At 51.3% G+C, this 123224-nt stretch overlaps 4 protein-coding genes and 1 long non-coding RNA gene across 20 annotated transcripts; 2 read left to right on the top strand and 3 right to left on the bottom strand.

The window, feature by feature from the left end:
• Positions 1 to 6664: 6664 nt before the first annotated feature.
• Positions 6665 to 7277, bottom strand: LOC118643820 (39S ribosomal protein L13, mitochondrial-like). The gene is given in 2 exon segments (XM_036282190.1): positions 6665 to 7204; positions 7251 to 7277. Coding segments are annotated over 2 exon segments (543 nt in total). The 3' UTR covers positions 6665 to 6688.
• Positions 7278 to 9376: 2099 nt separating this feature from the next.
• LOC118615489 lies at positions 9377 to 19021 on the top strand. Its single transcript, XR_004956435.1, has 3 exons — positions 9377 to 9628; positions 15314 to 15736; positions 18786 to 19021. It is a non-coding gene; the product is annotated as an uncharacterized LOC118615489 (long non-coding RNA).
• Positions 19022 to 25375: 6354 nt separating this feature from the next.
• On the top strand, positions 25376 to 43147 carry SSBP4 (single stranded DNA binding protein 4). 10 transcript variants are annotated; one of them, XM_036241518.1, is made up of 18 exons: positions 25379 to 25660; positions 35716 to 35788; positions 36115 to 36176; positions 36268 to 36352; positions 39212 to 39301; positions 39763 to 39828; positions 40346 to 40414; positions 40496 to 40565; positions 40732 to 40799; positions 40874 to 40941; positions 41198 to 41243; positions 41328 to 41363; positions 41466 to 41520; positions 41603 to 41673; positions 41751 to 41835; positions 42174 to 42202; positions 42305 to 42412; positions 42772 to 43147. In XM_036241518.1, exons 1-18 carry the CDS (start codon positions 25602 to 25604, stop codon positions 42799 to 42801), a joined length of 1170 nt encoding a protein of 389 aa, XP_036097411.1. In that variant the 5' UTR covers positions 25379 to 25601; the 3' UTR covers positions 42802 to 43147. The 10 variants fall into 10 exon arrangements, with proteins under 10 accessions (XP_036097408.1, XP_036097409.1, XP_036097413.1 ...); XM_036241521.1 differs by having other exon boundaries at positions 25602 to 25660; positions 40346 to 40405; positions 42772 to 42801; XM_036241515.1 differs by having other exon boundaries at positions 25376 to 25660; positions 42305 to 43147.
• Positions 43148 to 44154: 1007 nt separating this feature from the next.
• ISYNA1 (inositol-3-phosphate synthase 1) lies at positions 44155 to 47315 on the bottom strand. Of its 2 annotated transcripts, XM_036240034.1 has the most exons (10): positions 46861 to 47315; positions 46588 to 46749; positions 46194 to 46326; positions 45908 to 46101; positions 45608 to 45757; positions 45314 to 45529; positions 45048 to 45212; positions 44861 to 44974; positions 44560 to 44777; positions 44155 to 44442 (listed from the first exon to the last, which is right to left on the bottom strand). In XM_036240034.1, exons 1-10 carry the CDS (start codon positions 46978 to 46980, stop codon positions 44289 to 44291), a joined length of 1626 nt encoding a protein of 541 aa, XP_036095927.1. In that variant the 5' UTR covers positions 46981 to 47315; the 3' UTR covers positions 44155 to 44288. The 2 variants fall into 2 exon arrangements, with proteins under 2 accessions (XP_036095927.1, XP_036095926.1); XM_036240033.1 differs by having other exon boundaries at positions 46588 to 47315.
• Positions 47316 to 47716: 401 nt separating this feature from the next.
• On the bottom strand, positions 47717 to 120988 carry ELL (elongation factor for RNA polymerase II). Of its 6 annotated transcripts, XM_036240027.1 has the most exons (14): positions 120811 to 120962; positions 82394 to 82441; positions 75384 to 75505; positions 74852 to 75015; positions 71191 to 71456; positions 64714 to 64838; positions 59848 to 59944; positions 58101 to 58575; positions 54649 to 54715; positions 54220 to 54391; positions 53023 to 53067; positions 52527 to 52560; positions 50014 to 50127; positions 47717 to 47888 (listed from the first exon to the last, which is right to left on the bottom strand). In XM_036240027.1, the coding sequence occupies exons 1-14, from the start codon at positions 120943 to 120945 to the stop codon at positions 47815 to 47817; spliced, it is 1938 nt and encodes a 645-aa protein (XP_036095920.1). In that variant the 5' UTR covers positions 120946 to 120962; the 3' UTR covers positions 47717 to 47814. The 6 variants fall into 6 exon arrangements, with proteins under 6 accessions (XP_036095920.1, XP_036095918.1, XP_036095922.1 ...); XM_036240025.1 differs by lacking the exon at positions 47717 to 47888 and having other exon boundaries at positions 49472 to 50127; XM_036240029.1 differs by lacking the exons at positions 47717 to 47888; positions 50014 to 50127 and adding an exon at positions 50164 to 50627.
• Between the last annotated feature and the right edge of the window lie 2236 nt (positions 120989 to 123224).

The following is a 123224-nucleotide window of genomic DNA, read 5'->3' as shown; positions in this document are numbered from 1 at the left end:
TCTCAGTCAGGGCACATGACCAGGTTGTGGGCTCGATCCCTAGTAGGAGGAGTGCAGGAGGCAGCCAATCGATGTTTCTCTTTCACATTGATGTCTCTATCTCTCTCTCCCTTCCTCTCTCTCTAAAAAATTAATTAAAAAAATGTTTTGTGTTTTTTTAAAAGGTGAGATTGAGGAGAGAGTGGACAAGAGTGAGCTGGGAGAAGGTCTAGTTTCACTGGAGTTCTGGAACCAGGCAGAACAGGTTCATTTCCGTTCTAACCCCTGACTCACTGTGCAACCTTAACTGCTCTGTGCCTCAGTTTCCACATCTGTAAAATGGGATAAGTGCTAAGAGCCTTCTAGATTCTGGGAGGCTGCAGTCCACTCCCTCCATTTTCCCCTTTCCTCAGACTCTGCTCCTTTTCATTTCCAAACTCAGAGGAAGTCAAAGGTTCTGAACTGAGACTTTTCAGAAAGGGTTGCACATTTTTCTTCAACACACCCAAAGATACTCCTAATAAGAATATGTAAATCACAATAACTCTGAGATACCCTTTGTTTTCACCTATCAGATTGGCAAGAATTCAAAAGTGTGATACACCTGTGCTGGCTGGGCTGTGAGGAAACAGGCAATCCCACACATTGCTGGGAGAACATTCATAGTGCCACCCCCATGGAAGACAACCTGGCACAGGCCACCAGAATCACAAACACAAATGCTCACTCACCCAGCAATCCCACCCTAGGATTTCCACAAATATCAACATGTTTGCAAAATGACAGTGGCATGAACTGATGAAGGATGAACACAACATGGTCCAGCCACACAGTGGAATATTACTCAGCCATAAAAAGGAGTGAAGCACTGACACAAGCTACAATGTGGATGGACCTGAAAAACATGCCAAGTAGTATCCTGGCTGGTTTGGCTCAGTGGTTAGAATGCTAGCCCGAGGACTGAAGGGTCTTGGGTTTGATTCCCAGTCAAGGGCACATACCTGGGTTGCAGATTGGATCCCTGACCTGGTGCAGGAGGCAGCCAATCAATGTGTCTCTCTCATACCAGTGTTTTTCTCTCTCTCCCCCTCTCACTCTTCCACTCTATCTAAAAATTAATGGACCCCTGGCCGCTTTGGGTCAGCGGTTAGAGCGTTGGCCTGTGGCCTGGAGAGTCCCAGGTTCGGTTCCCACTAAGGGCACATACCTCAGTTGCAGTTTGTCCCTGGCCTCAGTTGGGGTCATGTGAGTGGCAACCATTGATGTGTCTCTCTCACGTCGATGTTTCTCTCTCTCTTCCCCCCTCTGTCCCTCTTGCTCTATCTGAAGGTAAATGCAAAAATGTCCTTTGGTGAGGATAAAAAATAATAATAATAATGATGATGGAAAAATATTCTCGGGTGAGGATTTACAACAACAACAACAAAAATGCCAAGCAAAAGAAACCAGGCACAAAAGGCCACATGTTGTATGATCCCATTTATGCGAAATGTCCAGAACAGGCAAATCCATAGAGACAGAAAGCAAATTAGTAGTTGCCAAGGGCCAGGGGAGGGGTAATGGGAAGTGACTACTAATGGAGATAAGGTCTACTTTTGGGGTGATGGCAATGTTCTAGAACTAGTTAGAGGTGATGGTTGTACAACATCGTGAATGAACTAAAATGCCACTAAATTGTTCACTTTATTTTATTTTATTTTATCCTCACCCAAGGACACTTTCCCATTTTTTGTTCAGATAGAGTAGGAGGGAGAGAGAGGGAGAGAGAGAGAGAGAGAAACATCGACATGAAAGGGACACATCGAGTGGCTGCCACCCTCACGACCCATCCAGGGCTAGGAACAAACTGCAACCGAGGTACGTGCCCTTAGCAGGAACTGAACCCAGTCTCTCTGGCTCGCAGGCCAATGCTCTAACGGCTGAGCCAAACCAGCCAGGGCCATTTTAACCATTTTAAAGTGAACAATTTAGCCCCGGCTGGTGGGCCAGAGAGACCAGGGTTCGGTTCCCGCTAAGGGCACGTACCTCGGTTGCAGTTTGTCTCTGGCCCTGGTTGGTTGAGCAGATGGCAGCCACTCGATGTGTCCCTTTCACATCGATGTTTCTCTCTCTCTCTCTCTCCCTCCCACTCTATCTGAACAAAAAATGGGAAAGTGTCCTCGGGTGAGGATAAAAAAATAAAAAATAAAATAAAATGGGCCCTAGCCAGTGTGGTTTAATGGAAAGAGTCAGCCCAAGCACCGAAGGGTCTTGAGTTTGATTCCCAGTCAAGGGTAAGCACATGGGTTGCCGGTTTGATCCCCAGCCCTGGTCAGGGTGTGTATGGGAGGCAATCAATCAATGAGTCTCTCTCACATTGATGTTTCTGTCAGTCTCTGTCCCTCCCACCCCACTTCCACTTTCTCTAAAATTCAATGAGAAAATATATATTCAGATGAGGATTAATAACAACAACAAAAAGGTTAAAATGGTACATTTTATGTTAAGTGCATTTTGCATGATAAAAAAAAGAGAAGACAAACAGATGACTTGACAATGAGAAGATTCATTGCAGCACTGTCTGTTATATTTAAAAAATTGTGCCCTGGCCGGTTTGGCTCAGCGGTTGGAGCGTCGGCCTGCGGTCCTGAGAGACCCGGGTTCGGTTCCCGCTAAGGGCGCGTACCTCGGTTGCAGTTTGTCCCCGCTAAGGGCGCGTACCTCGGTTGCAGTTTGTCCCCGGCCCTGGTCGGTTGTGTGGGTGGCAGCCACTCGATGTGTTCCTTTCACATCGATGTTTCTCTTTCTCTCTCTGTTCCTCTCTCTCCCTCCCACTCTCCCTGAACAAAAAATGGGAAAATGTCCTCGGGTGAGGATAAAAAAATAAAAAAATAAAAAATAAAAATAAAAAATTGTAAACAACCTAAGAGATTGGTTAGATCAAAAACACTTTATCCTGGTTGGGGGTGCACAGAGTCATGAAAATAAAATTATAGATCTTTATAAATCATTAAATACTTATTTTCTCTACAAAACTGTATTAAGCTCCTACTGTTTGGCAGGCACTGGTCTAGGAGCTGTGGATATAGCCATGAACAAAACAGGTAAACTGCCTGTCCCCATGGGGTTTATGTAGCAGTCAGAGACAGGCAGAATTCATCAGGAAAATATGTAGTGTGTGGTGGGGATTAGTGCAGAGAAAAATAAGGGTGAGAATCAATCAGGGAGGGTGGCAACATTTAAAAAATATTTTTAATTGATTGATTGATTTTAGAGAGAGAGAGAAACATTGATTTGTTATTCCACTTATTTATGTATTCATTGGTTGATTCTTGTATGTGCCCTGACTGGGGATCAAACCCACAACCTTGGCATATGGGGAAGATGCTCTAATTAATTGAGCTACCCAGCCAGGGCTAGGGCAGCACCTTTTTTATTTTTTAATGTTTTTTTTTATTGATATTTTTAGAGAGAAAGGAAGGGCAAGAAGGAAGGGCAAGGGAGCAAGAGAAACATCAATATGAGAAGGAAACATTGATCAACTGTCTCCTGCATGTTCCCTACTGGGGACTGAGCCTGCAACCGCAGCATGTGCCCTGACCAGGAATTGAACCTGCGACCTTTTGGTGCATGGGACCACATTCACCAACTGACTACACCTTTTTAATGGAATGATCAAGGGAGACTTTATTGAAAAAGATAAAGCAGCTCATTGAGTAAGGATATGGGGGAAGGAAACCCAATGTATGGAAAAGCCTGTGCAAAAGCCCTGGAGTGGAAGCTGGCCTGGGTGAAAGCAGATGTCTCCAAGGAAAAATATTAACTGAGTAAAGCAAATAATAATAATAATAACAACAGTATTCTAGATTTCTTTTTTTTAAAATATGTTTTTATTGATTTTGGGGAGAGAGAGATAGAAACATCAATGTGAGAGAGAAACATTGATCAGCTGCCTCCTGCATGCCCCCTACTGGGGACCGAGCCAACAACCCAGGCAAGTGCCCTGACTGGAAATCAAACCAGGACCTATCAGTCCATGGGGTGACACTCAATCCACTGAACCACAGTAGCCGGGCTAATTTTCTAGATTTCATTTGCCTAAAGAAACTGGATGAAACACGAATAACAAATACCTGTTGTCATCTCTTAGTAGCAGGTGGATGGAAGGGAGAACCTCACATGTATTTTTTTTTTTTTTATCCTCACCCGAGGACATTTTTCCATTTATCTTCAGATAGATTGGGGGGGGGGGGCGGGACACATCGACTGGTTGCCACCCACACGACCCCAACTGGGGCCCAGGACAAACTGCAACCGAGGTACATGCCCTTAGTGGGAACCAAACCTGGGACTCTCTGGTCCACAGGCTGACGTTCTAACCTCTGAGCCAAACTGGCCAGGGCTCACCATGTACATTTTAATATTTTTTACTTTAGGATTCTATCACTTCATATGAATGTAAATCATAGTTAACACATTTAATTAAAATATTAAAATTAGCCAGCAAACACACAAAAGACACTTGGGCTTTCAGGAGGAGAGGGGCAGAGGGGTGCCAGCTGTCCCGGGTGCAGATGGGCCTTCTCCCACACCCCACATCTTGGAAGGAGTTGGCAGTGTCCAGCACTGAGGCCTCTTAGAATAAGAGGAAATGAGCAAATGAGGAAGCACCAGGCACTCAGGCTGTGGAGGAGGGGGAGAAGAATAGGCAGGCCTGCGGCTGGGGTAGTGGACCTGGGGAAACTGGGGGCTTGGGGTCTGGTTTATCAAAGAGATATGTCCTGGAGATCAGGAGGCTTAGGTCCTGGGGCTTGAGATCTCAAAATTCCTGGTATTTTGGGGGAGGGGGACAGCTCCTGGGATCTGGAGCATGTCAGGGGTTTGATAGGCCTGGGGTCTGGGTCTGCTACTGCAGTCCCAGCAGACCATGTCCAGGCCTATGGAAGGGAGGGAAGCTCTGGACTCCACTGGTCTCTACCCTGGCTGAAGGAAGCTGGAAGTTTCTGGAAGGCACATCTTCATACTCCCTTTCCTGCCCACCTGACACACACTGAGCAAGTCCTGGACCTGAGTTCTGGGCAGGGCCAGCCCATCAGCATAAAGAGCTCCAGAGACTCATAGAGAACTTCAGAGACACTCAAAACCAGGTACACAAGGAGTACCCTCAATTCAGCTGCCTTAGCACAACACCCTCTGATGCCCTGTATCCACCCCGAACTGCGTTAGGCCTCAGCCTGGGCCCTGTCCCCAGGAACCCCTAGACTTTCTGGCCCAGTCTCCTTCCTGGCTTCCTGCCATCTCATTCTCTCTTGAGGGTATTTGAAGCCCCACCCTTCCTTTGGAGTCTAGTCTCTCCTAAGGAAGGGGAGGGGGCAGCCTGACACAACAGTAGCAGAGGCCATTTAGGGGGCCTGGGGATCTTCAGGATCTTCAGGCATCTTCGGGGCTCTGGAGCCAGCAAGCTGGACAGAAGACAGGTGTGAAGACCAAGGGCTGGACTGGAACCGTGAAGCTGACTAGGGGTAAAGCTGAAACATGGGTGACCACAGACCTCTATGCATTCATTCAGCAAATATGGCTGAGGTCCGCTTGGCCACTTGACTGCTGTGTGACCTTTGGCCAGTACCTTAATATCCCTGTGTCTCAGCTGGCTTTCTCTTCTTAAAATGAAGATAGTAACAACCCCCATGTAGGGTGGCTGTGAAAGGTTGGGAGGCAGACATGAATGTGAGCATGAGCCTGGCGCTGGGAACACGAGTGACTAATAATACATCAGCTGAGTGTCCCATGGAGTAAATGATGGTCCACAAAAGCACAGAAAATCGAATTCAGAAGGTAAACCTTGATTTTGTTGTTGTTGTTATTAATCCTCACCCAAGGATATTTTTTTCCATTGATTTTTAGAGAGAGTGGAAGGGGGAGGGGAGAGAGAAAGAGATACATTGATATGAGACACATCGAAGGGTTTCCTCCTGAACATGCCCTGAGCAGGGCTGAGGATTAAACCTGCAGATTGAACCTGCAACCCTTCTGTGCTTGGGGTTACTCTCTAACCACCTGCAGATTTTAATCCTCACCCGAGGATATTTTTACATTTATCTTCAGACACAGTGGGAGGAAGAGAGAGAGAGAGAGAGAAACATCCATGTGAGACACATCATTGGTCGCCACCCTCATGGCCCCAGAGGGGTCTAGCACAAACCACAACCGAGGTATGTGCCCTTGGCTGGAATTGAACCTGTGACTCTTTGGTATGCAGGCCGACATTCCAACCACTGAGCCAAACCAGCCAGGGCTAAATCTTGATTTTTTTTTCTTTATTGATTTTAGGGAGAAAGAAAGAGGGAGAGAGAGGGAGAAACATTGATGAGAGAGAACATCGATTGGCCACCTCCTGCATGCCCCCCACTGGGGATTGGGCCCACAACCTGTGTATGTGCCCTGACCAGGAATCAAACCGGCGACCTCCTGGTGCATGGGTTGACACTCAACCACTGAGCCATACCAGCCGGGCTAAACATTGATATTTTTTTTCCCATAAAATAGTGTATTTTATTGCAATTTCCTGTTGAAGGAAGATCCCTTCCTGACCTTTCTCCACAAACTCTCAGCACCCATAATGAGCTTCCAGCCCAGTGCAGCGGGGTTGCCCTCGGCCCGCAGGCTGGGGGAAACTGATCAGGAAGATGTTTTAATCACCTCATTGGGGCTGTCTCCAATTTCCATTCTTCTACAGCCGGTAATCTTCAGGTGGAGACCACACTCTGGGGAAAGCCTCTGTTTCTTCTTGTGTGTATTCATCTAGACGTTTGGGTACTTTTCGTGGTTGGGGAAGCTCTTCCACTAAATTCTTAAGAATATCTTCTGGTATATCCTCATCTGGGAAAAGATGTAACCGCTGCATCATAGTCCTCCTGTGAAGGTTTTTTGGTAGCATGCCATAAATAGCTAGTTTCACAATTGCCACTGGATCCTTCCGGTGAAGCTGAGCAGCTGTTACTTGTCTGAATCCACCCGGGTAACCAGTATGTGAAGAGTACACTTTTTGTTCCCATTTATTTCCAGAAAATTCAATGTGCCTTGTGTTCATGATGACAACATGATCACCACAGTCACTCAGCTCATGCTACACAAGTTTATGCAATCCTTGAAGTTTAATCGATGCCATAGCAGCAATTTTGCCAGGGGGCTGCATTTTCCCATCTAAGAGATACCAAACTCGAGCAAAAGTGGCCCATTGCTCCTTCTGCCAGTCTAATGGAATCCCATCAGGCAACAGAGTCCGAGCTCACCTGGGGTGCCCTGGAGAAATTCGACATGTTTCCCTACTGGCAGGGCTGTCCTCTAAACCTTGATTTTTAATGATGCAGAAAAACCTTATTTGAGGTCACGTGGTTTTGTTGGTTATAGTAAAATCTGAGAAGCCACTGAATACCTTTGGGAGTAGGGTGGGCAAACAAAATGTGGCATTGAGGTGACTGTGGTTAGCAAGCACGTTCCACCTGCCAGATGGCATTTCGTTGCACTGGGCATGAGAGGCCATGCTGCTGGCCCACGGGGCTCTCCTAGGAGTAGCCCTGAAACACAGATGGAAGAAAAGTTTATTATAAACACCCCAGCTCTTTGTCCTTTTGGTAGAGCATCTCTGAGGCACATGCGCTACACTGTCTTTCTGGGGGGCTCCCCAGTCTCCGGGGAGCCCAGTCACCGAAATCCTCTGTTGGGTGCCTTTTCTCCTCACTGAGACCAGGGCTTCTTGGAGAGACCTCTCAAATAATTTTGCTCTTGAATTCCAGTCATAGGGGCTGCTTCTTGGGGACCCCAAGTTAAGATAGGTGAAGTGCTATAGAGGAATACCATCTGGTCCCACTTATATGTGGAATCTAAGCAATGAATATGTACATTAACTTGAATGTAATTATTATCTCACAGTGTATATCAAACATCAAGTTGGACACCTTAATATGTTAATTCTCACCCTAGGATATTTTTCCATTGAATTTTAGAGAGAGTGGGAGGGAGGGAGAGGTAGGGGGAGAGAGAGAGACATCTATTGGTTGTCTCCCACTCATGCCCCAAGTGGGGCTGGGGATTGAACCTGCAACTCAGGTACAGTGCCCTTGAACGGAAAGCGAATCCAAGACCTTTGGTGCTCAGGCTGGTGCTCTAACTACTGAGCCACACTGGCCAGGGCCATTTTTTTTTTTTTTTTTTTGGTGCCCTGACCTGGGATTGAACCTGCACTCTTGGTGTGTCAGGATGATGTTCTAACTGAGTTACCTGGCCAGGGCTTATATGTAGAATCTATAAAAACATAATAAATGAATAAACAAAACAGAAACAGAACTATAGCTATAGAGAACAAGTTGATGGTTGTCAAAAGGGAGGGAGTGGAGCAGGAAACAAATGAACAATCATTTATCTTGTGATTTAAAATAAGGAATGCTATACAGAAGTTAGATTTTTAAAACACTTTGTTTATTATATATAAATATATAACTATTAACATAAGTATATAATCAAATATTTATAGATAAATGTTTATTATAATATATAATTATTATATTTAGTTATAAATAGCAGCATCCAAGCACTGGCTACTTAATTAGTATTAAGTGGTGTAATCTTCACAACAGCCCCTTGAAATTGGAACTGTCACTGCCCTCCATTTTACAGCGGGGAAATGGAGGCTTTACGATTGCTGAGGGGCAGCCCTGAATCCGTGTGTTGACCCTTAGGCTATACACTGCTCATTAATAAGCCACATTTGTCTGCGTCAACCTCGAAGGGTGCACTTGATGACTCTCTGGGGTGCTGTTGATGCCTCTGCCTGGGGATGGGGGCTAATAAGGGTATTTAGCTTTGTTTTCTAGGTTTTATTCATTTTATTTTTGGTAAGACTTTTTTTCGTTCCACAAATATATACTGAGCACCTCCTGGATGCATGCGGCAAAATTCCTGCCCTTGAGGAGCTGACATTCCAGTGAGGGAGATGTTGTACTGTAAACTAGCAAATTCAAAGGTTAGAAAAATAACGCTATTTAGAAAAAACAAACAAACAAAAAACACTGAGTGATGCATTCTGACAACTAGATGGGGCAGTTGAAAGTTTTGAGGGTTATTCAAGGAAGGCTTCTTTGGGGGGGGGGAAGGACAAAAAAGGAAAAACAAAACAAAAAGATTTGCAGGTGTAAGAAAAAATAGATTTTTTTTCTACCAAGAAATTAGGTGTGAGTGAAGCCACTCCAGTTCAAAGTAAGTCACCATTTTGTGAGATTTATGGTCCCACTACCCCGAAATGCTTCAATACCACCAACCAGGCTCCATTTGAATTAGCCAATCCGGCGGATTGTGAAACCACCGTCAGCCAATCCGAATAAGGCACAGCAAGCGTCTGGGTTTCTGTTTCGTTCTCGCGACACCACCGGAGAGTATTTGCAACAATTTAGGGCTCATTCAGGGTCTTACGGTCTTACGGTCACACGGTCACACGGTCACCTGGAGGGACCGTGGGACCGTAAGAACCCGGCTCGGAAGAAAAGCGCCCCGCTGCCGCCTTACGGTGGCCTCGGAGAGGGGCTTCTGAGACCCCTAGGCTGACTGTGGACTCAGAACCGGAAGTTGATCAGCAACGCAGGGGAAGGGCTCAGGCAAGCACGGCGGCGAACAGGTAACTGGCGCACCCACCAAAGTTAAAAACGCCACAAAAAGTGACACAGTATTTCCTTGGTGGTCGGGTTATCCCGGAGGTTGTGTGTATGTGGATGAGGGTGTCCTGGACAGAAGTGAGTGTGGAGTCCTGATCCGCGGCTCCGTTAGTATCCCCTGGTGACTTCATATGGCATAAGGCAGTCCTTTCGGACCTAGTCGGGGGTTTATACCCGCAGTAGCTAAGAAGCACCTCTTACTGGTTACTTCTCCCCCGAGGGAAATCGTCGGAGACGGATGAAGCGACCTGGGAGAGTTCAAGAAACCTCCAAGAAAAGAGGGGGGTTGAGTCTCTAGTCAAGAACACAACCGGACAATAGGGATGGGTAGTAAGAATTATTCCTTAGACAAGAGTGTTCTAAGGGAGAACAGACCAGTAAGAAGATTTCCTCAGACAGTCCTCTAGGGTGCATGGGGAGATAATCCTAGGACAAAATGAAAAAAGAAACAGATTATAAAATATTGTTTCCTCTGGACATGAGAACCTGTACTAAAACATCAGTATTTTGGTCTAAGTTTGGGTCCAATGAAGAATGGATTTGTCAGTTACTAATAGCATATGTTAATGACAACAGTCCAGCCCTGGCCGATTTGGCTCAGCAGTTACAGAGCCTTGGCCCCCTGGACCAATGAGTCTCAGGTTTGATTCTGGCCAAGGGCAGGTACCTCAGTTGCTTCATCCCCTGCCCTGGTCAGGTGGTGCAGGAGGCAACCAGTCCATGGGTCACATCGATGTTTCTCTCTCTGTCTCTCCCTCCCTCCCTCCCACTCTATCTGATAATAAACAGAAAAATATCCTCTGGTGAGGATTAAAAAAAAAAAAAAAATCACACGAGTCCAGCTGCCCTAGAAGAAATAGATTATATGTTCTTTGTTGGAGAAAGGGACCAGTACTCTTGTTCCCTTTAAAGGTGGAAATGGGCAAAAATAAGGAAAAAGAAAATAATAAGTGGGATCTTCTCAACTGTTCACCTCCTCCTTATAACACAGGGAATCCACAACCTGGTCCACCTCAGGAAGTTGGGGAAGGGGAAGGGGAAGGGGAAGTAAGAATAGAAGAGAGGGAGTCCCAAATTGGCTGCAGTGGCCTCAGCAACCCCCCCCCCATCACTATATCCCTCCCTTCCCCCACTGAAGAAAAATATAGAACAATGCAAAAAGGACGTTCAGAATTTACCCTTCCCCTCAGAAAGAGAGAGACCTCAGGCCCTCTACCCCCTCAGGAACTTCCCCTGTGAGGGGGAGGAATTGGATTTGTGAATGCCCCACCTTACTAGTTCTGAGTTTCGAAATTTGAAGAAGGAACTGAAACCCCTATTAGAAGATTCCCCATGGAGTTGCAGACCAACTAGATCAATTTTTAGGCCCAATTAAATCAATTTTCACATGGGTCAAACTTATATCTATTTTGGGCATCCTGTTTTCTGGGGAGGAAAGAGCAATGATCGGGAGTGAGAACACTGGGCGGGCCCTATTGTCCAGTCTGCAGATGTGGAATTCCCTAATCAAGAACCCTAGTGGGGCCCTGGCCGGTTTGGCTCAGCGGTTAGAGCGTTGGCCGGCGGTCCAGAGAGACCCGGGTTTGGTTCCCGCTAAGGGCACGTACCTTGGTTGTAGTTTGTCCCCGGCCCTGGTTAGTCATGCGGGTGGCAGCCACTCGATGTGTCCCTTTCACACAGATGTTTCTCTCTCTCTCTCTCTCTCTCCCCACCTCCCTCTCTCCCTCTCCCTCTCCCTCTCCCTCCCTCTCTCTCTCCCTCCCTCCCACTGTATCTGAACAAGAAATGGTAAAATGTCCTCAGGTGAGGACAAAAAAAGAACCCTAGTGGGATAATAACAACGAAGCCCATGGGGGCCATATGAGAGATTTCAGGGACCTGATTATAAACGGGATAAGAGAGTCAGTTCCCCAATCTCAAAATATTGCTGAGGCCTTCGACATACAACGGGAAAGATGAAGGGCCAGCTGAATTTCTGAATAGGCTAAAAGAGGAAGTACTCTGAACTGAATTTAGATGACCCTCTCAGCCAGAGTATGCTAAAACTGCATTTTGTCACTAATAGTTGGCTGGATATTTCTAAGAAATTACAGAAATTAGATAATTGGAAAGATAGAAATTTAGAAGAGTTATTGGGAGAAGCCCAGAATGTGTATGTACAGAGGGATGAAGAAAAACAGAAACAGAAGGCTGGGATCATGTTTATCACTATAGAACAGGTGAACCAAGGAAGGGCCGGCTCGAAGAACCAAAAACAAAGGCCACCTTAATGGGGGTACCCTAAAGAATGGGGGATCCAAGGGCCACCAAAGGTAAAAATAAGTGCTACAGAAGTAGAAAGGAAGGGCATTTTAAGAGGGAATGTTCTGAGCTGAAAAGAGAGGGGAAAGTAATACCTCTCATGACCTTCGATGAGGAATAGGGGGGTTAGGAGCTCTTTTATATTGAGGGAGCCCTACCAAGAGCCCTTGATAAATTTAGAGGTAAGATCCAAAAGGGAGGACATTACATTCCTGATCCATTCCTGTGTGGCCTGTTCCTCTCTAACATATCACCCTACTCATTTACATCTGTCCAATGAGCACTTGTTAGTTTCAGGGGTCAAGGGGAAGGTTTCCATGTTCCCACCTTTAAAGGAACTCAGGAAGTTTTTAGGATTAATTGGATAATGTAGGTTGTGGATAGACTCCTGTGCACTCAAAACTAAGGATCTATATCTCAAACTGTTAGATGGAAGCCCGAGGAGATACAGTCAGTAGATACCCTCAAACAAGCCCTTATCACTGCCCCAGTGCTGGCACTACCCTCATTAGAAAAGCCATTCTACTTGTATGTTAATGTGAATAAGGGAACTTCAGTAGGAGTTTTGACCTAGGAACATGGAGGTGAAAGACAGCCAGTTGCTTACTTACCTAAGCTACTAGACCTAGTCACTAGTGGTTGGCCTGAATGTATTCAATCAGTAGCAGCAACAGCCATATTAACTGAAGAGAGTAGACAGCTGACATTCGGAGGGGCATTGATTGTCAGCATTCAGCATCAAGTCAGGGCAGTCCTTCATCAGAAAGTAGGGAGGTGGCTGACTGATTCCAGGATCCTGAAGTATGAAGCCATCCTATTAGAAAGAGATGATCTAGTCCTCACTACTGACAACTATTTAAACCAGCTGAATTTTTAACATGGTGTGAGACACAGGGTCCTATAGAACACCACTGTATGGGTCTCATAGATTACCAGACTGAAGTTAGACCTGATCTCAAGGAGACCCCTTTATTTATTTATTATTTTTTTTATCCTCACCTGAGGACACTTTTTGCATTTATCTTCAGATAGAGTAGGAGGGAGAGAAGGGGGAAGAGAGAGAGAGAAACATTGGTGTGAGAGAGACACATGGACTGGTTGCCACCCACACAATCCCAGCTGGGGCAGGGGGACAAACTGCAACCAAGGTACATGCCCTTAGTGGGAACCCAACCCCGGACTCTCTGGTCCGCGGCCCGACGCTCCAACTGCTGAGCCAAACCGGCCAGGGCAAGGAGAACTCTCTCTTTCTCTCTCTCTCTCTTTCTTTAAATTTTTTCCTTTATTGATTTTAGAGAGAGAGAGGAAGTGAGAGGGAGAGAGAGAGAGAAACATCGATAAGAGAGAATATCAATTGGCCGTCTGCATGCCCCCCACTGGGGATCAGGCCCACAACCTGGGCATGTGTCCTGACCGGGGATCGAACTGGCGACCTCTTGGTGCATGGGTCGATGCTCAACCACTGAGCCACACCAGCCAGACGGAGACCCCTTTCTTTCTTTTTTTTTTTTTATCCTCACCCGAGGGCATTTTTCCATTTTTTGTTCAGGTAGAGTGGGAGGGAGAGAGAGGAAGAGAGAGAGAGAAACATTGACGTGAAAGGAACACATTGAGTGGCTGCCACCCGCACAACTGACCAGGGCCGGGGACAAACTGCAACCGAGGTACGTGCCCTTAGCAGAACCGAACCCGGGTCTCTCTGACCACAGGCCCGACGCTCTAACCGCTGAGCACAACCGGCCAGGGTGAGACCCCTTTCTTAACAGGGTTTAGACTCTTTATGCTCCTCCCGAGTAGTTGAAGGAAAAAGACACAATGGGTACTCTACTGTAGATGGGGAACGATCCACAGTTACTGAATCAGGGAGATTACCCAATAGTTGGTCTGCCCAGACATGTGAATTATTTGCCCTCAACCAAGCCTTAAAATTCTTGAAGGGGAAAGAAGGGACCATCTATACAGACTCTAAATATGCCTTTGGGGTAGTACATACTTTTGGGAAAATCTGGACTGAACGTGGTCTTGTTAATAGCAAGGGACAGAATCTAGTACATAAAGAATTAATCACCCAGGTGCTAGAGAGCTTAATGTCACCAGAAAAAATAGCTGTAGTACATGTACCTGGACACCAAAAGTGTTACTCTATGGAAGCCCAGGGAAACAGACTGGCAGATGAGGCTGCTAAGGATGCAGCCCTCAAGTCAGAGGCCCTGAATGATTTTTCATCTCACCCCCATCCTTCCTCCTCCTCCTGTCACCCCAGTTTTTAACCCCCAGGAGGTGGAACAATCAGCCAAGATAGGAGCCTCCAAAATTTCTGAAGGAAAGTGGCTCTAACCTGACGGAAGAGAGATGCTCTCAAGACTTATTATGAGGGAACTGTTAACTTAGTTGCCCAGAGGAAGCTGTTGGGGCCCAAAAGCCATGTGTGATGCTATAACTAAGCAAGTGAATGAAAGTTGTATTACCTGTAAAAGAGTGAATAAGCAAGAATTGAGAAAGCAGCCTTCAGGGGGAAGGAACCCAGGTCTGAGACTGTTCCAGAGTATCCAGGTTGACTATACTGAAATGCCTAAAATTGGTTGCCTCAAATACCTCTTAGTAATAGTGGATCATGTAACTAATTGGGTTGAAGCTATTCTGTCGCCAAGTGCTACAGCCAGTAACGTAACCAAGCTGCTGTTAGAGGCCATAATTCCCCAGTTTGGATTAGTTGAAAACGTAAATTCAGACAACAGGAGTCATTTTACTGCTACTGTTGTTGGAGAACTTATGAAAAGCTTGGGAATATCACACAACTTGGCACCCTCCTTCCTTGGGTAAGGTAGAAAGGATGAACCAAACACTGAAGAGACATATAATTAAGTTGATATTAGAAACCAAGATTCCCTGGACAAGTGCCTCCTGATCACTCTTCTCAGAATTAGGACTGCCCCCGCCCCCTTCAAGGATATGGGGTTATCCCCATATGAGATGCTTTATGGGTTACCATATTTAGGTCAAACTGCTGACTGACCAACCATGGAAACTAAGGACCAATTTCTTTTCTTTTTTTTTTCCTTCACCCGAGGACATTTTTCCAATTTTTTTTGTTCAGATAGAGCAAGAGGGAGAGAGAGGAAGAGAGAAACATTGACATGAAAGGGACACATCAAGTGGCTGCCTCCCGCACAACCCAACCAGGGCCGGGGACAAACTGCAACCAAGGTACATGCCTTTAGTGGGAACCATACCCGGGTCTCGGGACCGCAGGCCAATGCTCTAACTGCTGAGCAAAACTGCCCAGGGCAGGAACAATTTCTCAGAAACCATATAGTTGGCCTCTCCTCTACTCTGCTTTCTCTCAGTTTCAGGGACTATTGGCTCAGACCCCACCTCTTGAATTTCTGGTACACCCTCATCAACCTGGTGTCCACGTCCTGGTAAAGACATGGAAGGAAGACAAAGTTGAGCCAGCTTGGGAAGGACCTTATCAGGTGCTGCTTGCGACTGAAACAGCTGTTCACACCACAGAGAAAGGTTGGACTTATTACACTCGAGTTAAGGGAGCTCCATCTCCTGACCAAGAGGAACAATGGGCTGTGATCCCAGACCCCGACACCACAAAATGAACCCTGAAAAGACTCTGATCATACTTACAGCCCTGTTAGGGGGAGTAAATTGTATTTTTACCATCAATGTAACTCAGAGTACCTCTCCTGTAACCATTAAGTTTGATGCATGTGTAGTTTTACCGTGTGGAAATTTGAACTCCCAGAGGCAATTACAAGGTGAGGGAATCTATATGTGCCCACACCCCAGTCTCACTGACCCTGTTTTCTCTGGCCCCTGTCAGCATTGGATAGACGTCTGGTGGACAACTCAATACAATGGTTGGACTGCACCTGCCGCTAAGGGGTCGGCACTACCCAACAAAATCCACATAATAAGAGGAACTCCTCCTCCAAATTGCAAGAACCTTCAATGCAACCCCCTACTTTTAGTTATAGATAACCCCCAGACCATGAGTCAGGAGCCCTCAATATTAAGAGGATATGCACTAGGTGCAGATGTGACTGGCAGGGACCCCATAGGTACATTTAGATTGAACTTAACTGCTAGCCAAACTCCTACTAACATTCCCACCCCTACACCCTCTCCGAGTGCAGGAGTTCCAACTCAAGACCCTGACCAGACTAGAGGTAAAGGATTTACACCAAACCTTAGAAATTGAGACTGGATATGGGGATACAAGTGCCTGGATGGATGGATTCAAGAGTTTTTTTTTTCCTCATCTGAGGACATTTTTCCATTTTTTGTTCAGATAGAGTGGGAAGGGGGGAGGGAGAGAGAGAGAGAGAGAAACATGAACGTGAAAGTGACACATTGAGTAGCTGCCACCCGCACAACCAACCAGGGCCAGGGACAAACTGCAACCGAGGTACATGCCCTTAGTGGGAACCGAACCCGGGTCTCTCTGGACCTCAGGCCGACGCTCTAACCTCTGAGCCAAACCAGCCAGGGCATAAGTTTGAACATTCTTTTTTTTTGTACATACCCCTAGTGGGAACCGAACCCGGGACTCTCTGGTCCACAGGCCGATGCTCCAACCACTGAGCTAAACCAGTCAGTGGCTGGAATGGATTCAGTCAGTGGTTCTCAACCTTCCTAATGTCTCAACACTTTAATACAGTTCCTCATGTTGTATGTGGCCATATCTGCATCTGGGCAGACCCGCCTGGAAGTGGATAGAGGAGCAGTGTCTAGGTTCCTAAGACCATTGGAAATACGTGTTTTCCGATGGTCTTAGGTGACCCCTGTGAAAGGGTCGTTCGACCCCCAAAGGGGTCACGATTCACAGGTTGAGAACTGCTGGATTAAGTATTCTGTCCATGCTTTGAATCAGAGTGACTGTTATGCCCGGCCGGTGTTGCTGAGTGGTTGGCGTCAACCCATGCACCAAGAGGTTGCTGGTTCAATTCCCGGTCAGGGTACATGCCCAGGTTGTGGGCCCAATACCCAGTGGGGACATGCAGAAGGCGGCCAATCAATGTTCTCTCTCTTCGATGTTTCTATCTCTCTCTCCCTCTCCCTTCCTCTCTAAAAATCAATAGAGAAAATTGCCCTGGCCGGTTTGGCTCAGCAGTTAGAGCGTCGGCCTGCGGTCCAGAGAGACCCGGGTTCGGTCCCCGCTAAGAGCACGTACCTTGGTTGCAGTTTGTCCCCGGCCCTGGTTGGGGTTATGTGGGTGGCAAGCAGTCGATGTTTCTCTCTCACATCGATGTTTCTCTCTCTCTTTCTCTCTCTCCCTCCCGCTCTATCTGAAATGCAAAAATGTCCTCAGGTGAGGATAAAAAATAATAAAAAACATAAAAATCAATGAAAAAAAAGTGACTGTTATGCTTGTGCAGCAGGTAGGCCAAAGGTTCAAGTGGTACCATTTCCACTCGGGTGGACCGCAGACTCTGAAGGCATGGAATGCATGATAGTCCTCTTTTAGGACAGTATGGCCTGAAGCAATGAATCTTGCAGGACCTTGTTGCAGTTATTCCTGGCTATAAAGGGTCATAGACATAAGGCTCCGAAGACTGTCAGACACCTGTCCCATGATGTTAATTATACCTTGTACCTCTCCAGATGGGGGGAACAGTTAGCATTCTTGGGCAATGTATTCTGGTGCAGTGAAAGCCGGTCCTATGAGGAAATAAGCAATCAGTCCGAACTGACTGTAGCCTGAGCAGATGTCTGGTGGTACTGTGGAGGGCTGCTGCTTGAGACTACTGGACAATTGGAGTGGAATTTGCACTTTGGTTCAATTGGCTATCCCCTTCACTCTGGCATTTCGGAACCCTGACCCATCTCTGACACCAACTCAACACAAAGCCAGGAGGGATGTCCGTGCCCAAAGTGGGTCATTTGTTCCCTATATATACATTGAATCCGTTGGAGTTCCCAGAGGCATTCCTAATGAGTTCAAGGCTAGAAACCAAATAGCAGCAGGGTTTGAGTTAGTGCTGTTCTGGTGGTCCACCATCAATAAAAATGTAGATTGGATAAACTACATTTACTACAATCAGCAGAGATTTGTTAACTACACCAGGGATGCTATCAAGGGAATGGCAGTACAGTTAGATGCCACCAGCCAGATGGCCTGGGAGAACCGACTAACGTTAGATATGATTCTAGCAGAGAAAGGAGGAGTGTGTATCATGATAGAAGGCCAGTGCTGTACTGTGTGCCTGATGGCACTATAACTAGAGCCTTACAGGGTCTAACCACTTTAGCTAATGAGTTAGCAGACAACTCAGGGATCCCTTGTCTAATCTAATGGAACAATAGTTTGGAAAATGTAAAGGAATAATGATCTCAGTCCTAACCTCTTTTATTGTATTTGGAGTAACGACCCTAGTAAAGTGTTGCAAAATTCCTTGCGTTAGGGGTCTCCTACAGAGACTAATAGAGACAGCCCTTACTAAACAGTCTCCAGTAACCTATCAGAGCAACCTCCTACTATTAGAAACATCAGAACACCTTATGTTTGCTGAGTCTGAAGAAAAGAACAAGAGTGTGTCAAAAGGGGGAAATTGTGAGACAAATAAAATATTTTCTACCAGATAGGTGTGGCTGAAGCCACTCCATTTCCAAGTAGGTTACCATTTTTTCGAGATTTCTGGTCCCACTATCCCAAAATAACCTCAAATACAACCTCTCCCCAACGGTGCCGCTCCACTTGAATTAGCCAATGGCACCAGACTGAAACCACACTCCATCCAATCAGTGTAAGGTGCAGCAAGTGTCAGGGATAAAAACGGAGCAGACTTACCAGATTCTTTTTTTCAGTCAGGCGCCCTTCTGCAGAAGTAGTTAGCCTTACCAAGCCATTTTTGAGTTTCTGTTTCCTTCTCACGACACCACCAGAGAGTATTCCCAACACAGGTAAGAAGGTAAGAGTTCAAAATGGGAACAAGGATTTTTGGGGTGGTGGTGGGAGAACTGGGTGATTTGTTTGTTTTTTGTTGTTGTTGTTTTTTGTTGCTATGCATTTACTCAATTCCTAAGTACTTAAACATATTTGGAAGCCCACTCGGAGGAATAGGCAAAGTCAAAGAAGCCTACTGGATTCCAAGCCTGAAACTCTATCTCAAGAGCTGTTCCAAAGGTGCCCCAGGGTGGGGCCGCCTGAGACCCTCAGGAGTTGGATCTGTGAGTCTCTGCTTTCCTCGTGTGGTCATACTCAGGATTGCAGGTGTAGGTGGCTTTGGCAGAGGTAAATTGGTTCCTCCTGACCCCCACACCCCACCTTGGCCACAAGAGAGAGGTGACAGTCTGTGTGGCCCTTAGACTGAGCTCTCTGAGCTGGAGGTCTCAGACCTCAGCACAGAGGGGACATTTGTAATTTTTAGTTCAGCAACAGGTATTTATTGAGTGGCCTACTGTGCCAAGCCTTGCTCTCAGGGCTAGGAACACAACGTTGAACAAAACATTAGAATTCTCTGCTCATGAAACTCATGGATTACTGGGAACATGAACAATCAACATGCAAAAACAAGATTTTCAGGAAAATCTCAACAGGGCACATGTGACCCAGGACATTGGAGGGCCTCTGAGGAGACATCGCTGGAGCTGAGGCCTGAAGGAGGAGGAGAAGCATGACATGGGAAAGGGCTGGGGAAGGATGTCCTGAGCAGCCTGTGCAAAGGCCCTGGTGTGGGAATGAGCTGGGTGCACGCAACAAGATCATGGACAAAAAATGCCTAGTTTCTGATGCTTAGCAAGCATCTACTCCCCATTGTTGTTAAACGGAGGGAACTTAAAAGGGGCAGAAGCCCTGGCTGGTTTTGTTCAGTGGTTAGAGCTTGGCCTGCAGACCAAAGGGTCGAAGGTTCAATTCCTGGTCAAGGGCACGTACCTGGGTTGCAGGTTTTGTTTTGTTTGTTTGTTTTCTAATAAATTTTTTTTCTTTATTGATTTGAGAGAGAGAGGAAGGGAGAGGGAGAGAGACATAGAAATTTTGGTGAGAGAGAACATCAACTGGCCGCCTCCTGCATGCTCCCTCCTGGGGATTTGGCCCACAACCTGGGCATGTGCCCTGACTGGGAATCAAACTTGTGAACTCCTGGTGCATAGGCCATCGCTCAACCACCGAGTCACACCACACTGGCAGGGCAAGGGTTGCAGGTTTGATCCCCAGGTGGCAAGCATGCAGGAGGCAAACGATAGATGTGTCTCTCTCACATTGATGTTTCTCTCTCTCTCTCTTTCCCTCCCTCCCTCCTACTCTCTCTAAAAATCATTGGAAAAAAATATTCTCTGGTGAGGATTAACAACAACAGAAAAGGGAGTAGAAAAGATTTCTCCTCCTGTACCACACAGGGAGAATGCGACCTTAGTGTGCCATGGAAACGCGTTCCTCCACCACAAGAGAGGCCATGGCTCTGGAGAGAGAAGGTGAGGGAGGAGCACTGCCAGTGCACTGGGAAGTGGGACCTGGTACCTCCACTCTGCTGTGCATCCTGGGGCAAGTTGCTTCCCTGTTCAGAGCCTGTTTTACCTGTAGAACTTTGTAGGCAGTTGCTATAGACTCCCTCACCTCCGTATCTCCCTTCAGTTCAGGCTTGAGGTTCCCACAAAAATGCCTCCAATTTCCCAGAGTGAGTGTCCCAGGCAGGGAGCTGGGGACACTTCAGTGGGTGGAGTGCTGCTTCTGGGTTGCCCACGTGACTTCCTTGGTGCCTCTCTGAACCTCAGTTTCTTTATCTGTAACCCAGGGAAGAGAAATGCTACCTCTTTCATGAGATGCTGGGTGCACAGGTTCCTAATGGTTGGTTTGACTCTAAAGTTCAAGTGCAGGGCAGAGGGGCAGGGACTTAATTTGTGGGCAGTGGGAACCACAAAAGGTGCTGGAAGCAGGACAATGTATTGGCTTGGGTTGAGCTTTGTGAAGGACTGACAGGGCTGGGCTGAGGTTAAGCAGCTCCAGCTCAAGGCCACACAGCAGGACAGGACACAGCCAGGGTTCAAACCCAGACCCAGATCATCCATTGGGGATTTCTGCCTCCAGGTGACCAGTTCTTGGGGTATAATCCTAACCTCAGAAATCTGAGACTCCAAGTGGTTGTTGGCTTTCCAAGGAGTCTACCTGAACAATCCTCTGCCTGTCCCCACCAGCCCCAGCACCCCTGGGCTGGGAGCCCCGCCCCCACTCTGTCCAGGCTGGAATCCCTACCCAGTGCCCAAGCACCTCCATCCCCCACCCGTGCTCACCAGCTGCTTCTCCCTTCCCGGTGTTGTTTGGGTTTTAATTTTTATGTTGCAGTTAGAGAATTACCCATAATTACAGCTCTGAGAGGAAACATCTCCTTGTGCAGACTCTGCTCCCAGCTGTGGCCCCCTCCAATGCATGGCTGGGGAGGGCTGCAGGGGCCACCAGCCCAGATCCTGGCCCCTTCCACTTTAATGAGAAGGGGGCTGCTTCCATCTCCTGTGGAGAGGAAAAAACGTTACCAGCAAAACCAGAACCAGCCTTCCCAACGATTCTTGCAACATATTTACGCTCCGACATCTGGGTACTCAGGGAGGGCGGATCCATAGAGAGAGGCAGAGCTGCCAACAGACTATTTGAGGCATTATTTTAACAGTGACAAGTCCGATCCAGGCTAGTGTAGAACCGGTAATATAGGGAATGTGGCCAGGGAAGTCGAGGAGGAGGGGGAAGGGGGCGAAGAAAAGGGAACTGCTGGGCCAAAGACCAGATGAGGAGCCAGAACTGGCCAAGTTGGAGCCAGAGAAAGAGCGCTCCAGGCGGCTGGAGCAGCCAGTGCAAAGACCAGGAGGTGGACCCTTGAGAATGGAAGGGCTGGAAGGGAGTGAATGAGAGGAGGGGCGGCCCCTCCTCCAGGCAGCCCCCATACCCCACAAGCAGAACCTTCTTCGTCCCCCAAAGCACTGGCCCGAACCCCGCGCAGTGGGGTTTGGGGGTCGTCGACAGTCCCTAGAGACGGAAACCCAGCTCAGGGCTGCAGTCCCCTCGCGCTGCCACAAGGGGGTAGCCCGGAGCCGGCGAAGGAGTCGCAGGTCTGGGATCCACCCTTGACCCTTCACCTCGGTTATGACCTCCCTCCTAGGCCCCTGACCTGGTCCATGGCCCCTAGTCTACCCGGGCCTCTTCCCGGGGCAACCTCCTGCATTCCTCCAAATCTTCCCAATCTAGCCCGCTGCCCCATGGAGCTTCTTAAAACTCGGACACTGGTCCTGCCCCTAGGGGCTCCACAGCTTCCCGTGGCTCCCTGTTATTTTAGAACAAATTCCAACCCGTCTCCGCCGTGTGGTCCGGCACCTCTGCACTCCCAGACATCACTTGCCTTCTCTTTCCCCGGCTCCAGCGAAGCTACATTGCCCTCCTTGTCTGCCTGCAACACCTGAACCCCAAAACCACCTCAGCCTTTGCACTAGCTGTGATTGCAGTCTGAACATTCTGCTTCCAGATCTTTCAAATCCACCCCTCATCCCCTTATTAAATGTTTCCTCCCATGCCCACCCTCGCCGGGCGGGGCTCTTTCTGTAAGTAGTGCTCTTGCAATGTGTGCACCAAGGTTGAATGTGCACGCGGCTCAGCTTCCCAGACGCTGCGTGGGCCCTACGCCGGCTGTTCCAGGACTTTTCTGCGAGCACGGAGGCTCTGTTGGGAGATCCGTCCCCGTTGCCATGAGAACACAGCACTTCACTCCCGCCCGCCTCCAGGAGCAGGGCTGACCCAGCCGTCGTCCTGTTCCCTTCACTGGAGATCCCCTCCCTCTGCCCAGCACGTGCCACTCCGTGAAATTATCCCACCAACTAGCCAGATTTTGACCATCCTCCTTTCCCATCATACCTTCTGCTCCCCGAGCAGTAACAACGTGTCCCAACTGAGTCCCCAGAGCCCGGTACACAGCAGGCTCTCAATAAACGTTTGGGGAGGAAGATACATCGAGTCAAGGACCCAGGGCACAGAAAAGACGAGGAACCTGCCCGGGGAACACAGAATCCTGGGGAGCCACAAGCATTGGGAGATAAACGAGGGGAGAGAACGCCTGAGGGTGGCACGGGAGCGTCTGCGGGCCCGTGAGTCCCGGCTGCCAAAATAGCTGTGTGACTCGGGTGAACGACACCCTCTCTATGCGTCTTGTTGGGAGCAGACGCTGGAGATTGGTGGTAGGAGTGGACATTAGGATGAGGGTGTCCTTGATGCCTACGATCTCCGGTGGCCCTCCGGGCGTTGGAGAGTCCCCATCTCCAGGCAAGACGGAAGAATGTTGGCCACCCCCCATTAACCCGTAGCCCGGGCCCCTCCTCCGCGCCGGCAGGGCCTGGGAGGCCCGCGGGAGAGGAAGCTGGGGGAGGGGATGGCCAGTTGGACAGGAAGTGGGTAGAGCTGGCGTACCCCCCTTCCCCTGACCGGGGCCCCTGGGGATGGAGGCGGGGCTGAAGCCGGCCTGGCCCTTCCCTTCCTCTTCGCCAGTCTGGAACCCTAGTGGCTCCAAACTTCCTGCAGGCCTGAGTGGTGGTGGTGTGAATCCCATACTGGAGGGCAGCCTCAAAGAAAAAGGCATAATGGAGGTTCCGCAGGCAGCGGGAGGGGGTGTCCTCATCAAGACAAATACATGGCCCTGGCCGGTTTGGCTCAGCGGTTAGAGCATCGGCCTGCGGTCCAGAGAGACCCGGGTATGGTTCCCGCTAGGGGCACATACCTCGGTTGCAGTTTGTCCCCGCCCCTGGATGAGTCCTGCAGGTGGCAGCCACTCGATGTGTCCCTTTCACCTCGATGTTTCTCTCTCTCTCCCTCCCACTTCTATCTGAACAAAATATCAAAAAGTGCCCTTGGGTGAGGATTAAAAAAAGACAAACAGATGACACAGGAAACCTGAGTGCACAACCACACAACACAGGTCCCAATCTACCCACGCGCGGAGGCATATGCACGCGTGTGTGCGCACACACACACACCCACACACGAGTGCACGTAATCTGACGCTGCGTCACTGGGCCCCGCACAACCACCGCCACGGACACACAACACTGCCTCAGGACCACGGACTGCTCACTGGGGGCCAGTCAACCTCCCAGGCGCAGTGGTGGACAGGTGCACTCACACAGGAACAGGAACACACACACTCGCGGTTGTTGCATAGAAAAAAAATACCCATGGCAAACAGTCATAGAAATATCCAGATCTGGAGTCACAACTGGACCATCTCCCCCACCCCCAGCCCACATGCGTCTGCTAACACAGCCCACAGGTACCATGGCACCCACACCTCCACCAGGCTCAGGCACTCTGGCCCTGTGGTGTCCTTGTTTCAGTGTCCACCCCCATCTCCTCTGCATGCCCCTGGGGGCAGAAGGGCCCCAGGAGGGGGAATGGGGCACCCACTGTCTGCACCCTTGATTCCTGCAGAGGGACAATTAAAGGTGGTTCGAATCCCATTTACAGTTGGCAACATTGAGGCTGAGGCCTAGCCAGCTGGGGTGACCCAGTCAGTCAACAGTCACTCAGAACCTACTGTTGACAGACTAGGACTTTTATTTTAAGGGCTGGAGAACACCCACGGGGCTCGAACCACCCGCACAAGCAAGGGTGGTTGGCATGCGGAAAGCTCAACTCGACATCCTGTGACTTAAGCAGTACACGGTGGCTCCCAGGGTTTGGCCAGGGTACCGCAGGAGCTCTTGTCTATGTGGTGTGTCTTTGTGTTGTGTGTGGCAGTGGGTGTCCACAGGCTTTGTGAGACCCCAGGTCCACATACAGAGCTCTCAGAAAGCTGTGAGTGCCCCAGGGTGATCACGAGTAGCTGCCATGGGTTCTTTCCCCAGCTGTTGGAAGCTGTGGCGTGGCTGTGCCTATGCGAGTGTCTGTGCAGCTGTGTGCCTATGTGAGCAGTGGGCTGTGTCTGGCTGTTCTATGAGAGCCACTATTGGGGCTGTGTATACCTCTGTGTAACAGCTTGTTCTGGGTGAGCTGGGTGTGGGGAACCCTGAGAGATACACCCACTGTGACTGCCCATAGCAGTTGTTCCAGGGTCTGTTCAGACTTGCATGTGTGCTGGGTTTGACACAGTATCTGCAACTGAGTGTGTGGCTGTGCTCCCGGTGTGCAATTTGGGTGCCTGGTCCTATCTGAGGCGCGTCTGTTTGTGAATAGCCTTGATCAGCCGTGGCCCGATGTGCATCCCGAGGTGGCCATCTCCACTCGTGCCCTGCGTGTATATGGCCGCCACCACACAGAAACACACACGCGCGCGGGGGGGAGGGGGGGAGGCCTGCGCGTGCGCGCCCAGCCCAAGGTTTCAGCGGCGGGACCCACCCGCGCGCGCGCCATCGCCCCTTTAAGAGCGGCGCCCGAGGGCGGCGGGCGGGGGCGCTCGCGCGGCAGGAGGAGGGGGCGCGCGCTTCCCGGAACAGCCCGCACAGTGGGAAGAGACGAAGAAAATAAACCCGCGGCTGAAGCTGGAGCTGCCACCGTCGCCGTGTGGAGCTCCCCCGCGCGGATGATGCCCGCGGTGCCCGCGCAGGGCTCGGGGCGGTGAGGCCCGGGACGCGGGGTAGCTATGGCGACGACGAGCGCGGCCAGCCGCGCCGCCTGACAGGTGTGGGCCCCGGCGGCAGCCGGCTCGGAGCATTATGTACGCCAAAGGGGGTAAGGGCTCTGCCGTGCCCTCCGACAGCCAGGCCCGAGAGAAGTGAGTCGGGGACCGGGGGCGCAGCTCGGCGGCCGCTCGGCTTCCGTGGGCCCAAACGCTGGCACGCACTGCTAGGGGCACGTGGGCGCGGGGTGCCGGGCGTGCGGGGCCCGAGTGAGCTCCAGGGACCGCGAGACTTGCGGGGTAGCGCGAGACCCGAGGGGCGCGAGATTTGAGGGGGCGGGCGAGACTCGGAGTATGAGTCGCAAGAAGTCGTGAGGTTTGATGGGGCGCGCGAAACACGAGAGGTCCGGAGAACTGAAGGGGCGTGGGATTACAGGGGGCGCGCGACACTCGAGAGGCGAGAGGCGTGAGACAGCCTTAGGGGCTTGAGGGGTTGGGAGATTTGCGGGGACGCGTGAGACTCGAGGATGCGAGATTTGAGGGGGCGTGCGAGATTCGAGCGGGACTTGAGGGGTCGAACCTTGGTGAGTGAGGTTGCGGGCGCGCGTGCGCGCAGGATCGCGATCCCCGCTGCTTCCCACATTTTCCAGGGGAGTTTCCAGGGCGGGTGAGACTGGCCTTTCTGGACCCTCGTGCCTCATGAAGAGCTTGAGAGAGGCAACATGTCCTTTGGGCAGCTGCGTGGGACTCCTGGGCTGGCCACCAGTCTCAGTTCTTCCGCGGGCCCCTGGGTATTGGAGCCTAGAAGCCCCTCCTCTTATTTGGGGCGTGGCGCTGTGCCGTGTGCTAACTATAGGTGTTCTTGGGCTGGTTAGAGGACAGTACCTAACTCCCAGACCCTGCGGGTTGGGGCTGGGAGCCCTCAGAAATGGGAGCTCTGTCTGGGGCAGGGTGGCAGCCTGAAGCTGGCGCTGCCATTTACCTTCTCTGTGGCTGTGGGCAAGGGGCGACCCTCTCCTAGGCTCATTTTCTTTTCCGGAAGAATGCGAATATAGTATCAGTGCCATCTCTTAGGACTGGGGAGAACTTGAAAGGTGCTGGGAATTGCGACCTTCCCATAGCCAAGACACCCAGTGGCTTGCAGTTTTGTTCAATTGCCAGGGAAAGGTGCCTGCAAGAGGGAAGGCTTTCCATGGCTGATAGCCAATGGCCTAGTCGCAGGATCCTAAGAAGTCCAGCCTCCTAGAGTGGCCTTGGTGGGAAACAGGCTAGCAGGCTGCCAGAATAAAGATGAGGCTGGGTCATTCTGGAGAGGTCTCATGATGACACTCCTTGCGGGCCAGGCCAGGAATAAGGACTTGTATGTATGGGCACTAAAGAGGTGCCCTGGATGTGGGTTTGCTGCCCCCCTCTCTTGTTCTGCCTCTTCTGCCTGTGCTAACAATGGGACCCCCCCCCCCCCCCAAGGACAAGTGTCCATTCTCTATGTATCTTCGGGGTCATTTTGAAGAAGAGAATCTTCTGGCCAGAAGATGCTAGGCAGGTAGCTGCCCTTTCAGGCCTCCCTTGCCCATCTGCCCAGTTTTAAAGTTGGGTTCCATTTTCAAGCACCCTTAAGCACAAAGACTTTTTGAAACTGGCATCTGGCTCCTGCCGAGTTTGGAAGCAGGGCATGTCTGGCTTTGCCGCCCCATCCCTGGGGGTCCTGTGTTCCCTGGGCCATCCTCTTACACTAGTTTCTGGGTATGGGTGGAGTGTGGTGGTTGGGAAGGCAGGTCCCAGTCCTGAAAAATCCCACATCCTAGCAGGGAGGCAGGTGTCAAGTTACTTGGGCAAGCCCTGGCTGGTTTGGCTCAGCATTTAGAGCGTCAGCCCACAGACCAAAATGTCTCTGGTTCGTTTTCCGGCCAAGTGGGTGTACCTGGGTTGCAGGTCTGATCCCTGGCCTGGTTGGGGTCCTGCCAGAGGCAGCTTGCATCAATGTTTCTCTCTCTCCCCTTCCCTCCCTTCCAGTTTATCTAAAAATTAATGGAAAAATATTCTCAGGAGAGGATTAATAACAACAACAAAAGTTACCTGGGCATGCCCAGCCAGTGTGTTTTAATGGTTTGAGCACCGTCCCATGGACTGAGAGATCCCGGTCAGTGCACATGCCCAGGTTGTGGGCCTGATCCCCAGTAGGGGCAGCTGATCAATGTTTCTCTTTCACATTGATGTTTCTATCTCTCCCTTCTTGTCTTTCTTTTTTTTAAATCCTCACCCAAGGATATTTTTCCATTTATCTTCAGATAGAATGGGAGTGAGAGAGAGAGAAACATCAGTGTGAGAAAGAGAGACATCGATTGGTTGCCTCCCACACAACCAAGACCAGGGCCAGGGACGAACTGCAACTGAGGTACATGCCCTGGACCAGAATTGAACCCGCGACTCTTTGGTCCATGGGCTGACACTCTAACCGCTGAGCAAAACCAGCCAAGTCTCCTCCTCTCTCTTAAAAAAAAAAAAAAAAGTTGCCTGGGCAAATAAATGGGAGGCCAAGTGGAGGGATGATCTCAAGGTATTCCATGAAGAAAGCAAAGTGGAAAAGTGGGTGATAGTGAGTTATGAGGGGGCTGTCATGTGTGCAGAGAACTGGAGGAAGACTAGGCAGCTGAGTAGGCAGTGAGGTGAGTGGGGTGAGGCCTAGTAAAGGAGCTGGGTCTGGTGCCCTGGGTGGGTGAAGGGCAGCCCATGAGGGCTCTGTGGGCCAGAGAGGCTTGTGTGTGTGAAAGTGCACTCCAGCTCCCATGTGGAGTGGGGCTTATAGGGGGTTAGGAGTAGGGGCCAGGGAATCTGGGGGAGGTGGGCACAATGATGTGGAAAAAACTGATAAAGACAGCTTAGGTGTAGCCATGGAGAGCAAAGAAGGGAGAGAATCAGAGATTTGAGCTGAGGGTACTGGGGTTGGGAGTTGGGTTTCAACCCCATCAGACATCCCAGGAGAGATTTGATTATTTGAACCTGGCCTTGGCTCTTGGCCAGGGCTGGCGAGGGGGGGTTATCTGAATCCTGGTCCCTTCCCCTATCATTTCCTCACTCCCTAGCCTGCCCAGCAGAGGGTCTCAGAGGATGAGGGAATCTGCAGAAACATCTCCTGTGGAGGCTAGAGATGCCATGTCATTTGTTCTCCAGTCCCCTTTTTGGCCAGAACCATCCTGTGCTCATCCATTTCTTGTAGAGGTGCTGGATGAATGTTGGTTTGGAGGTGGGGTTCTTCTGCTGAAGAAAGTTTGTAAAACACCAGATCATTGCATCCCCTTTTTTACCAAAGGGAATGCCAGGGCCTGGTGAGGAAGTGACCTTTGAAGCTCACACAGAGCACTAGAGAGGTAGGCTACTGCTATTTCCCCATCTGAAATGTAGCCTGCCAGCCTTGCAGGATTCTCACAAGGACTGGGTGAGAAGGTGCAGGTAGAGCACCCCTTGCAGGCAGCCACCAACTGAGCCACTTCCTGTCTCTGAACTTCAGTTTCTTCCTCTGTGAAATGGGGTGAAGGACTTGGCTGCTCAGGTCCTTGGCTCTCCTTTTCCTCTCCTTCCTTCTCCTGAGCACCTCTGTCTCCCCATCTCAATGTGGGGTCTTAGCCAGACTGCCTCACATATAGAGCACCTGCTGGGTATGCTGACTGCCAGTGCCTGCCCTCGGGTGCACAGCAAAGTCTAAGGAGTTTAGTGATGGGGTGGCCCAGAGTGTGAGAGGAGGCTGGGGTCCTAATGGGCTGCCTGCATCAATGCACAGCCTCTCCTGTAAATACAGTGATACCTCGGTTCTCGAACATAATTCGTTCCAGGAGGACGGTCGAGAACCAAATTGTTCGAGAACCGAAGCAATGAAACCCAATAGGAAGTAATGGAAACTGGATTAATTCGTTCCAAGCCCCAGAAAATGCCTATTTACTGGCCTAATTTGTATATAATATGTAGAAAAACTAAGTCTCAACAAGAAATAAAAGTGTACAGTATGTCTAAGGGTTAAATTCAGTGTAAAGCGTGACTCTCTCCACAAAGCGTGACTCTCTCTCTGCACTCACACTGATGACGCAAGCAAGGCGCGCTGGGCCGAATGAACGCCATTCGGCTCAACTCGGCTCATCTCGGAAGTTCGAGTTCCAAATATTTGTTCGGATTCCAAGACAAAAGTTTCTCGAATCTCCTGGTCGAATACCGATTTGGTCGAGAACCGAGGCGTTCACTGTAGTAAATACTCCAAGCTTATGGGGAAGCCCATGAGTGACTGCCACCCAGAACCAGTTAGCATTTGCATTTGTAGTTGGTTTTGGGTCTTTTTTTAAATTTTTTAAATTTTTTATTCCTCACCTGAGGACACTTGTTCCATTTATCTTGAGACAGAGTGGGAAGGAGAGAGAGAAACATCGATGGACTGCTTTTCACAGGACCCTGAGCTAGTCTGGGGTCCAACTGCATCTGAGGTACATGCCTTTGATCAGAATTGAACCTGTGACTCTTTGGTCTGTGGGCCAACGCTCTAACCACTGAGCAAAACTGGCCAGGGCAAGGTTTTGGGTCTTTTTATTTATTTGTTTGTTTGTTTGCTTATTCATAGCCCAGCAGTGTGGTTCAGTGGTTGAGCATTGACTCATGCATCAAGAGGTTGCCAGGTCAATTCCCAGTCAGGGCACATGCCCAGGTTGTGGGCCCGATCCCCAGTAGGGGCATGCAGGACGCGGCCAATCGATGTTCTCACTCATCAATATTTCTATCTCTCTCTCCTTCTCCCTTCCTCTTTCTCTCTGAAAGCAGTAAAGAAAAAAAATTTGTTTTTTATTATTACTATTTAAATTTTATCTTCACCCGAGGACACTTTTTTTTTTTGCATTTATCTTCAGATAGAACAGGAGGGAGAGAGGGGGGAAGAGAGAGAGAGAAACATCGATGTGAGAGAGACATATCGACTGGTTGCCACCCACATAACCCCAACCGGGGCCAGGGACAAACTGCAACCAAGGTACATGTCCTTAGCGGGAACCGAACCCAGGACTCTCTGGTCCTCAAGCCAATGCTGTAACCGCTGAGCCAAACCGGCCAGGGCTATCATTACTATTTTAGAGAAAGAGGAAGTAGGGGGGAGAGAGAGAGAAACATCGATTGGCTGCTTCCTGCACATCCCCACTGCGGATTGAGCCTGAAACCTGCGTGTGTGCCCTGACTGGGAATCGAACCAGTGACCTTTTGGTGCATGGGACAACCCTCAACTAACTCAACCACATAGGCCAGGACTTGGGTCTCTGTGACTTAGGGATGGAAGCAGCTTTGTCCCCTTTGCATTACTGCTTCTGCCTCAGAAGCTCTGCCTTTGTGAATTGGGAGAGAGGTCTAAACATCTGCTGTGTGTATGTATATCCTCAAGCACTTTATGTGCTGCCAAGTGGGTTTCTAATAGGTCCATAAATGACAACCATAGTTGGTGTTACTGAGCATCTCGTGTTTTTCTCCTAGGATTGGTTTTGAGATGGCACATAGCCACAGAATTTTTTTATAGCCCATCAAGTGAGAGAGTCACCTGTATGTCTGTCCCTGCTTCCAGATATGGCTGTGAGATCCTTGTTAGTGAGGGATCGGGTAAGAGATTCTTGAGGAAGGAACCCCTGAGCTGAGTCCTTGAGGCTGAGCAGAGCCAGTGGACACAGGGAAACCTAAGGGGAAGGGCTTGAGAAGAGGAGGCATTTGGGGAGAGAATGGGAGGAGGGGACAGGGATGGAATTTGGGGGGGAGGGGTTGTCACTGGCTGCTGGGTGGAAGAAAAGCTGTAAGCAGCAGAGGCCGCCAGGAGGCTGGTGAGGAGGGTGGCCGCCACCTTGGCAAGAAAGAGCTGAAGGCCTGACCTTGAGGGTGACAGAGTGGGAAGAAATGTGTGGGCTGGAGAGTCTCTTTAGGGGACATCAGTGGGAACTGGCTGGTGGATTAGATGGAGTGGGGGAGTGACACAAGGCTGTGAGTATATGGCCTCTCCCTGCCCCCAGCATGTGTATCCATAGGCTTCAAGGGGATAGGGGCACTGGGCAGGGAGCACTCATTATTATAATTCCTGATAATTATGATAATTCTTGATGATTATGGTGATAGTGTTGCATTTTAGTTCACAAGGCTTTAACAAACTATTATGTGACCGCTTCCCTGCACAGCCCATGTGCGCTTCTCCCTGGGAGCACCCGAGGGCTGGCCACCCCTTATCTTCTGTGTCACTGTTCCTTCTCAAGGGAGGGCCTCTCTGGAGACACCCCATGCTCCCTGCCAGCCAGCTGCCTTTTTGCAGCAGGAGCCCCTCCATTGGGTGGCTCTTTGTTCTGCAAGTTATTTGTTTCTCTGGCATTTGGCTCCAGAGCCCTGCCCTTCCTTGTAACCAAGCTCAGAGGGTGGATGGTCAGAGGTGGGATGTCCTCCCTGGAGGTCACGAAACAACCTGGCCAAATATCCCAGCTTCAAAACTTTTCACCCAAAACAAGAAAAATCCAGAATTCCTCCCTGAGACTCAATCCTGGTTAAAAAAAATCTACCAACACATAAGAGAAGTCAGCAAAACTGAGAACTTTCTCTGGCTTTTCTTTGCTCTTGGGATAAAATCCCAAATCTTTAACGTTGAAACAGTGCTCACCAACCACCTTAGCTAGTTCTCCTGACATTTCAGGAGGGTGTCCAGGTGACTGGGGTTCCAGGATGCTCTTGTGAGCTCAGCAGGGAGGGAAAGAAACCAAGTCCCTGCCCTCCCAGCTACATTTCAGTGGAGGTTATAGGCAGTGAGCAGAGACATGTGTCAAGCAGGGTAAATAAGATGATAGGGAGAAATCGGGCAGGGTGGGGGTAAGGTGTAATAGGGAAGCCTCTAACAGGTGACATTGGAGCCATGTAGGTCTCTAGATGGAAGTGCTCCAGGTGGGGGAACAGCCTGTGCAAAGGCCCTGGAATGGAGGGTGGCCAGTGTGTGTGTTGAGGGCACTGGAGAGTCTAGTGAGGAATGCTGTTGGGCATGTATGTGTGTGTGTAGACTCTAGGGGCTGGGAGGAGTCCCATCCAAATTCAAAATTCAGGTAAGAGATGGTGGCCTGGACCAGGTGTGTGATAGAGATGTTAGGAGAACGTTTTCTCCTTAATATTTTACCCTAAATTTAATAAGTGCAACGATCTTGATCATGGGGGACAGTTTGTACCACACCTCTATGAGTCAAGGCTGGACCAACCAGGTTGGACCACCAGGTGGGGTGGAAGGCAAGGGGTGGTGGTGAGGGGAAGCTGTAGTGGGGGCAAGTTGAGGTTGGGCTTTTTTTAATCCTCACCCGAGGACAGTTTTGCATTTATCTTCAGACAGAGCAGGAGGGAGAGAGCGAGACATTGACTGGTCGCCATCCACACAACCCCAACCGGGGCCAGGGACAAACTGTAACTGAGGTACGTGCCCTTAGCAGGAACTGAACCTGGGTCTTTCTGGTCCGCGGGCTGACGCTCTAACCACTGAGCCAAACCGGCCAGGGCTGAGATTGGGCCTTTAGATGCCAGGTGGACAATGGACCCCAAGTTTGCAAAGGCCAGGCTGGAGCACCCTCTGTGTAGTTGTGTGAAGATGTCATTAGAGCAGGAGGGAGGTCACCTAGAGAGAGGAAAGGAGAGGTCTAGGCTGATGGGGAAGAGAGCAGACAGGAGTGGGTTCCTAGACTTGTATCTTGGGTTAGATGCTGCCACTGGACAGTCCAGGGCCAGGGGAGATGGAGAAGGACCTGGTGGGCTGGCAGCGTAGAGCCCTTGATGGAAGTTGTGGGACCAAGGACCACTTCTTCAGGAGGTTTAGGGAGCCCTGAGAAGAGCCTCTGCCCCTGGGATTGTGTGGCCAGAGTGTAACCCATGCTCTCCCCCCACCCTGAACCCCCAACTCCATCTTGCTACCTGTCTCTGTTGTCTCATTCCCCCAGTCTTTCCTGTTGTCTGCACTGACCTCCAGAGTGGGCAGGGGGCGGCTGGAACCCTCAGCTTCTCTCTTTGCCTGGAGAGTGGGGCGGTGAGCAGGTCTGGGCTTTTCATGTCTATTCTTTCACCAGTGGACATGGGTCTGGGGATGCAGGCTACTGGAGAAGGCTCAGGAAGCCTCTAGAAGGGGAAGTAGCATAGGAGGGAGTTGGACAGGTGAGCCTTGAGTCCAGGGGGCCAGGAAGGCGACTGGGCTAGAGAGGAGCAGATGTTGGAAACTGTTGGGGGCTCCTGGGCTGGAGGCACTGCCAAGAGGGGTGTGATGATGTGGTGTGGACTGTGGCTAGTCTAGGGGGACACAACATGCTCGGAGTTGTGTGGCCACCATGAGTCCTATTCCTCTGTGCCCCATCCCTGTCCCATAGGTGGCCACCACAGGTTACATGGTGCAGTGTGAGCTGTGGACACACCTCACCCTGGGCCACCCAGAATTCTCAACGTTCCACTCTTGTTCTTGTGTAGTACACACTGCCTTCCTACTCACCATATAACTTGTCTTCTTGTACTGTTGCTCCACTGTTCCTTCTCACAAGCAAGCAGGTAGCCTCCAACGGGATGGGGGTCTGTCATATTCACTACACAAGGAGGCGCTGGGTGAATGCTTGTTGAAGGGAGGGAGTGAGGGAGGGGATCCAAGGTTAAGGGCAGACCTGTGGGGCTGGGAGTGGGGGCAGGACAGAAGGCTGGAGCTGGCAGGGGTGTCTGATGGGTGTGGGGGGCAGGGGCTGGGATGTAAGGATTGAGGACCCTGGCTGGAAAAGGCAGGAGAGGATAATGAGTCAAAGCAAGTTTATTTTCAGATGGGGTTGTCAGCTAGGGGAGAGTCTAGCTAAGCCAGAGGCATAGCTTCAGGCCTGCCCTTGAGGAGCCTCCAGTCTTGGATCCAGACTGTCTCCTGTCTCCATCCCCCAGCCAACTTGAGTCTACACTGGGCAGTAGGAGGATCTTGGGGCATCCATAGGGGCCCGTGTCAGTGGAACAATGGCTTCAGAGTGGCCAGGGGTGTGGATCTTGTCACTTTGTTGGCTTGTGTGGAAGATAGATTGTGTGGGGGGGGAGCAGAGGCGGAAGCAGAGGATGGAGAGGTCTGGGAGGCTCAATGGATGGGCAGGCCTTCCTGTGTGGCCTGCAGAGGGGGCTGCTGGTTGGCAAGTGGCCCATGCTCTTGGGATGGGCAGCTGCTGAGTTTGTATGGGGGGCATATCAAGCACTGTGGGTGTTTGGCAGCCAAGTGGAAATGCTGGCCCTATCTCCCCTCAGCCACCCACACTGCCCTAGACTCCCTGGGGGCTGGTTGGCAGTCATGATCTCCAGGAAGAGGATGGGGCCCGGGGACACTTGTAGGAGGATGGCCTCAGGCAAGGCTGGGAGTAAGATGCTGGTGCTAGGTGCATGGCCTAGGGTGCCTGCTGAGAGACCCCATGTAGTTCTTTTTTTTTTTTAATCCTCACCAGCGGACATTTTTGTGTTTATCTTGAGATAGAGCGGGAGGGAGAGAGGGAGGAAGGGAGAGAGAGAAGCATCGAGAGGGAGGAAGGGAGAGAGAAGCATCGACGTGAGAGAGAGACACGTGGAGTGGCTGCCACCCACATGACCCCAAACTGCAACCGAGGTATGTGTCCTTAGCAGGAACCGAACCCAGGCCTCTCTGGTTTGTGGGCCAACGCTCTAACCACTGAGCAAAACCGGCCAGGGCCTCATGTAGGTCTTAGTCAGGAGTGACACCTAGGAGCCCTTTCTCCAGGCAGATGACCTCCCTGGGGCCAAGGCTGCTCTAGAGTCTTGGCATCAGCAGAATGGTGCTAGGACTTGGTCCACAAGGGGGTGTTGAACTGACCAGAATTTGACCTGGAAATGTGGGGTTGGGGACTGTAGCAGTATTGCCTAGAGGAGGGTCCTGCAGGCTGGGTGTTGATAGATGTGTAGGAGTTGTCTAGGCTGAGCAGCTAGGGAGGAGGCCATCTCTTGTGAGGGGTGGTGGAGATGAGGGGTTTGGGAACCAGCGAGGTGGCAGTGTGTGAGGCTGGGGGTATATGTGATGAGGGCTCATTGTGCACCCCCTGCCCCTCTTCTCTACCTGCCCAACTGAAGGCAGGTGCCTGGCCTTAGAGCCCCTCCCAGAGATCTTTGGGGGGTTGAGGCTGACCCGACCACAGGTCTCCTGGGAACCTGAGCCACTTCCACCCCACCTGCAGGTTGGCGCTGTATGTGTACGAGTACCTGCTGCACATCGGTGCCCAGAAGTCAGCCCAGACCTTTCTGTCTGAGGTAAGCTGGCCTGGCCTCTCTACCCATACCCCAGGGTCCTCTCCTCCCAGTTTCTGTCTCCCAGGATCCAGTGGTGGTACCAGATGGCCCCTCTGAAGGCCCTAGGAACTGAAGGCTGGGGTGGGTCAGGACCCATGGCTGGCATAGAGGTGTCTGTCTGTTCCTCTGAGGATCTGCTGTTCATCCTCTGCCCTTGTCTTACCCAGTTGTCCCCTCCCGGCTACCTTGCTCTGGTCTGCTGGTTCCTGCCCCATGTTCCCTGCCTGGGTTAGGGCATCCAGCAGACTGGGCAGCGGCTCCTCACCTGCCTTCCTTCTCCTGTGCAGATCCGATGGGAGAAGAACATCACGCTGGGGGAGCCCCCGGGCTTCCTGCACTCCTGGTGGTGGTGCGTGTGGGGCTGGCGTGGGCAGGCTGTGGAGGGTGCTGGGTGGGTGGGGGCACGTGGGGAAACCATCATCACCCCCTGCTGCCCACAGTGTGTTCTGGGACTTGTACTGTGCAGCGCCTGACCGCAGAGAGGCATGCGAGCACTCAAGTGAGGCCAAGGCCTTCCAGGACTATGTGAGTCCTGCCCCAGGGACCTGGCATGGGCAAGGTGGCGGGCCTGGGGCCTGGGGCGGGATGGGAGATTGCATGGCTTATGCTTGGCTTAGGAGGGCTGGGTGCCTGGGTCCCTGTGCCTTCCACTGGGCCCCAGGTCACTCAGAGGGAGGCTCATTCCCCACGCCTCTTCCCCTTCACTTGAGCCCCTGGTCTAAGCTAGACAGACTGTAGTTCCTGCCTCCACCACCACCTGTCCCCTGCCACCCTAGCCCTTCTGAGCCTCCTGAGATAGGAGTCCAGCCAGGGTTTTGGGGGTTTAGCTGACAGCACCTAGGATACTTCCTGACCTTGTTCTATGACTGGGGCTGCTGACTCACTGCTTTGGCCTCAGTTTCCCTCTTGGTTGATGTGGGAAGGGGTAGCACCAGAGGCCTGTTTGGAGAGGAGCCTCAGGGTGGTGACATGAGGAGATGGGTAGCATCCTGTCATGAGATGCGGGTGGCAGCCCCCCACCTTTATCCTCTTCACCCTGGCCCCTCTGAGAGGTCGAGGGCAGACAAAAGAGGGCTTGGGACCTAGGCTGTGGGCTTAAGGGCTGGGCAGCGACTCAGCCAGCTTCTGGGGGAGGTATAGCTCTAGGTGATTTCCTCCTTTCCACCCCCTTCTCCCTGTGTACCTATTCTCCTCCAGCTGGTGCCCTTACCTCCTCCCCTCAGGCCTCCCAAGGTGCAGCTCTCACTTTGCAATGGCACCTGAACTCAGGCTTCTGCAGGGCCAGGGTGCAGCAGGGGCAGGGGTTCACCCTTGTGCCTCTCTGGTGTCCCTGGGGCCATTCCCCTAGAGGCCCTGCAGTGCCCAGGCCCCCACCTGGATCTGACAGCTTCTGGTGCTTCCTGGAAGGGAGGGTGAGGCACTAGGGCTCCATGTTGGCGTGGTGTGAGTGTGGTTCCTTGTGCAAACCAGTTACCACGGCAGCAGAGTGCCTGGGGGAGCTGGTGCAGGCACAGTGTTCATGGCACATGGAGTGACAGGTCCCTGCAGCCTCCCCTGATTCTAGTTGGGGTCACCTTGCTGGCCCTCCCAGGGCTCCAGCCCTCCTCCAGTCCTCCCCTCTGGACCACTTGGGCATCCCCAAGAAATGTCAGCATGCCTAGCATGTTATCATGGCAACACTGGCGGGGTGCCTTTGGGTGGATGATTGACGTGGGGGTCCAGGGCCTAGATTTGGGGAGCCACAGGGGTGAGAGGTAACCCATCCTCCTCCATCTTGTGGTCCTGAGCTTTCCTTGCAGCCTTCACCACCACTGCCATCCCCTCCCTAAGCAGGAAGTGCTGTGGTACCTGCTGTGGCTATGAAGGGGGGCTGCTTCCCTTCCTGTGGGGTAGGCAGTGTGAGGTGGACAGACCCAGGGCTTGGAATGTGCCCCCCACACACACTGAAGCAGGCACCTACCAGAGTAGCCACTATAGGCCATTGGGCTGTTTGTGTGGGAGTGAGGTTTGCGGGGGCTGAGAGCTTTGTCCCCCTGACTCTAGGGTCGCTTGGGCTTTCAGATGAATTGTGCTGGGCCCTGTGAATGCTCTAAGCCATTGTAGGCCTGGGGAGGCTCCCACCAGTATGCCTAGTTGGGGTCCGGGCATGAGTCCTTTGAAGGCAGACCTTTGAGAAGGAGCAGGAAGGGTGCCAGGCTGCAGTTGCACTTAGGGAGGAGCATGTCTTCAGGAGCCTCTTGCCCCACTCCTGTAGGGCAGGAAGTGTGTGACAGCTAGTGCTTAATTCCTTTGAGCCCAAGTGGCTGCAGTTCCACAAATTCCTGAGCACCCCAGGGGCTGACTTGCACCAACCTCAGGAATAGCAGTGATGAAGACAGACTATCCCCTTCCTCCTGGGACCTGATAGGGGAGGGTGGAGGGTGGAGGGTGGGTGATGCAGACAGACAGGAGTGGAGGGGTACTCAGAAAAGTACTCTCTACTCAGTGCCCTTCCCTATCCTTTGATGTATCCCCTCCTCCCTGTAGATAAACCCTCCATCCCTTCTCCCTGCCCCTGCTCTGTGGGCCCCAAAAGCTGACAAGCCTGGGGACTTGGAACTGACCAAAGGAAGTGACTTGTCAGCCTGCTCCTTGCATCTCTGCCCTTGGCCCACAAGATAATGCCCTTCTAACACCTGGTCTCTCTTCCTACACCTGAAGAGAGGTTGGGGGCCTGGAGAGGGCATCCAGGGCGTCCAGCTCTTCCTCCCTTCCTTCCTGTAGGGGCAGGGGGAGTGGTCTGCACAGCAGCTTAGAAGGAGCCCTGGGGAGGGACGATCATCTTGAATGTTGTTTGATCTTTTGTCTGTTTATTTTGGGTGTAATGGATAGAGCTAGGTGTCCAGCTAAGCTGCCTCACCAGCCAGGAGAACACTGGGTGTGTTGGGAAGGGCCTGGGGTAGGGGATGGTGCTCCTACTGGATGGAGGTTGGTTTCAGATAGAAAGAATCAGCCATGCCAGTACTGGGTGGTTGACATTTTCAGACCTCCACAATCCTCAGGTTCAGGACTTGGGATTGGGAATCTCTGGATCCCTGTCCTTCATGGGCTATGGACTCAGCCAGGCTAGACCCTGACCACCTCCAGGTTCTCAGGTGCAGCAAGGAGGCAGAGCCCCTTCGAGGCCACCCAGCAAATCCGAATCTGTGGACTTGTCAAGGTTGTTAAACAAGTGGGAACAGGGACAGCTGCTCTGTCACCTAGAGGACCCTCCAGGCATCCTCCCATGCGTGGACAGAGGGTCAGATGGCTTGGGTTCCCTGTTCTGTGGGACTGGCTGCTTGCCGAGGAAACACTGGGGCAGAACTGGCCTGACTGGACCCTTGTGTCTCCCCTACCCTGCAGAGTGCTGCAGCTGCCCCCAGCCCTGTGATGGGGAGCATAGCCCCCACCGATGCAATGGCAGCAGGCCCCATGGCACCTGGCTTCTTCCAGGTATAGCCAGGGCTGAGACCCTTGTCCCCTAGACCCTGGGTACACATGTCAGAGAATGACAGGCACAGGTGCTAATGGGTGGGGGTCCCACGTCGGGAGAAGCCCTGAAGGGGTCAGGCTGGAGTTGGGTGGGAGGATTGTTGATGTGGTGGGGATAGTAAAGTGGGGGTTGTAGGGTCTGGGCCCCAGTGTAGGAGAGGGTGGGATCTCTGCACACTAGACCTGTGTGTGTACATACCAGGGTGCCTGGGCTGCAGAGCATGGCTCTCTAAGCCACAGATCCTGCTCATGACCCCTCCTGTAGGGGGCACCCCCAGTCCTGCAGATGGGTGAGTGGCCCGCCCTCCTGCCTTTATGGCATCCCTTCCACTTCCCTTCCCCTAGCCAGACTTTGCAGGGCCTCAGGAAACGAGCTTCTGGTGACCTAGCTCTTCCCAATCCACTTGGTTCTGTCCTTCTAGGGCCCTCTCGGCTCCCAGCCGCCCTCACACAACCCCAACACTCCCATGATGGGGCCGCACATTCAGGTAAGGACCTGTGACACCCCTGCCTCTTTGTTTTTTTTTATTTATTTATTTATTTATTTATTTATTTATTTATTTATTTCCTCACCCGAGGACACTTTTCCATTTTTTTTTGTTCAGACAGAGCGGGAGGGAGAGAGGAAGAGAGAGAGAGAGAGAGAGAAACATCGACGTGAAAGGGACACATCGAGTGGTTGCCACCCACACGACCCAACCAGGGCCAGGGACAAACTGCAACCGAGGTACATGCCCTTAGCGGGAACTGCACCCGGGTCTCTCTGGACCGCAGGCCGACGCTCTAACCGCTGAGCCAAACCGGCCAGGGCACCCCTGTCTCTTTGCCTATGCACAACCTGCTTCTCTGCTCTCACACACACTGAGAGCTGGCCACTGATGTTTGCTGGCTAGGCCTGGAGGAGGGGGCAAGCCAGGCTCTGGGCCTGGGTGCTGTAGGAACCAGATAACTTTGGGGGACTGAGTGGGTAGGGGGATATGCTGAAACCTGGTTCACCTCTTCCAGCCCTTCATGTCACCAAGGTTCCCAGGGGGCCCCCGGCCCACCCTGCGAATGCCAAGTCAGGTGAGAGAGGTAAGACCGACTGGAGGTGGGGCAGGAGCCCGGGCTGGGGTCGGGGCATCCACACTCATTGCTGCCATGCCCCCTCTGCAGCCTCCTGTGGGCCTCCCTGGCTCTCAGCCCCTCCTCCCTGGTGCCATGGATCCCTCCCCTCGTGCTCAGGGTGAGTAGAGAAGCTCCAGCTGGTGTTCTCCACCACCCATCAGGACCCCAGCTTTAAGTGCCCCATCCCTGCTGCCTCACTGTACAACCTCTCCCCCTCCCCCAGGATCTTGTCCACATTGGGGAGTGGTCCCAACCTGAGCCACCTCCCTTTGCTTCCACACCAGGCCATTTGAGTATGGGCTCGATGCAGAGGGTGACTCCTCCACGGGGCATGGCCAGTGTTGGGCCCCAGGTAAGGGGTGGACCCAGGGGGCTTTAGGAACTCTTCCCTTTTGGCCTGCACTCAGGGCTCTTTCCCCCTCACAGACCTACGGAGGTGGCATGCGGCCCCCACCCAACTCCCTCGCTGGCCCAGGCCTACCCACAATGAACATGTAAGGCCCTAAGGGACCCTTGGAGTATGCCCATGGGGACTACACCCAGCCTCTTGGGCTGGATTAGCACAAGAGCCGGGATATTTATACTACTGTTGGGTGGGGAAACGAAGGCCCAAAGGCCAGTGAGTGATGGGTTGGGATTTTCAAGTGGTTATCACTTAGCCAACATCTGCCGTTCAGGGGACCCATGGGGCAGGGTAAGAGGGCATGCTGCCTGGCCCAGCCCCAGGTTCCACCTACTATCTCTTAAAAGGGGCCCCGGAGTGCGTGGCCCATGGGCCAGCCCCAGTGGCAATTTGGTGAGTCAGGGAGTGGGGGCGAGGTTGGGTTAGGGGTGAGGGGGGTACAGTTGGCTGACTGCTCACAGCTGCCCCTCTCCCTAGATCCCCTATTCTGCCTCCTCCCCTGGCAGCTACACGGTGAGTGGGGTTGTGGGGCCAATACTGGGTGACCTGATGCGGATGGGGGAGCAGTGTGGCAGGTGGGGGCTTTTCTCATGTTTTGTTTATCTCCATGTGCAGGGACCCCCAGGAGGTGGTGGGCCCCCTGGAACACCCATCATGCCCAGCCCTGGAGGTACTAGGGCCTGGGTGGTGAGGGGAGGGGTATGTTTGGGGGAGGCCCCCCACATCCAGGCCTTCATGCATGTCTTCCCCAGACTCCACCAACTCCAGCGAGAACATGTACACCATCATGAACCCCATTGGGCCGGGCACTGGCAGGGCTAATGTAAGTGGGGAGCTGTGGGGTAGAGGCTGCTCCGGTGGGACAGTGGCCAGAGTTCCACACTGCTCCTCTGCCCACAGTTCTCTTTGGGCCCGGGCCCAGGCCCAGAGGGCCCTATGCCAGCCATGAGCACGCTGGAACCTCACCACATGAATGGATCTCTGGGTGAGTGGGCGATGGGGGATCCAACTCCCACAGGCTGCTTGCTAGCCTCATGCTCCTGCTGACAGCCTCCCCCCCAGCTGCCCCAACATCTGTGTTCCCTGTAGGGGTGTGGAGGTCATGCCCTGAGCCTTCGGGTGACTCAGTGACTTGGGCTGCACTGGGTGAAGGTCCAGTAACTAAACTGGGGATGCCTGGCTACCTCTTCAGGCCCTCCTTTGGGACCCCCAGTGGGCTGGGCTGAGGGATTGGGTAAGGCCGCAGGGGGAGTTCAGGGAGGGGTCACTGGACCCTGGCACAGGTGAGTCTAAGCCGTGTGTCCCCATGTCTGTCCTCCACAGGCTCGGGCGACATGGACGGGTTGCCGAAGGTGAGGGGCCGCGTTCAGGCGTGGGCGCGGTATGGGGTGGGCCGTGCAGGGGGTCTGGTGGTGGGGGTCCAGGAGTCTCGCTCTGACTGCGGATGCCCCCAGAGCTCCCCCGGCGCAGTGGCCGGCCTGAGCACCGCCCCGGGCACCCCGCGGGATGATGGCGAGATGGCGGCCACCGGGACTTTCCTGCACCCCTTCCCGAGCGAAAGCGTAAGCGACTGCGTCGACTCCCCCCCTGCAGCGGCGTCGGGCCGGAGGGGCCTGGCGGGCAGGCCCCGGCGGGGCGGCCGGGGGTCCAGAGCAAGACCGTGACCGCGGCGGGCCAGGTTGGGGGGCAGCTGTGGCATCCTTCCCCTTCCAGCCCCTGCCCTGGTCTCACACTCGTATCCTGCCCCCACCCTGTGACCCACACCCAGGCTGGCCTCACCTCCCTGACTTGGACATCTGCCTCTTCCCCTTTTCCACATACGCCCCACCCAGTCCATTCGTCCTTTCTCCCTGGGGGGCGGGTCCCAGCCTAGGCCGGAGCTGAGCCCACCCCCGCGCGCCACCCCCTCATCTCTCCGCAGTACTCGCCTGGGATGACCATGAGCGTGTGATGGGGCAACAGCCCCTCGCCACTGCAGGCTGCCTCCTCTGCCCAGAGCCCCTGCCCAGGGCCAAGGGCCAGGGTCTCGGGTGGTCTTCAGGGGGAGGGTCTGAGGTCACACCTGGGGCAACTGGACTCCTGGAGGTCAAGGCTTGGAGGCTGGGAGGCCCCCCGCTCGAAGGACTCTCATTTTATTAAAAACAAAAAAACGCGAGGACCTCAGATATGCTCCTTTCTGTATGGGCTTGGCCCCCCACCCTCATCCCAATTTGTTTTGTCCTGGGGGACTCCTTGGGGACCTCCTTTCCCCTGGACAGTAAGGGATGGGTTCCCATCAATAAATGTAATTTGTTTTGGTTTTTGGTTTCAAGATTATTTCACTTTGCCCTGGCCATTTTTGCTCAGTGGTTAGAGCGTCAGCCCTTGGACAGAAGGGTCTCGGGTTCAATTCCTAGTCAAAGGAATGTGCCTGGGTTGCAGGTTTGATCCTGGCCCCAGGAGGGGCCATGCAGGAGGCAATTAACCCATGTGCTTCACCCACATTGTTTTTCTCCCCCTCTCTCTGTCTTAAAAATCAAAACTATCCTCGGGTAAGGATTAAAAAAAAAAAGTATAGCCCTGGCCGGTTTGGCTCAGCGGTTAGAGCATCGACCTGCGGTCCTGAGAGACCCGGGTTCGGTTCCTGCTGGAGGTACGTGCCTCGGTTGCAGTTTGTCCCCGGCCCTGGTCAGTCGTGCGGGTGGCAGCCACTCAATGTGTTCCTTTCGCATCGATGTTTCTCTCTCTCTCTCTGTTCCTCTCTCCCTCCCACTCTAACTGAACAAAAAAATGAGAAAATGTCCTCGAGTGAGGATAAAAATAAAATAAAAATTTTAAAAAAGTGTATATATATGTATTCACTTTGGCTTGCAGCCACATCCTCCACCCTGGGGTCTTAGTGCCCACCTTTAGGGCTGGGATTAGGCAGAGGTCCTGGGGGTTCTAGAAGGTCCTTGAGGGTTAGGACAACTTTTTTTTATCCTCACCTGAGGACATTTTTCCATTTTTTGTTCAGATAGAGTGGGAGGGAAAGAGAGAGAGAAACATCTATGTGAAGGACACATCAAGTGGCTGCCACCCACACAACCAACGAGGGCCGAAGACAAACTGCAACCAAGGTACGCGCCCTTAGCGGGAACCGAACCTGGGTCTCTGGACCGCAGGCCGACGCTCTAACCGCTGAGCCAAACCGGCCAGGGCGGGACAACAGTTTTAAAGGGTAGGTAGGAGTCTTTACCAGGTGAAAAATTGAGGGGTGGTTAGGGTCAGATCAAAAGTTCCCAAAACCCACAAGTATGGCTGATAGTGGCAATGCCTTTATTGTCTTTTGGGGGATGGGGGTGTGCTAGAAGGATGGGTCCAGAGGGGCAAAGGGGGTAGGAGTTGCTGGGAGCTGTATGGCCACTGCCTCAGGTGGTGGGCATCAGGGATGCCACAGCCTGCGAGTGCCCATTGGTATCACCAATACAGCTGTTGGGGGGCTGCTGGCGCCAATTCTTTCTTACAAGACACATGGCAGGAGGCGGCCACATGCCCAATTTGCTTGAGGCTGGGGCGTTCCATCTTGTGCTCCAGAAGCATGTGGTTCTGTGGTGGAAGCCCCACGCAGGCCCTGGAGGATGATGGGGATTCAGCAGGGCCTCCAATCCCTAGGGCCCTGTGTGCAGCCCTGCCTGGAACTCGCATAGGACCAAGAGTGGGACCCCCCCACCCCCGCGATGGGGCACACCTGAAGATGTTCTCGATGCAGCTGCGCTGTCGGAAGAGCGAGTTGACCACAGGGCTGCCCGGTGGAGCCAGCGGTGCCTTGAAGAGGAAACTGAGCAATGACAGCACAGGGTGGAAGCCCTGGGGTTCTGGGTCTGAGTCAGTGCGGAAGCTCACACGCTGGCACAGCTCTGTCAGCAGCACCAGGTCCAGCATGATAGGTGCAGCAAGGAGCGAGTCCTGCGGGGCCAGTGGGTCAGGTGGTAGGTGGGACAAGCATGGGGGGGGGGGGGGTTCCACTCCTGCCCCCACATGCTCCGCACCTCGCAGGTGTTGTGCAGCACTAGTGTGTTGGTGCCGCCCAGCATCAGCTCTGATGTGTACTCATCCATTGCGCGTTTGCTGTCACCCACATATGGCACATACTTGATAACCACCTGGGGGGCAGCATGTGGTCACACAGGTTGCCCTCTGCTGGGTGACCCCTTCCCCCACCTGTGCCCCACGCACGCAGTGATCGGGCTTCTCTCCAGGTGCATAGAGCACTGGGTTGCTCTGCACCATGTCGTCTACCACGCTGCTCTTGGACACCTCCTTGGAGCGGAACTGCGGTGGTGCTGACAGGTTCTGCCCGTCATTGTTGCCCAGGTGGTTATAGCTCACGATGGACATGGTCTGCAGGAACAAGGGGCCCCACAAACATGCTGTAGACCCCACTGTGCAAGAGCCCATAGCTTGGGATCAAGACGCCACCAACCCCCCCAGGGCCCACGCACCTTCAGTCCGGAGCTGATAAGGAAGTCAACGAGCACAGACTTAACCTTGGTCTGGCCTGATTTGAAGTCATCTCCACCGACAAAGACGCGGTGTTGCCTCGCGAGTTCGACTGCACCAGGTACCAGAGTGTTCTGCGGGGACCCATTGAGGAAGGCGCAGCCCTCCAAGATGCTGGCCACTGCGAAGAGTGTGGAGGGTGACACCTCCAGACCTAACTGCAGGCGCAAGCGGACAGTCAGTGGAGAGGTCCTAGGGGCTAGCCCTGACCATGCTCCACTCTGGAGTGCACCCACCTCGATGGTACGCAGCAGGTTTTCAGCGGTGTCATTGAGGCCTGGGACCAGTTCACAGAAGCGCTCTGTATTTGCCGTCCAGAGCACAATGACTTTGTCCAGCCCCGCGCAGGACCGGAAGTCGCGAATGTCCCTGCGGATCTGCTCTAGCTGGTGGGGGTAGAGGGGTAGGGTGTAGGTAATACAGTCCCCTGACCTGTGGAGGCCTGGGCCACTCAGCTCCCCAATTGCAGAGGAGCCAGAACCCTCGGGATAGGGGCAAGGGGACAGCGCAGGGGAAATGGGGAACAAGTGCTGCACCTGCTGCGCGCGCGTGCCAGGGATAAGGTTGTCTGCGCGGGCGCTTTGGTTAGTTGCGATGAACTCTGGGATGTAGACCGAGGGCCTTGGATGCAAGGCCTCCATGTGTGGCCACAGCTGTTCCTGCAGGCCCCAATCCAGCACCTGTGCACGCCGCATCGCCTCAGCCAGGTTCAACGAAGATATGTCCCAGCCTGGGAGCAATCCTCAGGCTCAGCCAGGTCCGACAGCTGGGCCCCTCCAGGCCCCGCCTCCCACTCCACCCCCGGCCCAGGGCCCCGCCCACCGTCGAACACAAGGTCGTCTGGCGACACCATAGGTAGCAGAGTACGAAAGGGCACAAACACCTCCTGGCCCTCAGCATCCAGGCCCAGGCTGACGGTCCCCGCCTGCATTAGCGAGCCATAGTAGTTGGCCTCCTGGGGGCAGAGGGTGGGGGTGGGGGTAAGGGACGAAAGGGGAAAAGTGGGTGTGGTGTGGGAGGGCCCGCGGGCCCTGCCCAATTTGCCCCAAGCTTGGGTGGAAGCAAAAACCCCTCCCGAGGTCCCTCTCCCATGCCTGCCAGCACCTTAGGGTAGGCTCTGTAGATCCTTGGAGTCCCCGCCCCAGTGGAAACCCCTCCCCATCGACTCATCCTCTCAGAACCCTAGCTCCCCGCAGCATCCCATTCGACCCCCCACCTTGCGACCCCTGCGCGTGGGCCAGGACAGGTGCAGCCGATTGGCCAGCACAGCAGCGGTGAGCGTGGAGCCGTTGTTGCCGCCCCAGCCGACAAGCATGACCCCAAGCCGGGGCACCCGCCGGGCGGTCCGGAAGGTGAAGCTCGTGGACGAGGGGTACACCTGAGGGCGGGCAGTGCAGTGAGCCCGGGACCACAGACGTTGGGCAATCCCACCCCTTGCCGGCTCTCTGGATCTCCCAGCCTCAGGCCGGCCTCCTGGCCCCCAGCCCACCTTGAGGACGCTTTCCCCGCGGCTGACGCTTGTCGTCCGATACTCGTACTGCGCCTCGATGGCCTCAGGGCTGTAGACCACATTGGGACTCTCCACCACAAACTGGACTGTGGCCTCCATCGCAGCGAGTTGGGGCACAGGGTTGGCAGGAAGTCAGCAGGATCAGAACAAGCCAAGCCGAGTGGACTATTTTTTTTAAAGTTATTGAGAGATTAAGGTAGAGAGAGAGAAACATTGATTTGTTGTTCCACTTATTTATGCATTGTTTGACTCTTGTATATGCCCTGAGACAGAGCCACAATCTTGGCGTGTGGGTACCGCTCTAACCTAATAGCACCTGCCCGACCCCACTAACCAGCGCAAGTCCGGTGATTACCCGGACCCGCACCCCTCTCGGGGGCCCCACTCACCAGTGTGGAGTCAGTTCAGACAGCACAGCAGACAGATCAGCACACCGTTGGGAACTCTTTAGAAAAGAGCCGTGGCCCCGCCCTCGCCCCGCCTGCGCTGGGGGTGGAGGGTAGGGGGTGGGGGAGGGGCATGCTGGCCTTGGAGTCGGGTTCTAGGCCCTGTAGCGCAGAGCTCAAGAAGCTATCACTCGTCCACCCCACTGGGCGCTACCAGGCATCCACGTGGACCACAGACCCCTGCCCAAGCACGCAGTGCGTGGCTTCACTTCGCACCAGTCTGTTTGGGCGCACAGCCTCTTAGCTCCATTTCACAAAAGAGGGCATTAGGCTGCTAGTGAGCACTAGGCCCCAGTCACAAGGCAGGGTGGCTGAGCCTACGAGGGTGGGTGTCCCTGGGTCCGAGATACTGAAGGGGAAATTGAGGCAGAGGACTGAGCTAGGACTTGTACCTCAAAACCAGACTCTTCCAACCCAGGCTACCTCCCCTTACTTTCTCAGTAGTAGCCACTCTGACCTCTGACAGGGCTCACATCCGGGGTCGTGATTACCAAAACTGTAAGGTCACAGTTTCCCCAGCTGTAGCAGGAGGACCTGGCAGAGCACAGTTGGTGGAGGGTGCTGTTAGGTGGGCAAGAGAGAAAAGGAAATGGGAAGGACCCAGTCAGTCGGCTGGGGAGGCGGTAGGCTTGCACAGCACTGCATCCCACTAGCACCCCGTGATAAGGGAGCGTGGGAACCTGGCGGGCAGGCGGGGGTGGCTCCCCCAGGAACTTTCCAAAACAAGCAGCCTCCTCTGGCTGAAAAGTTTCCACCACTGGAGTTGACCCAAAAGGTGAATAGCTGGGAACATTCACAGGAAACATGGTCAGGGACTGGCCTTCAGGGGGTGGGGGGGTGGGGCTCTAAGACTGGCCCCAGGCTTTGCTCTCAAGGGTCCACCAGTGTGGGTACGTTGGTAGTGGACTGGAGCACCCCCACCTGGAGGGAACTCAGGAGGGCTGGTCAGAGCAGGCTGCCTGCAGGAGGTGGCTGCTGGAAGGGGCCTTGAGATCTGAAGACATCTCTTATTAAGAGATATGAAAAGTTGCCCAGACAAAAACCTGGGGGAGTGGGTTCAGGGGTAGGTGAAAAGGTAGCTGGGGAGGGGAGGTGGGGAACCGAGGCAGACCCTCAGGGCTGGGGACAGAGAATATGGTATAAGTATTTGGGTTTTGTCCTGGTTCCTGGGTAGAGATAGAGTTTGATCATCAGTGGCCAATGATTTACTCAGTCATACCTATGTAGTGTAACCTCCTTAAGACGCCCTAAACAACAGGGTATGGGTGAAAACATGAGGTGCTGGGAAGGTGGCACACCAAGTGGACATGAAAGCCCTGTGCCAGTTTCCACACCCTGCCCCCTTTGCATCTCCTCCCTTTGGCTGTTGATGTATTTTCCTGAACACTGTAAGCTATTCTAGCAAATTACCAAAACTACAGAGGTCATCTGAAACCCTGATTTACAGCCAGGTGTTCAGAAGCATGGGTGGCAGGGGGCTTGTGGCTGGTGTCTGAAGTGGGGGCAGGGGCAGTTTTATGGGACTAAGCAGCTTAACCTGTGGGGTGTGATGCCAGCACCAGAAACTGAACTGTTGGACATCCAGTTGGAGTCAGATTGGGAGGGTCATAGAGGGAGCTTGTACCTCAAAGCCAGAAGTGATGTCAGGGGAATGTGTGCAGAGAGGAGAAAGGCCCCAAGATGCAGCCCTGGGGAAGCCCAGACTCCACTGTCTCCACCAGACCACAGGCAAGGGCAGAGCTTTTTGTTGTTGTTAATCCTCAATGGAGGATATTTTTCCATTGGTGTTTTAGAGAGAATGGAAGAGATGAAGGGAAGGGAGGGGGAGAGAGGGGGAGAGAGGGTGAGAGAGACACATGGATTGGTTGCCTCTTGCATGACCCTGACTGGGACCAGGATCCAACCTGCAACCCAGGTATGTACCCTTGACCGGAATTGAAGACCCTTTGGTCCGCAGGCCAATGCTCTAACTGCTGAGCCAAACCAGCCAGGGCCAAAGCTGTCTTCATTACTGCTGAATGCCAGGGCACAGGGAGAGCCCGGTGCACAGGAGGGGCTGTGGAATCCAGGTGCTGGTGGGAAAACAATCAGAGATGTTATCCATAAGTGGCAGGAGAGTATGGGGAACATCAATCAAGCCTCTGGGGCCTCATGATGTTGGTCTTAAGTAGTGGAGGAAGACCTTTTAGGCCCCTGGGGGCACTGTACTCATGGCGTCCTTAACTTAGGAAGGATGGCCAGGGAATCAACTGCCTGCGGCTGCAGCGCACTAAAGAAGTGTTGGCTAGGGTGGCACTAGGCCGTGTGGGGGGCTGTGGGCAAGGATGGCAGAGTAGGGAGGTGAGTGGGTAGACAGGACAGGAGGCAGGTGTCAGCCTGAGCCTTGAAGTGTAGGGACAGGGATGTTATCCCCTGGAAGAATGTGGCAGCCAAGCCAGTAGAGAGCAGGGTACATTCTGCCCTGCCAGGCCCACCTGACCTCAACCTCCCACGCCTCTTGGATTCCTAAGCCTCTTCAGAACTCAGGCCAAGGTTGCTGGCCAGGGGGCCACCAAGGAGGCTGAGGCCCACATCCCTGACCCCTGGACATTAATCCTGGCCTTACTCTTTATCTGTTTTTCCCTCCCAAAACAAACGCCATCCCCCACTATGTCCTTGGAGGGAAGGACTTCTGCCTTTGGCTCACCTGGAACATGGAACAAGGACGGCCATCCCTGCTGTTGTCCAGGGCCTGTGGGGCTCCAATGGGCCTCAGCATCCCCCTCCTCACTAGAGAAACGGGACGCCCCAGAGTGCCAGTCTAGGAGGAACAACAATAAAATTATTCACCACTGTTTTCATCAGTCACAATTTGCTTCCCCAAATAAGGGCGCTCCCTTCATCCCACATGGTGCTGCTGGAGGCCACGAAACCCCTGCTTGACTTAGCCCATCCCATCCATACCGCAGTTGGGGGGGGGGGTTGCAATGCCCTGCTCATACACCCGCTGTGGCTCCCCATGGCCCCTGCCTCCCCAGTTTCTCACCTGTAACCAGGCGGTCTTGGCCTCCTGCCCTGGTACCTGCAGCGCACACTGCCTCAGTCAGGTCAGGCTCCACCTGCTGGCCTCATTCCTGGGCAGCGGCTCAGGCAGGCTGTCTAGATTGCCTTCTCTGCCCTGTCACCATGGCCTGATCCCAGCCCAGCCCCACATAGGACCAGGGCCACCTGGCTGTGACACACACAAACACACCCACGAAGTCTGGGCTGCTAGATTCAGTTCAGTGAAATTTATTGTAGGTTGAAAAAATCAGCATTCACCTGTTTAGTGTACAAAAGGATACTATATATTTTTAAGAAAATATTAGGAAACTGAAGACGTGGATGCTTTTCAATTGTAACATTTTGGCAAAAGTGAAAAGTTCTTGTAAACACCAACTCCATGGCTCAAAATAGTTTTCCTCCACAGTACAATATTAAAAGGAAAAAAAACAGTATCAATAAGTTAAGACCATATTTAATCAGCTAGAACTTTCGTCCATCAACTCCCACAGCACAAAACTTTTCTTAGCTTCATAATTCCTTAAAAGGAAGGAAAAAAAAAACAAAAAAGAAATTCAAGTGAAAGTCCCTTGACCAGGTTCCCAGGGCAGAGGGCTGGGTCTACTTAAATGATCCCTTGTCACCAGTCTGCCTGTCCACGAACACAGCTGTCTGCACAACTTGGGGTCCAGGGTCTGCTCAGACCTTTGTTCGCTATGTCCCAAATGAAAAACAACAATAGCTAGTGAAACATGAAGGATGAGTGTCCTTGGTGCTCTGACACCCAGGGGCCTATGGAAGACACTGCTGGGTGGGCACAGTGCAGGTGTTCACAAGGGGCCTGCTCTTTGGGAAACCATCAAGAGACACCCCACAGCTTACACATAGCTGTGTCTGTGAGCACTGCTGCTCTCCCTGTGGGGTTGTGGGTCACAGCTACCTGCACCCCACTGAAGGTGGCCCTGAATCGGAGTACAAACCTCAGACCCCATCATGCCCTGGCGCCACGCACACACACATGTATACATGGCTCCCCAATGCTCTGAAGGACACTGTACTAGGCACAATGACTAAGCAGCAGTTGGGATGTCCATACAGCCTGTGCCTCCAGAGTGGGTGGACCAGGAGCCTTTTCTGAGCTCACTCTCGGGGGCCCCCAGACCCTCCCTGAGTGCCTACCCTGTGGTGGCTCTAAGACAACCCCCAGGACCCACAAGAGAACTGAGGAAATGGAGTGAAATCTCAACAGTCCAACATAAAAAGCAGCAGCAAAGGGGAAATTGAGAACATGAAATAAAAGTCCAGCACTGTTGCTGCATAATGAGCTTGTAGCACAGAGAACCCTAATGCCCCCAACAGCTGAGGGCCTGAAATAGTGGACAGGACAGTGGCTCCAGCAGCTGCTCTGGGGGCCAGCTGGAGTTCTCAAAATAGACTTGGGGGGCGTTAATCTGCCCTGCACACCCCCTAAGAGAGAGTCCACCCTTGCTTGGGCCTGGAGGGCCTGGTCGAGCAGTCAGCCAGAGCCCAGCATGAGAGAGGTGACCAAGGCTGGCCCCTTGCCCAAACTTTCCAATGGCATCTGTAATACTGCAGAAAGGACACAGGGCAGTGTCTAGACCCTGGGCATCCAAGGAGGGGAGGCACACGTTTAGAAAAAAGATGCTTTTTCTTTCATACAAAAATAGACTTAAGTCTCATGAGCAGTAGCTAAAAGTAGCTGTCTTTGTATAAAACTAGAAAAGGCAGGCAGACCAGCCAAGTCTTCTGGTGAGAGGAAGCTGAAGCCCCTTGGGCTATAGTCAGCGAAGAGGTGGGCTTCCTGGGGAGCTTGTCCTGGGCGGGGGTTGCTCTGGAGGTATGGGGCTCAGGGATCGGGACATCCCGCCTGGACCTGTGACCTGTGGGTGCCAGGTCTGCATGGGCTCCCCTGAAAGCCGCCGTTGCTGGCTCAGATGAACATGTCTTCCTCGTGTTTATTTTGTTAAATAAAAATTTTCCCATTTTTAGTTCTCCCCACCCCCAAGCCCCCAGCTCCCCTGCCATCCAGAAGTGCCAATCCAGGGAGGGTGAGCTCATGCCCTGTGGCCTGGGGCTAGGGCCAAGCCTGCAGCTGCCGCTGGTCATATTCAGCAATGAGCCTCTTGATGTGGGCCAGCTTGCTGTGCAGGTACTCACAACGGTGCTTCTCCTGGCTGTAGTTGGTATTGGTCTGCAAAAGAGCAGCAGGGTAAGCTATGTCCTGCAGCCACTGGCATCCTGAAGCATGGCTGTAATGGGCAATGCTCTGTGTGGAGATACTAGCCTACTGGCCACCTCAGGCTTCCACTGCTCCTGCTTGCAAGCCAGTGCCAACTCAGCAATGACAGGGACCCCCACTCCAACTTGAGCCAGAGCCCTGGGATGGTGTCTCTCCCAAGCTCCAGGCCCTACCCTGAGAAATGGGATCACAGCCAGGGTGAGGGTCAGAGGCAAGATCGGCATGAAGCCTCCAAGGAGAGAGCGCCGAGTCCATGAGGCTGGGCATCCCTGCCAGACTAACAGCTGAAGCTGGGAACATTGTCTCCTCCTTGACTTTAGGGGTTGCACCACCAAGCAGTGGGAGAGCTTGAGGGCACTGGGGTACATGGAGAGGCTGCTCCCCACCACCCCTAACAGTTGGGTGGAGACTCACCTTTTTGATTTTGCGATATTCCTGCAAAATCTGCCCACGAGTAGTCTAGAGGAAAACAAAAAAAGGAAAACAATGACCTCACCTGCAGGAAGCTCCAAGTGAGTGGTGGGTGGGGGCTCCCTGATAACCTATGACCTGCATGTCACTACTAGCCTGGAGACAATAGCCTGCAGGTGGCCCTGAAGGGAGCTGACCTAAGTACAGAGGAAGGAAGCTGGACCAGGGGGCAAGGTGCAGGGGCACAAACTGAGGGACAAGCCAGCACAGTGGGAGAGGGCAAAGAGCAGGCAGATGGCCTCCTTCCCTTGCACCCCAGCTGGCTTTTCCACTGTTCAAGGCTAAGAGGCCCCTGAAAACCCACGGATACAGAGAGATGCTGGGCCATGTCCATATGGGGGCAAGGAGGAGAGAGGATGGGATACCCTGGGGGCCCATCTGTCCTAGACCCTCAGAAATCCCCACTGTTCTTCCAATCAAGAGCTGTCTCCTCTGGAAACCATAGTGGCCTCGCCAGTGGAAACAGACCCTGACCCTCCCCCTCAAATTAATTAGGGCTCGCCCTGCAGCCAGGTGACCAGCTCTAAAAGGTGGCTCAAGAGGGAGGCTGGTGTCCCAGGGCTGGTGACCAAGACCCTCCCACTGCAGGGGGCTCCCACATGGGGGATTAGGGAGCCCGTGTGCCCTAAGCCAGAGAACGAGGGACTCCTGGTACAGGTGGAAGGATCACAGAGATGCTCCATTCCCTCCCACCTCCCACTGTGGCTGGGATGGTGCACAGATGGGCCATGGGGCTTTGGCCCTTCCCCTCCTGGCTCAGTACCCATGATGTGGGTAGCCGGCTGTAGAGAGGACCCCAGGCACTCTCACAGGTGCCCCAACCCAATGCTCCCTGGCCCAGCCTTCCTGGCTGCTCTAAGTACATGCCCGCCCCCGAGGCTCATGTTACACCTACAGAGGTGGCTCCACTGTCCCCAATGCAGAGGAAGCCAAGCAGCAGAGAGCCTTTGGGATCCTGTGGCAGAGCCCAGACCCAGGCCTGAACCAAGTGACCAGCAAGGAGTAGCCACTTGACAGTCCATGAGGGGTCAAAATGCTGGCTGAGCCCCTCCTCAGCTAGGTTTGGAAGCCTTGGGCTTAGCTGGACTGTTAGAAACAGGCCCATCTCCCCCAGGGTGGGGTGCAGGTAAGGACCCCTACCTCGTACTCCTCGGAGCCCTGGGAGAGCTGCCGGAGCTGGGCATCCAGCTGCGTGAAGCGCCGCGTGATCTGCTCAATGCGGGCGTGCAGGTCTCGGTACTCACTGTACTCAGCGTTGAAGTCATTCTTGTAGCTCTGGCGCTGCTCTGAGGAGGAGATGGTGGCGTATCTTCTGGAAAAGGGAGACAATACAGCGGTGTTCAGGGGCTGCTGCAAAGAGGCTGCAGTACACATGGTCAAGCAACCAGCCCCACCCAGAAGGGCTCAATCCAAGCAGGAGTCTGGCCTAGAATAGGCTGAATGGCTGGAACTGGCACACAGGGACTCGGACTCAGTCCTGCCGCTGCTGAGCTGCAGTGCAGGGTAAGGAGGGGAAGGCAGGGGTGAAGCCCCTAGGAGAAGAGTGGCCAGCCGGAAGAAAGTACTCACAGTAAGTAGTCTGGTGTCTCCGAGGTTGAGATGGGGACACTTGAGCTGTTGCATGTCCCATTTAAACCTACAAAGAGCAAACAAGATCTGCAAAAGGTTCAGGCTTTGTTGTCTGAAGGACATGGAAAGGACAGCAAATGGGCAGTAAGAGACTGTGAGACCCTGCTGGACCCAGGGGAACCTCAGCCTTTTCATTATGCGTGCATCTATGTCCCCAAACCACAGCTGTGTAAGTGCAGAGCAACCAAGTCCTGGGGGTGTTTGGTCTCCAGCAAGGAAGGAGAAAGACAGATGACCCCAGGGGAAACCTCAAATCTGCCTATATCTCTCTGCCGACAGAGTCAGTGGTCTGAACTCCACCTGATACTCCCATTCTTCCCACCAGACAAGGGACTTCAGGACCCAAAGGGCAGCTCCAGAACAGGGCTGGGTGGGAGTTGTGAAGGGGCATACCCTAGGTTGTCCTTGTGGTGGGGCTTGAGGATAAGGGACCAAGGCCTGCCTGTATATCATAGTCAACTGAAACTACAATCTATACCCCCAGCTTCTTGGAGATGGCAACATAGAAGAGATTTTATTACTTTGTGAGAGGAGAACAGCTGGTCAAGCCCTGTCTTGGTTTCACACTTACATGGTAGCCATCTGGGCATGAGGCCACCCTGTAGCACACCCCGACCTACACCTGAGTGTGTTGTCTGTTTGTTAATCCTCACCCGAGGATATTTTTTCCATTGATTTTTAGAGAAAAGTGGAAGAAAAGGAGGAAAGAGAAAGAGAGACAGATAGAAACATCGATGAGAGAGAGAGACATCGATTAGTTGCCTCCTGTACATGCCTTGACTGAGGCCAGGGATCAAACCTGCAACCCAAGTACATGCCCTTGACCGGGAATCGAACCCACAACTCTACTTTGTGGGCCAATGCTCTAACCACTGAGACACACTAGCCAGGTCTGAGTATGTTGTCTTTAATGAGGCTGTGCTCTCCCTGGGCCAAAGCCTGATGAACATGTATGTGAGGGTTTAGTCCACATTCCCATAACCCATGCCCAGCACAAGGCAGGCCTCTGGGGATGTTCTGCCTTGAGACTCAAAACACCTTTGGGATCCTGCCTGTGGCAAACCTCTGAGGCCACCACTCCTGCTGGAATACTTGGCCTCCCCTGTACCAGATGAGATGGTTCCTGCCATGGGGACTCAGTCTCACGGGTATCACCACCACAGCTGTCCCTTTCTCCCCATCTGTCCCCTTTCTTGACCCCATCACTCCACTAGCTTTTCCTGTGCTTCCCAGGGATGGGGACAAGGGATATGTCTGTGAGTTCACACTGAAGGCCCTGGAGAAAGGGCTTCCGACCCCATCCACAGCGGTCAATGGGCCTGAGCTGAGCCCAAGCCACCCACCCAACACACCAGCCTGTCCAGAAAGGCACCCTGAAGCCACAGGAGTGTTCCATGGCCTGAGTAAAAGTTTGGTGATGGGCAAAGGTCCAAGGAGTGGTCTTAACACACGGGGATGACGAGGTTGGCCAGACAGTAGTCTGGAGAGGCATGAGTGGGGGCTATGGGCCTAGAGCTAGCTGAACAGAGTCACCTGCCCAATAGGTGGAGATAGATGCACCATTCAGGGTCAAATGTGATCATTAGACAGGGCTGGGACAACAGGGCCAGACTAGGGGACAGTGCCATGCATAAGAGTGGGTTAAATCAATGTAGGAAGCTTCCTCAGGTGTTGACCTGGAATCTTCTCCTGAGTTTGGGGAGGGCCTGGTGCCAGAGAACAATGCCACTGTTAAGGAAAGTGTGCCTGCCTGCAAATGCAGAGCACAGACCATATCCTAGAAAGAGCCACAGAGTGGCACCTGGTGAAGAGGGCTCTGGGTGGGTATTGGAGGGGGGCTCTACATCCACCCATTATTGTTACCATTTGAGCCGCCTCCAAGATGTAGGTTAAGATGATCATTAATGCCAAGCACATCTTCTGGTGCTCAGCCATCTCTTTCCTCTTTTTTTTTTTTTTTAAATCCTCACTCGAGTATATTCTTCCATTATCTTCAGATGGAGTGGGAGAGGGAAGAGAGAGGGAGAGAAAGAGTGGGAGAGAGTGAGAGAGAGAGAAAGGGAAACATCGATGTGAGAGAGACACATCGATTGGTTGCCTCCCGCATGACCCCAACCAGGGCCAGGGACTGAGCCACAATTGAGGTATGCGCCCTTGACTAGAATGGAACCCACAACTCTTTGGTCTGTGGGCCAATCCTCCAACCGCTGAGCCAAACCAGCTAGGACTCTTTTCTTGGGGATGTCTAGTCCCTGGTTTGCCTGATTATAAACCTTACTTTTTTACCTTGGCCTGGGAACTGGGGTCGAGCTGCCTGACCAACAAACAACAGGCAGAATGAATCCCATATGTGCATGGGGCCAGCCTGGGCTGCATCTTTCCGGCCCCCATCTTCCTCCTTCCCAGGGCCCTGCTGGAGGCACAAGGGTCTTACTTCCATCTGGGAGAGAATGTACTATTGGGCCAGGCTGCTGAGAACCTGTTTTCCTGGCTAAGCCAGGATCAGAGGGACATTCAGAGAACCAGGCCACCTTCTACCAGTCTGCCTACCCAGGCGCTGGGAAGCCTAGTGGTGCAGCAGGGTCAAGAGGAACCCAGAGGACTGACCCTGTGTCTGCCAGGACTTGCCCTCTAGCCAGACAAAGGGGCTGTAGCAGCTTTTCCAGAGGGCAGTTGAACAACTCCTTAAAAAGCCTACAGGAAAAACCATTTCCCATCCCAGTAATGCCCCCTGTTTGAACCCTGACCGAGGAAATGATCCCAGAGCTGCAGTAGGCGACAAGCCTGGGACTGTCTATATGGCGCAGGGATGGGGTCTGTGATTATGCTGCTACATACTGATCAAGTTCACAGCCACACAGGGCACTAAGCCCAGGTGCCTGGGGCTATGAACTCAGTCAGGGTGGCTCAGGCTCTGCCACCAGCCTGGCTAATCCACATGCCTCCCCAGGGTTTCTGGGCCCCACACAGGTTTTCCTACTCAGTACATGGCCCAGGCGGGCCTTGTACCCCTCATCCTGCTGCTTAGTCCATACATCTCTCAACATCCAGCTTCCCCAGTGACTGTGTGACCTTGATCTTTGACCTTGTTCCACTGTTCTATAAACCTCTCAAACCCTTTTCTCCACAGGCTGCACAAGGCCCATGATAGTCCAGGTGCTGCCCTTCTCCCACCAGGCCATTCCCATGGCTTTCCCTGAACCCAGTAGGCCCCTGAACCCCCTGTGTCTGTACCTGGAACTTGTTCCTATCCCCGTGCACTGCCCCTCCTGTGAGCCTCAGCTTGGTCGGACCTGTCATGGCCCCCTTGGCACTATGTGGAGCTGGTGCTCTGGCTCCTGGCCGTACCCTCCTGCAGAGTCCCTGCCCAAGGCCTGCCTCTCAGCACCTACCCGGGGTGACTGGTGGGGCTCCAAGGGAGCCAGGCACTAGGTCTGGTGGCATGGCCCGGTGCCTGTCCCCAGCTGCCCTCTCCTTGTCCTTGTGCTTCTTAGACTTCTTCTTGGACTTGCCACGAGATGAGCTGCCATGGGGCCTGCTGGGCTGGGCATAGTCCTTCAGCAGGGGCAGGCTGATGCAGGCAGCAGGGGCTGGGGTAGCCACTTCCCCATGATCACAGTCCCGGCCACTGTGGCCCAGGTCATTGCTGACATCAGCCAGAGGGTCGTGTGCCCTCGGAGGATCCAGCCGTGGGGGTAGGTGGACATCTGTGCCAGCCAGCGGGCCCAGGGTGGGCAGCAGGGCCTCCCGGCCATGCGGCACATTTAGCTTCCCATTGGCAGCAGGCTGAGCTCTCTGGGTGAAATGTGATATCCGTGGTTTCTTGTTGGCCAGGGGATCAATGAAATCAGGAGGCTGAGGCCGTTTCTGGGAGGGTAGAGAGACCATTTTAGAAAGGAGTCTGTGTCTGGAGTGGCTGGCATTCCCTGGGGAGTGGCTTGGTAGCAACGGGAGAGACTTGGCAGCAACAGGCCAACCTAGGCTAAGCGTGCACCAGTGCCCACTTGGCAAGGCCTACTCTGGCCACACAGGGACACCCAGACACCAACCAAGCCCTTGGTGCCCACCCCAAGGACTTTTTGCAGAGGAAGGAAGGGCAGCTAAGTCATCGGCGGACTGGCCCAACAATTATAAGGAATGGTCTAAAATGTCGCTGCACTCAGCCTCTAACCTCAGATGACAGGAAAGGTGATAAGCCAAGTCTGAGGGACACAGGGCAGCCCCACTGGCCGAGACCCATCACCCCAAACCCCTGACTACTTCAAGCTTACAGCAGCCCAGTGACATGGTCCAGGTCTCATCTCCATTTCACAGATGATTAGACTGAGGCATGGAGGCAAGGCCAGACCATAGGAGGGGAGTCAGCACTGGACCTGGTGGCCCTGACCTAGGGAAACGGCTAAAGAGAGAAAGACTGCAGATAGCAGGTCTAAGACGAGGGGATAGTAGTGGGGTGTGGGTGAAATGAGGCCCCACAGCTATGGTGTGCATGGACCTGGCCTTTCCATGTGGGTTGGGTGCTCCAGGCTAGAGGAAGAGGGTGAGATGAGGGGAAGAGGGAAGAGGAGATAGGTGAGGAGGAGGGAAGGAGAGAGGAGAGGGACCTGGATGTGGGACTCACAAGTTAGAGCACAAAGGTGGGTGGGGATAGTTTTTACCAAAAAGCTCAAGCAATGATGAGGGGGTTAGGCCAAAGAACCCCAGCCAGAGCCCGATGAGCCCACCCCCTGCCCCACTGCCCTTCCTGACTACTAAAATGTCAGTAGCCACTGCTCACAGGGACCCACTAGGTGCCATTCTGTCCTGCAGCCAGCACACTAGATTTTATGGAATCCCTATGACAGCCCTGAGAGGCAACAGAACACGAGGTTCAGGGCAGTCCAGTGCTTGTCCTCCCTTGGCCACACTACTGGAAGATGTCCAAAAGCACACCCAGGTCCTGGGCCCAGGCCTCCAGCCTGAGGAAGCCAGACAGCTGCTCATTCATTGAAGAAAATATCCCAGCCCTGAGCCAAGGGCCCCACAGGCTCCCCAAACACCAAGGTTGAGTCAAGCCCACTGGCTCTGGGTGAAACCCACTCTCCTCTTCCACAAGCATCAGCACCTCTACGCTGTCATACCCATACCCACTGCTCCTACCTGTGGGGGTGAGACTGAGCTCCCATGCTCTCTTGGAGGGCTGGTGGCAGCAGGGTCTCCAGAGAGGCCACCTGCAGTCTGCGGCTGGCACAGCTTTCTGCAAAGGAGAAGTAGGGTGGGTGGGGGCTTGTAGCAGTACCCTACCGGGCATATCTAGACCCACCTGTCTCTGCACTGACACCACACTTTGTGGAGTGATATGAGGAAGGGCTGCTGTCCTGAACCAGAGGAGGCTGAGCATGGTAGGTACATCAGGGCCTGATGAAATACACCCTGTCCTAGTTTTTTATCCACAGCTGCCCAGTGACTGCCCCACTAGGTGTCCTGTGCCTAAAGAAGCAGTAGCTGATCACCCACTCATCTAAACTCATTACCATGGAGACCAGGGAACCATGTAAAATTGACCAAACACTGAAGGTTTGTACTGTTTACCCATAGGCCTGGGACACTGGGGTGCTGGCCCCTCAGCTGTTAATCCTAATAATGACATTCATTGCAGAAACTTTAGATAATGCAGAAGAGAACTGAGATGCCCTGTCTGTGATAGGAAAACCTCTGGATTCAGGCCACAGCACCTCCTCACAGATGATAGGGGTGGCCACTGGCCACCTGGACCTGAGAAAAACAATGAAGCCAGAGATAAAAGAAAAGACAGCGAACCCAACCGGTGTGGCTCAGTGGTTAAGCGTTGACCCATGCACCAAGAGGTAGCCAGTTTGATTCCCAGTCAGGGCACATGCCCAGGTTGTGGGCCAAATGCCCAGTGGGACACATGCAGGAGGCAGCCAACTGATGTTCTCTCCCATCAATGTTTCTCTCTTTCTCTCTCTCTCTCTCTTCCTTCCTCTCTCTCTAAAATCAACAAAGAAAAAAAAAGGAAGAGTCAGACACCCTAATGCTTGTGTGTGGTGCTGAGGGCCCTCCTCACCCTGCAGGGAGGCTGAGAGGTCCAGGGACTCAAGAGCCACATTGGTGCTACTCCAACCAGCAACAAGCAAGTCTGACTCCCTGACCAATGGCCATCCACCAAACCACTGCTGCTGTCCCCTACATGTGACCCAAAATGCAAGGAGAGCCACAGGAAAGGTGCCCAAAACATGCAGGTGCTCACTAGGCAATACAGCCCCCATGGCTAAGGGGGCAGACTTGCTGTCCAGGCACAGGGAAGCCACCAGAGCTATGGTTAAAGACTGAAAACCAAGGACAGGCATTTCTGTTCACTCTTTCTCAAGCTCCCCACTAAAAGGCATGAAGAGGAAAGAGAACAAGAGAACAACATATAACACTAGAGTAGAAATACAAGCATTAACTGTCCTATAGGATCTAAGAAAACGGAGTCCCAGGCCACAGAATCCTGAGGCCTAGCGGTTGGAGCCTCAGGGACCTCAGAGGAGAAGCTCCTGCCAGGCTGTTCCTGAGAAGCCCTGCTCTGGAACATGGTCTGCTACAGAGCCCACAGCATGTCCAGGACAGAAGGAGCTCAGGCCTTCTCCAGGTGCTAGGAGCTCAGGCCTTCTCCAAGTGCTCGGGCCACACCTGGATGACAAGAGAAACAGACATGTGGGCAGGAAGAACAGACATGTAGACAGGAGGAGCAGACATGTGGCCTTGGGAGAAGAGGAAACAAGAGGGGCCCTCCATAGGAGTCAGAAAGGCCCAAAGGAAAATCCTGAGGAGGGTGGGGCTTCTAAGCAACAAATGTCAGGCTCTAAAATGGAGACAAAAATGCATTTGAAAAGAGAGAGAGACTGTAAGGGGATTAAAACTTTAACTCAACAACAAAAACACCAGTCTTAATATCTTCAGAAAGACAAATGACTTGGATAAACATCTCTCCAAAGAAGATACACAAATGGTCAATAAACACATGTGAAGGTACTCAACATCATTCTTCACCAGGGAAATGCAAATCAAAACCACAATGAGATACTACTTCATACCCACTAGGATAGCTAGACTAAAAAAAAGAAAGAAAGAAGAAAAAGTAAGTGTTGGTGAGGATGTAAAGAAATTAAAATTTTTGTGCACTGCTGGTGGGATGTAAAAAATGCAGTTACTGAGAAAGAGCTTAATGTTTTTCTTTTTTTTTTTTCAAATACCTTTTTATTGATTTTTTTAGAGAGAGGAGATGGGAGAGAGAGAAAGAAACATCGATGTGAGAATTACATCAACTGGCTGCCTCCTGCACACTCCCCACTTGGGATCGAGCCTGCAAACCAGGCATGTGCCCTGACCAGGAATCAAACCGGACCTCTTAGTCCATGGGATGACCCTCAATCCACTGAGCCACACCAGCCAGGTGAGTTTAGTGGTTTTTCAAAAGGTTAATCCCAGAATTATCATATGGCTCAGCAATTCCACTCCTTGGTATGTGTCTAAGAGAACTGAAAATCCACATCCACACAAATCCTTAAACACAAATGTTCATGGTAGCACAATCACACTAAGAACAATCCAGGTGCCCATCAACAGTTGAATAAATAAACAAAATGTGGTCCATCTACATAATAGAATATTATTTGGCCATAAAAAAGAATGAAGCAGCCCTGGCTGGTTTGGTTCAATGGTTAGAGTGTCAGCCTGTGGTCCAGAGAGACCCAGGTTTGGTTCTCGCTAGGGGCATGTACTTTGGTTGCAGTTTGTCCCTGGCCCTGATTGGGTCATGTGGGTGGCAGCCACTCGATGTGTCCCTTTCACGTCAATGTTTCTCTCTCTCTCTCTCTCTCTTCCTCTCTCTCCCTCCTACTCTGTCTGAACAAAAAGTGGAAAAATGTCCTCGGGTGAGGATAGAAAAAAAAAAAAAAGAATGAAGCACTTACTTACGCTACAACCTAGATGAAACTTCAAAACATTGCAATGAGTAAAAGAAGCCAGACACAAAAGGCCACACGGTGTATGATCCCATTTACATGAAATGTCTAGAACAAACAAATCCATAGAGACAGAAAAAGAACTGCCAGGGGTTGGGGGAGTGACCGCTAATGAGGAGAGTCTCCTTTGGGGTGAAAATGTTCTGGAATTAGAGGTGATGGCTGCACAACACTGTGAATGTGCTAAATATCAATAAGTTGTACACTTTAAATAAATAGGTGACTTTGTGTTAAATGAACTGTATCCCAATAAAGTTATTTATAAAAAATATTCTTAGAGTAGATGACATCACTCCCATGGATAAGAACAAGATGCTACAAAAAGACAACAGGAAGAACTCTTGGAGACTAGGAATGATGGCCAAAAAGACAGTTTGGGAGAAACAAAAAAAAAAACTCCTAAAAGAAAAAAGAGAGAGAAAAGATAACAAGGAAGACAATGGGAAGAGTCTATGAGCATAGTGCCCCAGTGGCAGAATTAGAGGAAGCAGGAGGAAGGACATTTGAAACCTTTTCATAACCACACACAAGTGGGAAAGACAGGATTTTTCAGACTACAAGGGCCATGGTGCCCCGTCCCCACCCCATATCATCTGTGAACTGTCCATGTGGATGTGCACAGGGCTGGGTAGGGAACCTCTGAGGACTACTTCAAAACACACACACACACCCCTTACACATATACTTGTATGCAAACATACACATGGGCTACTAACTCTCAGCCATACCCCTTCCTGGGAACTCAGTGAGAACAAGACCCTGGGATCTGGGAACTCAGACACCTGGTAAGAGGCTCTGAAGGAAGGACAGAGAGGAACAGCCTCACTGTGCCCCTCACTACCTCAAAGCACTTGGGTGGAGGTAATCAGCCATTTTAACACTGGACCTTTGACCAAAAATTGTGTGATGAATGAAAACACCTGCAGGAGGGGACAGGGCCAACCTGACATGTTTAGCTGGGGCAACAGAAGACCACCAGAGAGGGAATATTGGGGGATGGAAGTATCTCTTCTACAGAGACAGTCTCCTCTCAGCTTCCTAGCACCTAGAAACCTTGGACAGCCAGAACAGGGGCCTCAGCCTGGTGGCTTGGGGATGAGTGCCCTGCAGGGCTCAAGAGGAACTTGGAGTTCACCTAGAGTGGCCCCAACTCAGCTTTGCTTTCTAGATGCAATTATTGCTTTAAATAGCCAAACTTAAAAGAGGAAAAAATCCTGGCTGGTTTGGCTCAGTGGTTGGAGCATCGGCCTGCGGACCAAAGAGGTGTGGGTTCGATTTCAGGCAAGGGCAAGTCCCTGGCCCTGGTCAGGGTTGTGCGGGAGGTAACCAATCAATGTGTCTCTCACACCAATGTTTCTCTCTCCCTCTCCCAATCTATCTGAAAATCGATGGAAAAAAATCCTCAAGTGAGGATTAAAATAATAATAAAATAACATAAAAACATATTCTTGTGTGAGAATTTTAAAAAAAGGAAAAAAACCTTCATAAAGATTTCCAAGTCTCTGAGAAGTCACTTAAGGACTAACTTGTGATCAGCCAGCTCCTAGGCTAGGATCAATCGAGAAGGAATCAGTGGCTAGCTGACCAGGCCATTTACCCACTCCTTCCAGAGCCTCCTAGGCCACTTCTGACCTCTGGTCCTAATTAACCCTCAATGGGATGCATTTAACCTGCTTAGTCATGTCTATGGGGAGCTCTGTTTTACTTTGTCTGCTTCACATTCTTAAATGGTTCTAAGAAGGAAGCAGCCTCCTAAGTAATAGCCCTTGGAGACTTACAAGTTCATGGGAAGGGGTGGGCTGAGGCCACACAGCAAGAGCTTGCCTTTTCCCCAGTAGGAGGTCAAGGTGGGCTGCCTAGTCATGGGGAAGCCAGCCAGAGAATCCCCAGGGACCCTTCCACCTAGTTCTTGGCCCTGAAGCCTATGGGACTAGGCAAGACCACCCCAGCATCCTGGGGATAAGATCTGCCCTGGACCCAGAACAGGTGGCCTTACCTGACAAGCATTCGCTTTAGCAGCTGCTGGTCGCTCTCTGAGTAGCCAGGCCAGTCCTTCTGCACATCCTTGTACACACAGTCCTTCAGTGTGCACGTGCCATCCTTGGCATTCAGATTGGCCACCTGCAACACAGAGCCAGTGTAACTTTGTGGGAAGCTTGGAGGGTAGAAGGCCTGGAGGAAGACAGGCAGACCTAGAAGGGAAGAGGACAGCATCCTCGGCACCTGGTCCAGATACACACATCTTTAACAGCTGCTATGGTCCAGACTGCTCTAAAAAGGGGGTCTACCATCTATGAATCCCGTCACCAGCCTCATCCCCTGCTATGGACTGAACATGTATCCCTGCAAAATTCATGTTATGGTATGTGATAGTATTTGGAGATGAGGCCTTTAGGATGTGTTTAGATCATTAGAGTGAAGCCCTCATGATTGGGATTAGTCTCCTTATAAAAGAGGCTAGAGAGCTCCCTTGCCCCTTCTGCCATGTAAGGACACAGTGTGAAGATGTTTATGAACCAGGAAGGGGTCCTTCACCAGCCACCCAATCTGTCAGCACCTTGATCTTAAATGCCTAGTCTCCAGAGCTGTGAGAGATGTCTGTTTCTAATTTATTTTTTAAAAATTATTTTTTCTTGAGATAGAATCTGGATATTTTATTTCTGGTTTTATTATTTTTTTAAATCCTCACCTGAGGGTATTTCCCACTGATTTTCAGAGGAAGTGGGAAGGAGGGAGTAGGAGAGAGAAACATCAATGTGAGAGAGACACATTGCTTGGTTGCCTCCCACATGATCCCAACCAGGGCCGGGGATCAAATCACAACCAAGATATGTGCCCTTGCCCTGGCCAGTCTGGCTCAGCGGTTGGTGCGTGGGCCTGTGGACCAGAGAGTCCCAGGTTCGGTTCCTGCTAGGGGCACATACCAAAAGAAAAGAAAAGAAAAAAAAAAAAAGATATGTGCCCTTGACTGGAACCAAACCCACGATTCTTTGGTCCATGGGCTAACGCTCTAACCGCTGAGCCAAATCGGCCAGGGCTGGTTTTATTTTTAAACTTATCTTTATTGTTGACAGTACTATAGATGTCCCCTTTCCCCCCACCATTGATCCCCCTCCTCCCTACTCGCGCCCCACCTCCTTCCTTCCCTTTGAGGTTCCTCAACCTAACAATTAATTTGTACTTCTTAATCCCTTCATTTTTTGCCCCCCACCCCAATCTGGCAACCAATAAAAACTTGTTTCCATGAATCTGTTTCTGTTCTGCTTGTTCATTTTGTTTGTAGATTCAATTGTTGATAGGTATGTATTTATTACTATTTTATTGTTCATATTTTTGATCTTCAAGAAGACCCTTCAACATTGCATATAATACTGGTTTGGTGGTGGTGAACTCCTTTAGCTTTTTCTTGTCTGGGAAACTCTTTATATGCCTCTTGATTCTAAATGACAGATTTACAGGATATAGTAATCTTGCCTGTAGGTCCTTACTTTTCATCATTTTGAATTTTTTGTTTTGTCTTTTTGGTACATGCCCCTAGCAGGAACTGAACCCGGGACTCTCTGGTCCGCAGGCTGACACTCCAACCACTGAGCCAAACCGGCCAGGGCCATTTTGAATATTTCTTGCCACTACCTTCTGGCCTGCAGTTTCTTTCGAGAATTTGGCTGACAGTCTTATGGGAGCGCCCTTGTAGGTAACTGTTTTTCTCTTTCTGCTCTTCAGGGTCTGTCTTTAACCTTTTGCATTTTGATTATGATATGTTTTGGTGTGGACCTATTTGGGTTCATCTTGTTTGAGACTGCACTTCCTGGATTTGTATGTCTGTTTCCTTCACCAAGTTAAGGAAGTTTTCTGTCATTATTTTTTCAAATAGGGTTTCAATTTCTTGCTCTCTTCTTCTGGCACCTCTATGATGCGACTGTTGGTTTGCTTGAAGTTGTCCCAGAGGCTCCTTACACTATCCTCATTTTTTAAATTATTTTTTGCTGTTTTGATTGAGTGCTTTTTGCTTCCTTATATTCCAAACTGATGGTTTGCTTCTCAGCTTCACTTACTCTACTATTGATTCCCTGTAAATTATTTTTTGTTTAGTACACCCTTTATTTCTGACAGGTCCTTTTTTATGCTCTTGAGGTCCTCACTAAGTTCCTTGAGCATCCTTATAACCAGTATTTTGAATTCTACCTCTGTTAGAGTTCAATTCTGCTTATCTCTGTTTCATTTAGTTCTTTTCCTGGAGTTTTGTTCTGTTCTTTTATTTGGAACATGTGTCTTTGTCTTCTCATTTTGGCTGCCTCCCCGTGTTTATTTCTGTATACTAAGTAGAACTGCTGTCTGCTAGGCTTCATAGGTGTCCTGTAGGGTTCAGTGGCACAGCCTTCATGATCATCCCAGCTGGGCCCTTGAGGTGCACCCCTTGTGTGGACTGGACTGTACACTCTTCTGTTGTAATTGAGTCTGGATTGCTGTTGGCACGTCAGTGGAAGGGATTTACTCAGGTTGATCAGCTGTAAGGACTGGCTGTGCCCACTAACCACTGACCACCTCGGAGGAGCAGCTGTGCAGGGGCCCACCACATAAAGCAAGACTTACTTCAGCAGGTTCTGGTACCCACTGAGTCCATTCCTTGAATGTCTCTTGTGGAGATGGCTGAGCGGTGGTACTGACATGGTCTGAAGTCCACTGGGTGTACTGGCTCTGGGACAAGGTCAGCCACTGTCTGTGTTCTACTTGGGGCCAGCAGGCATAATGCTACAATGCGATCTACATATGGCTGCTTCTTGTGCTGTGCTTGGAGGTGCCCACACAAAGCCAAGCTGTGAACCAAGCCTCGCTGCTTCTAGTGCCAGGCAGGCCTGCGGCCATTTAACAAGAGGTGTAGGGCTCCTTGAGGCCAGATGCTGCTTGTTTGAGAGAATTTATGAGCCACCCATTCCATGAGACTGTTTCAGTAGACTAAATAGATGAAGACACCCCTCTAGGATTTACAGCTCCCAGGGCAGAGTAGCTGGAGCCTGGGTGCCGGGTGAGAGGTGCCTCTAGGGGCCAGACTGAACCCATCTTCCATTCACCAGCCATCTCTACTCCCATTGGTTAACAAAGACTGAATTGGTCTCCAAGATGGTTTTCAAAGATGGGTTTAAAGCATCTGCCTTAAGGGTGCTTGAAGTTTTGAAGGCCGCTGCCCTGAAACTACCACTTCTGTGACGGTCTCGCTGGGTGCACTGGGTGCCCTGGTCTCCTGGACATGCATGTGTAGCTGTGTGTTGCTATTTCTCCCTATTGCTAGGTTCTAAGAGGACTCCATGTCACAATGATGTCCACAAGTAGAATTTTTTTTTTTTTATCCTCACCCGAGGACATTTTTCCATTTTTTGTTCAGATAGAGCAGGAGGGAGAGAGAGGAAGAGAGAGAGAGAGAGAAACATCGATGTGAAGGGACACGTCGAGTGGCTGCCACCCGCACAACCAACCAGGGCCGGGGACAAACTGCAACCGAGGTATGTGCCCTTAGCGGGAACCGAACCCGGGTCTCTCTGTACCACAGGCCGATGCTCCAACCGCTGAGCCAAACCGGCCAGGGCAGAATTTTTTTTTTTTTTTTTTTTTTAAAAGACAATCATCAGGTGCCAACATCAAGATTACTCAGATGTTGGAATTATCTGGTAAGAATTTTTAAAAAATCCTCACCCAAGAATATGTTTTATCAATTATTTAGAGGATAAGGAAGGAAAGAGGGAGAAGGGGGGGAGGAACAGAGAACAGTAATGTGCGACAGAAACATTGATTGCCTCACAAATGCACCCCAACAGGAATCAAACCTGCAACCCAGGAATGTGCTCTGACCAGGAATTGAACCCCGTAACTTTTTGGTGTATGAAACAATGCTTCAACCAACTGAGCCACACCGACCAGGGCCACAAGGAACATTTTGAACAGTTGGGTAATATTCCACTGAATGGCTACATTGTATTTACTTAAACATTTTTCTTCTGTTGGATGCTGATGTGTTTCCAGTTTCTCTGTAGCATAAACAGACATCACCATGTGTAGGCTTTTCCATACAGGCAAGTTTTCTTTAGCTAGCTTCAGAAGTGGATAATGGGTCAAAAGCTCTTAATGTTTTCTATGGCCTTTGATATTTTACTCAAATGCTCTCCAGAAGAGCATCCCACCCGTCAACACTCCCACCACCCATGATGATGAACCTATAGATTTCTTTGAAGCCTAGTCAGCCCTGGAGGCAGATGACTTAAATATCTGCTTTAAATGTTTCCACAAAAGGAAGAGAGAAGGCTTCTTTGAGGAGCACAATTTTGTCAGTGCTGCTCATCAGATACCTGCTCATGTGGGGAGGTTGATGAGCCTAGGCGAGTTGTAGCCCACAGGGTTCCTGGAGACTTTCCCCTTCCCCAAGTTGACAGGGCCCTGCTGCCCCCCACAATCACTGGGGAGAACTATCTGGGTAGTGAACACTGAAGCACAAAACAGATGGGGCCATTCAGGAGAAATCTAAGTGAACACATGCTGCAAATGCTGGCTGGGCTGCCTCCAGGAGGTTGCCAACCCAAGCTGAGTGGAGAAGCCATAGCCCCTCACAGTGCCTAGTTCCAAAAGGACCCGGAGCAACAAGAGCATCTGGGGGTAAAAAACAGAGCAGGTGCTCCAGGCAGGTCCATCTCAACACCCCCAGACCCATCTCCAGAAAATGGAGACTGGCGTCCTGCTGCGTCTGAGGGTAAACCTCAGGTGTAACTGTGTGCTCAGTCAGCTAAGTTTCACACTTCGCGTCTGAGGGGCTCGTGTTTCTTCTTCATTCCAGGCACAAACAGGGCAAGAGGGGAGGATAGGAGCAAGGGCATTCCTAAGAACACCACACCAGAGGCTGAGGGCTCAGTCAGACAGAAGTGAGGGCTGTAGGCACATCCAGGGGCGGGTGTGCCTCCCCTCCGCCTGTGTCTTCAGTCCTAACTCACATCTGACAACTCCATCAAACTCCCCTCAGTCTTACCTTGGTCTCCCCACGCTACAGAAAAAGGTTTTGGTGGCAACCAGCCCAGGGGAAGGGCCTTACATATGTTTCCCTTAAATTTGCAAGGACAAGGCTGACTTGTTGACTTTCCAAAGAACTGAGCCCGCTGGGAAGGTTGTTCCTGGTTCTGCAGCTTTGGCAAGCCCCAGAGCCAACTCCTGAACTCTCAGGGAGAAAAATCACTGCTCGGTCCTCGCCAGCACAACCTATGAGCAGGGGATGGTGCCTCAGGGGGCCAAATCTGCACAGAGGTACCTGCCCAGTGAATGGACATGGGAGGTCCCAGCGTACTAGTGATATAAGATGTCCGCAATTACCAAGGCCCCTGGAACACAGGAGATGTCCTCCTAGGCAAAGGGTGGGGAAGCACCTGCCCATGAGCCCCCAGAGATAATGGGTGGGCCTGGGCCCCAGCCCAGAGCTACGACTATGCATAAAATGAAGCTCCATCTTTTCCATGGGAGAAGACTGTAGAGGCCTTTTTTCCCCACCCCTGCCCTTTTCCAAGAATTTGCTAGTGGGGGACTGATAAGGGTAATGAGGGACCCCAGCCAGAACATGAGTGTCAACATCCTCCTACCAAATGTGCTACGTGGTTCACAAGAGCCTTGAGTTGCACTGAGGAAGGGGAAAATGAACACCTAGAGGCCCGCTGAAGAACTTGGCAAACACAAAAATTCATCCTCAGATACAGCTACCATCTTGGCATGGGCTTTCTGCCACAGGAGGTGCTGGCCAAGTCCCCAGAGAGTTGGAGGCAGAAAGTTGGAAGGACAGAGGAGCTGGTAGAGGATAACCAGAGAGGTTTGACCACACCTCCTCCCCAGGATGCTGGCATCACTGTCCTCACAGCAACACAGTGAAACAGCATCCACATGGCCTAGCTGATGTGGTGAAGCCAGAACAAGCCACTTACTTCCTAGGGCCCCTCCAGCTATCTCCTGGAGTCCTGGGAACCAGGGCAGGACCTCGAGAAGGTGGCTGGGCTCACCTCACTTGTTCCAAAGTCCAGGCTGTTTCTTAGTATCAGGCTCCACCTGCCAGCACCTTGTTTCCACCAGGTAAGCCTTAGGTTCCACAAGAGGTGCTACAGTCATGCCCGAGCCATGGATGGAAACTAGAAGGTCCAAAAGTGAAGCCTCCTGCTGGGAGTCACAGCTGGTGAGTGGCTCTCACTAGCTAACGAATGTGCATCTCCTGGTTTCACTCAATTCTAAAAGCTTGTTTAACTGAAGTCTTAGATCTCCTGTGCAGTGCCCACTGCCTACGTGTTAGCAGATGTCAAGGAACATGGTGTTGTTGCGGCTTTAAGCTGACCCTTAAGACACAAGACAGTAAATGCCCACTCCCAGGCCACTGTATGTCCAGACCAACTGCAGAGGCTTCTCACAGGCTAGCTGGACCCCACCCGACCCGAGCCAGCCCTGGGTAAGCATGCACCTGCTGGAGGAGGCTGTCCAATGTGTCCTTGTCTGCCTGCGCCAGGCCATCCTTCTGTAGCCGCAGCAGCAGTTCAGCCTTCCGGTAGGGCCTCAGTGCCAGAAGATGCAGCACCCGGTCACGGAAAGGCCTCTGAGATATCCCACCGCCCCCGCTAACACCACTCTTCTTGATGGCACTTGCCAGGTTGATGGGGGTTGCCCGCTTCCGGGAAGGCACGGTATCCGTTGCCCCTGGGGCTGGTTTCCGAAACTGAACCTTCTTGCCTGCAATGAGAACCATGGTGATAAGTTAAGAATTAAAGGGGTTGAGAGGGTGGCCATGGTGTCGCACTGCCTGGGGCTGATGCCAAGTTCCTGAGTGTGGAAAGCAATGGCCAACAGTACCTGCCAAGCCAGCATGTCCAGCCCAGCCCACTTGCTGGGGATCCAGAGTGGCTGAGAGCGCCACCTGCTGACCACATACAGCTTACTGGACACTGGCAAGCTCAGAAACGGAATCCGCAGGAAGTACAGTCAAACCTCGATCTTGAACATCTCCTATCTCAAACAATTCCGTTCTCGACCAAGTTGTTCACAAAAAAAATGTCTTGGTTGTCAAACCAAACTTCAGTTTTTGACCTGACAACCCTTTCATGCTGATACCTCCACATCACAAAAAAGCATCTCTCAGGCAACAAAGGAAAGAATACTGTTGTTGCTGCGAAATTGAGGATTAGTACAATTTTAAAACATAAAGAGTGCTATTGTTGCTAAGGGTGAAGAAAAAATGACCACAGGCAATTGAAGAGGTACAAAAACTGTTGTTGATTTGGATAAAAGAAAAGCAGTTACCCAGTGACGGCATTTCAGAGGCAGTGACATGTGAAAAAGTAAAGATGCTGCATGCTAACCTGAAAGACAGCCCTGGAACGAGTGCTGACAGTGATTCACTTAAGACTAGTAGGGGGTGGTTTGATAAATTTAAGAAAAGAAGTTTTTATTTATAGATTAAACAGTGTATTAGACATGGACTATATATAAGAAATGTTAAAAGGGGAATCATTTGTGGGTCTGAGATTAATTCCATTTACATTATTTCTAATGGGAAAAATGATTTGGTTTTCAAACAAATCGCTTCTAAATAGCCTTTTGGATCAAATTAAGTTAGAGAACAGAGGTTCACTGTATAAGCTTGTTTAGGGCCATAACGAACTTCATCATGGGTAATCTAAATCCTGGGGACTAAAAATGCCAAACACCACAGGGAGAAGGGACTGGTCTATGAGTTCTTTTGTGTGTGTGTGTGTGTGGTGGTGGTGGTGGTGGTGGTGGGGTTCCCTGACCTGCCAAGGCAAGAGAACCTAGAGACTACACTTCATAGCCCTGTGCTGGTCCCATGGGATCTGCCAGTTTCTTTTATGGAAAAGAAGGGAATAAAGATGTCAAGGCACCCTGGGCAGTTGCTTTGTTTTGTTTTGTTTTTTATCCTCACCCGAGGACATTTTTCCAATTTTTGTACAGATAGAGTGAGAGGGAGGGAGAGAGAGAGAGAGAGAGAGAGAGAGAGAGAGAGAAACATCGACATGAAAGGGACACATCGAGTGGCTGCCACCCGCACGACCAACCAGGGCTGGGGACAAACTGCAACCGAAGTACGTGCCCTTAGCGGGAAGGAACCAAACCCGGGTCTCTCCGGACCGCAGGCCAACGCTGTAACCGCTGAGCCAAACCGGCCAGGGCTGGGCAGTTGCTTTGTGGAGAACCAAGGGTGCTAACAGCTCCCTAGCTGCAGCTCCAAGTGCTTGCTTCTCAGGCAGACAAGGCTGAGGGCAAGCAGGTCGCTCCCCACCCTCCTGGTACCGACTATGGGGTCCAGCATGGCTGCCCCTCCATTGAACCAGTGAACACCACTTTTTTTTTTTTTTTTTATCCTCACCCGAGGATATTTTTCCATTTTTTGTACAGATAGAGTGGGAGGGAGAGAGAGGAAGGGAGAGAGAGAGAGAGAGAGAAACATCGATGTGAAAGGGACACGTCGAGTGGCTGCCACCCGCACGACCAACCAGGGCCGGGGACAAACTGCAACCGAAGTACGTGCCCTTAGCGGGAACCGAACCCGGGTCTCTCCGGACCGCAGGCCGATGCTCTAACCGCTGAGCCAAACTGGCCAGGGCGTGAACACCACTCTTGAGGGAGGAATTCGTTAATTCTGTCTTGGATACTGCACCGCCCCTGACACCAAGGGAATGTGGATAGCTGAGTGAGGTCAGTTGCAGGCCTCAAATGCTTGGGCCAAAAAACTCTTCCTGGTGACTTCCTTTTGTTCTTATCCCTCAAATCTGATTTGTGAGATTAACAAAGGAACAAGTGCTTTGTGAATCCTCAGGGCCTAAATGTCCCTAGAGGATCCAGCTGACATGGGTGGGAAGAGACCAGATACAGCCAGACTGTACCCCTGTGTGTCTTAGGAGGCCAGATGAGTGTTTCCATCAGAACGTAAACTGTTGCAAAATCCCTCACTGTGTACAAAATGGTCCAATAAGACAAATCTTGACCAAGTTTTTGACCAAAGGACCCAGAAATTTACTAAGCTGTGTTTGCATTTTGAGGAGAAAGAGGGTGACTTTTTAAAATTCTGGCCCCAACATGGGGTGGCCATATCCACTGGAGCTTAGTACTGACCAGCAGGATAAACTCCTGTACCAAAGAAATACTCTGGTATTTCATTCAGAGCCAACTCCACTGCCAAGAAAAGGAAACAAGGCTTTCTTTGGGGGTATTTGAAACCTTCCTGTCATTTCTTTAAAAAATAAAAACCATGTTTATGACACAATGATTCAGTCACTCTACAGCATGTAAAAATAAAAATTAATGGTATATAAATGTAAAAAAAATAAATAAATAAATAAAAAATATAAAATAAAATAAAAAATAAAAACCATAAAGCCATCGAAGTCCTCATTTGTTGTAAGTTGGTGAATGCCTTTCCTGCCTAATGTCCCTCTTTTCCTGGCAATACATTCTGATGACTCAACTCCATCTGGGTCTAGGAGGTGAGAAGGCTGCAGCAGGATAATGTGCTTTCTGAATAAACTATACTTTTCATCCCATTTTTAATGTCATTGGTGTCTCAATTTCACCAAAATTATTTCTGAGCAGATGCTGAGCTGCTAGAGACTTTGGGGCCCTCGCCGTCCCCAACACAGTAGCAGGTCAGTGTGTGGTGCATCTGGTTGTCTGCATCATGCCAGCCATCTCAGCCTCAGTGAGGAATTAGCTGGGCAGGCGAGAACAGGGGGTGGTGGTTAGAGGAAATATGGCAACCCTGTCTTAATGGAGTGCATTTGTGTCCCTGATCAGAAAAGGTCGCTGAGGCTGTGGCCTGGGAGAGAGGCCGAAGATTCAAATTCCTCCAGTTCCTGGGCCCTGACTCCACCTGGGAGGTTGGAGGCAGCAGATGGCATAGCCTCCAGCTGACTGGGCAAGACCACCTTCCTGACCTGACATACGAACATGGTTGGTCGTGTTCAGGGGCTGGACCACAACTCTGTCACCCATCACCCCTGCTCCTGGCCTAGACAGGCCCTGAATGCCTCCTGCTCCCCCAACAGCTGCCTGGTAGGTATAATTCCCCATTAAGTGGAACCTCCACGATTGGAGCCCCAGGCCCCCATCCTCACCCAGGTAGCGGCCTCCGGGCTTGATGACGATGGCACCCCGACTCCGTGTCTCTTCCTCGGCTTGTGCCATGCTCTGCCGTGCTTTCTGGTAGGAGTCATCGGTGGCACACACTGTGATTTTGTCCTGGATGCTACCCAAGCAGTCCAGGTGTATATCCCCATGGCTGTAAGACAAGGGGCCAGGAGCCAACATAAACACCTGGGAGACAGGAAGATATGGTCTCGGGGCCCGAGCTACAGCAACCCACCCCCTCGCCCCCTGCCAGAAAACAGGGCTCAGCAATGATGGAGACATATGGTTTCCACAGGGCACACCTTCATCCAGAAGAAAGAAGGGGACCCATGCCCCTGGGCCAGAGATACAATGCAAGGACCTATACCCTGGACACACTGAAAGGAGCCAGGGGGCTCATCTGGGAGAAGGGAGTACTGGGCCGGAAACGGCCAGCAAACACCTGCACAGTGGTCTGACCTGGAGGGGAGGGGCCCAGGGTAGAGGTTGGGGAGGCAGGGCTGTCCCTCTGGGCCTCACCTGGAGACGTACTGCTGGATGCAGTCGAAGCTGCCCTGGGGGCTGTCACGGCCAATGTTGGAGAGGTAGAAGGAGAAGGTCCGAGCCTCTGAGGGGTAGTCAGGCTGAGGGATGGAGATGTGCTGCATGGAGATGGTGGGGGGTGGTCACTGAGAGTCCAAAGCATGGAGGGTATTGTGGCACAGGGCAGCTGCTGGACCCTGACTATCCACACAGCATGACCCTTATGGCAAGAAAATGCTAACATTTTCCTTCAAAACACACCCCTGCTTTCCTGGCAGTGACAGGACCCAAGGCTGGTCCCCATGCCTACCTCCAGCAATGCTTAGGGTCCTCTGTTCCCACGTAAGAGGGAAGGGTGATGGCATCACAGTTTGAGCACAGAGTGCTCAACATGTACCTGGAGGTAGGGACCCTGCCCAGATCTGGGCCATGACTCAGTTTCCTCACCCACCAATCAAGGCAGATCTGGCCCAGGACATCCTCAAAGGTGAAATGACAGAAGGTGGGTGTTAGCAGCCAGCAGGGCACAATGCGTAGCCAAGATGCTCTGACCCTTGCTGCCACTGTATTCCGCCCTGGGAATACAGACTCCACCTGAATGTCCACTGCCCTGTGGCTGGCTGTGAATAAGGCCTCTGAGGGTTACCAGGGAGATGCAACCATAGCTTAAGATGCACACCTAAGATGCAGCTTTCCAGGACATGGCAGGAAGCCTGTGCACTAGTCAGCAAAATAAAAGGGAGTTTCTGGGGAAATAGCCTGATGTTGGTGGCTCCTCCTTGCCCATCCTGATCCTCTCCCTTACCCAGTCCTTGTCTGGAGGGACCTGGCCTCCTTAAGCAGTATCTTTCAATCTCAGCTCGGTGTCAGTGGCTGCAGAGAGTACTATGCCCCATTGGGCTGTCACCCCTGAGAAGAGGGGAGGAGGACCAGCCTGAGTTCCAAGGCGCTCATGGCCCTGGGTACCTCCCACCCTACCTATACCACCCACCAGCTTGTGCAGCCCTGAGGTAGATTCAACCCTACGCAGACAGACAGGTAGGAAGGATGCAAACCACCGCCAGCTACAAAATAGAATTCCGCAATTATGCAGCCACAGCCATGACAGGCACAGCCTACACTGGATATCAAGACAAATCGGGACGCTTTCCCAAGGACATGGGTGTAGGAAGCCCACTCATAACAGCTTCAGGATGCCCCCTGCAACCCAGCTGAAAGCTGATGGTGTGACAGGCCATGTGCACAGAGGCCTACTCACTATGCTGCAGATGCCCTCCCAGAGCCTGTGCAGAAACCATGCTTCCCCCTGAGCAAGGGGTAGGGAACAAAAGTGACCTTTTCACCTTGTGTGGGCCTTTTCCATCCAGGTACATATGCCCAATTCCAAAATTCATCCTGGGGTAGGAGAGGGCCCAGCACAGAACCCAGAGACTGGTCTGTGCAGGACAGTGGGTGACACAGGGCTTGAAACCAATGCTCAGGAGATCCTGGTCCTGATAGTGACAAGGAAAGACACACAGAGAGGGTGCTTGTGGCTGGTGTCCTGAGGACAGCTTGAGGGAAGAGGGGTACTAGAAGTCCCTTCCCCAGATCTGTGGCACCACTGCTATGGCATTCTCTGGTTAATGGGCTGTTGTTGGCTAATGATGCTGGTTAATAATTACCAGTCTCTGGTAATTAGCAAGGAAACCAGCCAGCAGTGCACAGCCCAGGAATGCACAGCTGTCTCTGTGCCAGAGGAGAACTTGACGTGTTCCAGGACATGGCTTGAAATGCAGCAGCCACAAGTGTGCCCTCTGGGCAGAGTCTTGGCTGCCATCGGCCTCGGAGCTACCATGTGGCCCTCATATAACAGGTTTAGATAGGTCTGATGGCAGCACTGACACCAGGTTATAGGGGTATGGGGGCAAGTGTCTGTGTGATAAACAAACCAGAGCAATAAACATGCTCATCCCATCCCAGATGCCCTGAGTGCCTCTGAGGCCTGAGGCCTGTAGGAGGTTGGCTGCCCTGTGGCAGTCAGTGGAGTCATGGCCAGAAACCTTTCACCTCCTCCTCCCTTTGAAATCTATCCCAGGTCAGCCACTGTCCTCCCCCAGCTCATTGTGTACAGTGCAGGTGGGAGCTCTGGAGACAAATCAAGTCCCAGGTAGGGGTGGGAGCGACATGGTGAGGGACAGCACTGGATGTTCCATTTGGGCAAAAAGAGGAAACAGGTAGACACGGGAACCAAATACCACTGATCAGGTCCTCTCTTGCTAGAGGGGTTTTCTTCATCATTGTCATTCCCAGGGAACCATTCTGGGGAGAGTTACTACTTTGGCTGAACATGCCTTCCAGGAGCAAAGCAGCTTCTTTTGGTGGCCTGGCAGATACCCAGGGGCCTTTCTAAGTACCTTCTACTCTTCCTTCTCTATGGGGTTCAGAAGAACAATGCTCTATCTTCACCTCCCCCCACCACCCAGGCTCCCAGAGCCTCAGCTGCTCAACTTTGGTGCATGATATCTCCAGATTCCTAAACTACCATTCCAGAGATATTTTAAAGATATTTCCACCCTGGCTGGTTTGGCTCAGAGGTTAGAGTGTCGGCCCACAGACCAATGAGTCCTGGATTCGATTCCGGTCAAGGGCACATACCTTGGTTGCAGTTCGTTCCCAGCCCTGGTCGGGTCGTGCGGGAAACAACCAGTCAATGTGTCTCTCTCACATAGATGCCCCCCCACACACACACACACACACACTCTATCTGATGATAAATGGAAAAAGTATCCTTGGGTGAGGATTAAAAAAAAATAAAAAAGATATTTCCTGCCCTGGCTGGTTTTGCTCAGCGGTTAGAGCATCAGCTCGCAGACCAATGAGCTGCAGGTTTGATTCCAGTCAAGGGCACGTACCTTGGTTGCAGTTTGTCCCCGGCCCTGGTAGGAATCATGTGGGAGGCAACCAGTCGATGTGTCCCTCTCACATCAATATTTCTCTCTCTCTCCCTCCCATTCTGAGGATAAATAGAAAAATATCCTCGAGTGAGGATTTAAAAAAAATAAAAAATAGAAGATATTCCCAAACTGTCCCTGTTACCAGTGACACAGCAACAAGCACCTTGTGACTCACTCTTGAGCACATCCTAATAGACGTGGTTTATAGACACACAGACACCAGCTAAAGACTTGTGATTAGCCCTTTCAGACCTTGTTCTAGAAACTGCAGCTCATGTTCCCACCACAAACCCAGGGTAACACCAAGGCCCTGAACAGCCCTGGATAAAACCCAACCTCTCCTTTTATGTATTTATGTATGTATGTATTTTAGCGGGGGGGAGAGAGAGAGGATGAGAGAGAGAGAAACATTGATGTGAAAGAGACATATCGAGTGGTTGCCACCCACACGACCCCAACCATGCCGGGGACAAACGGGACAAACTGCAACCAAGGTACATGCCCTTAGCGGGAACGGAACCCTGAGCCAAACCGGCCAGGGCTCTCCTTTTTTTTCCTCACCCGAGGACATTTTTGCATTCATCTTTTAGACAGAGCTAGAGGGAGGAAGAGAGAGAGAGAGAGAAACATCGATGCAAGTGACACACATTGACTGGCTGCCACCCACACGACCCCAACCGGGGCTGGGGACAAACTGCAACCAAGGTATGTGCCCTCAGTGGGAACCGGACCCACGTCTCTCTGGACTGCAGGCCGATGCTCTAACCACTGAGCAAAACCAGCCAGGGCTCTCCTTTTTTTTTTTTTTTTATCCTCACCCGAGGACATTTTTCCATTTTTTGTTCAGGTAGAGTGGGAGGGAGAGAGAGGAACAGAGAGACAGAGAGAGAAACATCGATGTGAAAGGAACACATCGAGTGGCTGCCACCCGCACAACCGACCAGGGCCGGAGACAAACTGCAGCCGAGGCACGCGCCCTTAGCGGGAACCGAACCCGGGTCTCTCAGGACCGCAGGCCGACGCTCTAACCGCTGAGCCAAACTGGCCAGGGCTCTCCTTTTTTTAATTAAAGAGTTTTGGAGTGGGGCTGGCCAGGTAGAAGTGCTTTACCAGCTGTCAGAGGTTAACAACTCAGAAGTGACTCCCTGACAGCAGAGGACCGGTCAGCTAGCTCAGTGCTCCCGAGAGCACAGAGAACACAGATATAAAAATGTACCTGGCAAAAGGACAGGTGAGTATTTTGCTCCAGCAGACACAGTCCTGGCAGCCGAACACATTCAGGTGGGACCTAGCTCCCCAGAGAAATGTGAATGCTGTAGAGTGCAAAGGATAACCATGGCCACCAGAGGGTGTCATGAGGCCAGGCCAGCCCCACCAACATCCCTGGGGAAATGTCCCAAGAACCAGCTAATATTGGGCCCAGGCATATCTCTACAACCAGGATCTAGTGGCACTCCCAGCCTAGACTGGGGGGTGGCTAGGACGGGCCCAACATCCATCCAGGTGTTATGTTGATGCCGTGTCCACTACACTACATCCATGTGTGAGAGGGAGGAGCACCAGGAACCGAATGAGCTCGTCCTGGGCTACGGGGAGTACACCGGTTCTCCTAAAGCCACTTCAATGTGCACACAACTCTCTAAACAGACAACGTCCCCATCTGGTGGTGGGTGAGGAGGCTGAAGGACAGAAGGAGAACTGGCCAAGGTCCCAGAGCTAAGGAGCCTACAGATAGGTTTCAATCTTTGGTTTGTCAGCTTCATGGGACTCTGGGGAATGGATCCCTAAACATCCAATCAGCCCACGTCCCTAATGAACTGGCCTCCTGCTCCTTCATCTTTAACCTTGCAGATGTGCACAGAGAAAAGCCCCCTACTCACTTCTCAGGAAGACGTAGGCCCAGTTGTGCACATGCAATGGAACACTCAAAAGTAGGAGAGAGCTGAGGTGCCCTGCCTCCTCCCTGCCGGTCTGAGTGACAGTGCACATGCAGACTAGCACCAGGCCAAGCCTTTCACACCCGACTGGGGGGAGGAGGACACATCCCATCAATGCCCAGGAGGAGGGCAGACCACCTGACCCTACGTAGCAAGCTGGGGAAGAACAACACACCCTTTGTCAGACAGTCCATCCAGCCCTCACATAGGCTCACACAGGGAAGAGCCCCCTGATGAAAAATCGTGGCCTGGACTGCCTGGAGCTGGAGCACAGCGCTTCCATGCTGAAATCCTCTAGAAACTCCATTAAGCAAAAGAAAGCCCAGGAGGAAGAAAAAGTGGGCAAAACATGATTCTGAAACTAAGGTGGTGGGACCCCACAACTGCAGTGAATGTGGCTCTCAGGCTTCCACATGAATTCGGGGGACATAGGACAAGATCCAGGAGAACCTAATGGAGCATCTGTGAGTGGTTATGCTGAAAAGTGAACACCAACCACAATGGCCTTTTCTGTGCACTGGCCTCATCTTCCCGTAGGGACTGAGGGCCTCGGCTAACCCCACCAACACCCCTGGAGAAATATCCCAAGGAAGATAAAGGGAGGAGGCAAAAAGTTGATCACAAGACTCCAATGGAGCCAATGGAGGCACAGGGAGGTGGGAGTTGTCTGGGCATTTTGGGGTGTGTCTTGCTAACCTTGACTGGTATCAATGTGATGGTTAGTTTGTGTGTCTCCTGGCCAGGCTGCAGCCCCAGGGATACCATAGGAGCTAATCTGGGTGTGTGTACAGAAGTGTTCTGTAGACACAGTGACATCCATGAATCCATGAACAGCTGACTTTAAGTAAAGGAGAGGACCCTCAATGGTCTGGGTGGGCTTCTCCCAATCAGCTAAAGGTCTTAAGAGGGAAACTCAGTCTCCCTGAGAAGCAGCCCTACTGTGGATCATGGCACTGGCTCCTGCCTACCCACAAGCATGTCTTGGTATCTCTGTATCTGCACACACAGACACATCCATCTCCTAGAGTCTCCCTCTGTGGAGGTACCCTGGCTGAGCAAAACACACAGGTCACTGGTTCAATTCCTGGTCAGGGCACATGCCCAGGTTTCGGGCTCAATACCCAGAGGGGGGCATGCAGGAGGGTAGCCCATCGATGTCGATGTTTCTCTCTCATCGATGTTTCTATCTCTCTCTCTCTTCCTTTCTCTCTAAAATCATTAAAAACATATTTTAAAAAAAGATTTGCAATAAAGACTAGAAGTAAAACTAGTGTTCCAAGGAGTGTTTCTTTTCTTTTCTTTTTTTTTTATCCTCACCAGAGGACATTTTTTCATTTTTTGTTCAGATAGAGTGGGAGGGGGGGAGAGAGAGAAACATCGATGTGAGAGAGACACAACGAGTGGTCGCCACCCACACGACCTAACCGGGGCCGGGGACAAACTGCAACTGAGGTATGTGCCCTTAGCAGGAACTGAACCCGGGTCTCTCTAGATCACAGGCCGACAACGCTCTAACTGCTGAGCCAAACCGGCCAGGGACCAAGGAGTGTTTGGTGGGTGGGAGGTGCTGGGGAAAGGACCTAAGACTGGAGGGTAAGGATTATGAACAACTTGTCCATTCTTTCATTCCCTGATTTTTCTGTTAACATGGTCATTTAGAATAAGGTGTATTTCAGAATAAAATGGGCATGCTGAGTTTCTATATCACCCCCAAACCAGTACCAAAATACAGACAAACATCCATGGTCCTGGGTGCTCAGAGGAAGGCAAGTGCCCCACCCATGATAGGACACTGCTCTGACTCTGGGGCCACAGCTTTGAATTAGCTCAGAGATTGAGTGAGAATGGAGAATGGGGACCTGGGAGCCAGGTATGAATCTGCTATAGAAAGGAAGGGAGGGACCCTTGGGGGCTGCTAGACAGGAGACCTTTCCTCTGCTCACGGATGGCCTTTTGTGGGCCTGAGGAGCCCCAGGATTAGCCTGGACACATCCAGAGGCAAAGCTTAGCCTGGCATGGGGACTGGAATAGAGGTGGATGGGACCAAATAATGCTGTACCCAACAAGTCATGACAGGACCCCAGACTGCACCAGTCCCACAATTCCAAATATGAGCAACACAAAAACAACTCACCCCTTGGCTTCCTTGAAATCGAATTGATGGTCGCAGTGAAACAGAATCCTGCAAAAAAAGCAAAAGATACCTGGAAATACACAGCCTCGCTTCCAGTTATCTAAGGAGCAGGGTAAAGACCATGTATGTGTTCAGGAAAGGTGAGAAAAAACACAACACGTCTGAAAACTACAGGAAAGGTCACCGAAATAGGGTTTTGAAGGATCTATAAGAGTTCCCTAAATGGCGCAGGGATGGGCTGAGGGTACATGAGTGGTAAGAGTGGAGACAAAGGCAGTGGGCAGCCCGTCACTGGTCTCCCAAAACCATGATCAGCCCAGGCCACCCTGCCTCACAGACACCACCTCCAAATGAAAATCAGGGTGAGTGAGCACCACTGGCCAGGAGGCAGGCTGATGAGAAGACTCTGTCCCCCCACATGGGCAAAATAAAGCTCAACACCTGCCCCGGTCCCATGTCACAGTTTCAGAGCAGTTTGTCACTGTGCTTGGGGTGGTAGAATTTCTAAATGTCATAAAAATATATAATATAAAACTCAAAATAAATATGTTAAGCTTCAGCTATTCAGAGATCAGCCTTCTGGTAGAATTTCAGAAAGAATGTGAATCCAGATAGAGGGCTACACCTCCTCTTCTAGCCTTGGGCCCAGAGCACCCACCTTCTGAGTAGCAGACACCACTCGACAACATGGCCCTGGCTTGTCACCATGACCCCCCACCATCCCCCAAACCCACGGGCCCAAATCCACCCCTGTGCCAACCTGTCCTCTGCCCACCCAAACTCCTCCACATAGTAGCAACGGGGGACTGGGCTCTCCCACCTCTTTCACTGAGCCCACCACTTCAGCCTCTACCCTGGTCCCACTTAAGAGTGAAGGAAACTCCCCCTGCCACCCCAGTACCTCCCAGAGTGGCTGCCTGTCAGCTCCCCGCCCAGAATATCAGGACCACGGCAGGCCCTGGGGAGGTCGAGTTACTCTGAGTGGTGGCTCCACCATCATAGGGAGAACCAACCAACAGGCAGGCCGAGACTTAATAGGTGGCTGACCTCTTAAAGCCCGTGGGTCTATCAGCCAGTAGGTTGATGGCTGTGGGCATGTGAGGGGGACAGCTCAACTAGCTTGGACACAAGGGCCACACATGCACCCCCTTTGTTTACCAAGAGCCCCCTCTTTTACCAAGAATCTCAAAGGACTCTGCAGTCTGAAGCAGACCTGAGGGGTTACTCTATGTACTAGCACTTACCTACATGGGATTTGATGCCCCAGAAAGCACCCAAAACGTCCAAACACATAGCCCCACACTGCTATGCTGGCAGAAAGGAACATCCTCCAGTCCCTTGTCCTGCTCCAGAACTGGAAACCAACCCCTGCAGGCACAGAGGCCACGATGCTGTTGAGACAGGAACCAGGCTCCTTCCAAAACAGACCCACGACCAGCTGACCTGACCCCCCTAGGCTGCCAGTCAGAGAATGAGAAGCACAGTACCTGTGGGGCATCTCACCCTGGCAGGTCCCTTGGAGATGCAACATAGCCATCGTTTGGAATTAGGTTAAAGATGATAAGAAGACATGAAAAGATGACCACTGAGCAGGTGAGAAGGTACTCAGCACCATTACCCATCAATGAAATGCAGACTGAGCACAGAACAGCTAGAACAGGAAAGACGAACAACACCCCAGAACCCTCATGCATGGCTGGTGGGAATGTACACTTTGTGCCTGCTGTGGAAAACAGTCTGGCACTTTTTTAAAATGTTAAATACAGAATTACCACATGACCCAGCAATTCCACTCCTAGGAATTAACCAAGAGAAATTAAAGATACGTCCACATGGGAACTTATACATAAATGTGCACAGCAGATACTCTTAGTATCTGAAAAGTAGCAACAACTCAAATGTCCATCAGTTGGTAGAGAAACAAGAGAATACCACCCAAAAATAAAAAGGAACAAACTCCTGATGAATACAATGAGGACAAACCTCAAAGACACTGGCTAGGTGAGAAGTGCCAACATATAACACCATGCATTGTATGAGTCTATTTATCTATGTTTCCAGAAAAAGAAAAACTAAAGAGACAAAGCAGATCAGTGTGTGCTGGCGCACATCAGCACATCAGGCCCCCAGAGGACCTTTACTGAAGATGAGGACTTTGAGCAACATCACAAGAACAGGCAAGGACAGATTCCTGTCTGCCAGCCATGTTTAACACAAGAGTGATATACATGGGTGGAAGGGAAGCAGAAGACACGAGAACACGGCAGCACAGGCAATACTGAGGCAAAGCGGCCTGCCTGTCGTTATTACAATGTCTCTGCTGACACCTGAGCATCAAAACCAGGAAGGAAGGGTGTTTCTGGCAGAGGGAACAGCAGGAGCAAAGCTGGAGCACAGATCTTGGAAATTACGGTGGTAGAGGGTACATGGGTCTTGGCTCTCTCATGCCCTCAGGTCTCTCGGCCCAGATTTCCACACAAGGGTCAGTCAGGGCTAATCTGAGCACTATGTTTGCCATCCACAAATAGCAAGGTCTTTGTGCTCCGGGGACCTGGGGAACAGGGGCCATGATTACAGTGATAATGTGAGGCCGGATTTAGGATAAGGAAGGAGAGGAACTAAGGAGGGTGTACCTCCAGGGAACGAATTCAATCAAACAGGGCAGCCATGTGGTCCACTTCTTCCAACCACACACTCCCTATGAGCTATCCAGTGAAGTTGATTGGCTTTGCAGCTGTCAAGAAAGTTATCTGGCCCTGGCCAGTTTGGCTAAGCAGTTAGGAGCGTAGGCTCATGGACCAGAGTCCCAGGTTCGGTTCCCGCTAAGGGCATGCACCTCAGTTGCAGTTTGTACCCGGCCTCGATTGGGGTCGTGTGGGTGGCAACCAGTCGATGTGTCTCTCTCATGTCAATGTTTCTCTCTCTTTCTCTTCCTCCCTCTTATAGATGGAAAAATGTCCTCAGGTAAGAAAGAAAAGAAAAGAAAAGAGAAGAGAAGAGAAGAGAAGAGAAGAGAAGAGAAGAGAAGAGAAGAGAAGAGAAGAGAAGAGAAGAGAAGAGAAGAGAAGAGAAGAGAAAAGAAAGTTATCTGGAAGACCCCTTTCTTTCAAGGTCACTCATTCCCCAAAGGCATTAATAGATGGAAAAATGTCCTCAGGTAAGAAAGAAAAGAAAAGAAAAGAGAAGAGAAGAGAAGAGAAGAGAAGAGAAGAGAAGAGAAGAGAAGAGAAGAGAAGAGAAGAGAAGAGAAGAGAAGAGAAGAGAAGAGAAGAGAAGAGAAGAGAAGAGAAAGTTATCTGGAAGACCCCTTTCTTTCAAGGTCACTCATTCCCCAAAGGCATTAAGAATGAGACATCTGCCCTGGCCAGTTTGGCTCAGAGGTTGAGCGTCAGCCTGTGGACCAGAGAGTCCCAGGTTCGGTTTCCGCTAGGGGCACATACCACAAAAAAAAAAAGAATGAGACATTTCACTGTTGGAAAGTCAGTCAAGAAGCCTAAAAGCTCTGGCTTTCTCTGTGATGCTGGAAGGGCTGGCCTCAAGTGCACATCCCCATATAGCTGGCTGTCATTGTAAAACCAGGATCCTGACCACAAGGACTTGCCTGGTATCTGCTACCTCCAGCAGGACCAAGCCCATCAACAACAGAGCACTTCACTCCATCACGTATGCATGTGGGTGACTCCCCACAGGCTTCCTGTCTATAACCATTAACAATAACAGATATATCTTTGAAGAGCTGAGGGTAGAACACCACTAATCTATAATTCTATATCCAGTGAAAAAAGAAAGTGAAATGAAGACTTGTCCAGGAAGACTAAAGCTGAGTCTGTTTACAGTAGATCTGCATTGCAAGGAAGGTTCTGGAAGTTCTTAAGGAGGAGGGAGAGTGACATCAAATGGACACTCAGGTCTCACAGACAATGAAGAATTCTGGGCATCGTGAACCTCTATGAATATGAAAGAGTAAGCTACATTTCTGTAAAAGATCACTGACAATCTGAGGCACAGACAGTAACAAAGTGCAGGACTTGGACACACAAAACTAAATGAGAGAAAACATGGTGCAAACAGAAGGCAGTTGTGGTGTCAGGGGCCAGGGGTTACCCCAAGGTGGTGGGGCTCCCAGAAGATGGGTGTGGCACCGACAGTGTCTTCTGAACAAGCAGCCAGAGTCTGAATCAGAGGTTCATTTATGGCAGAACTAGTGTCACCCCAGACCTACCGAGCCTGGCTGGGACCCCAGCAGTTGGGCCACCCCAGAGGTTCAGGGACTCCCTGCACGAGCTGATTGCTCATGAGGTTGGGGTGGGGCCTGTTGCTCTGTTACCTCATCTACACAGCAGGTAGGAAGGCAGTGTCCTAAGACCAGTAGAATCTGATGGACTGGCCTGGGTACTGTCCGTTTCTCATTTCTTTGTTGCCTTGGCAGCTTCTGGGTGGCCCTCAGACCAAAATTAGCAAGTCACCAGGTAACGTAACTTCCCTGGATACCCCTAGACATAGCACTGCTGCCTCCACGCCTGTCACACTTGGTACCTGAGTGAGCTGCACTTGAAGCAACATCATAACAATGCCCTAAGTCTCCTCAGACCCTCTGGGAGATTATGTCATTCCCACTGCAAGCTCAGAGATCACACCCCACCCCGGGTTTGAGGGATCCAGTGCAGTCTCTCCTGAGCAGCAGGTATGGAGGGGCCCTCAGGAAGCCCAGCCCCCACACTAGCCCTGTCAGGCCCCTGCAATGGCAATGTGCCATGTCCCACTAACCTCAAATGGGGATGAAACTGCAAGCTGCTCGGGACAAGCACCTTGTTGGAGATGCGCTTCAGCCAAGCCAGGGAATAGTAGGGAGGCCTGGTGGAGCAGGCAGAAAGGAGGCCTCAATGCAATGAGGCAGGGGCATTTGTGCCCTGCAATCATTTGGCCCCCTGGCAGCTCTGGGGGCATCACCTGGATGAAGAAGCTGTGTAGGAAAGATGGCGATGTGTTTGAGAGAAAATGGAGATGTGCAGGGTAGGTGACAGTCAGGGAACTGGGCAGCCCATGAGAGGAGGCACAAATGCTGACCCAAGAACCCTCTCTGGTAAGATAGGTCAAGGATAAGGAGGAACTCGAGATGGCCAAAATCCTCTTATCTCTGCCCTTGGAGAAGAGGCCTGGAGCCTGGAGGGTGAGGCAATCAGAAGTGGCTTATGAAATCCACCTCCAGGTCCACAGGAAGCCAGTGGGTAAGGCACAGCGTTACCCACAATGGTAGGTGATTTTGCCCCTAGGGACACTTTTGGTTGTCGTGACTTGACTGCGGAGAAAGGTATTTCTGGCACCTGGTAGGTGGAGACAGAAACACTGCACAATCCCACAGTACACAGGATGGCCCCCACAGTAAAGATTGAGCCCACCGCCCCAGAAGTCAGCAGGCTGAGGCTGAGACACCCTGAGCTGATTAATGCCATGAGGAAAGCAAGGGGAGAATGATCATCAGAGCAGAAAGCGGAAAATTCCACAGGACCAACCTGTTGGTTTCTTCAATAAGTGGATGGCACAAGAGGAAGAAGGATGGAGTATTACAGAGTACCTGAGAACCACATCACAAGTAGCTCTGCATGGCCTTGACTCAACCCAGCCACTGTGAAGACCCTGTGGAGACAACTGGCAGGGTGCCAGGAGCTAAGCCTCTGTGCTGTCATAGAGCTGCAGTGAGGTTGTGTCTAAAAAAAAACCAGTCCATATCTGTTGGCATTCGATGTTGTCATTCAGAAGGACATAGGTGAAATGAAAAGATATATGTGATTGTTTTTTTAAATGCTCCTCATCCACAACCAATGGACACAGATATTTGGTTGGGGAAAGCAGAAGGGGGGTAGAGGTGGGAAGGAGGGAGTTAATGGGGAAAAAAGGGGATATTTGTAATACTTTCAACAATAAAAAATAAAAATAAATAAATAAAATGCTCCTCATCCCTAGCCAGTGTGGCTCAGTCATCCTATGCACGGAAAGGTCACTGGTTCAATTCCTGGTCAGGGCGCATGCCCAGGTTGCAGACTGAATCCCTAGTTGGGGTGTACGTGGGAGGCAGCCAATTGATGTTTCTCTCTCCCCTCTCCTTTCCTCTCTCTAAAAACATCAATAAAAACATTTTAAAAATGCTCCTCAGGGAAGAATTAAGACAAGTAGACTAGATGCTCACAGAGAATGAGGCTGGGTGACAGCTCAGGGACTATCATTATTCTCTGTTCTATCTACATGTGAATATACCCATGTGAAAGGTTTAAAATAAAAAATGCACACAGAAAAGACCCTGTGGTGCACAGAACAGATCAAGCAAGGACTGGCCCAACCCTGATGCAGCCCTGGGACATCCACCACAGGCCGTGCATGGGAGGCAGCACTCAAGTCCTAAAATGCCCACTAGACAATGTCAGCACTGCCTGGGCAGTGCATTTCCTGCCATATACCTGACCTGATCTACCCCACCCCAGTAACCTAAAGGTGTCCACAGAAAGTGACAGAAGAAAAGGCATCTGTTCCTTCTTCAACAGAGTCTGTGTGGTTCTGCAGAGCTGGGACCCAACCTTCCTCAGTGGGATGTGGCCAGGAAAGGGGGGAGTGAAGTCCTGAGAAAAGGCCTGGCTTCAGACCTCCTGGCAACTGTCCTCTCCTTTCCAGTCAAGTACAGAGGATTAGGAAATGCCTTTCAGGAACCCTCCCTAACACTTCCTGGCAGGTTCTGAGCAAAACACTGAGGACATGGAGAGTTCAGACCATGTCTGCAACCATGAGGGGCTATTTCCGTGAACCACAGACACGGAGGAAGGCCTGGGACACGTACCCAGAAGGTTAGTCTACTGAATGTGGTCAGCTCAAGGCTGAGCTGAGAAACCTGGGCAGGGCCTAAACTGAGGCCCAAGGCAGCCCCTCCCCTTGGCTGGGAGGACAGTGGCACATTCATCATTTGGACAGACCCATAAAAAGCAAGAAAAGGGAGTCCAATCAGTTACAAACCAGGTGCCAATCAGGACCCACACTTGGGACTTCATCTCCCCCTTTCCTGGTCACACTGCACTCAGGAAGCTTAGGGAAAAGTTAAGAAAACTTAAGGATTAGAAAAACAGGTGCAAAACCACCTGACACTGTGGCCCTGCCACCCTTCCATACCTTTCATTTTCTTCTTGGTTTAGCAAGTAAACACAGTCAGCATGCTGTACTGGGCCATCTTGCTTTCTGCTGAATCCAGTATGCCCACCTGTACTCTAACCCCCACCTTCACTGATCTCTGTCCTTATGGCTGTACCTTCTCCAGAAGGTCATGTAAATGGAATCATACCACATGTTTCCTGGGGCTGATGTAACAAATTACTACAAACTTGGTGATTTAAAACAACAAATTTAGTCTCTTACAGTCCTGGAGGCCAGAAGTTTGAAATAAGTGTCCCTGGGCCAAAATCCTGGATGGCTACACTCCCTCTAGAGGCTTCAGGGGAGGATCCTTCCTGTCACTTCCCGCTTCTGGGACTCCAGGTGTCCTTGGCTGAGGCAGCATCTCCCCAATCTCTGCCTCTGTGGTCACATCATCTTCTCTTCTTGTCTGTGTCAACTCTCTCTCTGCCTGTTTCTTATAAGGTCACTTGTGATTACATTTAGCTCTCCCACCCCAAACCGAGGACAATCCAGAATAACCCTGCCCCAATCTCAAAATCACATCTGCAAAGTATTTTTCTCATATGAGGTCACATTCATAGGCCCCAGGGGTTAAGACCAGGACATCTACCGGAGGTCCTTATCCAACTGACTCACACACGTTTAGCATAATGCCTTTGAGATGTGTCCATGTTACTATCACTGAAGTCCATTCCTACATTACTGCTTGAGTAACATTATACCAGTTTGTTCATCCACTTGCTAACTGGGTTGTTTCTAGTTTGGGGAAAGAATGAGTATAAAGATGCCATAAATATTCACATACAGGTTTTTGTGTGGACATGAGTTTTCGTTTCACTTGGCAAGCACTCAGGAGCATGACTGCTAGGTCCTATGGTAAATGTACATGTAACTTCACGAGAAAGTTCCCAACTATTTTCCTGAATAGCTGCACAATTTGCATTCCCACCAGCAATGAAGGAGAGCTCTAGCTGCTCCCGATCCATGTCAGTATTTAGTGTCGTCAGGTTTTTTATTTTCGCCATTATGATAGAGATGAAGTAATATCTCATTGTAGCTTTAATTTGCATTTCCTTAATGACTAATGACGTGGACAATCTTTTCATGGACTAATATGCCATTCTTTTTTTTTTATCCTCACCCGAGGACATTTTTGCATTTATCTTCAGACAGAGCGGGAGGGAGAGAGGCGGGAGGGAGAGAGGCGGGAGGGAGAGAGGAGGGATGAGAGAGAGAGAAACATCTCTCTCTGTGAGAGGGACACATGGACTGGTTGCCACCCACACAGCCCCAATTGGGGCTGGGGACAAACTGCAACTGAGGTACATGCGCTTAGCGGGAACTGAACCCGGGACTCTCTGGTCCGCAGGCTGACGCTCTAACCGCTGAGCAAAACTGGCCAGGGCCTAATATGCCATTCTTATATTTTCTTTGATGAAACTACACAAATCTCTAACGCATTTTTAAAAACTGGGTTGTGCACTGGCCGGTTTGGCTCAGCGGTTAAAGCGTCAACCCTCAAACCAAAGATTCTCGAGTTTGGTTCCGGTCAAGGGCACATACCTTGATTGTGGTTATCCCCAGCCCTAGTCAGGTAGTGCGTAAGGCAACCAATCGATGTGCCTCTCTCTCTCTCTCCCCCTTTCCCACTCTATCTGAAGATAAATGGAAAAATATCCTTGGATGAGGATTGGGGGGGAGGGGGAATTTTAGCCCTGGACAGTCTTGCTCAGTGGTTAAAGCCTTGGCCCACGGACCAAAGGGTTGCAGGTTTGATCCCGGTCAAGGGCACGTACCTGGGTTGCAGGTTCAATCCCCAGCCCCAGTTGGGATCGTGCAGGAGGCAACCAATCAATGTGTGTCTCTCACATCTACATTTCTCTCTCTCTCCCTCCCTCCCACTCTTATCTAAAAATCAATGGAAAAAATGTCCTTGAGGATTTAAAAAAAAAACAACTGGGTAGCTTTCCTATCATCACGTTATGAGAGTTCTTTATATATTCTAGAGCTTTATCAGATGCGTTCTCAAAGATTTTCTCCCAGTCCACAGCTTGTCTTTTCATTCTCTTCAACAGCATTCTTTAAAAAATCAGTTCTTAATTTTGATGAAGTGGCATTAATCAATTTTCTTTTATGGGGCTTGCTCTTTGGTGTCTTAGCCTTTCTTTTTGTTTATTTTATTGTTAATCCTCACCTGAGGATATTTTTTCTACTGACTTTTAGAGAGAGTGGGAGGGAGGGAAGGTGGCGGGGGAGAGAGAAAGAGACACATCAGCTGGTTGCCTCACTCACATGCCCCAACTGGGGCTGGGGATCAAATCTGCAACCCAGGTACATGCCCTTGACCGGAAATCAAACCCACCACCCTTCGTTGTGTGGGCCCACGCTCCAACCACTGAGCAACACCCACCAGGGCGCCTTTATTTGTTTTTAAAAAATAGTTCTATTTTGACTGGCAGGTGTGGCTCAGTGGTTGAGCATTGACCCATGCACCAAGCAGCTGGCAGTTCAATTCCTAGTCAGGACACATGCCCAGGTTGTGGGCCCAATCCCCAGTGGGGGGCATGCAGAAGGCAGCCAACTGATGTTCTCTCTCATGGATGTTTCTCTCTCTCTCTCCCTTCCTCAATCTCTAAAATCAATAAAGAAATTTTTTTTTATAAAAATGGTTCTATGTTATGAAAATCTTCTAAAGTCTTACCAACTTCTCTCTCCTCTCCCAGAAAAGAAGTTCCTGAGAACTATGACCCCACCCAGTGCCTACCTCCTCCACCCCTGCCCCGCGGAAGGGTCTCTCAGATTCCCAGTTCCATGCTCTCTGGATGCCAACCACCAAGATGGTACAGGGTTTGTAGACATCATCTGGTTCCAGCACGACAATCCCTGTGAGATGGAGCAGTGGGGTCCTCAACCCCCAACACCCACCCCTCACCCTGAGTTGCAACACGTGCTGCCCTGAGGCCCACAGGGGATCAGACAACTTCCCATTGCCAGGTCCCCTGTGTCCCTCATGTCAGCCCACATGATGACCACCCCAGGGGCCAAAAGTGGTGGGTCTACAGACAGGCACTGAGCAGATCAGAGAACAAGGGATGTTGGTGTGGAGGGAGTACAAATGGACCCACATGGCAGGGTCTAACATGTGTCCCACTCCGATGCAGGTGGACAGCTTCTGAGCCCTGACGAGAGGGGGCAGTGTAGCCTTGTTGGGCAAAGGCTCTCCATGGCAATATCTGCCAAACTAAACACAATGATTTGTGGAATTGTGGAGCCAGCCTCCTTCACAAAACCCACTCCCATCTTCAACTATGCAACTATCAGCATTCCCACTATACAGAGGAAAATGAGAGGAGAAAGGGCTGCTGGAGGTCATGGGGCAGAGCTGGGGTCCTTACTCACCAGCAGAGCTGATCCCAACTTCACAGAAAGACCAGCCCTTGGGTACCCACATGGCTCACACTTGATTCCCACCCTACATAATCTTACCCCAATTTCAATGTATGCAAACTCTGTGAAATGTACGTGACCCCGTGGTAATGGACTGAGACAAACATTCACTAAACACTTCCTCACAGTAAAGTGCTCCTGTTCCACTGAGCCCTATTCTATCGACAGAGAACATCCCCATCTGTGTCACCAACCACTGCCACCTTTCTGAGCAGTGCAACCTACGCCTGGGCAGGGCCCTCCTTTCAATACCTTTGCCTCATTATTATTTCATCTTTCCCATCTGTCTTTCCTCAAATAGAAAAATTAAGAAGCTGCCCTACATGGGTACCTACTGCACAATCCCAGTGCACACAGCCTGCAGAGGGGTCAGGCCACACACTGGACTAGTACCCCTGACCCCACAGCAGTGGCCACTGAATGACCAAACCCCAGATCTGACCTTGTCCATGTTGCCCTCCCCTGTGGGACAGAGAAAGCCTGTGCCATGTCTCAGAGTCTACAATCCTGCCCCCATGTTCTGCTCCAGGACCAAAGAGCTCTCCCTCCATAAAGGAACAGACCTTGGGAGTAGAGTCCTGGCCTCTTCCCACTCTCTCTCAGGGAACCCTTGATGAGATAAATGGGAAATGCAAATAAAGAGGCAAGAAAGCACGCTGGTACTTGACCAAAGCTGGTCTGACACAGCCTTACCAGGAGCTGAATGTTGAGGGGTTTGTTTTTCTTTTTTTAAATCTTTACCCAAGGATATTTTCCCACTGATCAATGTGAGAGAGACACATCAGTTGGTTGCCTTCCACATGACCCTGACTGGGGCCGGGGATCAAACCTGCAAACAAGGTACGTGCCCTTGACCAGGAACTAAACCTGCTACTCTTCAGTCTGTAGGCCAATGCTCTAACCGCTGAGCCAAACCGGCCAGGGCTGTTTTTCTTTTTTTTTTCTTTTTTGCATTTATCATTAGATAGAGTGGGTGGGAGAAAGGAAGAGAGAGAGAAACATCGATGTGAGAGAGACACATCAAGTGGCCACCACCCACACAACCCTAACTGGGGCTGGGGACAAATTGCAACCGAGGTATATGCCCTTAGCGGAAACTGAACCCAGGACTCTCTGGTACATGGGCCGATGCTCTAACTACTGAGCAAAACCGGCCAGGGCTGTTTTTCTTTTTTAATTGTCCACTAAAACTCACCAACAACAGAAGCTGAACTCGGTGTCAAATTCACTCTGCCCAAACCTGTCATCTGCCCATGTCCTGAGGATGACATGACAACCAAGATGATACCATACAAAGAGGAAGCTGAGGGCCTAACCTAGGTTGTAGGATCCTTTAGGGCATAACAGGATGCCAGCTGCCTGAATGCTCCACATTTCAGTACCTAATTCAGCTCTAATATCCCCCATCTCAACACCTACCCCTGCAAAGCACCTCAAACTCATCCCAGGAGATGCAGGCACAAATCAGACACAAAAGCTGTGACCAAAGCCTTCTCTTCCCTTTGGGGCATGATTCCACCCCCATCCCCACTCCCTATGGCCTTCAGCCAGTGCCCACCAGCAGGTCACTCTCTTGTATCCACGACCTGCACCCGGGAGCTGCTAGGTCAGGCCAGCTGCCTTCCTCAGCCTTGAGGGATCCTGCACCAGCAGCTGAGAACCCCAGGTGCTCAGGTTTCATCACTGACAGAGCCATAAATGGATTGTTCCCTTCAGATCCTAGCTTGGCCTCTGACAGGCCCAGGTGTCAGACTTCAGGAACAAGAAGATCCTTTATCACCTGAACAAACAGAACAGAACTTCCTGGAACAACCTGGACTTTCAGACTCTGGACGTTCAGGACCTGCTGCAGCCCAGGGGGCAGGCCTGGCAGCCCATGCAGCTGTAACCCCAGCTGCAAGGAGGCTCTCTGCTCTCCCCATCATGGTGAGCACCACCCCCTCTGGGCACCAGAGAACTGACAAAAGAGCATCCTCAAGCCTAAAAACTGTGCCCGAGGCCCCAGCAGGTGAGCAGCAAGTGAGATATCCCCGACTATCTCTCCATGCTTGTCAGTTGCCACCTGGTTCCCATACCATGATAGGACTGCCCCTGCTCTTCAGTTAGGTGGTACATAAATAAGGTCCACCAAGATCCACCAGCCAACTGCTCCCCAGAAAGATGACGATCCCTCAAAGAAAAAAGCCGAAGGAGAAATGTCACCAAACTGGGCTCCCCCAGCGGGGCTGCTGGCCTCTCTCAAGGTATGTTCTGCCAGGTGCTTGGTGCCCACTGGACCTCTAGAGCCTGATTGTGGGACCTCCCGTGGACAAGGCCACATGCTTCCAGGACCAGCTCCAGGTGGATGATGAAACCAAGGCCCAGAAAACCAGGAGCTTGATTCAAGGTCACTGGCTTAGTAAGTGGTAAAGCATGCATTCGAACCCAGGACCCTCCCAGATGAGGAGGTGCAGGCCCTCTGTCACTTCGGGATTTATCTTTCCCGACTGCCTTTCCCTTCTGCATCAATGGAGTCACACTATTTCAGACACTCTTGTCACCCTGCCAACCAGTGTCCTCGGCAGCAGCTGTGCAAGGCATTCCCCTCTCTGTAGATCCTCATGCATTAACCAGCCTGTTAGAGGGAAGCCTTGCTCTGAAAGCACGCATGAGCCTGAAGTCCAAAATATCACCTTTTATAAAACATTTTGGCACGTGCCTAAAAACAAAAGTGATTGGTCTTGGCTCAAATTGACAAGATAAACTTCAGGTATTTGTCTAGAAGCTGACTCCCACTCCCCATTCCCCAATCCCCCAAGAAACCAGGAGACAGCTGGAGCTCTACTGAGCAAAGGAATGAAAGTTCATTAGTGACAAGACACTGTGCCACTGTCCACTTTTCATGTTGTCACCTGGCTCAGCAGCGTCCTTACATTGGTCTTTCTATGTGGAGAACGGAACACAGCAGAGCTGCCTCATCTTTGTCAACCACCTTTAATCTGGAGGTTTCTCAGCTATCCTTTGATATTTTAAGGCATCGACATTTTAGGATAACACAGGATCCCCCCTTTCTTCACTAGAAGGTGCTGCATTTGGGTCTGCCTAGTGCGACCCTCAGTGTGTGTTCCAGCGTATACCTTGAGGTGACTGTGGGCCCAGAAACACTCCAGGCAGAGGTAACCCAGGGTCTGCCTACCCACATAGGGCTGTTAACTCTAACCACCTGGGCAGGGCCACTCTGTTCAGTTTGCCTTCTCTTCAAGCAACTGACAGCAGATGCCTACTCCCTACCTGTAGCCCAGGTTCAGCCCTTCTGTCCACAGCTTCACAGTGGTGGCCAAAATGCAGTTCCAGTCTCTGCTGGCCTCGGCATCCCACTGTAAGCAGGAGCTCTACCATCTTCTTCGTTTATTTACATGTCTACCATCGGCAGTGTGATGGTAAATTTCAAGTGTCAACTCAGCTGGGCCATGGAACCCAGTTGTTTGGTCAAATAGCAGTCTAGATGTTGCAGTGAAGGTGGTTCTTAGATGAGATTAACATGTAAACTAGCAGACTCTGAGTAAAGCAAATTACTCTCCATAATATGGATGGGCTTCCTCCAATCAGTAAAAGGCCTTAAGAGAAAAAGATCAAGGTGCCCTAGAGGAAGAAGATACTCTGCCTCCAACCCACCTTTGCACTATAGATACACTAGCCCTTCAGCCTCTCAGTCTGCCCTACAGATTTCTGATTTCTTAACACCTATGATCACATGAGTCAATTCCTTAAAAACAGTCTCCCCTCTTCAAATTGGTTCTATTTCTCGAGAGAAGCCTAATTCAGACAAACTCAGAAACTGCCTTTTGCAATGGTCTCAAATGCATTACAGTTCTTAATTACAGAACCAGGACCCTTGGCGCTGGCTCCTAACCCATCCCTGCCCTCCTCTGAAGTCCTGGCACCACAAGAGGCTCCAGGCTCCAGGCTCCAGGCTCCACTTGGCCTGCTCCATCCACAGCTGTAGGGTTACCTGCCTCTCAGAGGAACCTTGTTCAAAGACTGAGACCCAGAAGCATCTTCGTCTGTCAATAGCTTACAGCTCCTAACAGCCCTGCATTGGAGGAAGTCTACAGGACACACCTCAACTTGGGCTGTTCTTGAATTTGGATAGGAAGACAAAACACATTTATTTCCACAAACTGAAACTTAGCATTTCCTTCATGCAGGCAACAAGCTACAGCAGTGAGAGTGGTATCAACTTTTAATATGTTTTAACACATGAAAGACTAGTTGTGCTGATGTCTTCAAAGGACATTTTTGCTCAACACTATTTCAAAGTTACAGCCATTGGATCTGCTGCTAGATCTCATCATTTAAGACATTAATATAGTACATCTGTTACAAGGTCATACATTTCTTTTTAATGCTTCACTCACTCTCTGTGTAGTGCATTTCCTTGGTAATTAGGTGTATTTTAGGCATTGAAGAGGAGAGCTGTGCCCAGAAAGAGCCATAGCCCCTGTACAGGACTTAGTGACTTACTGGATGCTACCCCAAATGGGGTTTGGTCATAGACAACCAGACTGGAAAGATGCTTATAAGTCACTAGAGTTTAAAAAATTAGCCTTTGCCCTGGTTGGTGTGGCTCAGTGGTTGGAGCACTGCCTTGCACACCGAAGGATCATGGGTTCGATTCCCGGTCAAGGGCACATACCCGGGTTGCAGGTTTGATCCCTGGCCCCAGTTGGAGTACATTCAGGAGATAACGGGTAGATGTGTCTCTTTCACATCAATGTTTCTCTCTCTCTCTCTCTCTCTCTCTCTGCTTCCCTCCCTTCCACTCTCTGTAAAAAAAATCAATGGAAAAAATATCCTCAGGTAAAAATTAACAACAAAAGAAAAAAAATTAGCCCCAACAAATCCGCTGTTTCTGAACCAATATTTACTCCTGGCCTCAGACAATGGGTGTGAGGACTCATCAGATAAGTCACATGAAATGCTTGCTCAGGTTTGGAACATCAGCACCCCAGCCCCTACACCGGTGCTGCTGGGACTAATGCCCCCAATACTTTCTAGTGTCCACAGGGGTGGGGCAGGGAGGGTCTCCATGCAGCCAAGTTTTGGAGCATTTGGTTCCAGTTTTTTAAAATGGATTACTGCCCAACCGGTATGGCTCAGTGGACTGAGTATTGTCCCATGGACTGAGAGGTCCCAGTTCGATTCCCAGTCAGAGCACATGCCCAGGTTGAGGGCACAATCCCTAGTTAGGGGTGTGCATGAGGCAGCCGATCAATGTAGCTCTCTCACATCGATGCTTCTCTCTTTCTCTCTCTCTCTCTCCCTTAAAATACCAAAAACATTTTTAAAAATTAATTACTTAATTAAAAAAATAAAATGCCATTACTATATATCATGAACACAGGTGCATGTGGACACATAAGACATCACATAACTGAGAGAACATCTGGACATGAACATCCCCTCCCCAGGCCTGTCTAGAGCCCCTGGCCTCTTGAGCCTCCCCTTCCCACTCTGGACACCCTTCCCCAGCATCCAGTGGTCTCCCCCAACCCCTGCACACTCCAGGCACATGTTGTGCTCCCTGGAATATCTATCCCTCCTACCCCATCTCCCAATACCCTGACAGGGAGCACCTCAGCAACCAGGCTGAGATGACAGCAAGAGATGCTAGGACAAGTACATGCCCCCTGCCTCTCATGATCCTCCTAAGAGCCCCTCCCACCCACAGAATGAAAAGCACAGGGCGACCACACAGTGACCTGGCCATGCTACTCCTAACCAGATGTAGTCTGTAAAGCTGGGAGGGTTGAACAGAGGCTGCCTTTGTCTTCTGCATGGAGACCAGACCTTAAGAGTAACCAAGAAGGAAGAGGATGCTTTAGCTAATTAGGACAAACCATTTCTACAAGCCCAAGGATTTATCTGAGAAATCAGAAAGGAAAGAGGCAGCTCAGAGACAAGGGTGACAAGCAGGGGCCGCTGTCACCAGAGTGGCTACCAGGCTATGATAGGAAGTTCTGCCAGGCACCTTCTGGAAAAGATCCTATTTACATGGGGGTCTGTGGAGCTCACTCTGGGCTTTGACAGCATGATGACACCTCTGGTCTCTCTGAGGCCAAGGCTGCTGGCCAGAACAGAGGGGGCCTGGCTTCCCAAATGTAGGGCATGGTACTTCAGTTTGGGCAGAAAACAAAGATCATTAAATGGGAATGCAGCGTCCCACTCAAGAAGGATGAAATGGCCAGAATATGGCATATGTTTCCATCACTAACCTACCCAGGTTGACCCAATGGGCAAAGAAAGCAGGGCGGCCAAGGCTGGATGGATCTCAGACCCCACAGACATAAGAAGAGACATACTTGGTCCCTGAGAAATGCCCCCCTCCACCCTAGAGCCTGGGAAAGGTCTGCTGGGTCACTGCCCACTCTTCACAGCTCTCTGCTCTGGTCCCAGCACACAGGTACGCTCCAGAGGGGTTGACCCAAAGACACAACACATCCTGAGGGGTGACCCAAGAAAGTGAGGCCATGCCCAAGTGACAGCCAGTCTTCCTGGGCTTGAGAATAAATAAAACCAAGTGAGATGCAAGAAACAACTTTTTAAAACATTACTCAAAAAGCACAGTCTGAATGGGGAAAAAAGAGGGACATCTGTAATACTTTAAACAATTAAAAACAATAAAGGGTACAGTCTGTGTAAGAGGGACAGGGAGGCAGCCCTAGTGACAGGAGGAGGCCCCTGCCAAGGCCTCTCACTGTAGCCTTGACACCAAGTCTTCCCAGTGAGCACACATCACTTCAGAAACACAAAACAGCCCTGGCTGGTTTGGCTCAACGGTTGAGTATCGGCCCACGGACCAGAGTCACGGGTTCAATTCCAGACAAGGGCACGTACCTAGGTTGCAGTTGGGTCCCCGGCCCTGGTCAGGGTCATGCGGGAGGCAACCAATTGATGTGTCTCTCTCACACTGATGTTTCTCCTCCCACCTCAAACTCTATCTGAAGATAAACGGGAAAATATCCTCAGGTGAGGATTAAAAAAACAACAAAAAAAACAAAAATAAAACACAAAACATCCAGGAGGCAAGATGATGTCTCCTACTCATCAATCCAGGTCATTAAACCCATTTTACATCAGGCTTGAAATTCAGTTTCAGGAGCAGCTCCTGATCTGAGCCATCACTGAAGTGGAACCTAGCTGGACTCTAAGCCAGCTGCTCAGTCAGAGGATCAGAGTTAAATTCAGAAATGAAAAACAGATTGCCTTGCGCTGGCACTGGACAGTCCCATGGATCAGCAGTGAGAATCCAAACCCTTTCTGGACTTCTGGGCCAGGAACCCCAAATCACCCAGAGTAAGAGGCTGGGTTACCTCTGGGGGTCCTGTATGGCCCTCTTCATGGCCATGGCTGCCCCACATAGGTGCTAAAATCCCCAGGTCCAGGGCTCCTTCCTCTATACCAGCCCAAGCCACTCAAACCCAACCCAGACCTGGGAAGGGCCAGACCTTGCATGAAAGCTAAGGCAGCAGCAGCTGGTGTCCCCTCCTTTCCTTACAGGAGATAGGAGCAGCACACCTGCCTGGCTTCTACATCAAACAGCTGGTCCCAGCGAGAAAGGGAATCAGGGGTTAAAGAGCAAGAATGATGCACTGGGGCCACTAGCGGCTGCTGGGAACTGAGAGCAAAACTTCTGAAGTTGAGATCACAAGATTCACTTCTGCTTCAGAATCTGCCATTTAAAAAGCTGTGTGACCTAAGTCAGGCAGTTAACCTCTCTGGTTTTGGTCACTTGGGGCTGGTGACCTAAGTCACATCTGAAACAAGGTACAAACAGCACAAACCAGCTCTGAGGCTCAGGTGGCCTCCAACACCTGCCTCTATGTTTCAGAACACTGGAAAACACAGCATTGCCACATTCTTAAAAAAAAAAAAATCCCTGACATGTGCCAGGAGGCAAGACCACCAGGGTCAGAGAGAACACCCTTAACCACCCGTGTGCTGGTCAATTTTCACATCTGTGAAATGGAAATGACTCCAACCCAGCAAAGTTACATACTCAACCCCAAGGGGTATTACTGGGGTAACCATGGTCCTGGGACCTCACTATGTCTGCTCTCCCACCAGGGTAACAAACAGACCACAGGGGACAGGGGCTGGGAAAAAGAATGCCCAAGGACTCCTGGCATACCAGGAGGCCCCATCAGGGATAGCTGATGTAACAGGCCCTAACAAAGGGAGTGTCCCCGCTCCCCAAAACAAGAAAACCATCTGAACCCTTCCCAAACCCTATCAATGACCTCAAAGAATACTCAGCAAGTTGATAGCAAGCCAATAATAATACTAATAAGTGCTCATTAAGTGAAACCTGACTATGTCTTTGTTCACGTCCCCACATCTGTCATGTGTGTGGTTGCCATTGCTGGAAGAACTGGTGTATGTTCGATGTTTGCTTGAACCCCTCAGATGACAGCGTGCTCACCATATAGATGTCTGTCGTGGCTTCCTTTTTTTTTTTCTGGCCAGGCACTTGGCACCAGAAGGGAGAGCCCCTCAGGGCTCGCCCCCGCCTCCACTGGGTCAATGAAAAAACGATAATAGTGGTATTTCACCGGTGGCCAAGTCATGGCTTCCTTTAACAGCTGCCCCATCAACACTCTGGTGGTTACATCTGAAACCCTGCACACCAAATTCTATTTCCTCCCAGTAGGACTCAGTAATCAACTCCAACAAGGGCAGAAACAGGAACTGTCCCTTTAGGACAGGGGGACATATGGGGAACCAAGGGCTTCCTTCAAGGAAGCAACTATGTTTCAGGGCCGATGGATGGCACATCCCAGCCCCTGCAGAGGTCAGGTGCCTGGACCTCTTAGCACTTCCTCATTCAGCCCCAGAGATGGGCAGAACTGCCCAGGGCCCAGAGCTGTGGCTTAACTGACTGCCCTGCTCAGAGAGTCATAGCCATGGACTTGAACACAAAATGTATGTGAACTGACTTTGGGAACTGTCAGGGACCACACAGAATTCAGTACTTTCGCCCAGGCAGTGTGGCTCCGTGGTTGAGCATTGACCCAGGCACCAAGAGGTCTCTGGTTCGATTGCCAGTGAGGGCACATGCCCAGGTTGTGGGCCAAATCTCCAGTGGGGGCATGCAGGAGGCAGTCAGTCCATGTTCTCTCTCATCAATGTTTCTATCTCTCTCTCCCTCTCCCTTCCTCTCTCTCTAAAATCAATAAAGAAAAAAAAAAAAGAATTGCCCTGGCCGGTTTGGATCAGCAGTTAGAGCGTCGGCCTGCGGTCCAGAGAGACCCAGGTTCGGTTCCCGCTAAGGGCAGGTACCACAGTTGCAGTTTGCCCCCGGCCCTGGTTGGGTCATGCGGGAGGCAGGCACTCGATGTGTCCTTTTCACGTCGATGTTTCTCTCTCCCTCTCCCTCCCACTCCATCTGAACAAAAAATGGAAAAATGTCCTTGGGTGAGGATTAAAAAAAAAAAGAATTCAGTACTTTACCCACTGCACAGTGCAGCTTATGTGTTTTCACTAATGTGTCACAAGGAAACTGAAGCAAACCCAAGACCTTGGAAACCAGCCTGACAATACAGCCCAAGAACGTCAAAGCCACTGGCCAACTGGTTCCACAGTCATGCTCAAGACAAATGGCCAACTAGGTGCCAACTCTGCATATTCAATTCCCCAGAGTACAGCCTATAAGCCTCATTCCTGGGGACATTAGGACAATTTTCACCAGCCAACTCGGGCCCAAACTTCCCAGTGGGAGAGACGATCTTGGTTGGTTAGGAGTGCAGAGGGTCAGGCCTGGGAGAAGAAACAACCTCACATGCTCGACTGGCAGACAGCACTCAGGAGGCAGTGAAAGAGCCTGAGGGTCAACCCATGCTAGAGTGAGCCCCATTAAAAGACAGACAACCCGCCCTGGCCAGTTTGGCTCAGCGGTTAGAGCGTCGGCCTGCGGTCCGGAGAGACCCGGGTTCGGTTCCCGCTAGGGGCACGTACTTCGGTTGCAGTTTGTCCCCGGCCCTGGTTGGTCGTGTGGGTGGCAGCCACTCGATGTGTCCCTTCACGTCGATGTTTCTCTCTCCTTCCTCTCTCTCCCTCCCACTCTATCTGTACAAAAAATGGAAAATATCCTCGGGTGAGGATAAAAAAGAAAAAAAAAAAAAGACAGACAACCCAACAGAGAATGTTGACAATACCACATAGATAAAAGAACAAGTGGCTAAAACAGACAAGAAGCCACCAGGAAAACAAATGAGAATGAGACATGGTTTCTGACCAATACTACCACAAATTTAGGAAGAATCAGATAATCTGGAGTGTGAGAGTAAGTGGGAAAGGTGCAGGTTATGGCAGAGGTAGTGTGAACTGTTGATCACTGTTGGGGGGCAGCAGCTCAGAGCTGGGCCCTTCCTCAGCTCTATGTGGTCGAGCTGGCAAGCATTCTGGGCCAAGGGCCAGCTGCTCAGGGGAGCTGGCAGATGGACAGGAGTCACAGGAAGGACCCATGGGCCTCGGCAGGATATGCACAGGGAGTGTGATCCCAAACACTTCCTGCTGGTCTGTCTGACACACCTGGCTGGTGCCCAAAGGCTGGCTGCACCGTGTAAAAGCAAAACAAAATCAGATAGCACTGATTCAGAAAAGGAAGGCCAGTCAAATTCACGGCTCACAGCTAACGCCTGGTAAGTTCCAGGCCCTCCTCCAAACCCTCTGTCCTTGGGGAAATATGCCCTTTGGTGAGCAGGAGGTAGGGGAGGCAGCGAGGACACTGACACTGTACAGAAGACTTCCAAGGAAAGGCCCTCGAGCCCTGGCCAGTTTGGCTCAGCGGTTAGAGCGTCGGCCTGCGGTCCGGAGAGACCCGGGTTCGGTTCCCGCTAAGGGCACGTACTTCGGTTGCAGTTTGTCCCCGGCCTTGGTTGGTCGTGCGGGTGGCAGCCACTCGATGTGTCCCTTCACGTCGATGTTTCTCTTTCTCTCTCCCTTCCTCTCTCTCCCTCCCACTCTATCTGTACAAAAAAATGGAAAAAATACCCTCGGGTGAGGATTAAAAAACAAACAAACGAAAGGCCCTTGGCACTTGAGGGGACACTGGAACCTGAGTAATGGGGTCCCTGGGCATCCCATGAAGGTGGTTTCAGCCTGGGAGATGCAAGATCAGGAATCAGGAGTCACACATCAGTCAACAAGCACGGCTCAGTGGCACTGTCATCTGGCTGGCCCAGACAAAGGGTTTATAACGGGAGGAAGAAAACCCCATGTTAGGCCACCAAATACCTCAGAGTTCTGTGGGACAGGAATGCCCTGAGAGTGGCCTGTCACTGAGGCTCAATCTCCCCCATTAAGGACTCACATGCCCAATCCACTGGCCAGAAATGAATGAGGGCTCCAGGACAGCAGGGAACACAGCAAACAGATATAGCCACACTGGGGTGAAGGCCTCAAGAACACAGGGCAGGCCCTGTGGATGTGGGTATGGAGAGGCTTCCGGGAGCTGTGACCACAAAAAGAGCTATCTATGCTGACAAAGCACTTTCTATGGGTTATGGGTGTGACAGGAATGAGTCAGGAGAGGACAGAGGGTACCCCAGGTGAGGACACAGACACCTGGGGAGGGAGAGGGACAGGCCTATGCCAACTATGACCCTCTCTCAAGTGGAGGCACCAACAAGCAGTGGGCAGAGAGTGCTGCATTTCAGTCCTTAGGTGATGGGGGCTCAGCCACTGTGCAGACAAGCTGGGCAGTGGAGGGCTGAGGAGGGTAGGAGGCTCTCTGGATGGATATGCCTGCGTGGGCTGACTAATGACACTCTGTTCTGTTTTTAAATGCAATCTTGTGACTCTCTGGATAACAAAATCTGAAGGCACGTCCTGAGTGAAAACGATGACATGAGGCTCAATCTTCTGAATTTCCCCTAAATTTTCTGCAGACTTCAGGATTTCTCCTGGAGTCCTGTATAAAACTGCTGTGTATGTGTGTTTTTCTGTCACGTTCATCTGGTATAGGGAGGAAGGAAAGGAAGCTACAGACTCCAGAACCCTCAGGGCTAAGAACAGGTTTTCAGAACAGCGATGCTCATCCCTCCAGAATGGGCCAGCCGGCAGAGCTCAGACTCTGGGCCTTCTGGCCCCAAATGTCAGGCCTGAGGTCAGCCCAGCATCACCCACAGGGTTAACCAATGAATAAATAAATAACAGTGAAAAACACAAGGCCCAACTTTATTTTTTCTTCTATCTTTTCCTTTTGTTGTTGTTTTTTTTTTTTTTCAAGGCCCAACTTTAAACAAATAAAGCTGTCCTGGCTGCATTGCTTCAGGCTACATCCTGGCTAAAGCCTGGTGGTATCTGTGTGAGCTGTGTTCCCACTCCCCATCTCTAGCATGCCCCATGGCTATCATGAGAAATACTACTTGTGTGGAAACCTGCCCACTCTGGGAAGCCCTCTGCACCACCACCAAGTTCCTCCACCAGTTGATAGGCCCTGAGGGCCCATAGAGACCCTATAGCCTTGAGTTCTGGAGGAACTACCTGGTCTAGGGTCTGTGATGCCTATAACCAGGAGACCCTCAGCCCAGGGTTCCAACAAGGGAGCAAACTCCTGCCTTTGAGAGTTGCCTCAGACCTCGACTATTTTCCTGAACAGCTGAGGGTACGCACAGAAGGAGGGCACAGAGCCCATAACATAATGATAAGCCCACCCCCCACCTCCTGGCAGAGGGGGAAACTAAGGCCCTGAAGGTGGTACCACTGTTCAGCCAGTCCCCTAGCCCTCACTACCCCCCATTTTGCAGCTGCTTAGCTCACGTGCAGTCAACACCAGTGAGGGTTTGGAATCAATAAGGCCTACCCCTCACCCTGGCCCTCAGCTGTCAGGGACAGCACCTGGACACCTGGAATCTCAGCATCTAGGCCCTACTGGATGCCATATAAATGCAGGACAATGGGCAGCCTTCCCAGATCTTCAGGCTAGCTCAGGACTACCCCCGGCTCAGCCAACTCAAGACCTGGACCCTGTTCCCTCTAGTGACCCACCCATAGCATTCCTAAGCTCACTAGCTCCCAGAGACGTGCAATAGCAGAGAGATGCCCAAGCCTGCAGCACGTGGTGTGCTTACTCCTAAATGCTGAGCCCCAGAAACAGCACCAGAAGCCTCGAAAAGAGCCCATGGATGTGGGTGCTACTCACCGAGGCTGAGTGTGCCCCTCACTGAGGCTGAGTGTGCCCCTCACCGAGGCTGAGTGTGCCCAGCAGATCACATACTTGGCAATTCCTGTTACCTGAAAACATCTGGGCCTCAATGAGTTCACAAGTGAGAGACCAAGACCAGGAAGAGGAGAGACGATGGGAGGAGACATGTGAAGATGCCTAAATCAAATGTATCAGACCACAGCTCTGGGGTACACTCTGTTGAGTCACCTCCCAACACAGGGAGAAAGGGATCTAAAGTCTTGTGCCTTCCCAGTACAGTACTGGCTAAACTTCTACTGCCGGCCTGTGAGCCTCACCCCTACACACCCAGGCACTGGCAGACCTGTTCACTGGCCCTATTCTCATCCAAAGGGGCCATCAACCTCGTCTGCTCAGAGACAAGGGGGAACCTTCCCCAAAGAGATGAAGCTGCTTCAAAATACTTAACATAGTTCCACTTGCTGTCACAAGGAGCTGGCACAGATCGCCAGGTCAGTGGCTCTACTCTCAAGTCCCTTGATCAATGGGACCCTGTGCACAGGTAAGGAAGCCAGCACAGCCTGGTCCCAATCCCAGAGTAGGTTGGAAACAAGCTAGACACAGGTGCCCGGTGCTGGCTGTCCTCATCCCACTTGCCAGATCCACTGTCAGCAGAGCACATTTCTCTGAAATAAGTAGACTCTACAAGTATCCAACACCAAAAATAGTGCGACCAGGGAGGAAACAATGTCAAAAGGTTAAAAAGAGCAATGACCTGGCCAGTTTAGCTCCGTGGTTAGAGCGTTGGCCTGTGGACCAAAGAGTCTCAGTTCGATTCCGGTCAAGGGCATGTACTTCATGTGCGGTTCAGTCTCCGGTCCTGGTCGGGGTCATGTGCGAGGGAACCAATCGATGTGTCTTTCTGGAATTGATGTCTCTGTCTGTCTGTCTGTCTCTCTCTCTCTGCCTCTCCTCTCTCCCTTCCTCCCAACTCTGAAAACAGATGGAAAAATATCCTTGGGTGAGGATTTAAAAAAAAAAAGATTAAAACCCTGTCCAGATTGGCTCAGCGGTTAGAGCGTCAGCTGCAGTCCAGAGAGACCCCGGTTCAGTTCCCGCTAAGGGCATGTACCTTGGTTGCAGTTTGTCCCCGGCCCTGGTTGGGTCATACGGGTGGCAGCCACTCGATGTGTACCTTTCACATGGATGTTTCTCTCTCTCTCCCCCCCTCCCTCCTACCCTCCTGCTCTATCTGAACAAAAAATAAAAATAAATAAATAAATAAAAGATTAAAAAAGCAAAATCATGCCATTTCTACAGACAGAAACCTCAAACCCTTGGCAGGGAAGCCTGCCTGAGAAGCCCTTCCCCAGGTCTTTCAGGTCACTGGTATCTAACTCAGAATCTATCTACAGATGGCACTTATCCCACACTGAGAAAGCTCTAGAAGCTTCAATGAAGCCCCCTAGTCCATGGGGGAGCACACTCTTGGGCAGCAGGAGACACCTGCTACACATTGTCGCGGTTATGAGAGACACATCTGAAGCCACTATCATCTAACTGTTCCTCATGCCACAAAGTGCATGTTCAAAGACACCGAGGATGACCAACCCCTTACTGGGCCCAATCCCCTCTGGAAAGAGGACTCTGATCCTGCTGTATGCCATGGAGCTAAGGCCAGGGGCCAGGTAACTTCAGCCACAGCTTGACTGGAATCAGAAGCAGATGCTTGCCTGCCCAGCTCCAGCAGAGACTCACACACTGGCCCTGTTTCCAGAGTTCACAAGCAGGTCACAAACAGAAAGGCAGGCCTACTGGAAGTTGTGCCAGGCTTGACTCTGTGCTGAGAAAAACTTCTGGGAAACCCAGGGGCTTAAACAGGATGGGAAGCATTCAAATATGCTTGAAATTGGGAGGGAAGCAGTCAGTCCCAGAGTGGTTGTTCCATACAGTCCACCTCCATCAGCATCCTGATCCAATTCTGTTCTCCTAACACTACAAACATGCTGGAAGCCTTGGTTTCAGTGTCCGACAGCTATGGCAGCAATACTAAGCACAACATACTCAGCTTCCTTGGGGGCAAAAAGAGGCCCGTGAGATCTACCACTAATCCCACAGGGAAAAGAGAGTGGCCAGGAGGTGGACAAGGCACGGGATCCCAGTCAGGACCTGGAGAGGAACACATCAGAGAGATCACAGGCAAGAAGACCCTCGAGAAGGAAGTCACACTGAGCTCACTTGCTCTTGGCCCCTGAAAGCCAGGCTGTCCTGACTGATACAGTGGGTGTTCTCCTTGTGTTAATGCTGCACTGAGACCCTTGTAAACCACCCCACAAGGTCCACAGCAGGAAAATGAATTTCTCCCAAAAAGTCACTGTTTTTTTTAAAAAAAGCAACCTCTCAACCCACTTACCATCCTCAAGGTCGTGGAAGAAGGTGAGGCCACCCAGAACCCTGTGGGTCACAACAGCACTACACCCACCAGAAAGGGCAGCATGAAGGGTGACCACCCTTAGATCAGCCTATCTTGGACTACAGACTGAAGGCAGGCATGAGACCTATGTGGGAGGGGGAGGGACAACAGGACAGGAACAAGGGCACACCCTCCCCTGTTGGAGGAGCCAAGTAGACTGAATCTGCCCATAGGGCTAGAGAAAACACCAGGATAATGGCACAGCCCCTGCCTACCCAGTGACCCCCAAAGGGCAGTTCTTGACTTATAGGGCCTCCAGGCCCCTTCCCACCTGAAAGAAAGCCCATTTTCCACACCAGTCGCCTTGCAATTCCTCAGAGGATACAGAAAGCTAAACCTAAAACAGAGATTTTGCCCCATCTGAGCTCTTGACCACTGAAGAGCCCATCAGCCTCAGGTTCCTGCAGGGCAGAGCCCAGCTCACTCCATCACCCTCTGGGCCTCTGTTTTTTTTATTTTATTTTTTTAGGGAAGGGGACACAGAAGTCCTGCTACTGAGAGGGTAGGGAGATGGTGGTGGCTGGGGAAAATGAGCCACCCCGGGCAGAGCCCATTATCACCCGTTTCCCCAGCTCTCAGCTCCCACTGCTTGCTCCCCCCATAAGCGATCTAGGCCACCCAGGGTACTTACTACTCCTCCTATCTTAGAGATCAGAGTCCTGGCTAGAGCTGGGCTCCTGTACTTCACTGCCATCTCCATTCATCCAGAGCAGGGCCACGCCGGCTGTCCCTGCCCTTCCTGTCATCTGCGCCCAGGTGACCTGTTCAAAATCTTCCTGCAGGCAGGACCTGAAGCCTGCCCAAGCCCAACTTAAGTGTGCCCCCATTCTGCTGGGGTCTGGTTCTGTCACCTGTAACCAGGGGAATCCTGAGCCCACCTATCATCCAGCAGGTGTTGGAGACCCTGAAGACCTTAATTCTCCTGAATAGTCACACTCACACTCAGTATATTTTACTTTAATTTTTTAAGTATTTTTCTTTTAACTTTCTTTTTTTATTTTACCCTCACCCGAGGACATTTTTTTACATTTATCTTCAGATAGAGCAGGGAGGGAGAGAAGGAAGGAGAGAGAGAGAAACATCAATGTGAGAGAGACAGCCACATCGACTGGATGCCACCCACACGACCCCAACCAGGGCCAGGGACAAGGACAAACTGCAACCGAGGTATGTGCCCTTAGCAAGAACTGAACCTGGGTCTCTCTGGTCTGAGGGCCCATGCTCTAACCACTGAACAAAACCGGCCAGGGCTTAAGTATTTTTCTTTATTGATTTTGAGAGAGAGAGGGTGAGAGAGATAGAAACATCAATGAGAGAGAACATTGATTGGCCACCTCCTACATGCTGTGACGGGGAATCGAACCAGTGACCTCTTGGTGCATAGGTTGATGCTCAACTCCTGAACCACACCGGCTAGGCATACTCAGTGTATTTTAAAGGCTCCAAGAACAACTTCACACCAATCAGGATAGCTTCGATCAAAAACACAGAAAAGCCCAGCCCATGTGACTCAGTGGCTGAGTGTCAACCCATGCACCAAGAGGTCACCAGTTCGATTCCTGGTCAGGGCACATGCCCAGGTTGTGGGCCGATCGCCAGGGGGGGCATGTAGGAAGTGGCCAATCAATGTTCTCTCTCATCAATGTTTCTATTTCTCTCTCCCTCTCCCTTCCTTTCTTAAAATCAATAAAGAAAAAAATTTTTTTAAACTACCACACAGAAAAGAACTAGTGTTGGAGAGTATGTAGAGTAGTTGGAACCCTTGTGCATTGCTGGTAGGAATGTAAAATGGTGCAGCCACCGTGGAAAACAATCAGGTGGATTCTCAAAAGGTTAAACACAGAATGATCATATGACCAGCAATCCCACTTCAGGCTATACACCCAAAATAATTTAAAGCAGGCTCAAAGAGATGTTTGTACATCTATGTTCACAGCAGGATTATTTACATCAGCCAAAAGGTGAAAGCAACCTAAGTGTCCATTGATAAAATAAATGGATAAACAAAATGTGGTCCATCCACATGATGGATTATTCAACAACAAAAAGGAAGAAAATTCTGACACCTGCTACAACATGGATAAACCGTGAAGACATTTTGTTAAGTGAAATAAGCCAGTCAAAAAAGGACAAATATTGTATGATTCTACTTATATGAAGTCCCTACAGTAGTCAGATTCATGGAGACAAGAGCAGAATGGTGAGTGCCAGGGGCTAGGGGAGGAGGATAGGAGTTAGTGTTTAATGGGGACAGAGTTTCAGTTTGGGAAAATGAACAAATTCAGAAGATGGATGATGTGATGGCTGCACAACACTGTGAATGTACTTAATGCCACTGAATATGCACTTAAAAATAGTTATGATCAATTTTTTTTTTAATATTTAAATGCTCTGAGAGATCCCTAGTAAAGATTCATGCTGACTGGTCTCAGCACTCCCAAGGCCTCCCTGATCTTTGCTAGTCATAGAATGGAGCCCCCCAGTGAAATCAGGGTGGAGTGAACCTAGGAAGAGGCTGGAGCCATCTACACTACACAGAGCAGAGCAGCCACTACCACTTTGTTGGCTTCTTTGCGTGAATTAACCTCAACTCCCTGTCCCGGCACTCCTTACCCTCATGCTCTCTGGCTGCCCCACCAATGGGTCTCTCCTTCCAGTGCCACTCTCTCAGATCTCAGGCAAACATCCCAAATCTTGGCTTCTTCCGGGTTTAGCTTGCCCCACTTCCTGAAGGCACCTCCTGTCCATTGCCCGGGGGCTAGAGAGTGAGGTCTGGCCAGCCTGCCACCAGTAAGTGCCAATGTGGTCTGATAACCAGGACGTGGGGTCCATTTGCACGTGTCCAGGTGAGGGGAGAGGTAGGCCAGGACTCCTTAGGCCTCTCATTCCTGTGTCCTGCCACTCCTTCCCAGCAGAGGGGTATGGGGGAAGGGTACAGTCAATCCCTGCTACTCAGTCCTTAAATACCTTTGCCCAGGCCCCCTGGATGATGGAGGAGACAGAATCCCCACCTCAAATCCCCGAGGAAGAGCATTCTTGAATGGAGGGGGTTTGGCACCTCCACACTGTCCTGTGGTTTCCCAATACCCACAGGCTGGAAAATAACCTGACGGCAGGAGCCACTTCATCTCAGTTCATATTCCCTCACCTGTGGCCACCAGCCCAGCAGACTTAGCACTCACTCCAGACCTGGCAGGATGTGGCTCCAGAAACTTGACCAGCATTTCCAATCCCTGTCTCTGCCCACTCCATCATCAGCCCCCAAGACTGCTGGAGGGATGGAGAAGGGGGATGCACAGGAGGGCCTAGCTCTCTCCAATATAGTGTGGTGAGCTTCCCAGCAGAAAAGCTGCTAAAAAAAAAAAAAAAAATGGGAAAGTCTACCCAGATAGTGTGGCTCGGTGGATTGAGCTTCATCCCATGGACTGAAATGTCCTGGTTCCATTCCTGGTTAGGGCACATGCCAGGGTTGAGGGCTCGATCCCCAGTAGAAGGCATGTGGGAGGCAGCTGATCAGTGTATCTTGCATCTATGTTTCTATCTCTCTCTAAAAAAATTAATAAAAAATTTTTTTAAAAAAATTAGGGAGAGAAAGAAACTAGGGAAAGCCCTGGCCAAGTAGTTCAGTTGGTTAGCGCATTGTCCCAATACGCCAAGGTTTGGGGTTTAATCCCTGGTCAGGGTACATACAAGAACCAAACAATGAATGCATGAATAAGTAGAACAACAAATCAATGTTTCTCTCTCCTTTCCTCTCTCTCTCTCTCTCTCTCTCTCAAATCAATCAATCAATAACAAATATAAATTTTTTTTAATGGGTAAAGCAATTTATTTATTTTTTAAAAAATCCTTAACAGTAGAGGTACAGGAGCAGATACTTTAAGTTCTGAAGAACTACACTTTCTCATCTCCAGGACATGGAGGCAAGAGCAGTTAGTGTCCAGACGCCTCTTTCATCTGACCTGAGAGACCACTGCAATTGCAGGCACTACTTCAACCCGTGGTAACTGAGCCTCAGAGAGAGAGCCAGTGGCCCAGTCCCCAGACTATGAGCAGAAATGGCTGCAACCAGGTCACTCAGACCCCAATGTGTGGCATCCTTCAGGGAGGCTCATTCTTGCTAAGACATCCATTCTTGAGTATCTAAGCTGGACATGGCAGCAAGGAAAAAAGTTGATACCCTCCTCCACCCCCACCACCACACACACAGGCCTGGAATAGAACAAGGGCAGTTGGGAAGGCACACCCGCAGACAAGGGACTCCTGTGCCAGTCCTCAGTCTCCCCCACCCTAAGAACCAAGGAAGCATCAATGACAGTTTGTGGAGGATTAACCTCGCCCTCCATTATCTGTTGCTCATTAATTTCTCAAAGGCAGAGCAGTCCAAGGTAGGCTAAACCTCACCAGGTAGGCTAAACCCCAATAGGTGGTTGCACCTATTGAGGTTGATTCAGGTTGCCACGGACCCCCAGGCACTGTCACAGGGTGCAACACCTCCGTCCAGGCTCGGCTTTGACTCCCCTAGTACCCACTGTCCAGAAATTGGTCAAGACTAGCCCAATAAGAAAAACCTGGTAACCAACTGCCCCAAACAATGAATACAATCTAATAACCAGAATAAAAAAGACTGCTGGTCCCACAGCCACCATATCTGTTCAAAACCACCTTCAAACTTCACTGTCAGGACACTGGCAGGAACCTGATGACATCCTTGCCCTGGGACAAGGTGACAACACATAAAGATGTGACTCCAGAGCAGTGCCATAGACCCATAGTAGCTCTCCTGGCCAAAGTCGCCCTCCAGCCAAGGGTGACTCCAGAACCCTATGTGACCTAACTCTCAAACACTCAGCTCGGCATGACCATAAAGCCCAGTGTGTGATGGCATTTGCACCACAGCCAGAATCAGCAAAGGTTAACAATGTCCCCACCCCTACCAGGAACAGGGGGTGGCCCACATCCTTCCCATATCTGACCCCTTACACAGCCTTCAATGCCACCCCACCACAGGCCTCTCTGTTTCCAGGCCTGCGCTCCCTGACAGGGCAGAACCCATCTCTCTCAGCCTCAATTGCAACACCTGCAGCATCCTATTCCACTCAGGATGTACAAGGACACAGGGGTTCCCCTCACTGCACACCAGTGTCTCTGCACAGCACTCAGAACAGTGGACACAGCTCTGCACAACCAGGAAGCCTAGGATCAGTGCAGCACTCGAGGATAACAACCTGTTAGGGTCCACACTGCAGAGACTTGCCACTAAAGAGTAAAGCTTTGCCCTGGCCGGTTTGGCTCAGCGGTTAGAGCATCGGCCTGCGATCTCAAGAGTAAAGCTTGCCTGGCCGGTGTGGCTCACTGGTTGCATCAACCCATGCACCAAGAAGTCGTCTGTTTGATTCCCAGTCAGGGAATATGCCCAGGTTGTAGGCCCAATCCCCAGTGGGTGCATGCAGGAGGCAGCCAATCGATGCTCTCTCTCATCAATGTTTCTATCTATCTCTCCCTCTCCCTTCCTCCCTCTCTAAAATCAATAAAAAAAAAAATTTTTTTTTTGTTTTTAAAGTAAAGCTTACCACTGTGATAAAAACAAAAACAGAGCTTATACAGTGTTTCAGGGAAGAAGTGACAACTAAGATTATATAAGGACACCACTGTGGTAACACAGTAGCTGGAAACAAGACAGAGCAAAGTGCTAAGGGGGCCTACTGCAGTGGTGGGAATAGGGTATTTTGCCAGTTTTCTACACTAAGCTATACTTCTTTTATATTAACAAGAAATAAAGAAAGCCCTGGCAAGGTGGCTCAGTTGGTTAGAGTATCATCCCAATACACTAAGGTTGTGGGTTCGATCCCCAGTCAGAGCACATACAAGAATCAGAAAAATGGCCCTGGCCAGTTTGGCTCAACGGTTAGAGCATCAGCCTGCAGTCCAGAGAGACCCGGGCTCGGTTCCCGCTAAGTGTATATACCTCAGGTTGCAGTTTGTCCCCAGCCCTGGCTGGGTCGTATGGGAGGCAGCCACTCAATGTGTCCCTTTCATGTCGATGCTTCTCTCTCTCTCTTCCTCTCTCTCCCTCCCACTCTATCTGAACAAAAAATGGAAAAATGTCCTCAAGTGAGGATAAAAAAAGAATCAGAAAAATGGCCCCCATCAGTTCAGCTCAAAGGTTGGAGCACCAACTCACAGACCGAAGGGTCAAGGGTTTGATTCCCGGTCAAGGGCATGTACCTGGGTCGCAGGTTCAATCCCTGGACCCAGTCGAGGTCATGCAGGAAGCAATCAGACTCCATGTAGCCACTTGGTGTGGGGACAAGAGAGATCCCCTCTGGATAGTTATGTGGACACCAGCTTTCTTACTAAAAAGTTAAGTGACAAAACAACCACAAGACATGGCTGTCTGTATCACTCACTCATTTGGAGTGACTGTTCTGACTGTGGAGCAGCCACGTATCACTGGAGATGAGATTTCAGACAATTCTGGCTGTGCAGCTCAGACCAAGCAGAAAATCATAAAGGCACAGAGCGGGGAGTGAAGCCCTAAAAACAAAGGACAGGCCCGGCTGGTGTGGCTCAGTGGCTGAGCATCGACCCATGCACCAAGAGGTCGCTGGTTCGATTCCCGGTCAGGGCACATGCCCAGGTTGTAGGCCAAATCCCCAGTGGGGGGCATGCAGGAGGCAGCCAATCGATGTTTCCATATCTCTCTCCCTCTCTCTCTAAAATCAATAAAGAAAAAAAAGTTTAAAACAAAGGACAGGGGAGGCCAAACCCTGAAGGCATAGTATGGACTGCCAGCTGGTCCTTGCCAGGCCAAGGGGAAGGGCTCCTGTCACAGATAATTGGATTCACAAAACAGTCACAATTGTGGTGTGATGTCAAAACTGTTTCCAGAGTTATGACCTCTAGCCTTGCAGATGAGTCAACAGAGGGTGGGTTTCAGAAAGCAGCCTGCTGTTTACACACAATCACCTTGGAGACTGGATGCAGCTAGAGGGCTAATCAAGAGTCATGATGGAAGGCAGGTTTGGCCCTTCACAAAGTCTTGCAGCCTCCTGCAGCACTCATCCCATGCCCGGAGTGCTCGCCCTCTCCAGCATCAATGAGAGGGGTGTTCTATATATTTTTTTAAATTCTTTTTTCTTTATTGATTTTAGAGAGAGAGAGAGAGAGAGAGAGAGAGATAAAAACATCGATGAGAGAAAATATCGACTGGCCACCTCCTACATGCCCCTCCCAGCCCACTGGGGATTTGGCCCACAACCTGGGCACGTGCCCTGACCAGAAATCGAACCAGCGACCTCTTGGTGCATGGGTCGACGTTCAACCACTGAGCCACACCGGCCAGGCAAGACGGGTATGCTGAGAGGGACTGACTCCACCCAAAACCATCAAGCGTCCACCTTGAAACACACAAACTGAACCCCAGGCCCCTAGGCAAGAGGCCAGCCTGCTCCTCCCCACCCACAGAGCCCAGCATAGCCCTTCAGAGGGAGTTTTCTAAGTCCGTCTTTGAGAGATTCCTTCTGGTGACTCGACCTCCCAGAGTCTCCACCCATTTCCTCACCCTGCCACAGGGCTGACAGAGGACCAGAGGAAGTAAAGTGTGCAGCTCAGGACAGCACTGGCATGCAGGCCTTGATCCACAGTTGGTGATTACTGTCATCTTTAGGCTTCCTTGGAGGAGAGAGATCAGCACAGACACAGACAGCAACTTCAGGCATTTGCAGGGCCACCCATGTCACCAACAGTCACAGGAGCCTGAAACACTGGCATTTTAACTAGGACTCGAAACGACCAAGTGACTCCTTTTCATAGCTATGTCCAGTGGCTCAAGCTCCTTCCCAACTTGAGAGGCAGCCTGGGCCAGTGAGGACCTCAGGCAAGCAACACTGCTGCTCAGAGCCCAACTGCCCCAAAAGCTCAGTGGGAACAATAAGCCAGCCCTCTTGCCCTGGCCAGTTTGGTTCAGTGGTTAGAGCGTCGGCCTGTGGTCCAGAGACCCGGGTTCGGTTCCCACTAAGGGCGCGCACCTCGGCTGCAGTTTGTCCCCGGCCCTGGATGGTCGTGCAAGTGGCAGCCACTCGACGTGTCCCTTTCGCATTTATGTTTCTCTCTCTCTTCCTCTCTCTCCCTCCCACTCTATCTGAACAAAAAAATGGAAAAATGTCCTCAGGTGAGGATAAAAAAATAATAATAAGCTAGCCCTCTTGCCAGTGTTGTCAAGAATGAAGGGTTTACAAGGGCCTGGCCCACAGCCTGGAGGGGCAGCGCCACCTAGTCTTAAAGGTGGGCCAGCTGTAAAGCAGACAGGCTGGCAAGAAGCTCCCCTGCTTAGGGCCAAGTGGGGCACCCTCCAGGAAGGGGAGACGAGCCTGCCTCCCAGGGCCTTACTGCCGGAGGGGAACAGAAGCTAAATTAAGGCTCCTCCTGCCCCCAGTGCCAGGGCTGACATCCACGCAGCCGCCTCTGGAGCAGCAGGCGGTGCAGCAGGCAGAGCAGCACTGCAGGGCTCCAAGACAGTGGTGGAGTATTCACAGCAGGCCTCCTGTACCTCCCCCCCATACACACCCTTCCTGAGGACATAGTCCTGCAGCCACCCTTTACAGCTTATTGGGCCACTCCCCTGCCCCAGTGGCCTCCCCAGCCCCTTATGTCTCAAGGCCTGTGCACCCAGCTTGCCTGGACCCCTCATCCCGCAGACCTCAGCTCTGGCATCTCCTAAAAGCACCTTTCTCAATCAGTACCCTTTCATATCAACCACCCCATGCCATCATGCTGCGCGATTATATTTCCTTCCTGACGCTGACCACTGACAAGTTCATGTTGATTTCTGTGCTGCCCTATTCATTATCTGTCTCTTGCCTCTATAATGTCAGGTCCTGACACTAGGGGCTTTCTTTGGTCACTTGTGAATGTCCAGCTCCTCAGCAGTGGCCCTACACAGACCAGGCGCTCAGTCAGATTCAAGCAGATACAAGAGCCCAGGCTTCATTCTAACTTGGTTTTGGGTAGAGGCTCCAAGTGTACCTGAGGAGTCAGGGCTGTGCCAAGGGGCACACATGTGCCAACGGATCCCCACAGACCCAAGAGAAGGAGGGTATGGAGCTCAGACAAGGCTAGGTGCTGGGATCCTCAGAGCTGTGAGAAGGATCTGGACTGTCAAGGGTCAGTCACTGGCCCAAGATGTAATGTAGGTAGAGGTGAGATTCAAACCTAAATAGGCCCCAATCTCCAGGCTTGTTAGGCCCCTCCCTGGGCCCTCAATTTTTTCTGATTAACAACATGCTCCTTCCTCTCAGGAAAGGAAAAGGTCACCCAGCAACAGAGCCCACCAAACCCAACGATAACAAGCCCAAGTGGTTGAGACAGGTGTCCCAGGGAGTAGTCAGGGGTCGCACATCTGAGAGGCACGTGAAGCTATCTTGGAAGAATGGGTTGTGTCCACACTTTCTCTGTCTTCTCTCCTAGAAGTAACTAACCCATAACAGCAAAAAAGGAGATCCATAGGAGTAGCTCCTTCAAGACTCACTTTAATTTTTATATTCAAGGAGAAACTGCACAAAGCCCAAATCTGGATGGCTGGCAGCTGCATGTATTACCACATCTTCACCTTCCACCAAATTCCAGGCAGGCCACTAGGTCTGCATAAAAGCAGCTCAGACTTCAGATCCCTCTGGAGAGAGAAATCTCAGGGACTTCTACTGGAGCTGATCCAACAGCTAGGATTACAGGAAGTTCTTCTCCAATCCCCTGCCACTTCTGAATTTGTACAAGCCTCTTCACAATTAAAAAGTAAAAATAAAAACCCTCTCCACAAGTTGCCATTGGCAAACCATTTAACCACAGCTTGAGAGAACAGAAAACTTTAGACACTATCGACAAAGCTGTGCATCTGAGGTTTTGTTAATAACCAATACACTGTTCTGGTCACACAACCAAGTTATTCAAGTCGCCTTCCCCATGTCCAGCATCCAAAAGCACCAAGAACACTTGAGTTGTCCTCATTTTTGGCCAGCCTATCACATTGCCCAATGGCTATGGTTCAATACAAAAATTGCCAAGTCACTTAAATACCAAACAACTTCTGAGAAAAGCACAAGTTTGGGCCCTGGCTGGTTTGGCTCAGCTGTTAAAGCATCAGCCTGCGGTCCAGAGAGACCCGGGTTCTGTTCCTGCTAAGTGCACGTACCTCGGTTGCAGTTTGTCCCCGGCCCTAGTCGTGCGGGTGGCAACCACTCGATGTGTCCCTTTCATGCAATGTTTCTCTCTCTCTCTTCCTCTCTCTCCCTCCCACTCTATCTGAACAAAAAATGGAAAAATGTCCTCGGGTGAGGATAAAAAAAATAAAAATAAAACAACACTCATTTAAAAAAAAAAAAAAACACAAGTTTGGGTCCCCAAAATTTTAGCCCAGCCAGCCAAGTTGGCCAGGATAGCTTGAAAAAGTTCTTTGAGGGAGCCCCTCCTAGTGACTGACTTTAACCTACACAGCTGGGCTCCATGTGGAACCAGCCTGAGTCTGCAGTTACCTTCAAGCTCAAATGAGGAAGACCTAGTTTAGTTAGGGGATGTAACCAACACTCTAAATTAAAAATAGCAGTGTGACAGCAGAGGTGGATGCAAAGGCAGATCTTCTGGACCAATGGATCAAGATAGGGCAGCATGGCAGGGAAGGCGGGGCTCCTAACCCAAAGTGACCAGGTACCAAGTTCACCTTATTTACATGACTCATGAGCTCTCCCACTGCTGCCTCTAGGAAAGTTTGCCTTCCTGCAGGACAAGTCATACTCAGGAATGAAATTCCGCAGGGAAGGGAGGCTCAAGCCAACCACTGTGCCCCTACCTCCTCTTCCTCTCCTACAGAAGTGCCTCAACCTTCCTTCTGACAAGATGACAACTTGCTCTTACCAAAAAAATGAGGACCTCCTTCTATTAAGGGGAAACTGACACATCAGGACAGGAAGGAAATTGCCCAAAAAGGTGGGAAGAAGCACAGGAAGGGTGGGCACCTAGGAAATGGTGGGAATGAAACAGGGGAAGAAATTCCCAGCTTAGCTAATGGTGCTGAACAAGTCCAGGGCAGGAAGAAAGCCACATTCCTTCCTAGTTAGTCTCTCTCCTCACGCACCCAAGGCTCCCTCATCCCTGGTGTGTACACAACACACACACACACGGACTGGGGCCTCCCCAGCCCCTCTGACTATGAAGCCCTCACTTTCCAGGCAAGGAGGACGGTGCTCCCAAACCACTTCTCCTCAGAACCTGATCACTAGGCACCTGCAACTTCTGTCCCAACACAGACTGAGGGCGCCATGACACAAACAGAAATGGGAAGAAGTAGGTCTGACCACAGCCCCAGATGTGCCCCCAAGTCAGGCCTGAAAGAAGATGCACAGCAGCCTCTTCCCCACCCCCTGCCCCAAGCCAGGGGGCTGAACGAAATGTCTTGAACTTCCCCAGATGGGCCCAAATGGGCCCCTGAGAAGTTGAGAGTCAGTGGCCAGGTGCCATGGCCAGAGCTCCCTCCCAGGTGCCCAACCACCATTTCCCAGCCCACACAGCTTCTTCCCCACAAAATACTTCCACTCTCTGAAGGTGTTTGGTGAAACAGGGTCACCTGGGGGGTGGCGGGGGGACAATGGGTGGAGTTGCAGACAAGCTATCAATGTTTGCCCAAACTCCCCTTCCCAAGAACGAAGAGTGAGCCCAACTCCAGGGGCCTCATTGGAAAAAGTCAAAGACGCCCACCCCACACACACACAAACGGAACTGGACCCCACAGGTACCCCGATAGGAGTGCCCCACTGACGCATCCTGCCAGAGACCCTGACGGATAAGCCTCAACCACACCCCTACACCCTTCCCCCGGCAAGGTGAACAGATCAGTTCAGGGTGGACAGGGAAAGGCCCCAGACGCCTCCAGGTGCCACAGAAACACCCCCTGGACCAGGCGCGCGAGTTTGGGCCCCTCCGCCGGCCTGGGCCGCTCGCCAGTGTCGCCTTCCGGGACCGAAAAGGAACGTGATTCTCCGCACCCTGCCGGCCAAGGTACCCACGAGCAGCACCTCGAACGCCCGACCCCGCGTCCCGAGGCCCGGACGCTGGGCGAGGGGCGCGCGAGGCGGGCCTGCGCCCCGACGTCCCCGACGGCCTCACCGAGCCCACGCCGCTCACCTGGCTGGTGCGGTAGTTCTCGAAGGCCCTCAGGGCACTGTCGGTGAGCTTCACGTGAAACACGGACACCTTGCTGCCGTCGCTCACCCGGCCGCACGACAGCCCGTAGCTCCAATCCTCCTTCAGCGCCGCCATCTTGCGACCATTGCTACCCGGCCCCCCTTCCCGGCTCCAAGGCCGGCACTTCAGCCCCGCCCGCCACCCGCTGACGTGCTGCATTATTCATGACGCACTACCCACGCCCTCTCCGGATCCTGCGAAGCCTGCCGTCGACGTCGCACGGCTAGCCGACGTACTGCATTATTCATGAGACGCAGCTGGCCACGTCCCCTGCGGGCTCAGCGAAGCCCATAGGCTCTGCCCCGACATCCTGCATATTCATGAAGCCTGAATGGTCCACCTCACGGACGCATTTCCGCTCCCAGACTCGGCCCCAACACGCGCACAACTCCAGGCCCCGCTCATACATATATATTACTCATAAGCTTGACTCAGCCAGACGCGCTGATGGCCCGCCTCACCGGCCACTGACGTGATGTATTATTTATGAGGTCTCTTCAAGCGTTGGGTCCAGAGCCGCAGAGTGGAGGGGGCGTGGCCAGTACAAAACACGTGGAGGGTGGAGCTAGTGGATGGCCGGGTGGCTGGGCGTGGCCATGCAAACCAAGCGCGCGTGGGACGCCGGGTTGGGTCCACGGGGTTTAAGGTGTTGGCGGGGGCAGGGCGGCGGTGGGGTAAAGAAATAGGATTTCACCACTCCACCGGGAGACTCTTAGGGAAGCCGGTGGATTGCTCGTGGTATGAGTAGACTTTTTTTTTTTTTATTTCTTTTTTATCCTTACCCGAGGACATTTTTCCATTTTTTGTTCAGATAGAGGGGGAGAGAGAGGGGGAGAGAGAGAGAGAGAAACATCGACGTGAAAGGTACACATCGAGTGGCTGCCACCGCACAACCCAAACAGGGCCAGGGACAAACTGCAACCAAGATATGTGCCCTTAGCGGGAACCGAACCCAGGTCTCTCTGGATGGCAGGCTGACACTCCAACCGCTCAGCCAAACCGGCCAGGGCATGAGTAGACTTTAATAAAATCCTACACCCCATGGGCCCTGACAGATGATGATTATCCAGCTTCCCCATTTTTAAAAAACGTTTTACATATTACAAAATTAATCCATTTAAAATGCAAAATTCAGTGGCATTTAGTATATCCACAATGCTGTGCAGCCACTACTATCAGTCTAGTCCCAGAACATTTTAATCACTCCAAAAGGGAATTCCATGCACACTAAGCCACTCCCCACTGCCCCCTCCACAGCCTCTAGCAATCATTAACCTCCTTTCTGTGCCTATGGATTTGCTAATTCTGGATATTTCCTACCAAAGGAATTATGCGTGTGACCTTGTGTGTCTGGCTTCTCTAACTCAGCATTGTTTTAGAGCTCCATCCATGTTGTAGCCTGTGTCAGTGCTTCATTCTCTTTTATGGCCAAGTAATATTCCATTGTGTGGATTGACGATTTTGTTTATACATCATCTGTTGATGGACATTTGGGATATTTCCACTTTTTCACTATTGTGAATAGAGCTGCTGTGAATATTCACGTAGACATTTTTGTCTCTCTCTTGGGTCAATATGTAGAAATGAAATTGCTACGTCATTTGGTAATTTTATGTTTAACTTTTCAAGGAACTGCCAGATTGAATTCCACAGAAGCTGTGCCATTTTATCAAGCTTTCATTGTACAGGTGGGGAAACGAGGTTGAAGACAAGTGTTTGCTTGCCCAGGAAAGCTCCTCCTGGGCTCCTGGGTTCCTGGGCATCCTGACCTGTGACGAGCTCTGGAAATCTAATTACAGATGGTGGTCATAGGATGAAGATTTTGAGGCAAGAGAAGAAGGTGAAGTTCAGGGACCTTCTGTATGTCCCTCTCCAAGTGATCTTGTTAGTTCTGCCCACCACTGCCAGGCCAGCACTACCATTCATTTACTTCCCTGACCATGAACTGCTGAGGCTCTGTGCTCAGTGTTTGGCACCCACGACTGCCTTTGGGGATGGATACATGGTTTGGACCCATCTGCCAGAGGAGGAAACTGAGGCTTGGAGAAGTTAAGAGAATTAGCAACACTGCAACCATGGGCTGTACTGCTTGGTAACAAGCATTTCTCCACTCTAGACTCACTACTCCAGAGCCTCCCAACAGGACCCCAAGGACAACAGAGGAATCACCAGGCATTGGTATGTTCTCTAAAAATCTCTAAGAACTAGGTCATCCAAGATATTGAAAGCTAGTTCATCATCTTGGGGTAGCCCCTCAGCACATCCTCTACCTAGCATGCTCTCTGCAGAATTTCTAGCCTTTGTATTGGCCATGCTGCTACTGCTGCCCAGACATGGGGCTGTCAGTTCACTGT

The sequence above is a fragment of the Molossus molossus genome, unplaced genomic scaffold (assembly GCF_014108415.1).
Source record: "Molossus molossus isolate mMolMol1 unplaced genomic scaffold, mMolMol1.p scaffold_m16_p_4, whole genome shotgun sequence".
Lineage (NCBI taxonomy): Eukaryota > Metazoa > Chordata > Mammalia > Chiroptera > Molossidae > Molossus > Molossus molossus.
Note: the sequence above shows the minus strand (reverse complement) of the source record. Positions and strands in the feature narration are given on the sequence as shown.

Bases quoted from the DNA above. Each gene is read 5' to 3' on its own strand.
- ISYNA1 (XM_036240033.1), bottom strand. From the start codon at position 46,980: ATGGAGGCCACAGTCCAGTTTGTGGTGGAGAGTCCCAATGTGGTCTAC. The intron at 45,213-45,313 runs GTGCGTGGGCCC...TTGTTCCTGCAG, and splicing joins TTATCAGCTCCGGACTGAAG to ACCATGTCCATCGTGAGCTA. The intron at 44,778-44,860 runs GTGCGGAGCATG...CTGGCCCCGCAG, and splicing joins TGCTGCACAACACCTGCGAG to GACTCGCTCCTTGCTGCACC.
- ELL (XM_036240025.1), bottom strand. From the start codon at position 120,945: ATGGCGGCGCTGAAGGAGGATTGGAGCTACGGGCTGTCGTGCGGCCGG. The intron at 64,839-71,190 runs GTGCATGCTTAC...TCTGTGTTGCAG, and splicing joins TGGACAGCCTCCTCCAGCAG to GTGGCCAATCTGAATGCCAA. The intron at 52,561-53,022 runs GTGAGTCTCCAC...GCTCTTTTGCAG, and splicing joins AATATCGCAAAATCAAAAAG to ACCAATACCAACTACAGCCA.
- SSBP4 (XM_036241515.1), top strand. From the start codon at position 25,602: ATGTACGCCAAAGGGGGTAAGGGCTCTGCCGTGCCCTCCGACAGCCAG. The intron at 40,942-41,197 runs GTAAGGCCCTAA...ATCTCTTAAAAG, and splicing joins GGCCTACCCACAATGAACAT to GGGCCCCGGAGTGCGTGGCC. The intron at 41,364-41,465 runs GTGAGTGGGGTT...CTCCATGTGCAG, and splicing joins CCTCCCCTGGCAGCTACACG to GGACCCCCAGGAGGTGGTGG.